Source organism: Moschus berezovskii, chromosome 2 (genome assembly GCF_049115385.1).
Source record: "Moschus berezovskii isolate FMDL1 chromosome 2, NW_MosBer_1.0, whole genome shotgun sequence".
NCBI classification, from domain to species: Eukaryota; Metazoa; Chordata; class Mammalia; order Artiodactyla; family Moschidae; genus Moschus; species Moschus berezovskii.
In genome coordinates this window covers 31,590,642-31,732,996 of record NC_142461.1, presented here as the reverse complement: position 1 = coordinate 31,732,996, position 142,355 = coordinate 31,590,642, and the positions used below count along the sequence as shown (strand labels likewise).

The following is a 142,355-nucleotide window of genomic DNA, read 5'->3' as shown; positions in this document are numbered from 1 at the left end:
CTTGTGTGCCACCACCGTGGTCTTTTTATTTCCTTCTGATTTTATTGATTTATTTTGTTCCTATTTTAAATTGAACTATAATTACATTACAATGTTGTGTTTGTTTCTGCTGTACAACAAAGTGAATCAGCTATATGTATACATACATCCCTTCCCTCTTGAACCTCCCTCCCACTCCACCCCTCTAGGTCATCATAGAGCACTGAGCTGAGCTCCGCATGCTATGCAGCTGCTTCCCACCAGCTACCTATTTGACACATGGTAGTGTTCATGTGCTGTGTGTTACTCAGTCGTGTCCGACTCTTTGCGACCCCACAGACTGTAGCCCGCCAGGCTCCTCTGTCCGTGGGATTCTCCAGGCAAGAATACTGGAGTGGGTTGCCATTCCCTTCTCCAGAGGAACTTCCCAACCCAGGGAGTGAACCCTGGCCTCCTGCCTCACAGGCAGGTTCTTTACCATTTGAGCTGCAGGGAGTCTGGTAGTGTGTGTCTGGCAATCCTATTCTCCCAGTTTGTCTCACCCTCCCCTTTCTCCCTCCCGGTGTCCACACGTCTGTTCTCTACTTCTGCATCTCTAGTCCTGCTCTGCAAGCAGGCTCATCTGTACCATCTTTCTAGATTCCATACTTATTCATTGTGTCTGCTTCGTCACTCAGTCGTGTCTGACTCTTTGTGACCCCGTGGACCAGGCACCTCTGTCCATGGGGATTCTCAAGGCAGGTATACTGGAGTGGGATGCCATGCCCTCCTCCAGGGAATCTTCCCAACCCAGGGATTGAACCCAGGCCTCCTGCATTGAAGACAGATTATTTACCATCTGAGCCCCCTGAGAAGATATATTTGTTTTTCTCTTTTTGATTTACTTCACTCTGTATGACAAACTCTAGGTCCATCCAAATAACTACAAATTACCCAATTTCATTCCTTTTATGGCTAAGTAATTTTCCATTGTATATATGAACCACATCTTTATCCATTCATCCACCGATGGACACTTAGGTTGCTTCCATGTCTTGGCTATTGTAACTAGTACTGCAATGAACATTGGGGAATGTGTGTCTTTTGGAATTACGGTTTTCTCAGGGTGTATGCCCAGGATTGGGATTGCTGGGTCATCAGTTCAGTTTCAGTTCAGTCGCTCAGTCATGTCCGACTCTTTGCGACCCCATGAATCGCAGCACGCCAGGCCTCCCTGTCCATCACCAACTCCCAGAGTTTACCCAAACTCATGTTCATTGAGTCGGTGATGCCATCCAGCCATCTCATCCTCTGTCGTCCCCTTCTCCTCCTGCCCTCAATCTTTCCCAGCATCAGTGTCTTTTCCAATGAGTCAGCTCTTCACACCAGGTGGCCAAAGTATTGGAGTTTCAGCTTCAGCATCAGTCCTTTAATGCACACCCAGGACTGATCTCCTCATATGGTAGCCCTATTTTTAGTTTTTTAAGGAACCTGCATACAGTTCTCCATAGTGGTTTTATCAATTTACATTCCCACCAACAGTACAAGTGGGTTCCCTTTTCACAACATCCTCTCCAGCATTTATTGTTTGTAGATTTTTTTGATGATGGCCATTCTGACTGGTGTGAGGTGATACCTCATTGTAGCTTTGATTTGCATTTTTCTCTCAGCCTCAAACCAGGTTGAGCATTTTTTCATGTGTCCGTTGGCCATCTGTATGTCTTCTTTGGAGAAATGTCTCTTTAGATCTACTGCAGTGCTTACTCAACTTTTATTCCTACATTTAATTCATCAGCATTGTCAAAAAGCATTCCTATAAAGTATTTAATTTCAGGTGGGGCAGGGTCAAGAGAGTTCCCAGGCCTGGTCTCTTTCTCCAGAACAGAGGTTCTGAACTGGGGATGATCTTGTTCCTGAGGGCACATTTGTCAACATCTGCAGCCTTTTTTATTGTCATGGTGGAAGCGAGTGTCACTAGCATCTCCTGGGTAGAGGCCAGGGATGCTATGATGCACAGGACAGTCCCCCGCCCCACCAGGGAAAGAATTATCTGGTCCAAAATGTCAATAGTGCTGCTATTGAGAAACTATGCTCTAGGGGTTTATAATGATGACATCAGGGTTGGCCTGTCTTGTGTTGAATAAAAACTTTATTGCAAATCTCTGCTGCAAGCATTGTTTTCTTTCACACAAATGTGTTTTAAAATATTTAGAAGAGATGAGACCTGGGAGTATACTTCTGGTAGGGGTTTAGTCATGAGAGAAGAGATTATTTTCCATAGTGATCAGGCACTCATCACAAAGGAGAGATGACTGAATGAGTTAGAACAAAATCACCAGGTAAATATTTTCCTGACTCCAAAGAGATGTTCTGGGGTTTTACTCAGGGATGAAATTGTTCAGGTGAGTTGCTACTTCCCCTTTTTCTGATTCTCAGCCAGAGGCAGATGCAACAACCACTGATGCAGAATCAAGGTTTTTGAGGGCCCTTCCCCATTATTAATAAGGAACCAGCCTATTCCCCTGAGGGTTTCCCTGGTGGCCCAGATGGTAAAGAATCCACCTGCAATGCAGGAGACTTGGGTTTGACCCCTGGGTCAGGAAGATCCCCTGCAGATGGGAATGGCAACCCACTCTAGTATTCTAGCCTGGAGAATCCCATGGACTGAGGAGCCTGGCAGGCTATAGTCCACGGGGTTACAAAGAGTCAGATATGACTGAAGTGACTTAATAACCACACACATAGGCAACCTGAAGGCCTGGATCAGCAGTTGGAATGAGACTGATCAAGGTCTAGACTGGCCATTACTGAAATATGCACTTCTGGAGTCGGGTCCTCTCTCCCAGGACAGTGACCTGGGCCCAGGAGGGCCTGGCTAGGTGAGTCCTGCAGCTTGCAGGACTGCAAAGGCAGAGAGGAAACAGCCTCATCTCCCATTTTGTTGGCCAACTCAGGTTTAGGGAATTCATATAATTTACCTAACATTACACAGCTGGTAAGAATTGAAACCAGGCTCTGACACCCCATCTTCTCTCTTTTTTTTCCTTACTGACTTGGTATGTTGGAAGGAAGAGCAGATTTGAAGTCAAAAATAACACCCAGTTTTCTGTGGCTTTGGGCAAGTATAAAGGGCCCCTGCAATTTCCATAATCCCATTGAACTGAGACTTCTCTCACTAGGCTTTTGGGAATTCTAGTCTGTCTGTTCGTATAGGTGAGAGCCAGTCACTGGGGGGAGGAGACAAGGACACTCCTGAGGGATGGAGGGGGAGAGGCAGCAGTGGCTGATGCTTCAACTCAGGTTCTCTGAGCTCCTGGGTGAAAGAGGCAGAGAGAGGATGATGTCGCCCCGGGCTATGTGGGACTGTCGATCGTCAGGGCTAAAGCAGTAATAGCGGCAGAGTCAAGCGGAAAATAAATTGGACAGAGCAGAATTTTTGAGAACACCTTCTTGGCAAGGAGAAAGAGTCATTCATTCATTCAGCCAGTCGGTCAGCCAGGCAGCCTTTGCTGAGTCCACACTCTGTGCCAAGCACCTGGTGGAGAATTAACATTAGCAACAACAGGGTGGATCCCTGCCCTCCTGCGGTTCAACGGGGGATGAGGGCGCAGGCTTGGGCCTCCCGGCTCTGCCACTTTCTTGCTCAAGCTCTTTAACCATTCTATATTGGTTTCTCTATCAAGTTGGAATACTAATAGTACCCATGTTAAAGGGACACTCAGAGCATTAAACGATTTAATTAAAAAAAAAGCACTTAGAAGGATGCCTGACTATAAACAGAATTCTATAAATGTTAGCTATTGTCACTGCTATTAAATGGCGATAAGGCAGATATGTGGGCTTCCCCTGTGGCTCAGTGGTAAAGAATCCGTCTGCAATGCAGGAGCTGCAGGAAACATGGGTTCAACCCCTGGGTTGGAAAGATCCCCCGGAGGAGGGCATGGCAACCCACTCCAGTATTCTGTCCTGGAGAATCCCATGGACAGAGGAGCCTGGCGGGCTACAGTTCATAGGGTTGCAAAGAGTCAGGTATGACTGAAGCGACTTAGCATGCACATATGCACAAGACATATATGTATACATGCAATTATCACCTGTTCATGGAGTTCTGGTAGGTGATGGGGTTCACAGAAGGAAGATGGAGTGGTAACGTGGGAAACAGAGGAGAAAAGAAGAAAAAAAATGACTAAGGCTGCTGTTGGTGTTTCTCTTTTAACTTCTGCCTGGGCAGAGTAACAAATATGCAGACAAGTCTCCATAAGAGGAGATCTCAGACACCACTACAGTGCGATGAACGCTTACCCACAGCCCAGCGGGATACCTCATGATCGCCTGATCTTAGAACAAGCCTACAAGTTAGGGATCACCAGCTGGGTTAGCTTCCTGGGGCTGCCATGGAAAGGACCACACAGCGGGTGGCTTATTTTCTCACAGTCTGGAGGCTGGAAGGCCAGATCAGGAGGCTGGAAGGGGGAGTCTCTCCCAAGGCCTCTCTCTCTGACGTGGAGATGGTGGCCCTCTTTCTGGGTCCTCACGTGGTCCTCCCTCTGTGCATGTGTGAGTCTTTGGTGTCCTTTTATTATGTCCTTACAATAAAAGGACACCGGTCCTACTGGATTGGGCTTCCTGGGGGCTCAGTGGTAAAGAATCTGCCTGCAGTGCAGGAGCTGCAGGAGATGTGGATTCCATCCCTGGGTCTGGGAGATCCCCTGGAGGACGGTATGGGAGTCCACTCCAGTATTCTTGCCTGGAGAATCCTGTGGACAAAGGAGCCTGGCGGGCTACTGTCCACGGGGTCTCAAAGAGTCAGCAGACATGACTCAAGTGACTGAGCATACAGGCCTACTGAATTAGGACCCCATTCTAACAGCCGCTTTTTAACTCAGCCACCTCTTTAAAAACCTGACTTCCAAATATGGTTATATTCTGAGTTTCTGGGGTTGAGACTTGAACATGTGAATTTTGAGGGGATACAGTTCAGCCCATAACAGCAGGGTGTGCTCCCTGGGGAACCCTGGGAGAGAATCTACTCCTTGACTTTTTCAGATTCCAGTGGCCGCCAGCATCCCTTGACTTGTGGCTGCATCACTTGCATCTTTGCCTCCATGGTCACATTGCTCGCTCCTCTTGTGTCTGTGAAATTTCCCTCTACATCCCTCTCCTAAGGACCCTTGTGATGGGATTTAGGGCCCACCTGGAAGATCCAGGATAATTTCCTCATTTTCAGGTCTTTAATCACATCTGCAAAGACCTTTTTCCAAATGAAGTAGTATTTGCAAGTTCTAGGGTGGATATGGATATGAATATCATTTGGGGGGCAGTTTTTCAGCCTTCAATTTCACTCCATTGTGCAGATGGGAAAACTGCCCTGCAAGGTAAGGCAACTTGCCCAATATTCTAGAGAGAACAGAGGCAGAGGCAGGCTTCCAAACACAGGGGTCTGAACTCAATGCACTGATCTTTCCAGTCCAGTGAGCTGTGCCTCAGATGAAAGCAGGATGAGAGAAGAGCCCTGCCCAGGAGGACACCCTCACCAGGAGGTCCCCCTTCAGACAGACCATGCAAAACAGATCAACCAGGCCTGTGAGCTAGGAGAACCCCACTATCATCTACTTGGGGTGAGACCAGAGATTCTCCTTATGGTCAGGAAAATTCCTAGAAGCAAGGAATGCAACATGAGCTTCACATCCAGAGAAACTGAATTTATCTTGGAAAATGCCTCAGAAACAAAAGGCCAAGGCTGCTGGAAGAACTCTGGTGACTCCGCTCGGCAGGCCGAGGTTGGAGAGGTGTTTATTCTCTTCGGGAATGAAGCAGTGGGCATGGAAGGACTTGCTGGGCCTTGTTCAAAGAGACACTGGAAGGCAACCAGGCTCTGCGAGGGTGGCGGCCTGCACTGTGGTTTGAACCTGGGCATGCGAGGGGAGAATGGGGTTGGAGCTCTGGCAGGAGCTACAGGCACAAAGGAGAAGATAAGATGAGCGACTCACCCCAGTTTGTCTGGGACTCTCTGCATTTGAGAGTTCAACCCCTACGATATCCCTCATTCCTGGGCAAACAGAGACAGCTGGTCACCCAAGTTCCAGCAGTCATTTGAGTATAAGGAATGCATCTAAATGTATTTCAGATGGCTGTAGCCATTCACCCCAAGGCTACAGCTCTGTCTACTTGGGGAAGGAACAGGGCTCTGCAAACTTCCCCCAAAGAGGCAATACAAGAGGAGATGCATTTGCTGGACTTGAACTTGGCTACCCTAACAGAAACTCTAAGCAGCAGTGGCTTCAACATAATAGACATTTCTTCCACTTAACAGCCTGGGCTCACATAGTTCAGAGCTAGTGTGCTCCATGGAGCAGTGGACACAAAGCTTTCTATCTTGCTGCTCTACCAGCACTAGGGTGTCACCCTTACTCACATGGGCCCCCACGTTCACATCCCTCATCATGCCCTGCCTGGTTCCCTAGCTCTCTCTCTCAACCTCTGTGTAAACAATTCCTTATGTTAAACTCCCTCTAGCTAAGTGTTTAGAGAGGTTTCAGTTTTCTTGATTGGATACCATCTGTGACTTGAAAATGATAACTACAGAGAGGGGAATGGGCAAGGGAATGCCACAAATATACTCACTGCAGACACGTTTCTAGAAGGCAGACAGGGTAGAGGGGTGTGGGCATTCAGTGACTACAGCTGAGATGGAGAAAATGTCTTGCATGTATTGTCCATGAAGAGTTAATTTGAGCTGGGTGAAGCAGCAGCGTTCCAGTCTGGGACGCTGTACCAGTGGGTTCCTGAGTGGAAAATCCAAAGATGGGTGTGGACTCAAAGGGGCTGAGCTAGGGTGAGGAGGACAGTTGGTCCTCAGTAGGCTGCCTGCAGAAAGCAGGAGTCAATGCCAGGAAGGCTCAAGAAGGTTCAGGCATAGCCAGTATTTTACAGTAACTATAAATGGAACATAACTTTAAAAAATTGTGAATCACTTTGTTGTACACCTGAAACTGACATAATATTGTACATCGGCAATACCTCAATTAAAAAAAAAAAAAAAGAAGGTACAAGCAGTGAGGCTGTTAGGAAACCCAGGCTGGATGTCTAGGACGTTAGAAAGAGGCGGGAAGGGCAGCAGTCCATGAAGAGAGGGACAAGAGACTCTTGGATGATACGGTAGGTTGGTACAGGTCATCAGTTAAGGTCCCTGATATGGGCTGAACCATATCCTCCAAATTCATGCGTTGAAGTCAAGAACCCCCAGTACCCAGAATGTGACTCTATTTGGAGAGAGTCTTTAAAGAGGTTCAGTTCAGTTCAGTTCAGTCGCTCAGTTGTGTCCGACTCTCCACAACCCCACGAATCACAGCACGCCAGGCCTCCCTGTCCATCACCAACTCCCGGAGTTCACTCAAACTCATGTCCACAGAGTCGGTGATGCCATCCAGCCATCTCATTCTCCGTCGTCCCCTTCTCCTCCTGCCCCCAACCTTTCCCAGCATCAGAGTCTTTTCCAGTGAGTCAACTCGTCGCACGAGGTGGCCAAAGTATTGGAGTTTCAGCTTTAGCATCAGTCCTTCCAATGAACACCCAGGATTGATCTCCCTTAGAATGGACTGGTTGGATCTCCTTGCAGTCCAAGGGACTCTCAAGAGTCTTCTCCAACACCACAGTTCAAAAGCATCAATTCTTCGGCGATCAGCTTTCTTCACAGTCCAACTCTCACATCCATACATGACCACGGGAAAAACCATAGCCTTGACTAGACGGACCTTTGTTGGCAAAGTAATGTCTCTGCTTTTTAATATACTATCAAGGTTGGTCATAACTTTCCTTCCAAGGAGTAAGCGTCTTTTAATTTCATGGCTGCAATCAGCATCTGCAGTGATTTTGGAGCCCCCCAAAATAAAGTCTGACACTGTTTCCACTGTTTTTCCATCTATTTCCCATGAAGTGATGGGACCAGATGCCATGATCTTTGTTTTCTGAATGTTGAGCTTTAAGCCAACCTTTCATTCTCCTCTTTCACTTTCATCAAGAGGCTTTTGAGTTCCTCTTCACTTTCTGCCATAAGGGTAGTGTCATCTGCATATCTGAGGTTATTGATATTTCTCCCAGCGATCTTGATTCCAGCTTGTGCTTCTTGTAGTTAAGGTCAAATGAGGGTTTCCTTGATGGTTCAGACAGTAGGGAATCTGCCTGCAACACAGGAGTACAGAGTTTGATCCCTGAGTCGGGAAAATCCCCTGGAGAAGGAAACAGCAACCCACTCCAGTATTCTTGCTTGAGAAATCCCATGGACTACAATCCATGAAGTCGCAAAGATTCAGATACGACTGAGCAACTAACATGCAAGGTAAAATGAGGTCATTAGAGTGAACCCTAATCCAACTGCCTGGTGTCATTATAAGACTAAGACTCAGGCATGCTTCGAGGGAAGACCATATGGAGACACATGAGAAGGCAGCCATCCTCAAGTCATCTCTCAAGGAGAGAGACCTCAGAGGAAACCAAACATGCCAGCACCTTGATTTTAGACCTCCAGCCTCCAGGACTGTGAGAAACCTAATTTCTGTTGTGTAAATCACCTGGTATGTGGCTATTTTATTATGGCAGTCCCTTACTTAGCAAAGAATTTTCAATCTTTCCCAGCAACCTTATCTGGGAACATTTTGCCTGATCAAACATTTCTTTTTCTCTCTGTTTTTCCTTTTAAATTTTAGAAAAATTTTAAAAATACATAATAGCCTGAAGATTACTAAATATGCATGCTCTCATTATGCAGAATTAGCAACCGTAAAAGTATTTTCCTGTTTATTTCAAGGTTTTTTGATAAAATAATGAAAACATTACAAATATAGTTAAAGATCTTTTGACCACAACCTTTTCCTCTCCTCTCCCTTCTCAGAGGCAATCACTATTAATGTGATGTGAATTGTTTCAATCCATGTGTCCATAAAAAACATTTGGAATTGGTTTGCGTGGGTTTTTCATCTTTTGCAATCATGCTACATGTCTGGTGAACCTTGGCTCCACCCCTTTCTATCATGCGCAGGGCACCTAATACCACTGAATGGAACAGTGACAAAATTGTGCCTTGTAGATAAGGTCAAAGAGAAGTTGCAGGATGGGGCTAAAGCTTTAATACTTGCTAATTTCCCTTTTTGAACAAAATAAAAATACGGATTCTAAGTTTTCAGTAGGCAAAATATTAGGTGAAATTCTCAAACCATCGTCATTTTCCATAAACTTATTTTTATGATTGCCTTCTATTTAAGGTGAGTGTTATTTGGTCTTTCACTTATGACACCAGAATAAAGCTAGCCCATAAAGTGTAAAGATGCAGACAGATTAAAATAAAATTGTTATGCCAAAACAGTATGGATGGCTTGTACATACTGAAAATTAGTGAAGACTTTTCATGAACAGGGTTTAGAGAAAAGTCAGGTCCACAGGCACACTAATATTTCCACTTTAGGGGCAATGGCCATATCTGGCACGATAGAATGCCTTTTCTACAGTAACTGTTGCAGTCCTACAACAAACCTGAAGAAGGGGTGATAAGCTCCCTTTGCAAATTAAGAAACTAAGACCCAGAGGGATGAAGTTGAACCGACACCAACACCTGTGTTAAGCTCTGTCTACTACCTTAGAGTCTTGTCTTTGCTAAAATAGGGCTTAAAGACACTGGATCTGATTAATTCAAAGGGCTTTTGAAAGGTTGGAATACAGGCAAGGATGTGAATGTGTTTTGAAACCTGTGAAATGCTGTCCAGGTGTTTCTTGGACTTGTTGCTGGTGCAGAAGGACCCACACTTGGTTTAAGACTTTGCTGCTGTCTTCTTGAGATTCCTAACACTTTTATCTCGGAAGTGAAGACCAGTGGGACAGCACAGCAGGCACAGGAGGCCTGAAGCCTCTGCTCACATGGGGTTAGCCTCCCTGCCTCCCTTGGGTGAGTGGGACTGTCTCCCTTTCTCCAAGTCCTGGCTCCGGGGCCCTTCTAGCCTCCCCACCCCACCCTTACCCCAGCATGTTGAATGGCCAAATTCCACTGTTGATCCGCTCTGGCCTGGGCACCGGCGCAGGGACAGTCAGAGTCTGGCAGGCCTGTGCCCATGGTGTCTCACATGTGGGGAGGTGTGGTGGCCCTCCCTGGTTTGCGATGCCTCAATTTGTTCAGTGCATACCTGAGCATGGGCGTCTTGCCCACCCTGCCTTCAGGACCCAGGGTACCCCGATGCCAAGGTCAAAATCTCTGGGACAGCTGGCCCAAAGGAAGGGGAGATAGACATCCCCACTCCCTGCCAGGACCCACTCTTCATTTTCCTCTAGGTCCCACAAATTAAATAGCCAGCCTTGAATACTGAATAAGTACAAGGGAGTATACACACGTGAGTATGTGCCCATGCAGAAAAGCAAAACCCAAGAAGAAAATCTAGGAGGGAGAAATAGTGTTTAGGGAAGCCTCAAGGGGCAGGTGAGGAGGGCATGGCAACCAATATTCTTGCCTGGAGAATACCCATGGACAGAGGAGTCTGGCGGGCTACAGTCCACAGGGTCGCAAAGAGTTGGACATGACTGAGTGACTGGCAAATAGATGGGGAAACAGTGGAAACAGTGGCTGACTTTATTTTTTGGGCTCCAAAATCACTGCAGCTGGTGACTGCAGCCATGAAATTAAAAGACGCTTGCTCCTTGGAAGGAAAGTTGTGACCAACCTAGACAGCATATTAAAAAGCAGAGACATTACTTTGTCAACAAACCTCCGTCTAGTTAAAGCTATGGTTTTTCCAGTAGTCATGTATGGATGTGAGAGCTGGATTACAAAGAAAGCTGAGTGCGGAAGAATTGATGCTTTTGAACCGTGGTGTTGGAGAAGACTCTTGAGAGTCCCTTGGACTGCAAGGAGATCCAATCAGTCCATCCCAAAGGAGATCAATCCTGGGTATTCATTGGAAGGACTGATGTTGAAGCTGAAACTCCAATACTTTGGCCACCTGACTCATTTGAAGAGACCCTGATGCTGGGAAAGATTGAGGGCAAGAGGAGAAGGGGATGATAGAGGATGAGATGGTTGGATGGCATCACCGACTCAATGGACATGGGTTTGGGTAGACTCCGGCAGTTGGTGATGGACAGGGAGGCCTGGCATCCTGTGGTCCATGGGGTCACAAAGAGTCAGACATGACTGAGCAACTGAACTGAACTGAGTGACTAAGTACGGCATGGCAAGGGGCAGGTAAGTTCACACAGATACGGCAGAGCACAGATGAGAGGGGCTCGAAACCTGACTCCTGTCTCATAGGCATTAACTCATGAGGGGTTTCTGTGTATGCATCTGTAAAATTAGGAGGCTGGACTGGAAGCAGGGCCCGAGCCATCATCCCATTTCTGAGGATAGCATGGAAATCTATGGACTCTCTCCCCAGAGAAGTGCCCAGACCCTTGACATTTTGCATGAAACTTCAGAGCATCACAGCTTCCCAAGGACTCCGTGGATGGCCCACAAGGACTCTGGGTTAGGAATTTCTGAACTGAAAGTTCTCTGAGGCTTCTTCCAGCCTCCAAACTAGGCAGTAAGGAACTCATTACCTAAGATCTTAAGGCTTCCCAGGTGGCGGCACAAGTGGTAAAGAACCCGTTTGCCAATGCAGCAGACATGAGGCACAGGTTTGATCCCTGGCTTGGGAGGATCCCCTGGAGGAGGGCATGGCAATCCACTCCAGTATTCTTGCCTGGAAAATCCGATGCACAGTGGAGTCTGGTGGGCTACAGTCCACAGGGTCACACAGAGTTGGACTAGAATGAAGTGACTTAGAACGCACAAGGGTGTGGGCAGCTGGCTGAAATGTTAGAGTTCCAAATGAGACTGAGAAGGAAAACTTTAAAAAAGGGTAAGAGAGGTCTGTTAAAGGGCAGAGAGGAGAAGATGGCAAAGTGTGTGGAGGCCATAAACGCTTCGTGGGAAACCACGCAGTGAGTTCTTTAAATTAAAAGAAAAAAAAAAGGAAAGAAAACAAAGAAGGTTCATACTAGTGGAGTAGAAATTGATGGCTTAGTAGATAAAGACAGGAACCAGGCTTCAGGAGTCGGCAGGAAATGGGAGCATTGCGTGCAGCACAGCTGACTCATGAACTGCGTGCGCTAACGGGTCTCTGGGGAACTTACCTAAATTCCATGGTGGGAGTGACAGCTGCTAGCCTGGTCTCTGATGGGCCACTGATTGACTTCTGGGGCCAGCTGGCCAAAGCTGTGGAAAGAAAGAGTGGGTAGGCACTGCCTCCAAAGAAAGCAAGTCCAAGGCCTTGGGGAAAAGAAAGAGGGAGGAGGGGGCAGACATTTGAAGTGAGGCAGCAAAGGGCATCATGGCAAAATGCTTCGGTTTGAAAGGAAGACCAGTGTCAGGGGAGACATGCAGAGAAATGACGCATACAGTGGGGAAGAGGGCAGCCACAGAAAGGGCAAAAATGAAAACAGGCATTTCTGATGTTCAGGAGAGATGTGATAAACGGATGGTTTTCTGTGTGGGAGAAGCCGGGAGTGCCCGAGTTACACATTTCATCATTTAATTGCACAATTTGTAACAAATTAACAACCCGCACAAAATAAGACCAAATGTTACCCAACAACACCTGGACTGCAAAAGAAGGCTCTCTGAGGAGTCCACCAGGCTGAACACGTGGTGGAATGATTTTTCCAGGGCGTAGGTACCCTGGAAGCAAGGACCCCAGGTCAGAAGGAGCCTTGAGAGTCAGCTCTGGGTTTACATCTCTCCTCTGCCATCTCAGCTCTGTGATTGCAGTTATTGAAGGGGTTTAAATTGCAGTTTCGTCAAAGGAGAAAGTATTCTTTGTCATAACTGTGCCCAAGGTGGTTAACAGGCTCTATGGAAAAAATGTGTGCGTAATAGCCTTGTACACTGTAAATCACTTCAAATGTAAGACAGCATTCTCTGCTCATTTATTTGTTTATTACCAATCCAAGTCCTCCCATTATCCCAGCTAAACAGAAAGCGTTTGCACAAAGTTAAACAAAGTCAAAATACTGTAACAATCCAGTCCACTCTGTCCCTCCTTTTATGACTATTATCGGTGGAGCGTGGGCTGGAATGTGGCTTCTTCAGTCATTCTTTGAGCTTACTGTTTTATTGACTCCATCATTCATTCTACTCACAGTGGGGGAGACCCTGCTGAGGGCCAGACATCTCTGGAGATCCCCAAAGAATGGAACACGATGCTTCTGGTGTCTGGGGGAAGCTCATTGATTAGCAGGATTTTTCCGTCCCCACAACGGAAAGAGAAGAAACTGTCCCCATTTCCTTTTACCTCCACTGAGGTGGAGCCCTTCGCAGTTCAATTTTTGTCAAGCCAAAGCAGGTTCCAGAGATTAACTTGACTTCTGTCTCGGCCACAGCTGGCTTTCCTCATTTTCTTTTTTTTTTTTTTTTTCATTTTCCTGAGACGCATCTCAGTTTTCAGCTTAGTGTGTAAATTAACCCCGTCTTTGAAAAGACCCCTGCTTTTTCCTCCAATTTGTCACAGTTGTAAAATATGACACTCTCTCCTTGAGCTGCAAAGTCCTTAAGGACAAAAGCTTCTTTCTCCTAACTTAACTTTTACTCTAAATCCCACGGCTCAAAATACGTTGAAGCCCTGGCCATAGGAGTTTATCGTGACTCTAGGGGAACACAGGACAGCAAACTCTCTCCTTAATCCCACCCCTTCTTCTGTGCGACTTCTAAAGCCAGAGGTGGGAACATGAGGAGCCAAGTTAGAACCCCGGTTGTGCCCTTTGGAGGTGGATCACAGGCAGATGGGGAGGGACGGGAAGTCCTGCAAGGTAGGACAGCATCAGTCCATGTGAGACATGGTGCCGTCCTGTGGGAGGTGCCAAGGGCTTCTTCCAGCCACACCCTGCACAGCAACGTGGAGACTACACTTAATTGTGCAGCCTGGGGGCTATTTGCTTAAAAAGAAGCATCTCTGGGTAACATCCTCCATGCCAGCTCCTCCCCATGCCAGCCTTATGCCTCTCAGCTCTTCACTGCTCCCTAGCGTGATCCTTCCACCTCTAGAATCCCTTCCGTTACATCACCTTGAGGTTTTGATTTTTCTTCTTTTCTAAGTAAAAACTCTCCTGCATTGGGTCCCCTTTCCCAAGCATGCCCAGGTTCATCTCCAGTACTGCTAGCCCCAAACACACGTCTCAGAGGCGCTTCTCCTGAAGACCAAACTTCCTCTCTCTCCTAAGAGGTAAGGACTGCCAGCTAGCTTATGGCTCCTCTGTGTTCTCAATTCTGTATTATTATTCAGCTGCCACGAATGAAGCACTTTTTATGAGTTGTTGTTTATTGTGGTAAAATACATATAACATGAAACTCACCATTTTGGGGGCTTCCCTGGTGGCCCGGTGGTTAAAAGTCCAACTGCCAATGCAGGAGACATGGGTTCGATCCCTGGCCCGGGAAGATCCCACAAGCAGAGAAACTAAGTCCTGTGCCACAGCTACTTGAACCCATGCTCTAGAGCCTGAGCTCTGCAATGAGAAGCCACCGCAATGAGAAGCCTGCGCACTGCAACGAGAGAGGAGCTCCAGCTGCCACAACTAGAGAAAAGCCCATGCAGCAAAGACCAGCATAATCAAAAATAAAAATAAAGATTTTTAAATAAAAAAGAATTAACCATTTTGCCTAATTCTTTCCTTTATTAATGGAGGAATAATTGACTTACAATATTACACTGTTTTCAGGTACATATCAATGATTCGATATTTTTATATATTAAGAAATGCTCACAACAGTAAGTCTGGTTAACTTCTCTCACCATCATAGTTACAAAAATTGTTTTGTTTTGTTTTTCCTGTGATGAAAGAGAGCTTCTAAAATCTCTGCCTATTTTTAATTGAGTTGTTTTTGTTGAGTTGCTGAGGTTCTTTATATAAAGTAGAGAAAAATCCCTTACCAGATACGGTGATTTGCAAATGTTTTCTCCCATTCTGTGGGTTGCCCTTTCCCTTTCTGGATGCACAAAAGGTTTTAATTTTGACGAAGTCCAATTTATCTAGCTATCCTTTTGTTTTCTGTGTTTTTAGTGTCATATCCAAGAAATCACCACCAAATCCAGAGTTATGTAGATTTTCCCCTATATTTTCTTCCAAGAGATTTACAGGTTTAGCTGTTACTCTTAGATCTTTTATTCATTTTGAGTTAATTTCTGTATATGGTGTAAAGTCAGGATCCCACTTCATTCTTTCACATGTGGATGTCCAGTTTCCCCAGCAGCATTTGTTGAAAAGACTGTTCTTTCCTCCTTGAATGGTCTTAGAACACTTGTTGGAAACCAACTGCCCGTATTAAGTACCTCTTCTCTTGAAGTCTAGTCTCATCCACCTTTCCCACCTTGGCACCCTCGTCACATCACAGCATCAATCCAGTGTACGCCCCCAACTTGTGTTAGAAGACTCTTCCTGTTTTGCAGCTGTTCAGAGGCCATTGCTGATGCAGACCACTGCCAATCACCTCCAGTATGCCTTTCAATATGAAATGTGGCCCCTGAAGATCTCAGACAACAAGTTTCAGCAGTCTTTAAACTTGGGTTGGCAGCTTGCTCACACACCTAAAATCACAGAGGCCTCAAGCAGGAGACCGACAGGGTGAGACTGGGCTGACACTCTCCGCCCGCAGCCCGCAGACCGAATGGAGGTACCCTTTCTAGGCATGACTGTCGTGTGATCCCTCGTGGGTAATTTCTCAGTTTGCCCCATCCCTGCGCCCTCCCCCAACCCCGAGCAAGGGACAAACATATTAGAGAGTAAGACTTGCATCTCCTTGTCGTGTCTTCACAGCACAAGAAGTTGTAGAAAAGGCATGTGGGCTTCTGGGGTCCTGAGCAGGTCAGTTTTTAAGACTTATGGCTTTAGGCTTATTCTCAAAACCAAAACCAAAACCAAACAAATTGCTCATTCCTTAGGGCTAAATTGCCAAAAGCAAACATTTTCTCCACCCAACATCTCCATGACATCCATATTGATGGTCCATCTATTATTTTGATCTATGGCCGCACCCCAGGTGGCACAGTGGTAAAGAATCCGCCTGCCAACGATGGAGATGGAGACGTGGGTTTGATCCCTGGGTTGGGAAGATCCTCCGGAGTGGGAAACGGCAACCCACTCCAGTATTCTTGCCTGGAAAATTCCTTGGATAGAAGAGCCTGGAGGGCTACAGTCCATGGGGTCGCAACGATTCAGACACAACTGAGTGACTGAACACGCACACATACACACATGCATGACAGCGCCATAGAGTGGTTTGTTGGGAGCAGGGAGTGGGCTCATTCTCTATGCTGCTGCTGCTGCTAAGTCACTTCAGTCGTGTCCGACTCTGTGCGACCCCATAGACGGCAGCCCACCAGGCTCCGCCGTCTCTGGGATTCTCCAGGCAAGAACACTGGAGTGGGTTGCCATTTCCTTCTCCAATGCATGAAAGTGAAAGTGAAGTCGCTCAGTCGTATCCGACTCTTGGCGACCCCATGGACTACAGCCTACCAGGCTCCTCCACCGATGGGATTTTCCAGGCAAGAGTACTGGAGTGGGTTGCCATTGCCTTCTCCCCTCATTCTCTATAATCTTCACCAATACTTCCCCCAAATCTGAGAAAACGTGGCTTTCTTTGGAAACACACCTACAAGATGCATCCACAAAATCCATTTCCCATCAGACTGCCCCCACCCTCCTGTACCAGCGTTCTGGAGCCTGGGCTGCCTGGATGGCAGAGCCACTCCACCTCCATCTCTGTAAACCCATAACTTTGCCCCACTGTCACTGACCAGGCAGCTGCCCCAGCTCCAGACATGCTCTGCTTACATGCTATTTACCTTCCTGCTTCCCTCCATCTGCTGATTCATCCTTTAATAATCCCTGGTATCTGTCCCAAGACAAAGCAACCCAAGGCAGTGGTGGGGCATGTGGGCTGTCATTCTGGCACTGAAATTCACCAGCTGTGCCGCGTTATCCGAGTCACTTCCCCTCTCTGTTCCTCTCAGCTCCTCCATTGAGGGCAGTGCCAACCAATCCTTTCCCGTTTCCGGTTCTTCAGGTCCATGGTGGCTTTTCCTCCTGCATCCCTCCATCATGTCTAGATGTTGCAACCATCAGCTCATCTCTGGGGCTCCAGCACTAGGAATGTTTTCATCCCGCTTGTTTTTTCCCTTTTCTGCCTGTGCTTACCATCCTGACGATCTGCATTCCCTGTTCTCATCTCTTAGATAGTGAAGTGTTTCTGGAAACTGATTGGGTCTCAAGTTGTCTTTCATTAGATCATTAACAGAGTCACATCTTTTAACCTGAACTGACTCTTACTGTTGCTAAGAACTCCCTTTATGTATCTCCAAAGAACCATTACCACGCGCCTCATCTATTGTCTGTTCCGAACATTTTTCCTTACCCCTTGTTCCTGTCTCTAGCAGTTGTTCTTGGTTTCGCATCTTCTCAGCTGGTATCCTTTGCAGACATTCTTCCAACTGCCTGCACCTGGCTGCCAGGCCCTGCAGTGCCCTCTCTGCCAGTGTGCAAGCCACTGTCCACTCATGTGTCAGCTCAAAAGCAGTGACTGATGGGAGCTGGGAGATAAATTCCCTGGCTCCCTCACCTCTCTTGCAGGATAACTATGTTCTCTGCTGGATGAAGTGCTCACCGTGGTCACCAGCCTGAGCGTGCACACCCACTCCTGGCTACTTTTCCTTCCCTGTGTCACTTGCCTGCTCCCTTTCTCCTGCTTCTTGGAATCAACTACTCAATGGACTATTTGTCTCAAATCCTTGTCTCAGAGTTTGCTGCTGGGGATACCCAAACCAAAACACCATCTCTCGGGACTTCCTTGGTGGTCCAGTAGATAGGAATCCACCTGCCAACGTGAGGGACCTGGGTTCCATCCCTGGTGCAGGAGGATCCCACATGCCACGGAGCGACTGAGCCTATACACCACAAGTACAGGCCTCGTGCGCCACAATTGCTGAGCCTGTGCACCAGGGGCCCCTGTGCAGCACCCAGAGAAGACACCACAGCGGGAAGCCTCACACTGCAACGAAGAGGCGCCCCTGCCTGCCACAACTGGGGAGAGTCCGAGTGCGGCGACGAAGACTCAGCACAGCCCCCACCCGTAAAACACACCTCCCTCCATTTCTCCCCCTTGCAGCTGATAACCTTATCTCCCATGCAGAATGTCTGAGGCCAGCTGAGCTTCTGAGGACTGATGCTGAAGCTCCAGTACTTTGGCCACCTGATGCGAAGGGCTGACTCATTTGAAAAGACCCTGATGCTGGGAAAGATGGAGGGTGGGAGGAGAAGGGGACGACAGAGAATGAGACCGTTGGATGGCATCACCAACTCCACGGACATGAGTTTGAGTGAGCTCCGGGAGTTGGTGATGGACAGGGAAGCCTGGTGTGCTGCTGTCCATGGGGTCACAGAGTTGGACACCACTGAACGGCTGAAATGAACTGAACTGAACTGAGTTTCTGTGAAGAGCTCTGTAACCTCATTTACTCACCTCTGTTCCAAACCTTTAAACTGACAAATATATCCATATAGCTTAACTTGGGAGGGAAGGGTGAGGGAAAAGCTGGCAACTCCTGTCTACCATTTTTTTATTTTTAATATTTATTTGGTCGCACCAGGTCTTAGTTTCAGCATGTGGCATCTGCTTCCCTGACCAGCGATCAAACCCAGGCTGTCTGCATCGGGAGTGTGGCGTCTTAGCCATTTGACCACCAGGGAAGTCCCCCGTCTACCTTTTCTTGGGAGTCCTTTCTGCCTCGCAGTAGGCCATCCATCACTCTGCCCCTTCTAACTTTCTTCCTTCTCTCTGCTAACTTCTTCGTTTCTGTCTTTAACCTGTTCGGGAAACAAACAAACAAAGACAGCTTTCCTTGAATCTGTCCCATAACCTACCGACCTAGGCTTTACTCGGAAGATTCTCACTAGAACTGTAATACTCTTCATCTTCACTGAGCACTAGCCACCCCCTTCTCCCTCCTTTGTGACCTGGCTTCCACCTAGGTCACCCTGGGAACACTGTGGCAGGGTCATCCATGGTGCCCTATTGTCCAAATCCATTTATCTTTGCTTGTTCTTATCATATTTTTCTAGACTGCTCATCTTTTCTGGACTTTAATCTGTATGTCATCCATGGCTGCAGGTAATCTATTTGTCATACTTGGCTCCAGGTAATGTTCTCCTGCTAAACATTCTTTAAGGATTAATGGATAAAAACAGTTTTCTAATCCTTGCATTTCAAGTCCTCCACAACTGGCCTCCAGTTTTCCATCTTATCTTGCAGATTAGCCACTATAGGCAACTGGTCTAATTAGATGCAAAATGCATCCATTTTTGTCCATTCTTGGCTTCCAGAATTCCCTCAGTCCAAGATGCCCTCATTTCCTCTTCCTGTGAGCCATTCCTCGAGTCCTTCATCAAGGACCCTTCCATCCTCATTATAAACTCTTTCCTATTTTCTTCCAGCCCTGCTGCCTCCTCTAAATTCTTCTTTCCTTCCTTCTCTCCTTCCATCTTTCTTTCTCTTTTTCTCTCTCTCTTCCTTCCTTCCTTTCTTTCTTTCTTCTTGTCTCTCCAATGAGGCAAGGACTGTGTATAACCTTCGAGCCTCATGTATTCATGTGTGTTTGTTGATGTTGACAAAGATGAACTAGAACATCTGTTAGTCCTGATGAAGTTGTGTACCTGCCAGGCTGCACTTCCCTCTCTGACAGATGGCAGGATGGAGACCCCTTTCCTGCACAACTATGGGGCTGTTTATCTTCAGAGACTCTCCCCTCTTCACTTCTTGGGCTTCACCCCAGGCCCCCACCCTAGGTCTACGCCAGCAGAGTCTGGTCTGAGCTTATTTTCTGTTACATTCCTCTGGAGACTCCTAGGAAGTATGAACCTTACAGTATCTTTTGACAGATGAGGGCATGAAGGCCTCAAGAGGGAAGGCAGTCTGTCCCGGGCCATGGTGCTGGTAATGGACAGAGTCAGGATGAGAAGTCAAGTTCCCAACCACCCCCTACCCACCACTCCAGAGAGCTAGGTGTGCTCTTCCAGGCCTGGGTGGAAATTCAACTTCAGTCCACATGGGAGGAGATGGGAGACTTCATAGTAACCAGGAAAAGACCACGGCTTCGGAGACACCTGGGTCTGTTGCTTACTAACTCTTTGACCTTGGGCAAACCATTTACTTTTTTGGAGCATCATTTCTTCCTGTATAAAAACAGGCATAATAGCATCTCCCTCAAAGAGCTGCTTCGAGAATTAGATGAGATGATGTGTGTATGCTAAGTCACTTCAGTCGTATCCGACCCTTTGCAATCCTATAGACTGTAGCCAGCCAGGCTCCTCTGTCCATGCAGATTCTCCAGACAAGAATCCTGGAGTGGGTTGCTGTGTCGCATATCATATCGGGAGGAGATACAGCAGTGTGGAGAGAGCACAGACTTGATTTCGAATCCCGACTCTGCCATTTCTTGGCAATATAACCTAGGGGAGTTTCTTGACCTCTGAACTAAAGACCTTGACTTCCCCATGTGAAAATGAGGATAATCACCATACTCTTTTCATAGGATTAAATGCAAACAAACTTATGTGGATCTCAGCACGGGACAGGTACATGGTGAGCCTCCTGCTGTTAACAGGCTATCCCACCACGTCCGGCACACCAGACATCCAAGGAACGTTCCTTTCCTTCTTCCCTTCACAAGCAAACACTGTAAACATGATAATGGGAACCACATTTTCACTATTAGAGAGAGAGAGGCAAAAATGTTTTCTGGGACTTCAGGACATTTTAGGCAACTACTGTTACTAATCACGAGCCCTGTCCTGTTATTCGTGTTTGTATCTCCCTCCTGCGCTAATCTGTGAGCAGCCCCAGGGTGGGGTCCTGTCTGTTCCTCTTTGCTTTCCCTGCACAGGGGACAGAATTTGGTACACAGTAGAGGATCAAAAATGTTTGCTGAATCATTGTCATAAATTCAGTCTTAAGGTAGAAAACATTTGAAGCAGTGCATGAAAAAGGTAATACCAAGTAAGATGAATATTTACGTGGTGGATAAATATAAAATAATAAAACCCTAGAGTGTATTTTTTATTTTATTTATTTACTTTTGTCCGTGCTGGGTCTTCATTGTCACAGACAGGCTTTCTCTAGTTGGAGAGAACGGGGACTGCTCTCTCATTGCAGTGCATGGACTTCTCATTGCGGTAATTTCTCTTGTTATGGAGCCCAGGCTAGAGGTGCTCAGGCTTCAGAAGTTGCAGCGCATGGCTCGTGGGCTTAGCTGCTCCCCGGCATGTGGAATCTTGCCGGACCAGGGATTGAACCCATGTTCCCTGCATTGGCAGGTGGATCCTTAATCACTGGACCTCCAGGGAAGTCCTAGAGTGTGTTGTGTGTGTGTCTGGTTCTAATTCTGAGTGTGTGATGAGGTGTTTGGTGTTTGCCACAGACCCCCATGAGGTGAGTACCATTATTATGCCCATTTTACAGAGGAAAAGACTGAGGTACAAAGAGGTTAAGAAACTTGCTGGAGGTTCTGTAACTGGAGCAAAAGAAGCCAAAGTAGAATCCAGGCAGCCTGACTATAGAGCCAGGTCTTCTAGCAGCTATAATATTCTTCCTGTCCCTCGTGAAGTGCACCACAGAGTGGGGAGGAGGATGAAACAGGAAACCCCGCCTCACCCCACACAGCTGATGCCCAATTAGCTCCTAACAAAAATATCCCACCTACTCGCATAGCTCAGGCCATCAGAGATCTGTACTTGGCAAGCTAGTAAGGCAAGAGAGATTACTTCTAAGTGTTTGCAATAATAAAGAATTTCCTTTAAGGAAAAAAAAGAAAAGCATTTTTGCTGACTAATAAGCTGAACTCTCCTTGCACCTTATATTTCTATCTCTGTGCCCTGTGACCATGTGGAACAGTGGTATTGTTCTTTGCATCCGTATCTGACTCCCTGACTGGTCCGATGACCTACTTGGGAAAAGAGACCCGATCTTCCTTTAATAATCTTTCCATTTCCTGCCGTGCCTAGTTCAGTGCTTGGCACAGAATAAGCGTTCCATAAATAGTTGTGAAATTTTTGAACTAAATTAAATCTTCACAGTGGAAAAAAGAAGAATGAAACAGTCCATGAAAAAGCAGAAAGTAATCTTTAAACCAGAGTGCCAATGGTTTAGAAGATTGTATGCCTCCTCTTCACTAGGCAAATAATACATGTTCATGGTGGAAAAATGAGACAGCGTAGATAGGCAAAGAGAAAAATGTTGAAATCACCTGTGATTCTGTTAACATAACTCATTTCCTTCCTACTTTGCCTCTGCTGATCTTACGTACAGACAATGTGCATGGCAATAACTGCATGTGACCTATTTTCTGGCCCTTTTTTCTAACTCAATTTTATATGGATTTTATTTGCATTCTCCTGATTAATAGGGCACCTTGACTATTAACATTCATTGTAGAAAACTTGGACAATCAAAAGCTGGAAACAAAAAAAAAGAGGAATAAAACAACCCCAGTACCAAGAATTAATGTCTGGGTTTTCTCTCTCATAAGTACACACACACAAATACATCTAATATGATTGAAATTGCATACATAGTTTTATATCTATATTTTCAAGTGTTCTTCAAAAGTATCAATCGCCATGGTTGTTATTGCATTCAGTGGATGTCACCGTGTATATTTTGTATTTTTAAAGTGCTGTGGACTCTTTTAGTGATAGACAGACTGTTCAAGGTCAAAGGATGATTCCCTCATGAGCCAAGATTTTTTCTTTTTTAAGCAACCTTATTGAAGTAGGATTTACATACCATTATGTTCACTCCCTAGTAAATTCCATGACTTTTAGTAAATCTATACAGTTAATGCAGACATCACCACAATCCAGTTTTCAAATATTTCCATCTCCCGTAATGGGAAATTTTGAGCACTTAAGACAGGCTTAAGAGGAGACGAGTCCGAGGACTGGAGTTGTCTTTCTGCAGATCTGAACTTCACACAGACGCCTCTTGTCCCCGACAAGGTCAAGCACCAGGTACTGAGATCAGGAATCAGGAAATGTGCAAATGTCACATCCTTGGAGACACCTGAGTTGCTGGTGTCCTTAGAAGTGGCCCTACTGTTTTTCTGTCCCCCGATGGGGACTCATGCCCTCATTTATCAGAGAGCTTCTTTTCCCCTTTTGTCCACATTGTATGGCTTGTGGGATTTTAGTTCCTGACGGGATTGAACCTGGGCCACTGCAGTGAAAGCACCGAGTCCTAATCACTGGACCACTAGAGAACTCCACAATCAGATATCTTTAATTTTGCATCTGGCATCCATTTCCTTCCCTCTGCTGCACTCCCCTGCCCACCGAGGCTGAAACAGACTGCAACAGCTCATAGCTCAGGCATTTCTGAGGATCTTGTCATTTAGACATCAGCTCCGTGTTTTCCACTCTAGCCTCCCCGAAGTCTTCACCCTGTGAGCAGAGGGATTCTGGCCCAAACCTAATCAGAGCTGATCACTCGCTGACTCAAAACCCTCCCACGGCTCCCCCATCACTCTTGGAATAAAAGGCAGATTCCTTGATGTGGACTTTAGGATGCCTGCTTCGTTCTCCAGCCTCTTCTGTGCTCACTCTTAGCCGCACAGGTCTTCTTGCTGGTCCTAGGATGTGCCGCACTTGTGTCCACCCCAGGACCTTTGTGCTTGCTGCCCTGTTTTCCTCCTCCTCCTTTTATTTGGTCTCTGTGCAAATGTCACCTCCTTGGAGGGACCGTCCCTGACTGCTGTGTCTCAAAATAGCCCTGCCTGCCTCCCCCATCACTATCTGGGCTTTTACCTTGTTTGCTGTGTTTACTTCATATAGCTTGACTTGCAGTTATATTTTAAACTCAAACATTCATTGAGTGAATGAGTAAGGTTAACCAATACACAATTTGCTTTGACTTAAGGAGATCTACTCATGAAGAGTATGATCTCAATCAGGGTTCCCCAACCCCAAGGCCACGGACCAGTACCAGTCCCTGGCCTGTTAGGGAGCGGGCATCACAGCAAGAGGTGAGTGGTGGGCAAGTGAGCAAAGCTTCATCTGTACTTACAGCTGCTCTAGTTGCAGGAAAACAAGCTCAGGCCTCCCACTGATTGTGCATTATGGTGAGTTGTATAATTATTTCAGTAAATATCACAGTGTAAATAAAGCGCACAGTAAATGTAATGTACTTGAACCATTCCAAAATTAACCCCCCAAGATCCATGAAAAAATTGTCTTCCACAAAACCAGTCCCTGGTGCCAAAAAGGTTGGGGACCACTGATCTAGAGGATTCGACTATGTGATGGGGTGTGTAAGAAAACTGTGTGTCCTTATAGGGGGAAGGTGACCTCTCATGTCTCAGTCTGGCTTCAAATCCACTACGTATTAGCTACTTTCACCTGTAATTAGGGACTGTTTATAATGCCGACCTCTGAGGCCTTTGAAGACTAACGGCCATAATGCATGTAAAATACTTGCTATTTGTAGTACGCATTTTAGGAAGTTAGCCGCTATCTGTACCATCCCTGTGATCATCATTGTCATCCTCCCTCTACTTGTCAAATCAGGGAACTCTAATATTGGCAGTGCCTCCTGAGAAGCTGCTTTGTCATCACATAAAGAATTACATGGGCTAGTGGTCATCTTCCTGTAGAGTAGGGCTCACTCGGTCATGTCTGGCTCTTTGTGACCCCATGGACTGTAGCCCGCCAGGCTCCTCTGTCCATGGGATTTTCCAGGCAAGAATTCTGGAGTGGACTGTCATTCTTCTCTCCAGGGAATCTTCCCAGCCCAGGGATTGAACCCAGGTCTCCTGTGTTGTAGGCAGATTCTTTACCATCTGAGCCACCAGGGAAGCCCATAGAGTAGAGCAGTGGTTCTCAAGGTATGTTCCCTGGATCAGCTGCAGCAACATCAACCGGGAGCCTGTTAGAAAGGCAGTTCCTCAGGCCCCAGTCCAGACTTAACGGGATTGGAAACTCTAGGGGTAGGGCCTGGTAACCCATGTTTTAACAAGTCCCTGGGGGTAATTCTAATGCAGGCTTAAGTTTGAAAACCATTTGGATGTGGCAAATAACTGGTACTCACAGGCTGAGTGAGGCTTGCAGATGATTAAGCTTGGCCTGTAATGATAGCTGAAAAATCTGGAGTTAGGTGTCAGTGGTTAAAATTAAGTGTCAGTGTTTTAATCTCAGATTTCCAGCTTCTCCGACAGCATCAGAGTGGAAGAGCAGCTGCCCCTTGAGACAGTCAAGGGTTCTCCTATTTGACCCATCCCATTGCTCCCTGTTGTAGGGTGCCAAGCTTTGCTCACTCCCCTTACCTGTCTCGACCCTGGGTAACACCTGTAACAGAAGTGTTTTTCTATAAAGGGTGTTACAGGTCATTCGATGGGAGCCCCACCTCACACAGATGATGAAGCAGAGCCCACAGAGGGGAGGTAGCATGGGTGGCCATCAGGACTAAGTTCAAAGCGAGTGCAAGATGAGAGAACTCTTGGATCTGCCCTCTTAAGGAAACCGAGCTGAAGGGATCAGCTGTCGGAACTAGCACCTCCCAGAGCCCCTGGTCCTGCCTGTCCAGTCTGGGACCCCAACGTTGATCCACTGGAACGCTTTCAAGGATGGCATTCTGGATGATCAAGGTCAATTCCCTTGGCCTGGACATTTGGACAAGCTGGGAGAGTGGGTCTGTTAATTTTCTCTGCTTTCAACCTGACAGATACCCTCGGTGGAAAAGTGGGATGGGAGAGGGGACTGTGCTAAAGAGAGTCTTGGACATCTGCAGGGGCCCAGCCTGGGGCAGGCTTTATCATGCAAGCTGGGCATCCCACAGCACTAGCAGACCCAGAGCTGGAATGAACAAAGCCATGGGGTGGGGGGCTAAAGTCATGATGGCTGCAGCTAAGTTGACTTAACCCTGAACAACCTGGGTTATTTATTACTTCACTTGACAGAGAGGGCAGGGGAGAAGAAGAGGGAGGAGGGGTAGGAGGAGTGGGAGGCAGGGGAAACGGATCCCCCCACCCCCCGCAAGGCCAGAGGTGGTCTCCAGGCGTCCCTGGAAGCCCCTTCCTGGTGGTGGGCCTTGCACACTGAGCCCCTGCCCACCCGGAGACAGTCTTTCTCTGCTGCACACATTACTTCCCTTCTCCAGCACCTCCTTGACTCCTTCTCAGTGATTCCCCTTCCAGGTATTCTTTCCAGCACTTTTCTTTCCTCTTCAGCCTCCCTTCAGGTTAAGCCCACTCCCCCCTCAGGAATGTCTTTCCCTCAGAAGTGTTCGAGAGACCCAGACCTTTACTCCCCTCCATCAACTGAACCCAAAGCCTGCTTCCCAGGGTGTCCTCCCCTAAGCCAAACCTCCTGACTGCCTCCGCCCCCTCCTAAGACTGCTGATATCTGGGGACAACTCTGTGGCCTTCCACATGTCCGTGTCCGGTACCCAGAGCACTTTTCTGGTGTCCGACAGCAGAGGAAGGAGACCACTCGGGGGGAGCAAGAGTGGAGAGAAAGTCCAGGTCTCTGGGATCCCAAGGAGGAAGGGAAGGGAAAGGAAGGGATGAATATGTGTGTGAGGAAGAGGGTAAGTGGTATTTGTCTGGGGGTCAGAAGGAGCAAGGGTGTTGAAAAGTGGGAAAGGTAGAATTATGAGCAGTAGTGATTTAACGTAGAACAGTGGTTTCAAATTTTCTTGACCATGACCCACAATGAGAGAAAAATTTTACATTGCAACATGGTATACACAGATGCACACACACAACTGAACCCCTAGTTCAACAGAATTCTCACCCTTACTGCATGTGATACACTAATATTTTATTTTATTACTAATAAATAAAATAATATTAATAATAGATGATATTCTATTATCTTTCTCCTTTTTTGTTACATACCTGTGTTTTGGTATATAGCTATAATATTTATTTTAAATACATAATTTAATACCTATTAAAGTGATTTCACTCAGATGGTAAAGAATCCAATTGTAATGTGGGAGACCTGGGTTCGATTCCTGGGTTGGGAAGATTCCCCTGGAGAAGGGGATGGCTACCCACTCCAGTATTCTTGCCTGGAGAATTCCATGGACACAGAAACCTGGCAGGCTACAGTCCATGGGGTTGCAAAGAGTCGGACGCGACTGAGCAAAGTTCAATTTCAGTGGTTTATAACCCATAGATTGAAAAGAAATGACCTGGGGAGTTCCCTGGCAGTCCAGAGGTTAGGATTCCACACTTCCACTAACGAGGGCCTGGGTTTGATCAATGACTGAGAACTAGGATCCTACAAGCCAAAGCAATGACGTGGAGGTAGGCAGTTGAAAGTGAAGAAGTGAATGTATTATCCATTTCTAAATCTATGAAGGGCGATAATAAATAATGATAGGTAACAAGCAGTGTTCTGCACACTTTCACAGGCACTATCTTATTCAGCCTTACAAATGGATGGAGCACTATTATTATTCTTATTGACAAATGAGGAAGCTGACACACTGAGAGTTTACACAACTCTGCTCAAACTGGTCATCTGCAGAGCCAGGATTCAACCCCAGCAGCCCGACACCAGAGCCCTGCTCCTATTTTCTGCTATTCCTGCACAGGGTGGCCATAAAAATGCAAGTCATTTGTTCACAGCTTTGAGGTTGTTGCTCCAGGGTTACCAGTGATGTGACTCAGCTCCTGTCACTCCTCAGGGGGCTGCCAGAGGTAACCAGGGACTTGAAACAGAGAAGTAACCAATACAACAGAATAGGAGGAGGCAGAGATCAACAAGGCCAGAGTTTCCCTCCACCACAGGGAATAGAGGCCCCAGGATTCACAGAGCTGGAGGCAAAGCTTGGGGGGAACCCAAGACCTCTGAGCAACTAAATGGCTTTCCATGAGGTTTTAAGGAGTCAGGACAAGTGGACAAATATCTCTTGCTGATTCTTGTAAACAACATCATGAGTTCCTGGAGAAGGGTCATGTGTCCATATCTGTTCTGGTGCCCCCAGTACCTAGCACCAAGCTGGGCACACTGTATACCTACTGTAGATATCACCTAAGTCATCTATTTCCTATTCATTATAAGCTTCTCTGTCATTTCTTGCATTTGTCATTTACATCTTATATTTTAGCTAAGTTTCATGCATTTTATACTCCCTCAACCAACTAGAATTGTAAGCACCTTAAGAATGTGGAATGCATCTGTTTAATTTACTGACATACACTGAATTGCCAAGGACAGTGCCTATCTCATAAGTAGACACTGAATAAAAGAATGAATAGACATTGGGGATCCCAGCTTCAAGAAAGGAACCATATCCTCCACTTTCTAAACAAAGCACTTCTCTTTGATTCTTTGTTTGAGGATGCTCACAAATGTGCTCTATCTGTTGTCTTAGCAGCAAGCAGTAACTACTTGCTTGTGGATTGATCATGAGAGTGAGCTAGGTCAAGGACTTCTGAGAATGACCTGATTGAGACTTGGGACTTCATTTCAGCCTGCAGATGTGAAAGGAAAATAAAAATGGAGTTGATACTGCTAAGAGAGCTCTCTAAAAATGGAGCTGGGATGCCATTAAGGAAGTGTGACTTTCGCACATCTCAGCCTGGATGAAATCTGACCTTTTGATCTTATAAAGTCATCCAGAACATCTGCCAGAAACTCACGACAGCCTGTCTACTTAACAGGCCTTTACTAAAGGCGTTTACTAAAACAACTGTAATTCTTTAAGGACAAATATTTTCTAATCCATGTCAGAGTCAGTCACAGTTCTCACCAGGCAACTCTTTAACATTCTCAACAATTCTTGCCAGACCAGGCTACTCATGGATCCTCTGATTCGTTCTGTTTCCCAAAACACTCTCTTGGGATTACCCGAATTTGTGTCTCTTGAATTGCAATGCTTAAAGCTCCAAATAAACACTTTTCTTAATTGCAACCTCCTGCATTATTTTTTGGTTGACATTACATGGTGTCAGAAGTGGGATACAGAACAGCCTACCCACTCTCCAGTACTATCTTGGATTTGTGTAAGGTGAGAGACAACTGAGGCTTCCCAGGTAAAGAACACACCTGCCAATGCAGGTAGATGTAAGAGACACAGGTTCAATCCCTGGACTAGGAAGATCCCCTGGAAGATGGCACAGCAACATACTTCAGTATCCTAGCCTGGAGAATCCCATGGACAGAGGAGCCTGGCAGGCTACAGTCCATGGCGTTTCAAAGAGTCAGACACGATTGAGTGACTAACACTTTCACTTTTTCACTTCTGTTTGTTTTACATATAGGGCCTCCAGGATTTTGCTTCCTGTTTTGTTTGAGTGACCTTTAGGATTTCACTCCCCATTTTGTGTTTGTTTGTTTTGTTTAAGTGAACTCTGCTATTTTACTCCTGTTTTGTTTAAGTGACCTTCGAGATTTCACTTCCTATTTTGATTGTTTTGTTTGAATGACCTTCAGGATTTAGCTTTGGGTTGCCAGCTTCTCTTCTCAGGATTTCATTCCCCGTTTTTGTTCTGCTGTGTAATTGCTCTTGTAGTACGGGGAGTTCACTTTCTAAGGGCAAGACTTCAGAGCAGCCTCCTTCTGGAACTTCCACTGTTTTTGTGTATAAGAATTATGGACCCTAGTCCTGCATATATTTGCCTTGCTGGACTATGATTACCCAGGATGATTTGCAATTAAATTGACCAACCTGGACTCCTTCGAAATTCTGAAATTAGTTTGTCTGTATGGTCAATTAGAAAAGGAATGTAAAACAAGAATGGAAGCATATTTCAATTGGTATGTTGAGGCCTCCAAAAACATAATAAGGTATACACTGTTGCTTCCCTTAGAGAAATTGACAATTATCTCAAAGGATTTCCAAATTGGAAACATCCTCTGGGGCTTCTGAAAGCTCACTCTCTCTCCCTCCACATCCCTCTGCTCCTTCGTGTACCGCAGATTGTCTACCACCATGCTCTCCTCCATGCTTTCCATTTCTCTCTGAACTTCTGTTTTATGATGGTGAGATTGAGCTCCTGCAGAAGGCAATTATGCATCCAATGACCTAAGAAAAATGTCTATCATGATTATGGCAATTTGGAAAAAACATTTTTTAAAAAAAAGTTTTGACCTTAGAACAAAAGCCCTTCTTAGAGGATATTGCTTTTCTCTCCTTGTGCCTTTGAGATGTAAATATTCTACCTGGTCATATCAGGGAACTATTTGGACCATCTCTAATTTTTATGACTGAACAATAGGAAAAAAAAAGAAGAAGAAGAAGTAGAAAAGAGGCCTTTTAAATTTCAGACTGTAAAAAGGACTCTCTTGCCCAGTCTCCTTAACATTGCTTGTCAAGGGCAAATACAGATTTTAAAATTCTTTTATGCAAAAAAAAAATGAAAGACTTTGGCCATTTGAGTGAGTAGACTTAATTTATTCTAATTGTTATTTATAAACTAGTAAATTTTGTATTATACTTGATTCATGATTAAAGTTTTAAAATGAAAACTATAAGACCTCTGTCCGTGTCTATCTGTATGTATGTGTCTATGAATATACATTACAGATATGGCATCTATCTATAGGACACGACTGAGCAACTTCACTTTCACTTTTCACTTTCACACATTGGAGAAGGAAATGGCAACCCACTCCAGTGTTCTTGCCTGGAGAATCCCAGGGAAGGGGGAGCGTGGTGGGCTTCCGTCTATGGGATCACACAGAGTCGGACACGACTGAAGTGACTTAGCAGCAGCAGCAGCATATCTATAGTATCTGTTTCTATAGATAGTAGATGGTATTGCCAAAATTAATTTGTAAAGGAGTTATATTTAATTGGATTAAAGAAAACAAGCACTTATATAAATTTTAAGAAATAGAAACTAATCCGAATGAATTATAGGTTCACGAAATATGGGAAATATTTGGTATTAAGCTAATATTCACTATAAAAGCTAGTTTAAGATTTTTGGTTTAATTAATACAGACATGTCTTTAGAGTCATCAGCATTAAGTATAATATTTTTATTGTACCTAGGTTTACTAAGGAGAAGGAAATGGCAACCCACTCCAGTGTTCTTGCCTGGAGAATCCCAGGGACGGGGGAGCCTGGTGGGCTTCCGTCTAAGGGGTCACACAGAGTCGGACACGACTGAAGTGACTCAGCAGCAGCAGCAGCAGCAGGTTTACTAAAAGTCAAATAATTTCATGTGTTATCTTTGTTATAGAATTTGTCATCAAGAAAAATAAACTGATATGATATTTTCATAAGTATTAATTAAGTACATGTAAATGGGATAAGAGTTTTTAGAATAATTATTCTTTAAGAATAATTATGTTTTATGATATGTCTACTTAAAAACAGTTTCCTCAAATCTTTTTGGTAACTTGAAACTTTAAAGACTTTTGCTAGGTAAAGTTAAATGATGGAAAGTTATTAAATGCCTAGATCATGCCCCAGTAAAATAAGATGCTGAAACATTAATGACTAAACATAAGCTTCCTTTCACAGGAAAACTAAAGATATTTGGGACTTTAGTAAATGCATTTAGTGCCATACTGAGAAATTTTCTATAAAAAATCATAGGCTTTTAAAGATTATAAAAGATATTTATAAGTTTGCCAATCTATGAATGCTAATATAAAAGGCAGTTCATAACTGCTTACTTCTCTTCAAAAGAAATTAATGTTTCTAAGGGTTGAAAATTCTAATTAATATATGTAATTAAAACTACTAAAATTAATAAGAAAAGCATCTTTGCTATAAAGAATTTTTTAGGAAAATATGTAAGAAGTGAAAACGCATTTTTTAAAGGAAAGAGGGAGTGATTTTCTCCTAAAGCTGGTTATTTCTAAATGGAAACAAAAAAAAGAACAAACTAAAATGCATAGAAAGTTGTAGAAGATTTGTGGAGGTAAAAATAAAAAAGGAATCTTTGGAAAAGAATTTTATGTGTGATTAGGACTGGCTAAGATTGAAATGAATTTAATTAAGTAAATGAGTTTTAATATTAAAAGTTCAGTTCAGTTCAGTTCAGTTGCTCAGTCGTGTCCGACTCTCCGCGACCCCATGAAGCACAGCCTGCCAGGCCTCCCTGTCCATCACCAACTCCCGGAGTTCACTCAAACTCATGTCCACAGAGTTGGTGATGCCATCCAGCCATCTCATTCTCCGTCGTACCCTTCTCCTCCTGCCCCCAACCTTTCCTAGCATCAGAGTCTTTTCCAGTGAGTCAACTCTTCGCATGAGGTGGCCAAAGTATTCGAGTTTCAGCTTTAGCATCAGTCCTTCCAATGAATACCCAGGATTGATCTCCTTTAGAATGGACTGGTTGGATCTCCTTGCAGTCCAAGGGACTCTCAAGAGTCTTCTCCAGCACCACAGTTCAAAAGCATCAATTCTTCGGCAATCAGCTTTCTTCACAGTTCAACTCTCACATCCATATATGACCATGGGAAAAACCATAGCCTTGACTAGACGGACCTTGGTTGGCAAAGTAATGTCTCTGCTTTTTAATATACTATCTAGGTTGGTCATAACTTTCCTTCCAAAGAGTAAGCGTCTTTTAATTTCATGCTGGTACAAAATCAAACTTTGGTTTTTCTCTCTGTTAAAACAGCAAAGTTTTCTTGGATTATTGATCTACTCCTAATGAGAAATGATAAAAGTTTTCTTTATCTTTAATGTAATCTGACTAGACAAGCAAAGATTCCATATTTTATAGCCAAGGCTTTTTATGGGCTTCCCTGGTAGCTCAGCTAGTAAAGAATCCACTTGCAATGAAGGAGACCCAGGTTCGATCCCTGGGTTGGGAAGATTCCCTGGAGGAGGGCATGGCAACCCACTCCAGTATTCTTGCCTGGAAAATCCCCAGGGACAGAGGAGCCTGGCAGGCTACAGTCCATGGGGTCACAAAGAGTCGTACAGGACTGAGCAACTAAGCACAGCACAAGGCTTTTTATAAGTATACAACCTTTTATATTTGCCCATGAAGCCTTTAATACATTTTAAAAAATAATTTTATGTTTCTATCTATTAATTTTTGGCTGGGCAGGATCTTCACTGCTGCTCAGGCTTTTCTCTAGTTGCAATGAGTTGGGTTTACTGTCGTTGTGGTGCATGGGCTTCTTATTGCTCAGGCTTCTTCTTGTGGTGGAGCACTGGCTCTAGGGCACGTGGGCTTCAGTGGTTGCAGTTCCCAGGTTCTTGAACACAGGCTTATAGTTGTTGTACATAGGCTTAGTTGCCCTGTGGCATGTGGGACTTTCCAGGATCAGGGATCGAACCTGTGTCTCCTGCATTGGCAGGAGGATTCTTTACATCTGAGCCACCAGGGAAATCTGCCCATGAAGTCTTTAATTATTATTTTGGTTAAGTAGGTAATTAAGCATTGTTTCACAGTGACCTATGATTCTATTTGACCAAACGTTTTTTTTATAGCTTTTGATACTTTTGACAGATTTCTCCAAATCAAATTCTAAGTGAGGTTTGTTATTGTTGTTGTTTTTTAATTTAGAACTAATTTGAGGTGTGAGATGCTTCTGAGGGCCCCTGAACTATCTCAGGACTTCCCTGGTGGCATAAACGGTAAAGCGTCTGCCTACAATGAGAGAGACCCAAGTTTGATCCTTGGGTCAGGAAGATCTCCTAGAGAAGGAAATGGCAACCCACTCCAGTATTCTTGCCTGGAAAATGCAAAGATTTATTTTCTCTCTTTATAAAAGGAGAGTTGTTAAACTAATTAGGCTAAGATGTTAAATTACATAGGAAGGATTGTTGAATAAGTAACACGAAACCTTCCTTACACTGTGTCTGGATAAGTATGTAAGTGCTCCAGTAACTATGTGAACTTTCTGGATATCTGATATGTCCTAGTATAATGTTATCAGTCATAATTCTAGTTATTATCTTAAATTGTTTTGTGTCACAAAAATAACCACATTTCCATTTCAACTCCATTATAAACTCTCATATCTTCAAAAGTCTCATTTATAGACTGTTGCTGTTTTACTAGACTTCCTTGGTGGCTCAGTGTAAAGAATTGGCCTGACAATGCAGAAGACACAGTTTCCATCCCTGGGTCAGGATGATCCCCTGGAGAAGGAAATGGCAACTCATTCTTGCCTGGGAAATCCCATGGACAGAGGAGCCTGGCACGCAGTAGTTCAGTTCAATTCAGTTCAGTTCAGTCGCTCAGTCGTGTCCGACTCTTTGCGACCCCATGAATCACAGCACGCCAGGCCTCCCTGTCCATCACCAACTTCCGGAGTTCACTCAAACTCATGTCCATCGAGTCGGTGATGCCATCCAGCCATCTCATTTTCTGTCGTCCCCATCTCCTCCCACCCCCAATCCCTCCTAGCATCAGACTCTTTTCCAGTGAGTCAACTCGTCGCATGAGGTTCAAGGGGTCACAAAAGGGTTGGACACAACTGAGCGACTAACAACAATATTGTTTTACTCTTCATGCTTTTGCTAATATGTTTCATCTTCAGGGAGATTCATGGAAAGGACATCAACACTCTAGAGTAGAGGTTTCTGAAAGACTTTCGGATCATACCATTGAACTGGGTAAGAATTTATAGAACACTAACAAAGAAACTGATGGCTTCATAAAATTGCTAACAAAAGATCAAATCAAGAATTAATTCCATGGGACTGAATGAAGGGATGGGGATAATTATAATTTGTATGACATTTTGTTTTAAACATTGTTGATTCTTTTATGTTTTGCTTTTTCAGATTTAAGGAAACCTTTTCTCCCAAGCTATCTTTGACTTGCAGCAGTTTGATAAAGCATACCCTTGTCAACAAAGAAAAAACCTTTATCGTTTTTCTGATTCCTCTTTTTCTGTTCCCTCCAGAATTTGGAAACTCCCTTGAGAGTCCCTTGGACTGCACAGAGATCCAACCAGTCCATTCTAAAGGAGATCAATCCTGGGTGTTCATTGGAAGGACTGATGCTAAAGCTGAAACTCCAATACTTTGGCCACCTCATGCGACGAGTTGACTCACTGGAAAAGACTCTGATGCTGGGAGGGATTGGGGGCAGGAGGAGAAGGGGACAACAGAGAATGAGATGGCTGGATGGCATCACCGACTCTGTGGACATGAGTTTGAGTGAACTCCGGGAGTTGGTGATGGACAGGAGGCCTGGCGTGCTGTGATTCATGGGGTCGCAAAGAGTCGGACGGAGAAGGAAATGGCAACCCACTCCAGTGTTCTTGCCTGGAGAATCCCAGGGACGGGGGAGTGTGGTGGGCTGCCGTCTATGGGTGTCACACAGAGTCGGACACGACTGTAGTGACTTAGCACCAGCAGCAGCAGCAAAGAGTCGGATACGACTGAGCGACTGAAATGACTGACTGACTGAGTATTCTTATTTCGATGGTAGCATAGTTATTTGTATAAGTTCAGTAACAATCTGTTCTCCTTATGCTGCTGCTGCTGCTAAGTCACTTCAGTTGTGTCCGACTCTGTGTGACCCCATAGACAGAAGCCCACCAGGCTCCCCCGTCCCTGGGATTCTCCTCCAGAATATAGTTGGGAACTTTGGTTATGTTACCAAGATTTTGACTAAAATGTTGTATTTGAGAGAAACACGCATAGACTCAGATATGACCAGACAGCTTTAAAAAGCTAAGACTGATTTTATGGAGCCAATAAAAACCCATGGAAAAACAGCCTGATACCTTACTTACAAAGTACCCAGCAGCCTTACCAGGGAGTAAGGAAGGGCCCTTCCTTCCCCATGCAGGAACTTCAAGATATTTTGGGGACCTCAAGAAGAGAGGAATTCACATAAATCCATAGGTATTGCTTTCCTAGCCCCAAGAGGCCTTTAAGTGTTCAATCTTAGATTCTTATGAAAAGTTCCAGCAAAACAATTTAAAAGAGCCTTTAATGAACTTCCCTGGTGATCCAGTGGCTAAGACGCCACACTTCCAAAGCACAGGAGGCCTGAGTTCAATTTCTGGTCAGGGAAGTAGATTCTACAAGCCCTGGCACAGTTAGATAAATATTTAATTAATTTAAAATAAGAAAGAAAAGACCCCATAAGATCAATTGCTATTGTTTTTTAAGGAAAAAAAATGCTTTTATTTATTTTTGGCTTCGCTGGGTCTTAGTTGCAGCAGGCGGACTTTTCTTTAGTTGTTGCAAGTAGGGGCTACTCTCTAGTTGCAGTATGTGGGCTTCTCATTGCTGTGGCTTCTTTTATTGCAGAGCCCAGGCTCTACGTCACTTGGACTTCAGTAGTTGCAGCTCTTGGACTCCAGGCTCAGGGCTCAGTAGTCACAGGACAGGGGATTTGTTGCTCTGCGGCATATGAGGTCATCCTGGACCAGGGATCAAACCTGTGTCCCTGCATTGGCAGGCAGAATCTTTACCACTTGACCACCAATCAGGGAAATCCAGATCAACAGTATTCTTGTTATATTTATGTAATCAGGCCACATTATTGAAACCGTACTTATTTTGCAAACAAATTAGTCTCATTTTGACTACATTTGATGGGAATAATGGTGATTTTAGAGAGAAAAAGTATTTTTCAATATCATACCTTCCTGGATATTAGGTTCTAGCGCTATTAATTTTCTTTGGGGCTTCGGTATTTACCTGTACACTGGATTAGATCCTGGAGCTTCCTAGCTGGTGCTAGTGATAAAGAACACTTCTGCCAATGCAGGAGACTTGAGACTCGAGTTCAATCCCTGGCTTGGGAAGATCCCCTTGAGAAGGAAATGGCAACCCACTGTAGTATTCTTGCCTGGAGAATCCCATGGGTACAGGAACCTGGCAGGCTACATTCTGTAGGGTCACACAGAGTTGGACATGACTGAGGTGACTTAGCACTAGATTAGATCCTGAATTCTCACTCCTCCAGTATCTATGGCTCTCCAAACATTTCCAGTTTTTCTCCTATCCTTGGAATCCTTGACAACTAAAACTGCCTTTACCTAAACAACTGATGATGTCATCAGAGACATCTCAAACTCCAAAAGATGCTTCAACCTTGACATCTAGAAGTCTTCTTCAGCTGACTCCCCTCTGGTCTTGGTGGCTTAGTGCAATCTGAACTGCAATCTCAACTGCAACTGCAGTTTTACTAATCATTGTTGTAATCATTGTTCTAACAGTTCTCTCTTGGTTGTTTTTAAATTGTTTGGATTTTGTGTTTCTCGACGCTGTTGTTCAGTCGCTCATTCGCATCTGATTCTTTGCAACCCCATGGACTGCAGCACGCCAGGCTTCCCTGTCTTTCACTATTTCCCGGAATTTGCTCAAACTCATGTCCATTGAGTCGGTGATGCCATCCAGCATCAGAGTCTTTTCTGATGAGTCAGCTCTTTGAATCAGGTGGCCAAAGTATTGGAGCTTCAGCTTCAGCAACAGTCCTTCCAATGAATATTCAGAGTGGATTTTCTTTAGGATTGATGGGTTTGATTTCCTTGCTGTCCAAGGGACTCTCAAGAGCTTTCTCCAGCTTCACAGTTGGAAAGCATCAGTTCAGAAATAATGATAGATTGACATCTGGAGGTGATTGCTCACTCCTCTAAGATGTCTCCTGATAAAGATCCATGCCCATTTGGAACACTGCCTAAGACTCTCTTCCTGGATGGCTCCTTGTTGCTCAAATATGGTTATAAACTCTCTAAAAGCAGACCTCTCCCACAAATCACCCCGCTCCCCTCTCTGTGGGACACAACTCTCTGGGAATGATCCTTCCCAGTCCTGATGGAGTTCATACTGATGCCTAAAACCCAAGTGGTTGATTACTAATGTTTTTTAAAGGAAGAAATCAATCAAAAGGGAGAAATGTGAAAAGAAAATCAAAGCGAAGTTGGTATTGCTAAGAGAGCTCTCATTTTAGAGCCATTAAGGAAGTGTGACTTATGCATATCTCAGCCTGGATGGAATCTGACCTTTTGCCCTGATGTTAAGTCATCCCAAACATCTGCCAGAAGCTCATGACAGCCTGTCTATAGTTATCGGACCCTTACCCTAAAACAACTCATGAATCCTTAAGGACAAATATTTTCTGACTCGAGACAGAATCAACCACAGTTCTTGCCAGGCAACTATTAAGGTGCGAACTTAGTCACTTAGTCATGTCCAACTCTTTGTGATCTGTTAGACCCACTCCAGTGTTCTTGCCTGGAGAATCCCAGGGAAGGGGGAGCCTGGTGGGCTTCCGTCTATGGGGTCACACAGAGTCGGACACGACTGAAGTGACTTAGCAGCAGCAGCAGCAGATTGCAGTCTGCCAGGCTCCTCTGTCCATGGGATTTTTCAGGCAAGAATCCTGGAGTGGGTTGCCATTTCCTTCTCCAGAGGATCTTCCTGACCCAGGGACCTCATGGCTTTTTGTCCTTATAAGCTCCTGACTCTTTCTCTTCTCTGGAACACTCTTCTGCAGTTACCCCAGATTTGTGTTTTCCAGACTGCAATCTTAAAACCATAAATAAGTTCTTTTCTTATTTGTGGCCTCTTGCATCATCATCATGCCATTATTATTATTATTTTGGTTGACACAAATAAAATAAAATTGTGGTCACTGGGTGACCTTCCTGGGTCATGTAAAGCAATTGCAAGTTTGCTCTTATATCTTTCCCTGCACTTGCATTTCTGAGACTCCTTTGCCCTTGGGCTTCTAGGAACTTTGGTTGATGGCAGGGAGGATCTGGGGGTCACTGGAGAAGAGAAGCAGGGCCATTTCCCCTCCTTTCCCTGGACTTTCTGTCTGTCTCCATCCCCTGCAGCAGCAGCTGGGTCTCTGTGGCTCCAGCTCCATGTGGGAAGCCCCCTGGCATCGGCTTAGCTCTTGCTGTGTGTAGGGTGGCCAGATTTAACAAATAAGACACAGGGCACTGGTTAAATTTGAATTTCAGATAAACAAAAGAAAATGTTATATTCAATTTTTATGATGGTAAAATGTGCATGGCATAGAATTCACCATTTTAAATCATTTTAAAATGTACAATTCTGTGGCATTTGTGGCATTTAATACATTATATACTAATTTTTTTTTAATCAAAAGTGCTTTTAGTAATAATACTTTCTTTCTCTGAAATTTAACCAGCGTCTGGTGTTCTATGTGGGAACTCTTGCTAGAGAATCCTTGCTCCTTCAACTCCTCTGTGCTCCCTTTAGCCCAAGGAAACTTTCTATCCCCTCTGTAACCAATTCCCTGCTTTAAAGACTGAATAAAAGACCTACAGTGTCCCACCGCCCCTCTACCCGCCGACTGATGCACTGCTAACCTCTCCCCAATCACTAAGGGATCAAAAAGAAGGTCAGAGTTCGATGTGCAGTTCCTAGAGGTCTCCCCACCCCACCCAGCCCTGCTCTGCCATCGGCCCCATTTTTCTCAGCAGCTCTTAATCCTCCTCTGTTTCCAGAAACTGCCAGGTGTTTCTCAATCCTCAGGTGCACCCCCACCCCGTGGCCCCGGGGAATTAGTTCCACGTGTCTCTCCGCCTTTGTCACACGGCCCCGCCCCCTGCCCCGCGCCCTCTCCCCCTCCTCCCCATCCGCCCACCTGCCTTCCTTCCTCCCAATCCTCATCTCCGAGCCCTTCCTGTTGCACGTCTGGCACGTCCCCTGCGTCTGCAGACTCTCCTGTTCCCTCCCTGCCCCTTTTCAGGACAGGACAAAGGAAAGAAAAGGGTGGCCCTGGCTGCATTCACTACTTTTATTAATGAATGCGGGAGCAAAAACAGCTGGCCCTTGCAAACATTTCTGCTGAGCTGGGGGTTGCAAAAGGAGGCTGAATCCCAGCGTTTTGGTTTTGGAAGGGCCCTTTGGAGCTAACGAATCTCACCCTTGGACAATAACGGGGCACCCCTGCCCTAAGTCACCCGAACCGGGAACGCGGGGCGGGACGCTCTGGCGCATCCTGAGTACTGGAGTGCGCGCCACTGGAGTGGGGTGAACAGTTCAGCCTTTGGAATTTATACAAGTGTTTGTTTGTTTCCCCCAGCGCCCAGCTCATGCCTTCCCATCCTCAGGAGCTGAGCGAGGGTGCAGTAGGTGCATTAGCGTTTTTCAGCCCCTGTGGCTCCGGGCTGCTCTGCACCCCGACGTGATAGTTGGAGAAACTGAAGCATCCAGAAGCATTCAGAGCAATTTGCCAGTTGCCCACGCCATCCAAGCGCATGATCCTTTTTCTGTTAATTCATTTATTACTGTATTTTGCAAGAATCAGGTCCCTGAGGGATTGGGGGAAAACTGGGCTTCCATCAGAGGTAACTGGAGAAGCGCTGTTAAGAGCAGACTCTGAAGCGTCTGGGCTGGGAAAGAGGCTACAGGTCCTCGGGAGTGTGATTTAACCTCCCCACCGGGACTTCAGTTTCTCCTCTGCAAAGTGGGATAATGAAGTGGGATTGTTGGGAGCATCTAGATCCTCCACGTTCAGCAGAGGAGCGCCAGGCCTGCCAGGCACAGAATGAGGGGCCCGTGTGCTAGCCGAGCCTCCTTGATCTGAGCTGATTGAACCTCCAGGATCATTCTCCACTGACCCTCTTTCTGGAGCTCTCTGAGGACAAAGCTCTATGCCCACTCTTGGCTGTTTCAGTAAGTACTGATTCAGGTTCTCTCCCTAGACTCCCCACTTGCTGCCTTAAATCACAAGACCACACGACGACACCTGGGTCATGGGGTCAGCCCAGAGCAGTGGGTTCACGACTAGGACAGTCAGGGAGGTCGGGGTGGACCAGGAGAGGGGAGCCAGGGGCAGTCACTGGGGTCTGAAGAGAACACGTCTAGAGGGAGGGATGGGGGTGAGGGTCATTGGACCTGAGTCACAGGATAGGAAGTGAAATAGGGACTCTGCAAGGACAGTGGAGGATGGCCCCAGGAGACAGGGATGGGAGATGGTGGCAGAATTCCAACAGGCAGTCCAGCCCACTCGCTGCCTTTCAGATGCTGAGCGTGTAACGCTGCTTGAGCTTCTAGATCTTGAAGATATTCTTGGTGTGTGACAACCCCTGTTGACAGCGTGACAGATCTCACTCATCCTAGGAAGGCATGTCTCTGCAGATCCTGTCACTTGGTGGGGACAAGACATTACCACGCCTGATCTCTCCTCCTCCAAGTGGCATTTGGTCAGGAAGCTGGCAAGTCTCCAGGACCCTGAGTCACTCCTTTCATCCTGGTTGCACTTGTGTGCCCCATCCAGAGTCTCCCTCTCCTTGAGGTATTCAGTTGCTGGATGAAGAGGCGATAGCAGAGCACTCATATTGCCAGTCTTAGACTGGTGTCCAACTTAGAGGCAGGTTGGGGTGCTTTGTACAATGCTTTTCTTTTCTCTTCCGAATTTTCAAATAGTTACCAATATTTTCAGGTTGGGAGAATTCAGGCAAAAGTCTGGAGAACGGTTTTGCTTTGAACATCAGCCAGTTTGATTACCTCGAACCCTCTTTCTCGAAAGGCTACTGTCACTAGAACTGAGCAGTGGCTGACTCTTTTGATGGCACGTGAACTCTCCCTTTGCCACAGTCCCCACCGCTCCTACCTGCCTGGCCTTTTGCCTGTTGAACTTGTGTTCACTTTCAGGCACACAGAAACATTTGACTTTGCAAACTTTTGTCCAAACTTACTTTCTCCCAAAGTCCCTAATGAAATTCTGCTCTTCATTATTCATGGGGACCTGCTTTTTTTCATCTCTACTCTACACTCCATCACCTACTTCATTCCTCTGTCCTAGTCTAAGCTCGGTTGACATTAGCATCTGTAGAGCATTTTAAAGATATTTAGACCCTACGTAGAGGGTCCCAGAGCTTCCAGGTCTTTCTCATCCTGGATCCCCCACCTACTTGGATAAATATTAAAACTTATAATAATGTACATAAAGCTTTCCAGAGTGGCCAGCATGTAGAAAGAACTCAGAATTGTAAAGTGTGGGCTGTTGCTTTTATTATACCCTATTTGTTCTGAGTATAGATTTCTAAAACTTTCTTGAACCCCTCCCGCTATGGCTCTCCTATAACTCAATACTATGCTCTTGTCTCTTATCTGGGGTCGTGGCCACAGCTTTCTAACTGGCTTCTCTCCTCTCCTTGGTCCCCTTCAGTTCAGTTCAGTCGCTCACTCAAATCCGACTCTTTTCGACCCCATGGACTACAGCATGCCAGGCTTCACCGTCTTTCACTATTTCCCAGAATTTGCTCAGACTCATATTTGCTCACTGAGTCGGTGATGCCATCCAACCATCTCATCCTCTGTCGTCCCGTTCTCCTCCTGCCTTCAATCTTTCCCAGCATCAAGGTCTTTTTCAATGAGTCAGTTCTTCGCATCAGGAGACCAAATTATTGGAGCTTCAGCTTCAGCGTCAGTCCTTCCAATGAATATTCAGGATTGATTTCCTTTAGTATGGACTGGTTTGATCTCTGTACAGTCCAAGGGACCCCCAAGAGTCTTCCACACTACTGTTCAAAAGCATCAGTTCTTCGGCACTCAACTTTCTTTATGGTCCAATTCTCACATCCATACATGACTATTGGAAAAACCATAGCTTTGACTATATGGACCTTTGTTGGCAAAGTTATGTCTCTGCTTTTTAATATACTGTCTAGGTTTGTCATAGCTTTTCTTCCAAGGAGCAAGCATCTTTTAATTTCATGGCCGCAGTCACCATCTGCAGTGATTTTGGAGCCCCCAAAATTAAGTTTGTCACTGTTTCCATTGTTTCCCCATCTATTTGCCGTGATGTGATGGGACCAGATGCCATGATCTTAGTTTATTGAATGTTGAGTTTTAAGCCAATTTTTTCACTCTTTCACTTTCATCAAGAGGCTCTTTAGTACCTCTTTGCTTTCTCCCATGAGGGTGGTGTCATCTGCATATCTGTGGTTATTGATATTTCTCCTGGCAATCTTGATTGCAGCTTGTGCTTCATCCACCCCAAGGTTTCATATGATGTACTTTGCATATAAGTTAAATAAGCAGGGTGACAATATACAGCCTTGATGTACTCCTTTCCCAATTTGGAACCAGTCCTTTGTTCAAAGTCCGGTTCTAACTGTTGCTTCTTAACCAGCATACAGATTTCTCAGGAGGCAGGCAAGGTGGTCTGGTATTCCTGTCTCTTGAAGAATTTTCCATAGTTTGTTGTGATCCACACAGTCAAAGCCTTTGGCCTAGTCAATGAAGCAGAAGTACATGTTTTTCTGGAATTCTCTTGCTTTTTCTATGATCCAGTGGATGTTGGCAATTTGATCTCTGGTTCCTCTGCCTTTTCTAAATCCAGCTTGAAAATCTGGAAGATCTCGGTTCAAGTACTGTTGAAGCCTTGCTTGGAGAATTTTGAGCATTACTTTGCTAGCATGTGAGATGAATGTAATTATGCATTAGTTTGAACATTCTTCGGCATGGCCTTTCTTGGTCCCCTACAAATCTTTTATCCCCATATTAGGAGCCACCTAAAATGCAGTTTTATCTATGTTATTCTCCAGCTTAAAGTTCTCAATGATCCTCCTTTGTTTGGACATGAACGTTTCACAGTTCTTCACAGGACTTAAAAGTTGCTCTAAGACCTGTCTCCTCCCTCCTGCTCCAGCTCCCTTCCCTCCATCCTCAGTCTTACCCTTAACTTCCCAGCAATACCAAACCTCCAGCAGTTCCCACCACAGCCCAGGCTCTGTCTACTGCCATACCTTTGTCTGTGCCATTCCAGTGGCTTGGAAAGCCCTTTGCAACCCAACCCAACTCTTATCTGTCTCTAGACTCTTCCTGGGTCTTATCTTCTTCAAGAGGCCCTTCCTGTGCTGAGGTAGGTGCCTGCCCCATTGCCCCCACACCTTGTTCTACCCAGCCTGCCTGCTCTGTTCATTTGGCAAGACTCTGAGTTCATGGTCTAGTTTATTTTTAAATCCCTAAAGCCCAGGAGGGCTTCTCTGGTGGCTCAATGGTAAAGAATCCACCTGCCAGTGCAGGAGATGTGAGTTTGATCCTTGGGTCCGGAAGATCCCCTGGAGAAGGAAATGGCAACCCACGCCAGTATTCTTGCCTGGGAAATCCCATGAATAGAGGAACCTGGCGGGCTACAGTTCATGGGGGTCTCAAAAGAGTCAGACATGACTTTGCGACCAAACAACAGCAAAAGCACAGTAGGGGCTTAATCAATGCATGTTAATTCAGTGAATAAATGAAGGGATGCTGCTTATTTCTCCAATTAAAAGATAGCTTTTGCAGCCCAGGCCTTTGCTTTTCCAATGAAAGGGGAGTAGGTGCTATGCAACAGAGCTCTTGGGTGTGCAACTCTAAGCTTCGTGAGGCTGGAGGGTTTCTGCTCAGCATTTTTATAGAGGTGGATTTGGCTAGTGACTCATTTCACCCTGTTATAGCTCCAGGATTTTGCATTGCAGTGGGATGTTTTCCATGACAGGTGCTGTGACCGAATGGCCTGGACTGTGGGCGGGCAAGCATTCTGTCTTTGTCCTTACATATGCACCTATACTCTGAGACCACAGATCCTTGTTGGAGGTTGAAGTGTCATGAAGTGTCATGGGCACCCTGCCCTCAGCTCTTAACCCCCATGCCTGTTCACTTTTTAGGAAAGGGAGGTTTGCACCCCTCGTATGAGAAGGTCATTAGAGGTACAAGGTGCAGGGAATGGTCATTCATTCAGCAGACTGTGTTGGACCAGGTCCTGGCTAAGTTCTAGGCACATGGTGGTCAGTCCTGTGTGGAATTTACCTCCATTTGGTCAGACTGTAAGGAGCTTATAGTCCGGTGTGGGGGACAGTCATCAGCTATGTGCCTAACTCAGGATGAAGCCATAAGGCTGAGAAGTGCCACAGAGAGGTCTAGGGTGCTTGGGGAGTCTGTAAGGACGGTTTGACCAGTGGGGGTAAGGTCTTCCAGAAGGTTGAGATGACAGAGGAGATGGTTGAAGGAGATGCTGGCAGGTAAAAAAGGAAGGGACTGGAAGTGCCAGTTAGAAAAGGGAGGTGCTTGGTGTGCAGTGAGGGTCGAGATGGATGGGGACCCCACCTAGGCCCTTGATGGCAGATCTGAGGCTTTGGGTCTTTAACCTAAGAACAAAGGGAGACCACTTTTTGAGCAGGAATTTGAGTTACTCATAGTTGTGTTTGGAACAGAATCCTCTCTGGCTGTAGCGTGGAGAGCAGACTGGAGCTGGGTTGAGCTTTCTTAAAAGGAAGCCCATGAGGAGAAACCGCCTTCTATATCTGCCAGTCATTCCTGTTCTCCCCACCACCCCCGAGTCCCCTACCCTCCTCCCACATAAGTTCCACCAGGAAAGGGAGCAGTGTCCACTTTGTTCACCAGTTTATCCCAAACAAAGAAAATCATTCCTGGTGCATAGCAGTTGTACCAAATTCCTGAAGGTCTCCAAACTTTCCAAGTGCTTCAGGGAGGGTAATGGCGATCTCAGATTCATGGGTGGCTAAGACAGGCCCGGGTCATCTTGACTCATTTGAATAACTTGTCCTGGAGCCTGGCGTGGGCTCAGGCCAAGGATTCAAAGGATCCCACTGTCTCAAAGGGAGAAAGAAGAAGAATCAAGGAAATGACTAGGACAGGATAATAAGGGCCTGTCTTCAGTGCAGAATGATGAGTTCTGCGAAAATGAATCTTTGGGAGTTTGCTTGACCTAGGTCAGCAAAATTTCATTTGGCGCCTGCTTTCTGCAAGCTGTATGCCTTGGACAGGTCACTTTAACTTCTCAGGGTCTCACTTTCCTTATCTGAAAAATGGGGATGATAAGAACTGCTTTGTGGGGTTGTTCTGAGAATTAAGTAACTCAGTGAGGTTATTTTGGTAAGTCTTTTTGCTAAGAGACTGGTGCAGACAGACCACTCGGCTATCCCGCTGCTCTCTTCCCCCTCCTCCTCCCGTCCCCTCCTTTCTCCCTCCTTTCGCCTTTCCCTTTCCTGTTCTTCCTTCTTCCTGTTGCTGTTGTTTTTGCTATTATTCAGCAACTAGCCTCCCTGGTGTCTCTCCAGAAAGCCATTGTGTGCATGTGTGCTGAGTTGCTTCAGTCGTTTCTGACTCTGCGATGCTATGGACTGCTGCCCACCAGGCTCCCCTGTCCATGGGATTCTCCAGGCAAGAATACTGGAGTGGGTTGCCAGGCCCTTCTGCCGGGGATCTTCCTGACTCAGGGATTGAACTGGCATCTCTTATGTCTTCTGCATTGGCAGGCAAGTTCTTTACCTCTAGTACCACCTGGGAAGCCCCCCAGAAAGCCATTGACCATGGTTAATTCCTAATTCCTGCTTCTATTCCCATATAATTATACAGAGTTGCCCACCTGAGAAACAGCTCAGTTGCAATCTTGCATGTCCTCATGCCTATTGCTCTGGGGCTTCACTTGAAACCACACCGCTTTCTCTGCTCTCAACGGCTTAATATATGTAGTGTGTCTGTCCTAAATCGGATGTCATCCCAGCCCGCCATGGCATCTCCTGTGTAGCTGCAGAAGAGAATGGCTGCCCACCCCACCCTCGGGGGAATGCCCTCCCCTGCAGGCCACTTCAAAGAGAATTTTGCATACCCCTCACAACCTATATTTCAAGTCAAATCCTTTGAAATAAGCTCTCCAGTCTGGGTGGAAAAATCTCACCAGGCATTTTTATGTGAAGTGGAAACAGAAAATCTCATTTTTATAGAAAGGATCAGTCCAGGACCTCATCATCTAGTAGAGAAGGTTGGGGTTGGCCTGGGATGTATTAACAGGAATGGCCTGGATGCATAGAAGTCCAGAATGCCAGTTTCCTGGAGAGCTTCCCCCATGGCTCAGCGGGTAAAGAAGCCGCCTGCAATGCAGGAGACACAAGAGACTCGGGTTCGATTCCTGGAAGGTCACATTAAATTCCTGTCTGGCTTCTGTCAGGGCAGGGTGGGAGCACACGTCCAGGATCTGGAGAAGACTGAACCCAGCCCTTCCTCCTTGTTGGATGAGAGAGTGTGAGTGAGTAATGGGACCCACTGAGGTTGAAATGCGCCCTTACCTCCCAGTGTCGCCCAGAAGGGACTGGAATCAAATGGGATGTGGACAGAATCATAAACAACTGCACTGCTATGGGACACGGTGCTTATCTCCACAAATATTGACTTTGGAGGATCAAACAAGTGGCCAAAAAAACAATAATATTTTCCCCAGAGAGAAGGACCTGTTCCAGATGGCTAAGACCAAGCAGAGCGGACAGGCAGCAGCAGGTGGCACACTTACAAGGTGAAGGTCTCCAGAGGGGGTAGTGCCAGTGGGTGGAGGCTTCAGCATCGCTCCAGCCTGGAGGGAAGGTGGGATGAGGCTCAGGTGCCGACAGGTGGCCTTGAAGGATACCAGGCACCCCATGTTCTGGACCAGAGTTTTCACAGACAGGGGATTGACTGCTCCGAGAAGCCAGATCCTCACAGTAAGAACCCCCTTGGGTTTAGTAGACAGTAGGTTCAACCTGCTCTTTGGAATAGACATCCTGCCAGAGGCTGACATGGATGATTCCACTCAATCCTTACAGAAGCCCCGTGAGCCACATGTTCTTTCCCCTATTTGGCAGATGGTTAAACTGAGGCTCCAAGCTGTTTGGTGACATATAAAGTCGTCCTGGGCAGAATTGGCACTGGGACCCCACAGAGCCGCCTCTAAAGCATGTGGGCTTGTCCTGGTTGTTGCAAGCTACGAAGTCCTTAGTGTTACAACTAAAATGCCCCTTTACACGCTGAGGGTCCAGAGACCAGGATTCTGGACCAAAAGCAGAAACTGAGGTCATTTGGCTGAGCTTCTGGGTTGTAGCTATTTCGTAAAGATGTGGATGGAAATAACTATTGATTCTTCATTCTGACCGTGGGCAGGAGGCACAGTTTGGAAAGTATTGGCAAAATGCCCAATGCCGCACTGTGTGTGTGTTTTGTGTGTTATGTGTAATGGTGTTAGGGTATTCACTGTGACTCTAAACCTTCCCTTCTGCCCAGATCCCGGAGGACAATACCTTAGAGTCCCATAGCCACTGATAATCATTACAATAGAGCAGAGTCCCTGGGACTTTCCTCTGTAAAATGAAAGGATGGGGTATAGAAAGAGGCCTCGAGTTGGGGGTCAGCGTGGGATAAAAAGGATATGAAAAGGATATCATTAAAGAAGATAACCGGGATGGAGAAAGGAGGCAGAGAACACAGAGAAAAAGACCAAGATAAGCTACAGAGTAGCAGAGAGAAGCAACAGCAGAGGAGATAGAAATAGTTGCACTCTGACAGTTGCACAGAAGAAACACTACAGAAAATGAGGAAGACAAGTTTCCCTGGAGGCAGCAATCAGAAAGATTTCCAGTGGGAAGAACGTGCACTCAGGAGGCTGTGGGTGAGGGGGTGCGTGGGGGGCTGTGGAGAAGTAGCAGAGGGTGCTGAGCGCCGGTGACACCCCAGAAACACAGCATTGCTGCCTTTAGCAGCCTCGATGTCCTGCCAACCACTACCAGCCTCTAGAAAAGTCGATTCCAACATGCACCCGCTGTCCATGGCAGAAACCCAAGGGGGTTGTGGAGCTGAAATGTGGGGAAGGGCTAAAGGATGCCGCCCTCACAACCGGAGCTCTGATATCTGACACCACCTCCAGGAAGCCTTCCCAGGCCACTGTTTAGGCTGTGGGGCTCCCCCCGAGTCGCCCAATGCCTCATCATCCCCTTGCTTCACATTCGTGGCTCAAGAGATTCTAATCAGGGTCAGAAATCTCTATAGGTTCTTTTATTTGTGTTTTTCCTGTGGGAGTGTATTGTTTCTTTTAATAGCCTGTACATTTCTCTACTATTTCTGTTAGATCTCCTTCGCAGGATCTGTGCAGGGCTCCTGTTCTTTTGAGTATGTACAGCATTCTTTACTCCTTCCTCTTTTAGCAACTTATACTTTTTCACAATTCCCATGCTTATTAAATTTTGGGACGTTCCCCTGGCTACAGTTTCTGTTAAAAATCCCTTTTCTACTTGATAACTCTGTATAGCGCCCACAGTCCTTTGTGGGGTATTGACACTCTCAGGAAGGCAGAGTAAGGTACTTTCATTCCCATTTTATGGATGAGAGGACTGAACCTCAGAGACTTGCTTGAAATACTTCACCTGGCCCAAAGGTTAAAATACCTTCTATACTGTGTACCGGAGTAGGGTACACCAGGTGATTTTAGGTGTATTTCGAAGAACATCTTTTAAGTTATGCTTTTTTTTTTCATGTGTAAAGATAACATAATATATGAAACCTGTTTTCAGAAATATTACTACTGCAGTATTTTATTTAAATAAAATATGTGAGTTGATTTAAAGGTAAATATTAAAGAAATAACTGAAGCCACTCAAAGCTAGGTCTCCAAAGGACTGATGTTTGGGAAACCCTGCTAGGCATCTGCCCTGTCAGCAACGGCCCAGTCATTTCGGTGTATGGCCTGCCCACAGCCAAGATAAGGAGACAGGAGTGCCAAATGGAGTGACCACTGCTCCAGGGGTGAAACTGCAGATTGGCCCCCCGACCTTGAACCAGGAGGAGCTTGGTTTCCTCAGGCCGCAGTTCTTCCATTTGAGCAACGAGGACTCGCTGAGGCTGCCCACGTGTCAGCACCTAGGCAGGGTGGGATAATCTGCGTCTACTGTGGGCCAAGCCAGGCAGAAGAGGTGTGTGCACTCACAGTGCATGGGGAGATGGGTGGAAAACACAAAAACACAAAGTAACATAAACTCGGATCTTAGAGTAGCTGCCGCGGAGCTCCACTCCTGAATGCCAGGGTTCAGGTGTTTGGCACAATGGGCGGGATCCCATGGGGTTGGCCTCACCCTCCTCCCAAGGTGCTCTACAAGGAGTGAAGCAAGAATGCCATTAGAAGAGTCTTCACTGCTCCCCACCCGCCTCCCAGGAACCTTCCCTCATCCTCACACTGGCCTGTTGAGAGTCTCTAAATTGTGGGGTCCTCCTCTTCCCCGAAGGAACGATGGTTTGCTACTTCCAACCCCCTCAGTGACCGAGCTTCCAGACCGGTGGCTGATTTCATCATTTCCTCCTCTGCTCAAATCTCCCTCCCTTCCCCCTCAACCTCCGCTGAGCAGTGGCCCGCTCACCAGCGGGCTTCTGATTGGAGGGAGGCTGGGCTTTAATTGCAGAGCAAAGGATTGCGTGTTCAATCGTGGTGCTTCCTCCATGCAGTCCTCTCCCAGGTGGAAAGGGGGAACGGGTGGGCAGAAGGGCACGTTCAAACCCATGTGTCACCAGCACCCGGCAGCAACTATGTAAGAACCCAAACGTGCCCACGGCAACTTCACGCCTTCCCTGACTCTCGGCGGAGGCAACAGATTTCCTGGAAAGGGGAGTCAGGGCGATGAAGTGTGTGCCACCGTGAGAGAAGCCAGAGACGACGGAGGTGGGGGGAAGGAGGTGTGTGTGCAGAGGTCTGTGTGCACAGCTGGACACACAGATCCCTCAGCCTGCATTGCAACAGGCTTTTGTGGTGGACTTGGGTTTCAGCTGTAGGAGGGGCTCAGGGTGTGTGTGTGTGTGTCTGTGTGTACTGGTGGTGCCCTTGGGGAGCAGAAGGCAAGCTGAACTGAGCCTGTGAGCCTGCAGTTCCACATGGCCAGGGCCTTGGAAAAGCTGGCTGCATCCCTCCTCCCATCCTTTATTTGTTTAGCTTTGCCTGCTTCTCAGTGGCCCCAAGGGGGTGAGGGTGGGGGTAATGGGAAGATGAGATAATTGTGGGGCCATGAGCAAGTTTGCTCAGACAGTATTGTGTGACTGCGATCCACTGAACAAGCCAGTGAGGGAGAGAGACCCCCTGGGAAGAGTGCGGGAGGGAGAAAAAAAAACCAAGTACGACAATACTAAAAGTAAACTCAAGAAGAAACACTCAAAGCCAAGAATCTGTTCCCATCGAGAGGGGCCAAAGGTGGCGAGGGTGAGCAGCCTTTCCCTCAGTGGAGGGCTGGGAGTGGGGGCGGTGGGGATTTGCCCGGAGGGGAGTTGAGGGGGAGGCGTGCAGACAGATTTAGGATTAAGAAGTCTGGTGCATTTCAGGAGCTCCCCCATCGGAATAAGATGGGCTGTTGTTTGCCAGGGCCTGAAAGGTTTATTTAACGATTCCAGATAGAGTATCACCAAACAGATGTAGTCTTGTTCCTCGAAAGAAAAGCTGCAGCCTGGAGGAGTGGGGCAGGCCCATCTAATGGGAGCAGTGGCCCTGCTCGAATTTTTCACAGATGCTGCACCCTGCTCAAAACCTTTTCAGGGAAGCCAGTGCTCTCTTGCTCGGGTCCATGGCATCTGCCTTGCCTCCTGGTGCCGCCTGTCCTGCCTTCCTCCTCCAGGAAGTCTCAGGGAGCATCCTATTGAACTCTGAGTCTTGTCTTATACGACTGGGGTCGAGTAGTGGGGGTAGTGGGGGTTTCCCTGGGCCTGGCCAGATGCCGGATTGAGATCATCTTCTGGTGACACGGGGGATCTAGACAGCTCACTGTGGGATTCTGGGAAGGAGTGAGGATCCCTGGAGAGGGGACAAAGCTGGTCTTTCCAACAGGCATCCTGTTGCTCCCTTGTGGTTACATGGAGGTACGTTCTGATAGGCGGTCAGTTGGATACAGACTGGGGAGTAGCACTCCAGTGTCTGTATTCTCTCCTGGGTTTGACCATCTTTGAAAGCCTGCTGTCTAGCATCAAGGAGGCCCTAGTGTAGAGGTCAGCATCCTGTTGTCCCTGGGTGAATTCTGGCCGTCATCTGTTCTAATAAATGAAACATAATTGGAACATAGCTATGCTCCTTTGTTTTGACTATAATCCTTGGCTGCTTTGGGGCAGGGATGGCAGAGATGAGCAGTTATGACAGAGACCATGTGAGGCCTGCAATGCCTAAAATACTTACCGAAGGGTTTTTTGTTTGTTTGTTTGGTTTTTTAATACTAAAAATGTCTTCTGGACCCTGATAGGAAGGCTGGGGGATGCTCTGCTCAATGCCTCTCTTTCATAGGCAATGGATACTCCAGGAGATGGTGATGGACAGGGAGGCCTGGTGTGCTGCAGTCTGTGGGGTCGCAATGAGTCGGACACCACTGAGTGACTGAACTGAACTGAACCAAGGTCCCAAACCCATCAGGAATTTCCACAACATGTTGACCGCAACAACCTCCCCAAAAAGGAGGGAAAATATGTGACTTGTTTAATGGGTAGCGCCTCTTTTATGCTGTGTGGAACTCTGCTAGGTGTAAGACTGTGAGCCCTGGAGGCTGGGAGGGAGAGAACCCAGTGCAAGGAAAAGCATTGATTCATTTAATCACCTGGCTCAACTACGGGCCAGGACAGTGCTCTTGGATGCTCAGCTTAGTTAGGCTGACCCAGGTCCCAGACTCCATCTACTATAGCCACATGGAGGAACCCATGTGACGATGATCCAGCAGAGCCTGACCAATCCACAGAACCACGACTGATGATACACGTTTGTTTTAAGACTTAAGCTTTGGGATGATGGGTCCACAGTGAGAAATAACCAGACGAGGACAAAGGCAACGGGGGCCGTGAGGAGCAGGTGGGATGACTAGGGTCATACACCTTGAAGTCAGCAGCTGACTTTGAACTGAGTGCTGGTTTCTTTGCTTCTCTGGGATTGTAGAAAGGTAATACTATTTGGGTGACTACAGATAGGTCACTTAACCTCTCTGGGCCTCTGATGACATTTATGAGAAATGAAGTAATATTTGTGGAGGTGTTTGCGTGGAATTACTGCTCCTAGTTTTGTTCTTTTCTTCATTGCTGCACTTCATCGCCTGTTGCTTTGGCCGTGTAGGTCCGGTGGACCTTCTCCTTACAGGAGGGAGAAGGTTCTGAATCTGCGCTTCCTGCCAGGCCTCTGAGGCATCTCTGCTCTGATGTCATCTCTTTCTTCCTTGTCACTCTTCAATGCATGCAGTTATTCCCGCCCTACCTCCCTAGAGACTAGGGAGCCACGCCCCCTTCGCGTCAAGCTCGATGAATTCCTCTCCCTGCAGACATTTTACCAGCCGTGTTGGAGGAAGGGATGTGAGACTTTCCCGACCCCACAGTGAGGAACTCTCAGTCTCCCGAGCATCGGGTAATAATAATAGCACGGCTGTCTGTTGTTGAGGGCTGTGTGCCAGGCAGAGTGTGAAGGACTCACTTTGATCATTTCATTCACTCCTCGCAGCAACTCTCTCAAATGGGTAGTATTATCACCTCCTTATGACAGATGAGGAAACTGAGGCTCAGAGAAGGGAAGTTAACTTGTCCGGAATGACAAAGCCAGGGAGGGGAGGAGTTGGACACGAATCCAGACAGTCCGGCTGCAGAGCCTTCTCTGAATTCTTCCACCAGCCTCCAGTGCTCACATTGTCATCCAGTTCTTTCCCTTTGTGTCCTCTCCTTTTGGTCACTTTAGAGTCATCCAACTCGATTCAGTAACTGCTAAGAGAAAGGGTTGCACAAAAGCCCAAACCAGCATCTGGGGAGAGGTATTTGGTAAAGATGTTCTGAAGACAAAGATGATGGTGGTGATCTGATCACGTTGTTGCCCTGGTACCCGATGCTCATTTGGGAAACCCCCACAAAGCATGCAGCCTTGACCTCTAGGAGCACATTCTTCAGTTTTCAGGTTGGTTGGTGGGGTTTCCAACCACTGGATCAGAAGGTCCTCTTGCCTGTTTATTTTGTTTCAGGACGCATCAAAGAGGAGGTGGATAGTGCTGGTCTGCAGCAAGGGGTTCCCTGGTGGCTCAGATGGTAAAGCATCTGCCTGCAATGCAGGAGACCTGGGTTTGATCCCTGTGTAGGGAAGATCCCCTGGAGAAGAAAATGGCAACCCCCTCCAGTACTCTTGCGTGGAAAATTCTGTGGATGGAGTCTATGGGATTGCAAAGAGTCGGACATGACTGAGCAACTTCAGTGGTTCACTGGATGGATAGAGAGTAGAGGACGCTTCCTCTGCCCAAGCAATAGTCTTAACCTTTTCTGTTTTCCCTTCCTTCTGAAACAACTACAATTAAAACCTCCATAACAAAAAAGGTGGCAACTCCTACATGCAAGATGATTTTAGGTGCTACTCAAGATGTATAATCATGATACACGGACATGACATTACATCACATTATATGACACAATTCCCTTTGAAAATTCCTCCTATTCTATCATTAGAAAGGTGTTCAGCTTCTTCAGTCATCAGGGAACTCCAAAATAAAACCATAATCAGATATACTTATCAGAACAGATACATTGAGAAATGACGGAAAATGCCAAGTGTTGGTAAGGATGGGGAGAAAGTGGAACCCTCATAAAACTGTTGATAGGAGGATAGATTCATACATTTATTTGGCATGACTTTCTAAATAGATCTCCTAAAGCTGAGCATTGGTACATTTCATGATCCAGAAATTCCACATCCAGGTAGGAAGGCCACCTAAATGTGTGCCTAACAGAAGGGACGAACAACTACATGCAAGATTATGGACAAATCTCATGAGTGTAGGGCTGAGCAGGGGAAGTCAGAGACAAAAAGACTACACGTTGTATGTTTTCATTTATATGAAATGTAAAAATGGGCAAAACTCATTCATGCTAGTAGAGGTCAGGATAATGGTTTCCCTTGGTGGGGACGTAACCACTAGAAGGCAGCAGGCAGGGGTGTTCTGTGTGATGTCAATGTTCTTTCTTCATCTGGTTATATGGGATTCCTCAAACATTCCTCAAGTTTATGATACGTGTACTTTTTTGCATGTATGTTACATTTCAATAAAATGTTTTTAAAAATATTCCTCTCCTTCTGATGACTTAATGGAGAAAAATTTCAGCTTGGGTCAGGCTTGCCTTTACTACTGCTCTTTAAACTCGGCTCATCCTTTGTTAACCAGAGGAGTATGCCAGCCTCAAAGGCTGCAGTAAGCAAGAGGTATGCAACTTGAACTGAGTAACATTGTTTTGTTTTCATTGTGTTTATTTTTATGGTTGCTATCTATATATGGCCATCCATCAATACTGCTTTTCCATTTATGGTAGTGATATGAAGTTGCATTAAAAAAAGCTTTAAGTAAAAAAGGAAAAAAAAGTGGGATTGACTTTCATTAAGAAAATATTATGTAAATAATAGTACAGGTGGTACTTAGTTACGGTAAACCTTGTGAGGGTGGGGTTTGTGAAGCACTTTTCAAATGGAAAAAAGGCAGGGATTATGGGGAGGGGAGTAAACCAGTTGCAGCCTGTCCCCATCTCTCAGGGAGTCCTTACTGCCTCATCCTCAGCACAGACGGGCTCTCAGGACAGGCCTAAGGACATCAGAGAGGAACTCATGAGAAATGAAAAGGCAGATATGTTCTAGGGGGCTAGGAGCTGAGTACCTGGGTTCACTCAGGATTTATCCACTGTACCAGGCACCGTTCTAGGCCCTGGGACTGCAGTGATGAACAAAACAGAGGAGTCCCAGGCCAGCTAGTAACCTGCGAGGGTCTTGGTCAAGCCCTTGCTCCTCTTCTTGAGACTTCAGTCCACTGAGGATGTTCTGTGATTGAAGTCTCAGCAGAAGCTGGTCTTTCTGGAGTAGGACTTGGACTTCAGGGTGGTTAGGAAAGGATTTCAAAAAGATGGGGCTGCTGGTAGCGAGTGAATGTGCATACACAGGGAGGAGGATTACTCTTAATCAGGGAACAAAGAGAACTGGTGGAGGATCTTCAGACTCATCAGAAAGAAATTTTCATTGAGCACTTGGCATGTGTCACATTGCCTTACTTTGCCCGCTCATCTCCATGGTTCTTGGCTAAGAGATCAAGAACTTTAAAGGAGATGGAAGAAGAATGCGTCTCAAAAGATAAGTGAGGAGCTGAATGAAGCCTCTCCTATCCTCTCAACAGCGTCATGATTGAACCTTACCTTTCATCTCTAGCTACTGGTCACTGCAATGGCAACTGATTATCAGGCCCTGAGAGGAGTATTTCCAGAGACCATACATTCATTCAGTACATTTACTGAGTGCCTACAAGGTGCCAGGCACTATATTTTAGACCTGTTTCCTGTCCAATCTGGCAGCTACTTGCCACATATGGCTAGAAAGTATTGAATTTTGGCTAGTTAAAATTGAAATGTGCTATAAGAATAAAATTGGCACTTCCCAGGTGGCTTAGTGGTAACGAATCTGCCTGCAATGCAAGAGATGTGGATTCGATCCCTTGACCAAGAAGATCCACTGGAGAAGGGAATGGCAATCTACTCCAGTATTCTTGCCTGGGAAATCCCATGGACGGGGAGCCTGGCAGGCTACAGTCCTTGTAGCTGTAGCCCAAGCCTACAATCTTGGGTTGCCAAGAGTCGGACATAACTGAGCACACACAGACACATAAGCATAAGATACACCTCAGAGTTTGAGGATTTAGTATGAAAAAAGGAGTGTTAAATCTCTAATAACTTTTAATATAGACTACACCTTGAAATGATATTTTGAAGAAACTAAATAAAGTATATACTAAAATGGGTTTCATCTATTTCTTTTTACTATATTTTAACATGACTACTAGAAAATTGAAAATTGCACATGTGGTTCACGTTTGTGGTTTGCAGTAGATTTTTATTGGACAGCATCATGCCAGTGTGTCTACTCTGAAGATGCTCAGCCTCCAGCGGATGAGACCAATAGAAACAAATGTTACAAGGATTGCACAGGACACTAGGGTACACCAAAGAGTGACCAGCAGCTTCCCATGCCTGTCTCTTCTTAGTTCCATCAGATCTGCACTAGATACAGCTCTGTGATTTCCAGAAGTCCAGCTCTGTCTTATTTCACTCCTCTGCTCAAATATGGATGCTGCAACTCCCTGCCCATTCAGTTCAGTTCAGTCGCTCAGTCGTGTCCGACTCTTTGTGACTCCATGAATCACAGCACTCCAGGCCTCCCTGTCCATCACCAACTTCCGGAGTTCACTCAAACTCATGTCCACAGAGTCGGTGATGCCATCCAGCCATCTCATTCTCTGTCGTCCCCTTCTCCTCCCGCCCCCAATCCCTCCCAGCATCAGAGTCTTTTCCAGTGAGTCAACTCGTTGCATGAGGTGGCCAAAGTATTGGAGTTTCAGCTTTAGCATCAGTCCTTCCAATGAACACCCAGGATTGATCTCCTTTCGAATGGACTGGTTGGATCTCCTTGCGGTCCAATATGAAGCCAAACCTGCACCCAAGTCAACTGGATTTCTTGCCAGTCCTCCCCCTGCCTCCAAGCCTTCCTTTCTCCATCCTTGCTTTCCTATTTTCAGGTCCTTGCTTTAGCTGGTCCTTCTGCTCAGGATGCCCTTGCTATGCTTGTATGTCCCCTGGTAGAATTCCAAGCTTCAATTTAAATTCTGATCCACCCCTGAAATCCCCATCATCTTGCCATTTAAATATTTCTCCTCCTCAAAGCCTCTGACAACCAGTTATTTGTTCATCTCACCAACCTCACCCCCATAACACTGTTGGTTCCTTAAGATCAGGCACTTGCCTTCCTGCGGCATGGCGCTGATTTTCAAGGCCAGGTGGCCATGTGGAAGGGTGGCATGGAGGTATTGAGAAATTACACCCAGGCTGGAGGCAGTTCAGTGGTCCTATCCCTACGAAGAGAATCTGACAAAATCTTTGTTAGGATCACAAGAGATGTGTGATAATTAAAGTGGGGTCCAGTCTGGAATTTCTGTGAGTTTGGGACAGCTTGGATGGATGAATAAGTAAATCGAGCTGAACAATGAAGGGAGGCCGTTCTTGTCCACCTGCATTTATCGGAGTGAGCTCTAAATGACCTTACCACAGGGCATTCTCCCACACCTGGAAAATTGATCTGACCTAAGACCCCTGAAGCAGGGTGTTCTGTCCTGCAGCAAATGCCTTCAGATCTGGAGTGGGTGCGGTGGGGCAGGTCCCCAAGGGATTCTTTGCGGAGGGAGGGGGTGTGGAGCTGAGTAAGCCCTAAAAAGGGGAGATTTCTTAGTGTCCAGAAATTTAATTTCAGGTACTTACACGTTACCGGATGCTTGCAGGGTTGGGAAATTGCAATGGTCCCTAAGAGGGGCAGTTCGGGGGTAGGCTGATCTAGAGGACGTGAACAGCCTCCTGACTCCGAAGTCACTGTCCCAAGCAGCACGTCAGCAGTGGGGGAAAACCCGAAGATGGAGGGAACCGCTGGGTGTAGACTGAAATTTACTTGAAGGTCATGCCTGACGTCCTCTGCATCCCCTCCAGCAGTGAGCCCAGCGCCGGCCACATGGGAAGCGCGCAAACGAAGTCCTTCCGAATTGAACCGAAAACAGGAGACAAAAGCATCCACTCCTGCCCACCCCCGCGCCGATCTTAACCCAAACCCCCAAGTTACTCTCATCTTCCCGGAGTCAGGGAGCCCGGGGTGGAAGTGCGGGAAGGGACGGAGGCCAGAGGGTGGAGGGGACCCACGCTGCATGCGAGGAGGTGGGGATGGCCGAGTGGGCGTGCGCGCACGCAGAGGCCCGCGCGCGGGAGTGTCGGGGGAAGGGGGTGGTCTCCAAAAGGGGGAGGGGAGAAGGCAAGGGGGCGGGGAGAAGCAGGGCCCTTTAGGACCCGGCTGCGGCGGCGAGGGTGGAGAAAGAAGCGGAGGAGGCGGCTCCCGCGCTCGCAGGGCCGTGCCACCTGCCCGCTCGCTCGCCGCCGTCGCGCTCACCGCCGCCAACATGCAGCCGAGACTGGGCGGCCCCGCGCTGCCGCTGCTGCCGCCGCTGCTGCTGCTGCTGCTGCTGGGCGCGGGCGGCGGCGACTGCGGGGCGCGCGCCGAGGTGCTGTTCCGCTGCCCGCCCTGCACGCCCGAGAGCCTGGCCGCCTGCAAGCCCCCGCCCGGCGCCGCGGCCGGGCCAGCCGGCGACGCCCGCGTGCCCTGCGAGCTGGTCCGCGAGCCGGGCTGCGGCTGCTGCTCCGTGTGCGCCCGGCTGGAGGGCGAGCGGTGCGGCGTGTACACCCCGCGCTGCGGCCAGGGGCTGCGCTGCTATCCCAACCCGGGCTCCGAGCTGCCCCTGAGGGCGCTGGTCCACGGCGAGGGCACTTGCGAGAAGCACGGCGATGCCGAATACAGCGCCAGCCCCGAGCAGGTTGCAGGTAACGCGGGGCTGGGACAACTAGTTGGGAGAAACTTAGAGGGCGGGGGGGAGCCCGGCTAGCGGCCCTCCTGGAAGGAAGGAGTGTGCGGCGGGACCTCAGAGAACGTTTTTAACGGAGGAAGAGCAGGGTCCTGGGCCGGATCTGGGTGGGGGTGGGGGGTGGTTGTTGGGAGGGGGGAAGCCCCAAAAGTCAGGCCCGGGGAGAGGAATTGGAGAGGGCGGAAGATCCCCGGCTACTAATTTGGTGGGGAATAATACGGAGAGAGAAGGCATCCCTGTTACCATAGGCTTCCGTGGTGGAAGGTACCCGACTTCTGTTTTGGAGGGGGAATTTACTGGGGAGGAAGTGGGAGTAGGAGCTTGAGGCTTATCTGGGGCACCACTTGAGCTGGTGGTCGCCGGCCGAAGGTTCCCGGAGAGGTCCTGGTGGAGGTCGCTGCCCAGGTTTGGGGCGCGGGGTGCGGGGGCGGAGGCTGGCGGGTACCGGTGACACCAGGGACCTCTAGTGAGAAGGGGGCGCTAGGAGAAGGCAGCGGCGCATTGAGGTCCCTTCCTTCTGGGATTGTGAGGTGAGAAGAAAAGACTTGTGCATACTTTTTGTAGGGTGGGCTGCCTAGGAGGAGTAGAGAAATAAAAGGAACGCTGGTGTTTTACAGAGAGGACGAAGGCGCTCGCTTTTGTGTTGGGTGAAATGATAAAAGAGGAGCATTTGGGAGGCGAGAAGGAGACCCCAACCGTTGAGTCACTGTAACTCAAGCCAGGTCGCCGGCTGCATGCAGTCTGTGGCGCGGGCAGCCTTGCCGCTCATTGTAGCATCTGGGCCCCCGGGCGTCCGGGAGGGAGGATGCCCCAGGCGGGTCGCAGCTACCCTTACCGGAGCGAGGTGTCGCCCCCCGCCGTCCCATCCTGATTGACGGAGCTCTTGCTGTCCCATAGAATGGGGACTCCGAGATTCTTTGTAAGGAGCTTTAAGCCCCCGCCCCCCCCCAACAAGTTTTTTTTTTTTGACACAACCAGACTATAAATATCTCACGTGTTTTTTTTTTTAATTGTTTTAAATTACAAAAGCCTCCTGCTTCAGTGGTCTGGAGGAAGCTGTAATTATTTTCTTTCCTCTTGGAGACAGTGGTGAAATGTGTTCACTGCCTGCTGCCGTTGTTTAAAAAGCAAGCAAGTCTGACCAAGTTTCTCCAACTTGAGAGACATTTACAAAAAGAAAGAAGAAACGAAAAAGTGAAAATTCTTGCTCCCTTCTTAGCTTCTGTGGTCTTGAACCCCCTCGCCATTCCTTCGGCCTGCTATTGTTTTTGCCTATTTTCCTTGAGAAGACAAGTAGGGGTCAGAGTTGAAATCTTTTTTCGGTCGCATTTTGACCTTGAGTGCACAGCAAGTTAGGGCTTCCTCCAGCGGAACCCCTCAGCCCCTTTCTTCTGGCTGGGGCTTGCCTCCCTCCCCAGCCTGCCTGGAGGTTAACCCTTCCCTCCAGCTTCTCTTAGAAAGCGCTAATGCCCGGGGAAAGACTCTGCAAAATCCTTTCACCGCGGGCGCCCATCCCCCCAGCCTTGCGTCCGCAGCCCTCCTCCATCGCCCGCTAGCACCCCGTGGTCCACCGGGAGGTACTGTGGTTTTCTGAACTGAACTCTGACAAACTAAACATCTCCCCCAGCAGGGTGAACTTTTGTTCAAAAGGCCTCCAAGTTCATAGAATCCTTTGAATTTTGACTGTTGTAACCAAGTGCAGTAGTACACGTCCTTCCTAAACGTTTTAGTTTTTTTTTTTTTTCGTTCTTCGTTCTTACTTTCTGCCTGAAAAACCAACTTTCCTGCCTCCCAACCCCGGAGGCAGGTTAGGGTTCTTCCGAAGGGACCAGATGCGAGGAATTCTCCCATGCACTCCTCCCTGGAGTCGTCAGGGGAACTCGGGGACAATGGAGTGAGTTCACGGGAAGAATGTCACAGGATTTTCTGCCTGGTTATGGGACTCCTTTCCGCCAGCTAGCCCCAGCTGCCTCCTCTGCCTGCTCCCCATGGCCAGACAGCCGCCTTCCGCGTTTTTCTCTTGTGCTGCACGTTGGGAAGAGGGGACCCCAGGGTTGGGGGGCGGGGAATGTGGGGTGGAAGCTGAGTGGGTGCCCTGGAAAGAAGTGCCAAGAGCAGGGTGTCTGCAGTGTGAGGAGGGCTGGGGGGAAGGGGACCCTGCTGGGAGAAGCCTGGGCTTGCAGAAGTTGGGGGGGATGGGGGGTGCAGGGAAGAGAGGGGGTCGAGTTTGGAGGCTCCTGTGCAGGAGAGGGTCCTGGGCTGGGGCAGGGATTGGGATGCTGAGTGAAGAATGCGGAGGTCAGAGTCTGGTAGGGTGGCCCAGATGAGACCTTAGCACTGAACGCCACTGCCTCCACTCCATCACCCATCTCTTCTCCCCTACTCTGAAGAATAACGCCCCCCTCCCCATCCCAGCCTGCCTTCCTCTGTGAGCAGGTTGCTTTTTGAGAATTTTAAACACACCCTTCTTATTTCGAGGCAGCAAACCCCAGCAGTTCCGGCTTTGCTGTTAGCTCTTTTGTCTTTGTTCCCAGGACTCAGGGGCTGTTGCTGGCTTCCTGGGGATGGCTGGGATGCTGGGGGTGGGGCTGGGCACATCAGCGGGTGCTGAGCTTGCATCCCATGGGGGTGATGGGCTGGGACCAATTGGTTTCAAAGAAACCCAGAAGTCACACGGAGGCGAGGGGGGCGGGCTGAGGCGGGGGGTTGGAGTAGGTGGGCCTGGAAGAAAAATAGCAGGGGGACCCTGAGACCTGCCTGAAGTCTGGACCCGAGAAACGTGTGGGTGTGTTCTGTAGCGGAGTGTGCAGAAGTGCTTAGAAATGTTAGGGAAAGAAAAGGAAGCAGGCCTGGGCCGGTTCGGGCCCTTTCAGAATTCAGGGACTCGGCTGGGCCGGACTGGCTCCCTCCAGCATCTCCCCAGCCTCCTTCCCCGCCGTGTACAATGCCGGGGATTATGCCGAGGGGCGGAGCCGCCCAAGTGGCCGTCTGGCCCGCTGCACTTATAAAGGTGCTATAGAAATGTGCAGTCATTCAAAGTCCCAGGGCAGGCGGGCCGGCGGGCCGGCAGGCGGGCCAGGGGAGGCTTTGCATCTGCAGTTGCTGGGCAGCATAAAGGGGGGCAGAGGCGAGGGCTGATTTACAGTGGTTCAGTGCAGCTTCAAAGAAGGGGGAGAAAAGCAACGGGACTTCTGGCTCAGAGCACTGCTTTGCATCTTGTCTTGCATAAATTTGCATACTGAGTTCAAACTCGTAAAATAGTCTAGGGGAATGAGTGGGACCCACTGTCACTGATCATCACTACCTTCCGGCCCCCCCACCCCGACCCCCCTCTGGACAGAACACCCAGAACTGGCTCTGCTAAGCTGCTCTGACTGAGTATGTTGGAAGGGGAGATGGGGGACTAGAGGGCTGCTGCTCCTGGGTTCTTCTGGGGAGACTGGAGACTTATAGTTCCTGGACTACAGGATCAAGCTGGGTGTGGCTCCAGGCGCTATGGCCTTGGAGGCAGGGCTGGTCCAGAGGGTGTGACTCCCCAGGTTCTGAACCAGCCTGGCAGAGGCAGGCCCTGTTGGAGTCTTTGCCTGCAGGCTCCCTGCTCACCTTCCACTCCTGCCTAGAGTTCACTGAGCTTGTTCCCTTTGTGTAGAAATGATGACCCATGGTTGGATGGCATCACTGACTCAGTGGACGTGAGTTTGAGCAAATTCTGGGAGATGGTGAAGGACAGGGAAGCCTGGCGTGCTGCGGTCCATGGGATTGCAAAGAGCTGGATATGACTGAGTGACTAAACAACAATAATGACCCCATCTATTCCTTTGATGAGGTATTCGAGTGAGCTTTGAGGGAAAAGAAGTCCTATATAACAGTGTCAAAGAACTCAGAGAAATCTTAGAAAAACAAAACCAGAGGTAAGGAGCCTCTGAATTAGGATAGGTGGTGAAGTCTAGGGGGAAAGAAGAACTTGTCTGTTGTGGACATGAGTGTCTTTCTGTGCAGTGGTTCTTGACCTGATTGGATCATTGAGTTTCCTGGCAGGCAGAGGGAAAAGGGAGGCTTAGATTTTCTCACTGTTAGCTTACCTTAGCACTCAGCTTTAAAATAAGCTTTTCATGCACATAGTTTCTTTGGGGGAAATTATTCCTATAGAAATGCCTGCAGGGATTCTGAGAGTAATGGCTGTTACTCAGCAAGAGTCATCAGCTGTCAGACACTGAGGGTGACTTTGAGAGCATCTCTGTTCTCCAGCCCATTGATCAGGTTAGCTTCTAGTCGTTTCTCAGATTAGCTATTCGCTGCCATAGAAAATGGGACACACAATTGCTAGTTTTGATATGACCAAGTTCCAAAAATTCTTGGTTTCATGAAATGCAGGATTTGGGGGGCAGGAGGGGAGGGCAGGGCAGGAAGTGCTAAAGGGAATGAGGGAGAAGCAGAAAAGGAACAGGCTTGGGCCCACGTTTGGTTTTGTTGTTGATCCCCCTCACATACTACAAAACTACCGGAAAAAAAAAAGGTTTGGTTATCATTAGTATTGTTTTCAAGGAGACTGCATATGCAGGGACTGCATTTGGTTTTAGTCTTTTTGTTCTCTGTCCGCCTCTGCTTTCTCCAGCCTGTGAACCGTTCTCTTCCGTGTTTCTCCTCCCGTGGCTCTAGAACACCTTGCTGGATGCTAAGCAGGAGAATATGGCTTGGAAAAAAATGATGTGGGAAATAGATTGGCTCAGCCATCCTCAGAGATCCAGAAGTAGATGGAGACCACGTAGACAATTGGGGATTGGCATGTTTGAACCAAACCTGATTCTTAAGTGAGAAAGGCGGTTAACTGGACTTGGTAGGGGGTAGAGGGGGAAGTCTTATCCTCCCAGGGGGTTCCTGCTCAGGCTGCTTCTGCCACAGCCAAGACACAGATCAGTGAGGTTATACTTCTAACGCCCCAGGACGCTGGTGGTCTGGTTGGCAGATGTTCAGAGCCCCTCCTTCTCCTTGCAATCTCTGGCCAGTTTGCTGAGGTGGCAGGCAGCCTCCCATCTGTCCCCGTCCTGGTCACAACCAACTTCTTTGCCTGCTTCATCTCCTGTCTTAACAGCAACCCTGCGAGGGAGGCCTTTTACTTCCATTTCACAGGTGTGGACTCTGGGGCTCAGCGGAGGGGCCACCTTAGCAGGTAAGTAACGAGGTGAGAAGCTAACCTGGCTCCCTTTCTTCTGAACCCCTCTGCCTCCATGGCCACTCGGGAGTGGGGGCCTTTGTCAGCAAAAGCCTGTGACTCCATCAACCAGAAGGTTTGTTCCTGGACACCTGCCACATGGGCCACTGTTCAGTAGTTTGCATTCCCTCAACTCTTTTGAGAGGCACAACTCCTGGAGCTTGGGGATTTCAGAAATGGAAGTGGCCAGCGTGCAGCAGCCAGGAGGGACAGCAGGGCCCCAGCACAGGCCTCTGGAGAGGAGCTGATGGGCAGGGGATGATGGTGGAAGCAGCGTGGCCTTGGCTGGTGGATTGACCTGGGTTCCAATGCAAGCCTGTCTCTGAGAACCTGAGAGATGTGAGTCTTGTCCTTTGATGAAATGAGGATGATTGTGTTTCTCAAATGGGGTATGTGTGAGGTCAGCTATGATAATGCAGAGTGCCTGGCACATAGTAGGTTCTCTTAGCTGTCTTAATCTTGGCAAGCAACGTCTCCTTTCAGATGCTTAGTCAGCCAGCCTTTAAAACAAAGGCCAAACTGGCTGTGTCAGGCAGGCCACTTGTCCCTGCAGGTTGTACCTGGCGTTGCGGGGCCTCATCCTGGTATGAAATGGCTTTGGTTCAAACCCCAGTTTTCAACCACATACTTGCTACCCAAGGCAAGAGATATGTTTTCTCTGAGCCTCCATTTCCCTATCTGTAGAGGAAGAATTGATAGCATCCACTGCATAGGGTCATGTCTGCTCGTCTGTATGTGAATGTAAAGATAAATAGTACATATAAAGCCTAAGCACTTGGGTGTAGTTTCCTGTTGGAATGATTCACTTGATTTCCACCTCTCTGTCTGTACATTGGAAGCATCCGCATCAGATCCACTTTCGCAGACTGTAGTGGGGCTGTTTGGAGAAAAGCTAATGAGACTGTGCTTTCGATGTGGCATAAACCCAGTTGACAGTAAACAGATGACTGAGGTCCAGGACTTGCATGTTTCATGGATGAGTTAGTGAAAATCGCTCAGTTGTGTCCAACTGTTTCCCAATCCATGGACTCTACAGTCCATGGAATTCTCCAGGCCAGAATACTGGAGTGGGTAGCCTTTCCCTTCTGCAGGGGATCTTCCCAAGCCAGGGATTGAACCCAGGTCTCCTGCATTGCAGGTGGATTCTTTACCAACTGAGCCATCAGGGAAGCCCATGGATAAGTTAGGCGTGCTCTTTAGGGCTTGTGCATTGTGGTCTGGGGCTGACCCTTCTTCCTCTGGCAGCTTCACTCTTGTGGTCATTCAGTCGCTCAGTTGTATCCGACTTTCTGAGACTCCATGGACTACAGCACGCCAGGCTTCCCTGTCCTTCACCATCTCCCGGAGTCTGCTCAAACTCATGTCTTTGAGTCGGTGATGCCATCCGACCATCTCATTCTGTTGTTCCCTTCTTCTCTTGCCAGCATCAGGGTCTTTTCTAACGAGACTGTGGTGCCCAGAATGTGGGTGGAGTGGCTGTGGGGGCAGAGGGGGCCCAGAGTTTGACCCTGAACACTTGTGCTGCTCAGAAATGGGTACAGTTGGACATTATTACGAACTTACCCCAGTGCCCAGAAGCAGAGTCCTGCCTTCATCTGCCAGCTGAACTCTAGGACCCAGCCCTCCAGTTGCTGGCGTTCAGAGGACTGGAGAGTCCTTGAGGCTACGTTTCGGGGCTGGGCAGCACTGTCCTTCACGGATGGCCTCCATAGGACACCTGCCAGGACCCAGCTTCAGCAGACGAGGATCAGAAGCGGCGTGTGCTAATATGCTTGGTACATGGGGTGTGTGCAGGATGAGCCGTTGTGTTGTCCACGCAGCCAGTGAAGACCCTATGGCGCCATTTCCCCGCTCCAGGAACATGGGTTTTCAGGTCCATCCTGTCTGAGCTTCGGGTGCCAGAACGTTGAACATGATCCTGGCAAAGAAACCGGATATTCTGTCCAAAAAAGTGATGTTTCCTTACTCCGCTGTCTTCGGCTTTGACCTCACTCCTGAGTGGAGTGGGGACTGAAGGGTTCTCAATAGATGTGGGGGCATGTTTTCTGGGCGCTGGGGTTCTTCCTAATGTCCGATTCCACCCGTGGTCCCGGAAAACCCTCTGAATGGCCTGTGTGTCTAGTGACATGACACAGTGACTCAGGGTCAAGCCTCTGATGGAGCTGAGACCCCAGGAAGCTGAGAACGCTGGGTGCTTGGGTCTTCAGGGGTCAACAGATACTTGTGGTGAAACCCAGGCCAGTAGGGACAAAGCACAGCATTTGCCCCCCGGGGAATCTGGGGTGGAGGGTCTTCTTAGACACCTTGGAGGTGGGGGGGGGAGGGGAGGAGAGGATAAGCTCTCCTTTCAGATGGGGTGGTAGGTCTCAGGAAGTGAAATTTGTTGGCTTTCAGATTCCAGAGTAACTGCCCCTCCCTCACCCCTCACCCCCACTGTGAATAGAGTGGATGGGCCATAGGAAATTTTGTTTTTTTCCCTACTGGAAAATGGACCATCTCTGTGTGCCCCTCCCCCCACTTGGGCCACTCCTGTTCCTTAACAAAGCCAGGGAAGATCTGGGCTGGCTCAGCTCCTGGGTGTCAGTCAGGACGCAGAGGGAGACCTTGCTCAGAAAGCCGGCTCCCCCGGAAAGAAATACAGAGTCGACTGTAGTCAAGAATTGTTAACTTCCCCCGCCCCGTTTTTTTTTTTTTTTTGAAGGGGGGAGGGGGGCATTTGGCAGCCCTTGGGGCCCCTTCTGGCTGCCAGCCCCATGTCTCTTCCTGGCTGTTGGGAGGCAGGGCAGGAGTGAAGGTTGGGGAGAAAGCGGGGCAGGGGCTGGCAGGCCTCCAGCTGCCAGGCTGGGGAATTGGCCCACAGGCTCTGCTTAAGTTGGCCCCTAGCGGAGCCTGGGGAGGTTTCTAATTAGTGAACGGGGTATAGGTGTGTCAGCCTGTGTTCATTCAAGGAACTGAGCTCTGGGAGTGAGGAAGCCCTTCGAGGAGGGGCACTGAGCCCAGGAAGGCCTTCGTAAGTTGGGGAAAGAGGGGAGCGAGGAGCGGGGGAAGGCTCAGGGGTTCCCTCCTGATAGGGGTTGGGGAGATCAGTGCTTTCTAGTGGGAGTGATCCAGGTTGTAGGACTGCAGGGAGCGAAGGGTCTATCTCACAGGGTAAATGGCAAAATAATCATAATTAAATTGCTTTTTTTTTTTTGAGACTGTTCACTGCCACCTAAATGCCAGTAGGGTTCCCCCCCTCCCGCCCCCGCCCGCCACTGTTTTAGCCTCAGGATTCTCCCCACTTGATGGGTGAAGAGATCAAGGCTGCATTCAGGTTCCAAAGCCAAGGCAAGTACAGACCAGGATGGAGTCTGGGGCTCCAGCTTCTCATTCCAGAGCTCCATCCCATCAGACTCACACATGCAGAGAAGCAGTGAATTATATACTGCTGCTCGGAAAAGCTCCTTTTCCCTGGGAGGTAGTAATTAAGGCATAACTTCTCAAAAATGTTCTTTATGCAACTCCCCAGGGAGTTTCTTTTAGGTCTATTGTCTTGGCTTCTGGATAGAGGTGCCAAGATGCCTGTAGATGGAGAACTTACTTTCTAAAGTGCCTGAGGCCATGATAAAAGGAAAATGGTAATTCTCCTGGACCCTGCCCTTGCATTTGCCTGATAACACTGGGTGGTTTCTATGGCAACAATGGCAAGAGGTGTGTCAGGCAAGATAAAGGAAGGTGGGGAGGGATGTGTGTATGTATGTTAGTTAGTTGCCATTCCCTTCTCCAGGGGATCTTCTCCACCAAGGGATCCAACCCGGCTCTCCTGCATTGCAGGCAGATTCGTTACTATCTGAGCCAAGTGTTCTTTAGGAGGGATTGGCTTACTGGATCCTAAATGCTTTTGAGGTTGGGTAGGGGGCCACTTATGACTGATGGCTTCCTTCTCTGGGAAGATAAGAGAGGGTCCTGTGGAGGTGGGAAGGGACAAAGTGATGGGGAACAGAAGAAAGGAAGCCCTGAGGTTACACGGTCTCTGTCAAGAGTCTTCCATGATGCCAATGAGCAAGTGCCATTCTGGTTGGTTCAGAGCTGTGGAGGTAAACCGCCTGAGCCTTGGTTTTGGCTCTGCTGTTGCTGTGTGATTTTGTGCCATTGACCCCACATCCTGTGGCTTCTTAGTCACGTGTGAGAGGAGACAAATTATCAATCTCATGTGATTGAAGTGAAGTGAAGTTGCTCAGTCGTGTCCAACTCTTTGCGATCCTGTGGACTGTAGCCCACCAGGCTCCTCCGTCCAAGGGATTCTCCAGACAAGAATACTGGAGTGGGTTGCCATTTCCTTCTCCAGGGGATCTTCCCGACCGAGGGATCGAACCCAGGTCTCCCACATTGCAGGCAGATGCTTTAACCTCTGAGCCACCGGATTGCTTGATGGTAAAACAAAGTTTCTATACACAAACTACTTAGCACAGGATTAGAGACTCAGAAGAAGCCCTTGAGAATCTCAGGGAAGTGTTTCTGCTTCTGAAAGGAAGGAAGGGCACAAACTTTAAATGAATGACATAAACCGAGGACATGACTTAAACTGATTATAATCAAATAAGTCCAAGATGGTGGATGAGTTGGCTTCTATTCGACCTTGAGCCTCAGCATATTTTAATACATCAGCATGCTAAATGACACACCCACCAGTGCCATGATAGTTCTGAGGCCAATCATCAGAGGCCAAAAAGTGGGCAGTGGCCCAATTCCTGGAAAACCCCCATCCCTTCCCCAAAATAGTTGGAATAATCCTCCTGCTCATGGAAGTAAAGTGAAAGTTTGCTCAGTCTGACTTTTTGTGACCCACGGACTGTAGCCTGCCAGGCTCCTCTGTCCATGGAATTCTCCAGGCAAGAATGCTGAAGTAGCCATTCCCTTCTCCAGGGGATCTTCCCAACCCAGGGATCGAACCCAGGTCTCTCCCATTGCAGGGGGATTCTTTACTGTCTGAGCCACCAGGGAAGCCCAGCCCCTGAAATTACCAGGCCATAAAAACTAAGCATGCCGTATTTCAAGGCCGCTCTTGCCTTCTGAGATGGACCACACTCTGTCTGTGGAGCGTGTTTCTGTCTAAATAAATCCACTTCTTACCTATCACTTTGTCTCTCACTGAATTCTTTCTGTGATGAGACATCAAGAACCTGAGCTTCATTAAGTCCTGAGACCAGGTGTGTGAGCTCAAGTTAAAAGACTGTGGGTTCAGGTCTCAATCTGAGTTGCACAGTTAACTTCCACAGGGTGTGGCTTACCTGGACCGCTACCCTTTGCTTTGGAAAGTCCAGAATGGAGTCCGTCGTGGACGATGTTCCAGAGGGCAGTTGTGGCCTTTGGTGCCATTGTTAGGCCTTGTGTTTCTACCAGGGCACCTTCATTCCCCAGAAGGGAGGATTCTTACCTGAGGCCCTGCTAGTTATCTCTGGTTCCTTTGTTGCCTCTAAACCAAGAGAGTGTAACCAAGGAAGACAACTGATGTGCTGCAGGATTATATCAGACAAAATTAGTGAACTTTTAGTTGAAGGAAAAGAAAGCATGGTGACCTATTTAAAGACACTTATTTATATTCAAGACACTTCTTGTGCTGGTTTGAGAGTGTGGCCGGCAATCCTGGACATCTCTGCAGGTTTTCAGTTTCTCTTTGCATCCCGTGGGTTCAGTTTGTCAGGCCTGGGATATCTGGGAGTGGCCCGGGGATGGAGAAGAGGTGGCAGAAGGGGAGGGTGGGAGGAGAGAACTGGGTAGAAGCCAGTGTTTATGGCTCCTTGGGAGGTGGTCTGTGTGGTGGCATCAGAGCTGAGTGTAGGGACAGCTGTTTGAATGTGGGTCCCAGTTGAGGGAAGTGGCTTCTCTCTCCAGCTCATTCTTCACTTTGCTCACTGCCTTTCTCTTCTCCTAACCACTCTTGCTGCTCTGGGGCTTAGATGGTGAGAGACCAGAAAGATGAGAAGAAGTATTAAACAGGATGCTCTGGGCCAGAGTAGTGGGATGTTTTTCAGACAGTCCGTTTTCCTAACGTTTAAACTGATTAAACACGTGTGCAAGCTATGAGACTGACTCTGCAGATAGTCCTACCACCTATATATATAGCACATGTTTTCTGAAATTTCTTATTTTATGTTGGAGTATAGCTGATTAACAATGTTGTGTTAGTTTCAGGTGGACCGCAAAATGATTCAGTTATACATACGTGCGTGCGTGCTCAGTCATGTTTGACTCTTTGCTACCCTATGGACTGGATCCCGCCAGGTTCCTGTGTCCATAGGATTCTCCAGGCAAGATTACTGGAGTGGGTTGCCATTCCCTCCAGGGGATCTTCCCAATCCAGGGACTAAACCCATGTCTCCTTTGTCTCCTGCATTGCAGGCAGATTCTTTATCGCTGAACCACCAGGGAGGCCCCGCTTATACATACATATGTATCTGTTCTTTTTCAAGTTCTTTTCCCATTTAGGTTACTATAGAGTATTGTGGGCTACAGTCCATGGGGTCGCAAGAGTCAGACATGACTTAGCGACTAAACCACCACCACCCCCAGAGTATTGAGAAGAGTTCCTTGTGCTATACGGTAGGTGCTTGTTGATTATCTATTTTTAAATATAGCAGTGTGTACATGTCAATCCCAAACTCCCGATCTATCCCTCCCCAACAACACATGCTTTTTGATCCTAAAGGGGAGCAAGACAGGCATTTGAAAAAGTTGATTATAATCCAAGAAGAAATCAAGTCAATAGAGATGTATTTAAGTCTAATGCAGGTGGCTCTTTTAGCCTTTTGACCAAGGCTCTTGGAAAGACCTTTTGTGAAATAATGGGACTCTTTTCTGGTGGATGAAGTCTCAGAAGGAAGGGTATCTCCAATCTTACGAAAGAAAGGACAACCTTTTTCTTCCAAAAAATTGAGCACCCAATATGTCTTTTTTCCTGCCCTCTTTTCGTGATAAGTACTTTTTTTTAAAACAAAAAAAAGCTCTATGGAAGCTAGGTCCAAGTTTTTGTCTTCAAGAAGCTGCCTCCTTTGGGGGAGGAAGGAAAAACGTGGACCCATGGCTTTGTGCCAGTGCGCTCAGGCTCCAGGGCTGTGCAGGAAGCTGAGTCCACTTACAAGGGTGCTTGGCCCAGGAATGCGCGTCATCCACTCAGTCGGGTTTCTGCTGGACACTTGGAGGGTGTTGTCCTTCCCCCTGAATGATGATGTGTAACTTCATTACAGAAGATGTGTAATTTTTTTCCGCCTGCAGTTTGTTACTTGTGTTCGTTCTTCCCGTGAAACTCTTGGGTGGCTTCTAAGCTGGATCTCTCCCATTTTAGGTTAAGGCTGCTAACCTCTGTGCTTCTTAAGAAGCCAGAACAGTCATCTCCCTTCACTGGGCATGAGTGGCCCTTGAGTGGCGATTTCCTGCATCTTCCCCTCCTTGACCCTGTGGCCTTCTTCTGCTCTCTTCAAGCCTTTCCTGATTCATTTCCCAGTTCTTCATGCTCCAGAGACCTCGCCAGGAGCCCGTGGTCAGTCTCACCCCTGCTGGCACCAGGTAGCTTTGGTGACACTGCCCTCTGGGAGTGTAGGTGAAGTTGGCCATGTCACTGGTACGGTCCTCTTTTAGTCATTGGGGTTCACGAAGCACCTTGTAATTACTGATGTCCCTGCTTGACAAGGAGGGTGAGGAGTGGATGGAGTGAGTTTCTTCTAAAAGAAAACTTTAAAAATGCAGAGAAGTACTAAGAATGACATAATAATTCCAGTCTACCACCCATAGCTAGGAATGGTTGATATTTGTTGTCATATTTACTTCAAGTCTTTTTTTTTTTTAAAGCTTCCCCTCTCCACCAGCCACCCCCGTCCCCTGTCCCTGCTCTCTAGACAACCACTTAGCATTATTCACTGCTTCTCTTCCTTAACTAAACAGATTTGCTAATTGGATGACCAACATTTCAGAGTTGTTCTCTGAGAATAAACGGGGAAATGTACATAGAAGATTTCTTTTGGCAACTTTTCCCCCATCCACTTTAGGTTTTTGAGATCTACCCATGTTGATAGACACAGGTCAGAGCTATTCTTTTTAACTGCTCTGATTATTTCATTGTATTACTTTATTGATTTATCTAGCCATTCATCCATTGAAAGGCTTTCAGATCCAGTTGCTAAATAGTTTTCACAAGTACAGTGATGCTGTAATGAAAGTTTTTGTGTACAAGTCAGAGAGAAGCAGAATTACTGGGTCGGGCACATTCTTTTCTTTCCTATTAGTCTCTGGTCCAGGTTTGCACCAAAGCACATTCTCTGCTCACTTGGGCCTTCAGCAGGTAGGTCCCCTTGCCAGGTTCTCAGATGACTTTCATTGAACTAGATGAGAAATGCTTGGGACCCCCGGAAAAGAGGGAAAGCTGGTAGGGCTGTTGACAATCTTGATATCAGTTTCTCTGGCCCTTCAAGGACAGCCTGGCTCGCAGAGCCCCAGAGGACCGTGCTGAATTTCAGCATGTTTTTGTTTTCTCAAACTGTCTGCCTCAGCCCTGACCCTCCCCAGGCCTTGGCGATTCCAGGAATGACCCTGGTGTTTATGAAGCAGCCCTTTGGAGATTGCAGAGGCAGAGAGGCCCTGTGCTGTGTTTCTGCTCACTCAGGTCGGCGGGGAGGGAGTGAGATGAGAGCTGCTCTAGAAGCCTCCATGGTGCCTGGCCAAGGACGGCCCCTCTGTGTGCATCCAAGCGTAGACACATGTCTGTTTACGAACTCCCCTGTCAGCAGGTGCAAAGAGCTTATGAGTCTTTGTCTTTGCAAGGTGTATCTGTGAAGCCGTATCTCTTGAGCAGAAGCCTTTTCTCCCACCACTAAGAAGTTCTTCAGGAAACTGAGGCAGGAATGGGGCCCTGAACTAGAAGGGGGTTGTTAAAAGTATAGAGTCTCTGACCCCCACCCAGGTCTTGCTGTCTCCAAAGCTTTGGGGCTGGAGTGTTGTTGTTTAGTTGCCGTGTCTGACTTTTGTGATTCTATGGGCTGTAGCCCGCCAAGCTCCTCTGTCCATGGGATTTTCCAGACAACAATACTAGAGTGGGCTGCCATTTCTTTCCCTAGGGAATCTCCTGTATTGGCAGGCAAGTTCTTTACCACTGAGCCACCAGGGGAGCCCTGGGGCTGGAGTGTAGGACTCTGTTTTTCCACAGGCTCTTCAGATGCTATCTGCTGAACAGCTGTGATTAGGAAACATTTGCCTGGTCTCACTCCCTGAATTTAAAGCTGAGCACACAGGGGCCTGCACATCTGAGACACCCAGCTGGCATCACCCACAACCCCAGGCCTGGAGGTAATGTCAAGATCAGAACCTGGGGACTTTAACTTCCAGCACTGCCCTTCCCACCGCACTGGAACCGGTTGGCCAAGGCTTTGAGCCCAAGAGCCCTTGTTCGAAAGGAAATCCTAGAAGGGCTCAGAATGGCTTGGCAGGTGGTTGCCCTCTGCCCTCCTGTGGTCCACTGTCGCTGCTCCAATAGTGGTTCCTTCCCAGCATGAGGATGGGACTGGGTGTCCACTGACCATCCCCCTCCACAGACTTCACCCAGCTCTATAGCCCTTAGCTGGGTGGTGGGCCCTGGTAGCTGTGGGGGTTCAGGGACATGGTCCTCAGGTGAGAAAGGTCAGTACCTGTACCTGTATGATGTGACCACCTGGGTCGAATTCAGCACGGTTCTCGGGGGCTCTGCGAGCCAGGCTGTCCTTGAAGGGCCAGAGAAATTGATGTCAAGATGGTCAGCAGCCCTACTAGCTTTCTTCCTTTCTGTGAGTCCTGAACATCAGAAGAGGCTGCTGCTTTGCAGCCATTTCCTTACGTAGGGGGTGGTCAGAAACCTCCTTTGTTTGAAATTTGCTTTGTTTGCAAACCATGCAGAGGAGCTACTGGTCTGGTGGCATCTGAGAGATGTCAGATTTGCTCAACGGTCGCCCCTGCAGGGAGCAGGGGCTCAGAGTGGGGGCAAAGAACGGGAAGGGAGTTTGCAGTGAATCTGGGTATGAGCAGGGGGTAGATGGCCCGGTCAGGAGAGTCATTAACTGAGCTGGAATGTCGCCACTGCTGACATCCATGCATGCACGCACTACTCAGGATTCTCATGTGAGAGGTCACTGTGGCCAGCCACCCGTGACCATCTAAAAAAAAGTAGAGGGTGACATGTGATGTGTCTCCCCCAGAGAGACTGGGGACCTCGGCTTTAACTTTAGCTGAAGAATAACAGATAGGCCCCCTTTGTACCCTGTGTGTGTGTGTTAGTTGCTCAGTCATGTCTGACTCTTTTGTGACCCCATGAACTGTAGCCTGCCAGGCTCCTCTGTCCATTGGATTCTCCAGGCAAGAGTGGGTTGCCATGCCCTTCTCCAGGGGATCTTCCCCACTCAGGGATCGAACCCAGGTCTTCGATAGATTCTTTACCATCTGAGCCACCAGGGAAGCGCCTTTCTACCCTACCCATTTCTAACTTCTGCCCCCACCTTCCCCACCTCCCAGCATGGCTGAATTACCCACCCCAGCCTCTGGGCGGCTTGTGTCACTGAACACAGTGGCCACAGGCTAGGCGAGTCTGGTGAGCACAGTCAGCCATACAAAGGGAGGGACTGGCTTCAGATTCTCTCCAACAGAAACGGAAAACTTGTTGGCAAATTTAGCTGGGATCCCTGCCTCACCTGAGCGTGCAGGGCGGGCCTGAGACTCTTGTCTCTCCTCCCGTCTTTCTTCCCCTCATCCTCCCCTTAGTTTCTGTAAGCAGAGTTACAAAGAATTTCGGCAAATCCACCCTTGCCCAAGGACTTCATCAGATGGCAGAGAGCTTCGATGTTTGCAACATAATATATAATCAACAGAATCGTTTCAGAAGAAATATCAGAAAAGATGGTTTTGCACAACTCTCTTTTCACTAGTCCCCACCGACCCCACCCCCAACTCCATGCATTTGGCTATTCTGCAGATCAGATACCGCCCACCATTCCCCTCTGCCTGGACAAATGCACTTTCATTTACTCATTCCAGAGCTGGATGATCCACACATTTCTTCCAAGGCCTGGTTGCCCACACTGGGAGTCTGTAAATGCTGTAGACTATTTAAGTAGCAGCCTTCACTTCTGTTGTTGTTAAGTTGCTAAGTTATAGCTGACTCTGTGACCCCACGGACTGCAGCACACCAGGCTCCTCTGTCCTCCACTGTTTCCCAGAGTCTGCTCAAATTCACATCTGTTGAGCCGGTGATGCCATCTAACCGTCTCATACTCTGCCACCCTGTTCTTTTGCCTTCAGTCTTTTCCAGCATCAGAGTCTTTTCCAGTGAGTCGACTCTTCACATCCAGTGGCCAAAGTATTGGAGCTTCAGCTTCAGCCTTCACTTAAGTACAATGATTATCCTTTTTTTTTTTTTCAGCTTTGAGAAATTAGAGCTCAGAAAAGTTAAAGGGTTTGGCTCAAATCACAGCTGACCTGTCAGTGGCAAAGCCAGGATTGGAATTCAGGGCTCTTGACTCTTGCCCATTCGAGTTTGTGAATGAATTGTCCACGGTCATGGATATTAATGGAGAAGTTATCTGGGAGGGAGGAGAAAGATGGTAGTCAGTATTTATCTTTTTGCCCAGCATATATGTCACGGTTGAGTGCATTTTGGGGGAAATCAACAAAGAGCTGTGTGACTCCTGTACCCAGCCGGGATGGAACCAGGGAAGGAGCCAACATTCCCCTGACCTGTTACTTGCCGCGTACTCTTGAAGGGCCTGGGGTGCTAGTACCTCTTGAAGGAAGTGAGTTCACTGAGAGAGTAATGGATTTAGGGTTGCGTTAGATCGTCTGTATGGTGCTCTCAGCCCTTAGATTTCCGAACAATTGTGAGACAGAAGGTTGGAAAATGGCTAGGATTTCTTGAGAAAAAAAGGGAGATGTATTAACCTATGATGAAGATGTGTGATGGTTTTTGGAAAAGGTCTTTTCTCATCAGCCCTGCATAAGCAGGAAGGGGTTAGTGTCTTAAGGCTTGTTTTCCTCAGAGTGTGCTAAGGTTTCTTATAAATCAGAAATTGTTGTTGTTCAGTCTCGAAGTCATGTCCGACTCTGCGATCGCATGAACTGCAGCATGCTAGGCTTGCCTGTCCTTCACTATTTCCTGCAGTTTGCTCACACTTATGTCCATTGACTCGATGATGACATCCAACCATCTCGTCCTCTATTGCCCCCTTCCCCTCCTGCTCTCAATCTTTCCCGGCATCAAGGTCTTTTCCAATGAGTTGGTTCTTCACATCAGGTGGCCAAAGTATTGTAGCTTTAGCTTCAACATCAGCCCTTCCAGTGAATATTCAGGGTTGATTTCCTTTAAGATTGACTGATTTAATCTCCTCGCTGTCCAAGGGACTCTCAGGAGTCTTCTCCAACACCACAGTTCAAAAGCATCAATTCTTCAGCACCCAGCCTTCTTTTTGGTCCGACTCTCACATCTGTACGTGACTACTGGAAAAACCATAGCTTTGACTATACAGACATGGTGTCTCTGCTTTTTAATACACTGTCTAGGTTTGTCATAGCTTTTCTTCCAAGGAGCAAGTGTCTTTTAATTTCATGGCTGCAGTCACTGTCCACAGTGATTTTGGAGCTCAAGAGAATAAAATCTGCCAGTTGTCAAATGGAGCAGAGGTCAGAGCATTGCAGTACCACAAAGTAACATTTCATGAGAGGAAGGGTCTGCTGGACACAAAGGTCTTCCTTAAATAAGGTTGTCAGTGCTACAGTCAAACAAGCAGACACTGACAGGGAAAGGGCTGTGCCCAAAATTAAGTTTTAGTATTTCTATCTATAAGTAGATTGCTGGAATGTCACTCTCCTTGGGTAGGTTAGGAAGGCTGGGTCACAGAGCAGTGTGGAGACCCCAGGCCAATTATGGAACACTTCTGACAATAGCAGAGAGGTTGTGTGTGGTCCTGGAGACCCAGGTACTGGTCCTTTTGGGCCTCTAGTTTGCTGTCTGTAAAATGGGACGCCTCATCCATTTCCTCTCTTCCTTCTGCCTTTCTCACTCAGCTTTCCTCCAGGTGTGTAAGGGGTGAAGTTGGGACAGTGTCCCTACTGCGTGACCAGCCTTCTCCCTGCCCTACGAGTCTCCCACAGGTGCGACTCTCCTCTCCTATCCTCTTCCCCACTTCCCCACTTGGAAAAGCTTCTTCTGTATATCATTAGGAACCTGCCTGCTACAGCATTGACCCATTTCCTGGGTCACTAGGCAGAGAACAGTTACAGCTTGCTAATCCTTAGGCAGTATGTCGTCAGGGGTCTTGGAGTTCCCTGTCAGTTATCTCCAAGCCTTCAGGCTTTTCCAGTTCAGTGATTTGGGTTGCTAAGAACCGTTTCTTAGACTGACCTTTGCACTGCAGCCCATGGAGCTGCATACATAAGTGGTTGCTTAATAAATATTATTCTGAACCAAACTCTCCTAGGCAGGAAAAAAAAAAAAATCCAACTTGGTATTTTTGTTCCTGAGGGCAAATTCCATCTCTAGCTGGAGTTCTTCCTGTGGAATGTTTTCCTGCGGACTGCCCTGTCACCTATAAGAGAACAGATGGGCAGAGCTTGGTAACATGTGATGATGTCCTTGTCCCGCAGCGGGTGGGGGTGCCATGTGGGTTCGTCCCCCAGGGAGGGCCAGCCCTGTGTGCTTGGCATTGTGTATGCATGCAGCCCTTGGGATCCTGCCTGCCGCCCATGGGAGGTGGATCCTGTTTGTGCCCATTTTACAGATGAGCAGTGAAGGCACAGAGAGTTTAGGTAACTTGTCCAGGGCTGCACAGCTCGATGGTGAAGCTGGGATTCAGCCAAGCGATTAGGCTTTGTAGGCTGAATGCTTGAACCTCTTTGGCTGGTAATAGCAGTCAAGGAATCAAGGCTCTTCTCAGCCTACTGGCCTTTCTCATCTCCATCCCGGGAAATGATTGCATTTCCCTGGCTCTGGGCTTCCACTTCAAGGTGGGGGGTGGGCGTCAGCACCTGCGTCAGCGAACCAGGCCCGTGGATTTCCTCATCTTATTAGCGCTTTCATCGGCAATGATTAAATCAATAAAGGAGTGGGTTCCAGGAACATACCCTGGAACCCAGGCGGCCTCCCTGAGGGTAGACAAACTGACCTTCAGCTCAGAGCGGTCAGGGACATCTGGGAACAGGAAACCACCTCTGTCCTCCTGGGATAAGACTGCTCACTGGAGCCCTGTCCTCTGGGACCCAGTGTAGGGCTATTTTATATGACTTGGGGGCCCTAGGCATGTTTGCCTCCATGGGCCCCTTCCCCCACAAAAAATGTCTTAAAATCATATTTTTATAACTGCACACGTATCAGTGTTACATGAGGACATTTGCTGTGACCTAAAAGTTTACTATTTTTTCTTCTGATTTTAAAAAGAAATGAAAATATTTCCTGGGGCTCTGGGTACTGTGCCCACCACGGTGTGTAATGAACAGCCCTGCCAGGAGCTGGAGGCCCTGAACGAGCATTCTTCTCTGTGCCCTTCACCTCCACCCAGTGTTTCCAGAGCTTTCCGAGGGCCTGGTTCTGAGCGTCAACGGTGGGCTCACCTCTAGGCACAGTGGTACGAGTGCCCGGGAGAGTTGGGGAAGAGGGGTCAGCAGGCTGCCTGTTCTCTGAGGTCCCCACCACCATCGCCAAGAAGGTGGGCTCAGAGACCAGAGGCGTGCCTGGGGATAGAGCTGTGGTGGAGGGGGTCTTAGCTGTGGCGGGGCGGGGGGGGTACAGTGTAGCTCAGATCTGCTTTGTGAGGGGCTGGGGGTCTTGAGCACTGAGCCATGGAGAGCATCAGGCCTCTGGGTAAAGCCTAACTCCTGAACATTGGTTTTCACCTGGGGGCATTTTCGCCTCCCAGAGGCCATTTGTAATGTTCAAAGGCATTTTTGATGATTGCAACTTGGGGTGGGTGCTGCTGGCATTTGGTGAGTGGAAGTCTGGGATGGTGCTGAGATCCTCACACAGGACAGCTCCCAACAAAGAATCTTCTGGTGCCAAGGCCAGTAGTGCTGAAGTCAGGAGACCCCGACCTCAAGAGTGTTCCAGACATTGGTTCCTGTGAGTAGGCCCTTTCCGGAAGCTCCTCGAGAGGACTGAACACGCAGGCTGACCTGCTCTCTTCCAACCCGAGGCGGTGTGATTACAGCCACAGTAAAGATGGCCTGTGTTCATCTAAGCCTTGGGGTGGCTTCCCGTGAAAAGAGAGGAGCCAGGTGAGCTTCTGAGAGTCACAGCTTCAGACAGCAGAGTGCATGGGTCCAGAAATGGTGGGAGATTCCCAGAGCCCTTGTCTAGTTCCCTGGTCAGCAGAATGTATGGTCTGGAGTGCGGGAAGTGGTGTTGAGTTCTCCAGAAATTCTGCCACAGCGGGGCAGGAAGCTGACTGGGCAGGGCATGGTGAGGTCGGGATCGTGCCCAGAGTGAACTGGGGCTAGGCGATAGCAATCTGCAGGTTCCTGTATTGTCTTTCAATGGGGTCCTGTGTGGTTCCTGCGTGGAAGCAAGACTTTTGTAATCATCTTGCTCTTTTCCTCCTATGTTCCCTGGGCCGTGCCAGCAGGGATGGGGGCAGAGAGCCTAAAATTGTCCCACGGGTCCAGGGGCAAAGAAGCCTGTAGAAATGGAAATGGCAGAGCTGGTGGTGAGGCTGGGGTTGAGTCCTCTGCTCTGCTTGTGCCAACATCTGCCGCGTGTGTCAAGGTTAACATGAAGGACATGGAGGGTTACCTGAGTCAGATGGAGGGTTACCTGTTTATTTGCCTGGTTTATCTCAGACTCTCTCAAGCCTTCCCTGCAGCCTGCTGCCCTCCACCTCTGATATCTGAGGAGAGAGGGGGGGATCTTATCTTCTTTGTGGTTGGCCTCAGCTGCCTAAACACCCCCAGAGGAAAACTGTAGCCAGCCCCCCATTCAGGGGAATGTGGCTGGTAGCAGAGCTGGGGAACCAGGAGCGCCTTCTCTTAGGGTCTCTGGGTTTTTGCTGTTTGGGCCTCAAGGACAGAAAGGGGAGGTGGGCAGGGTGAGGAGCGTCTGGGGCGGGTTGATGTAGAACATGGTGGATCCGGACTCCCACCCAGCTTGGTGTCAGATGCTTCAGACCCGCATTCCCCTGCCTGTGGTACTGGGGTTTCTGGAATAGGAAATCACCTGCACTTGGCTGTTTATGATAAAATCTGGGCTACCTGGAGCCTCTGGGGAAATAGCCATTTTGGAAAAAAATTTTCTGGGTTTCAGAAGGCTTACTCATTTAAAGACTTCAGTTTTTATTTTCCTAAAGTTTAACAATTTTGGATAGAATTTTTTTTTTTAATACTGAATACTTGACATGTTTACCCCTTCCCTTTTTGCATGCCCCAAGGGCATGGCAACCTGTTCCAGTATTCTTGCCTGGAGAATTCCACGGACAGAGGAATCTGGCAGGCTATAGTCCATGGGGTCACAGAGAGTCAGACTCGGCTGAGCAACTAACACACACACAAGGTCATATTATCAACATGAGTCTTATTTTGGGCCACACAACGTGGAAGTTTTCAGGGGTCATCAGTGGCTGTGAAGTTGTTTGTGGGGCACTGAACATCCCCAGAGTTCTTCTGTTTTTTTTAACTGTCTTCTATCCCCTCTGCCATTTGATACTTCTTGCACCAACAACACGCCTTCCTTCTTATTCCTTTTAATTTTGTTGATTTTATTCTGTGGTGGCCTTGCAAACCAGACATGCAGAAACCAGGCTTACTGGAGCAGTGCTCCTGTGAACCATCAGGGTTCTTCATGCATTGACTTTCCCTGTTTTGGGGGGAAAGCATCACAGCTTTACATTGCTCGGACGTGGTGACCGCTGTTCTGAGGCTTGTGAAACTTATCTTCCTGTTTCCCGTTTCTGGGTCAAGTTCCGCATGGCCAGTGTAGCAGAGGCAGATGTCATCAGCATCCCATCATCGCTATTACCATTTTCGTCATCATCAAAGTAATCACCACCAACAGGACATAGTTTCTGCACCCGCCTGTATCTCAACAGCTTTCCCTTTAACGTACACTCAACTGTTCTGTGAAGTAGGAGATATTATTATCCAACAATTTGCAGTTAAGGAAACCGAGCGAGTATACATGCAGGGGAAATACAAGCTGGTATAAAAAATGGAAGAGCTGGGATGTAGCCCGAATCTGCCCTCCTAACCAGTGTTCACCAGTCTGGAAATAATGTATCCGGTTCTAAAGGGATCCTCTCCTCTGGACAGTGAGACCTGACACACAGGTAGCAGGTCCGGTGTGAAGGGAAAGGATGGGAGCCAACCTTTGTTGAACTCTGTTTGCGGGGACCCTGCTGGTGCCTGGTCCTCTGGAGGCTGCTGGAAGGAGATGCTCTGAGGATGTAGGTACCGGCTCCCCGAGGCACGGAGGAGGGTCCCACGCCTTAGCTGATGAGGGAGTGAACACCAAAGCTCACAACCCAGAGAGGTTACCACGGCCCTCCTTTGACAGGTAAGGGTCAGCTCCTTTCCTCCATACAGCACTACCTGGGACAGCGACCCTCAACCCACCACGCTGTGCCTGAATTCTGAAGGGACTACCAAGTACTAAGTGCCTTGCTTGAAATTCTTGTGTAGAAGTATTTATCGTAAAAGACATTTGGGTGTGTTATCCAGACTGTAAGTTTTTGGAGGTGCGCTAAAGGGGAAGCGAAAATGTGCAAGGTTTGTTTGGAGATAGCCCTGAGTGTTCCCTGGGCCTGCACGGGGCTGTAGTGCTGTCTGAGGCCCTGAGGCCCCTGCTGTGTCCCTTAGGGGCTGTGTGCAACCTGGCCTACCCAGATCTCTCCGGAAATGGTCTCCCTGGTCAGGACCCTTCCAGACCATTCACTGTTCCCTGGCTGGACACACCTAAGCCTATGTGAGACAGTGGGGGTGTGGGGCATGGCACATGAGCTGTGCACACAGTAGGAGCTGTTCCCTGTGGCTGACTGGCTGGGGGGGTCTAAGAAAGTTCACAAAGTTAATGGGTGGACCTTGGAGAGTCATTGGATTATGAGGCTACACACGCTGCAATAAGATGAAACTATAACGTGTCCTTGTTCCTGTTCTGGGAGCTCTCCGTGTCATGGGTTAAAGTGGTAGTCGCTCAGCTGTGTCTGACCCTTTGTGACCCCATGGACTATAGTCTGCCAGGCTCCTCTGTCCATGGGATTCTCCAGGCAAGAATACTGCCATTCCCTTCTCCAGGGGACCTTCCTGACCCAGGGATCGAACCCCGGGTCCCCTTCATTGCAGGCAGATTCTTTACCATCTGAGCCCCGAGGGAAGCCCTGTTATGGGGGGAGTGGGGCAGCATGCATAGACAGACCAGGAAACAAGTCAGGGACCCTGGGTCACGCTGTAGGAGTGGAGTGTCCATGCGGGCAGCACAAGAAGGGTGCAGGAGGGCTGATGAAGAGTGACGGCGGAGGCGGTGTTGGACGCTGAGTTCTGGTGGCGACCTCACTAACCACCAGACACCGCACAGCCTAGTGTTCTCTGCAGCTTGAATTTCAAAAAATCATCCAATCCACGCCTTTTCAGACCATAAATGATGAACACTTTAAACAGGGGAGGTGAGTGGTGGGTGAATCTCAGAGGTCTTTCTAGGGAAGAGTTGATGGCCTTAATCCCGTTCCCTGGTGAGGGCCTTGCCCACTCGATCCCCCAACCCTGCCTGGCCTCCTGGGATACGGACAGAGCAGAGTAGGTGACCCAGGTTCCTTTCTGGAGTCAGAGTCTGCATTCACATCCTGGATTGTGATCTTGGTCAAGAAGCTGACCTCTGTGAGCCTCGGCTTCTCCGCCTGTAGAAGCTGGGGGATGTTGGTACTCCTAGCGGCTGTGAAATTGAAATCGATCATCCACGTAGCTTGCTTAGCGCTCTGACTTAGACGTGGGCCATCCTCTTTCTTGTCATTGTCAGGGGTTCATCCAGTCCCTGGAGGGCCCACATCCGGGGAAACGAGACCTGCGGCTCTCAGTGTCTTCCTCTTTCTCTGCAGACAATGGCGAGGAGCACTCTGAGGCTGGCCTGGTCGAGAACCACGTGGACGGGAACATGAACTTGTTGGGAGGTGGAGGTGGTGCCGGTCGGAAGCCCCTCAAGTCCGGCATGAAGGAGCTGGCCGTGTTCCGGGAGAAGGTCACGGAGCAGCACCGGCAGATGGGCAAGGGTGGCAAACATCACCTCGGCCTGGAGGAGCCCAAGAAGCTGCGGCCGCCACCTGCCAGGGTCAGAGAGGGTCGGGTCTGGCTGGAGGGGTGGCAGGACAGTCAAAGGGAGTGTCCTGGCAGGAGGGTCAGGAGCACTGCCGTGAGATCCATGTCCTGTGTGCCTGCGGGCAAAGTACTTTCTGATTCTGCTGCTAACTAACATTCAGTGTTTTTTCGGGCACATCAGTATTTTTTTGAGGGCCTCAGTATCTTGGCTGTGAAATGGGCTGGACATATGGGTTCTTGAAGTCCCTCCCTTCTAAAACCTCCACATTTCTGCTTGGCGTCATTGTTGTTGTTTAGTTGCTAAGATGTGTCTGACTCTTTCGTCACCCCATGGACTATAGCCCGCCATGCTGCTCTGGCCATGGGATTCTCCAGGCAAGAATACTGGACTGGGTTTCCATTTCCTACTCCAGGAGATCTTCTCTGACTGGGAAGTGACCTGCATCTCCTCATTGGCAGGCAGGTTCTTTACTGCTGAGCTACTGCGGAAGCACTGCTTGGCTTTGAGATAGGCCCCGAGAAAAAGGCTACAGTCCATGGAATCGAAAGAGTCAGACCCAACTTAGCAACAATGTCACCAACATTACCACTTGAACTTGCCCACTCTTGTAATAGACGACCCTCACTCAGCTGCCCCTCTTTCTGTCTCCAGCTCCGCTCTGCTGTCTTGGCCCTTGGATGGGTTTATGGAAGGGAATGATGGTTGGGCCACTGGATGGGGTAGAGATACTTCAATTCAGTGTTTGCAAGTAGATCCCATTTTGACCCCTGAAAGGATGGAGGAGAGGAGGGAAGACTCACCTGCAGGCTGACTTTCTCTTGGAGTGGGGCGGGGCCTGGTAGTAAGGCAGTGAGCTTGCTGGGCTGGGTGTCAAAGTTCCTGGTTCCACCAGCTTGCTGTGTGTCCTTGGGAAAGTGGTGTTCTGCACACTGGCTTCCCTCTGAAGCTGTGCTGGGGCTGGTGCTGCGTGAGCCCATTCTCACTCTTAAGTGTCCTCTCCGTGTGCCTGTGCCTGCAGACCCCCTGCCAGCAGGAATTGGACCAGGTCCTGGAGCGGATCTCCACCATGCGCCTTCCGGATGAGCGGGGTCCCCTGGAGCATCTCTATTCCCTACACATCCCCAACTGTGACAAGCATGGCCTGTACAACCTCAAACAGGTGAGTGAGGGTGTCCCTTGCCTGTGTGCCTTGTTCCTGCCCCCCATGCCGCCAGTAAGCCCCTGAGGTCTCAATGCTGAGCCTGAGACTAGTCTTCTGTGAGGAGTGGGGTGGGGATGCCAGCTGCTAGGCCAGGGAGGGCAGGGGCGGGGCTTGTTGGCTTCAGTCCCTTCTGAGGCTGACTTCGATTCCCCAGCTACCTGCCAGCAGCGGTTAGCATGAGAGGGAGCCTCCTGGAGATGAGATCGGGCCTCATAACAATGCCTCTTGACTTTTACTGAGCATTAGAATCACCCACCGGTGATTCTGGGGACCTGGCCACAAAAGATTGCCATTCAGAAGGTTGAGTGGGGTCTGAGAGTTTGCATGTCTAACCATCTCTCAGGGATGCTGATGGTCCCTGGACCCCACTTCCAGAATCACTGTCTTAAACCATTCAAAACCAGGTAGCCTCTCTGGGTTCCCAGTATCTCAAGGAATGGAAAAACACCACTTGAAATGTTACTAAAAAAGGTAATAGAAGAGGGCTTCCTTAGTGGCTCAGCAGTGAAGAATCTGCCTGCCAGTGCAGGACACTGGGGTTCGATTCCTGGGTTGGGAAAATCCCCGGGAGAAGGAAGTGGCAACCCACTCCGGTATTCTTGCCCGGGAAATCCCATGGACAGAGGAACCTACCTGATGGTCTAGAGTCCTACGGTGTCAAAAGGGTCAGATATGACTTAGCGACTAAACAGTTGACAACAACATGAGTGTATTAGAGAAAATTAAGGAAGTTTAAGTTTTTAAAAGAAAAGAACCCTTTTTCCTCCCCCTTCCACTCTGTTCATATGCCTTTTAGTGATTGCTGTGTATATGTGTATTTGCCTAACCACATCAAGTTTATAGTGATTGTTATCAGCTGTTTAATCTTGGTGGGTTGTCCTTTAACCTACCCCACTGCTCACTTCTTCAAGCTCACCCCTTGTGTAGGGAGAAAAGGTCCGTGTGCATTAAGGCAGGATTGAGAGAGTGTGGGCTCCACCAGCCATTCTGTTTTCCAGTGGAGGATCTGAACCCAAGTGCACAGTGGGCTTCTCTAGGGAGCTTTAAACAATACGAATGCCTGGGCCCCACCCTCAGACATCCATATTTTGTGAGTCTGGGGTGCTTTCTGGGCACTGGCTTTTCAAAGGCTCCCCTGGTGATCCTAGTGGGTATTGGAGCTGACTTAAAAGCTGGGTATGTGGGAACTTGCCTGGTGGCTCAGTGGCTAAGACTGCGCTCCCAGTGCAGGGGGCCCAGGTTCAATCCCTGATCAGGGAACTAGATCCCACATGCTGCAGCTAAGATCTGGCACAACCAAATAAAAAAATTAAAAGAGAAGGTGGGTGTGTGGAGCCAGAAGATGGGGTGTGGGGCTCTGCTGGCCCCCAGGGGATCTCACTTCGCCATCTTCTTAGCTCAGGCATCTTGTCCCTTGAAATATCAGTCTACCGTTAAAAGCTATTAGCCCGCACACCTGCCCTCTAAATGTAAGCCAGCCACTTTGTTTGGAGCGCCAAAGAAACAATAGGAATCTTTTCTTCCGAACCTTATGGATAAACAGGGGATTTTCGAGAGGAATTGGCTCATGGGTAAGAGCAGGCACCCTGGGAGGGAAATGCCTGGGTTGGTATACCAGCTGTGGCTGTCACTAGGGGCAGGCCTGGGTTGGTGTATCAGCTGTGGCTCTCACTCGCTCTGGGACACTGGCCAAGTCTGTGCTTCCTTCTGACCACCTGTAAAGTGGTAAAACATTGGTCCCTAATTCGCAAGGTGATTGTGGGGATTAAATGAACGTATGTTAGCCAGGAATTGTAAGCAAGCAGCACACAGATTGCTTACACCACACCCAGCATAGAGCGGGACCTTTTACCATTAGGTGCATTCCCGACCTCCCCTCACAAGTGTCCATCCCTCCATCCCGTACACTGGGTCGTCTGCTGGATGGGACCTCCCCACGTGTGGGGGCCAAGCCTTTCTACTGAGGCCACCCCCAGCAGCCTTGCTAATAACCAGAGCGCAGTTCCTGGGCCAGCATCACCAGCGTCGCACTGGAGCTTAAATGACCGTGCGGAATTGGTAGGCACGCCCAGACCTCGGAACAGGAGCCTGCATTTCAGTGAGACGCCCTCATTTTCATCGGGGCGTCCTTTATGTCCTCTCTCCTCAGTGCAAGATGTCTCTGAACGGGCAGCGTGGGGAGTGCTGGTGTGTGAACCCCAACACCGGGAAGCTGATCCAGGGAGCCCCCACCATCCGGGGGGACCCCGAGTGTCATCTCTTCTACAACGAGCAGCAGGGGGCTCGAGGGGTGCACACCCAGCGGATGCAGTAAACCACAGCCAGCCGGTGCCTGGCACCCCCCACCTCCACCCGTCTTCGGAGCGGGCAGAGCATGGAGAGCGCATGCGTGGTGGGTGGGGGCGGAGCTTCCAGGAGTTCTGACATGTGTATTTATATTTGGAAAGAGACCCGGCACCGAGCTCTGCACACCCCCCCTCCCCCGCCTTCCCCCTCCCCAGCTGGAGATGCCTGCACCCTCCTTGCTCGAGGCCCTGCTGGGCAGGAAGGGGATGGTTGCAGTGGCGGAGCTGGGGTAAATGTTTGGGAGAGGGAAAAAAAGAAATTTTTATTTTTGAACCCCTGTGTCTCTTTTGCTTAAGATTAAAGGAAGGAAAAATAAAGTTTGTGTGTCTTTTGCCTGAGTCTTTTGACGTCCGTCAGCCTCCCCGCGCCGCCCCACTCCGCCCGACCCCCGCGCCCAAAAGACGTTCTGAGGCTTGCCAGCCTCCTTCCCTCCAGCTTTGCCCCGACTGCGTGTGGAAGTCGGGCAGGCCAGCCTCGGGTTCCCATTCATAACAGAAATGAGATGGATGGGGCGGGAGGAAGTCAGGAATCCAGGTGGAACCCCCCCAGCACAGGCCTAGGAGTCTGGCCAACCTCCCCTGCCCCTGGGTGGGCTCTGGGGGAGGAGGGTTGGACCCCAGGGACTCTTCTTCCATCTCACATTGAGATGACACTGCAGAGGAAGAAAGGGATCCTGGAAACTGGAATTGGGGTCCTCTGGCCCCCCCAAATTAAGGAGAGCTCTCTTACCCCACGGGAGACATGTAATCATCCCCAAGGGAAGTGAGTGGGGATCTTGTGACTTGGGAGTCTCAGACCTGCTTGCTGAGGGGCCCAAGGAGCTGTCTGGCTCCAGAACATAAAGCACCTCTTGGCCAAGGCCGAGGGACCAGGGAAAGGGCACAGACATAGGCCCTATTTCTGAAGCAGAATTCTGCCTGCTTGGTTCTGTTGGCATCTCCAGCCCCGGCCAATTCCAGGGGGCTCCCTACTTGGCCTGCCTCCCTAGTGGCTCAGTGGTAAAGACTCTGCCTGCCAATGCAGGCGGTGCAGGTTTGACCCCTGGGTTGGAAGGAACCCCTGGAAAAGGAAATGGCAACCCACTCGAGTGCTCTTGCCTTGGAGAATCCTATGGACAGAGGAGGCTAGTCCATGGGATCTCAAAGAGTTGAGCACAACTTAGTGGCTAAACAACAACTCCATTTTGCAGGAGGTCACAGGGGAAGTGGTGCTTGGTGCTTTTAGGCCCACTGTTCACACATGGCCTTACTTTCCACAGCGCCCCTTCTGTGACATCGTACCCCTTCCTGTGTGGAGGAGGGGACCAGAGGCAGCCATGCCTGAGCCACCACCCTCCTGATCAGCCACCTAGCAACTCAGGAAGGAGAGGCAGGACACCTGGGGGCAGGCCTGGGGGTGAGATGAGCTTCACTTGGAGAAGAAAAAAAAGCAGGTCCCCCAAAGCAGGCAGATCCCCAGCCAGAGCCTCTGGGCTGTACCGGCGAGTGTCTGGCTGCCCCGGAAGTACATTAAAGCTCGGTTAGTCTTCAGGAATCCATTAATAAGGTGCTATTGTTAGCGTCACTTCACAGATAAGAAAAAAGGCCCCCAGAGGTGCCTAACCTGTACTGCCTGGGACCGGAGCCCCTGACTCCTAGATGGGTTTGCTGCTCAGCCCTGAGTTATACTGCCCTCTGTGGGCGGAAGCAAGGAGGTTCTCCTGGAGAGTCTAGAGGGCTTTGGGCACTGGTTGGATCTGTGCCCTGTGGGTCACCAGCCCCTTCACGAGGCGTGCTCCCCCGTCCTCCAATCCCCTCAGCTGTCATCGGCAACCGGTGGCTGCTGCCTTGGGTGGGGCAGCGGTTTTCAACTTGACTAATATTTGAAATGACTGAGGCACTAAAAAATTTCTCATCCTGGGGCTGTGCCCTGCCATCTAAAATTCTGATCTGATTGGTCTAGAGTAGACCACAGGCAAGGTGTTTTAATTAATTAATGTAATTAAATTAATTAAGGTTCTTTGCAGCCGAAATTGAGACACCTGGGTTTGAATTCTGTCCCACCACTTACTATTCGTTTGCCCAGAGCTACATTACTCTCCTCTGAGCCTCAGTTTTCCTCACCTGTCTAATGGGGATGATTTCCGCCTCAACAGGGTTGATACCTGATGTCACCCAGTTGATAACAGCACGGTATATATGAGTGTACCAAATGACAGGGGTTAGGATGGGGCCATTGCTGGGGTCAGTGCTCACGCCAGCCCCCGCAATAGCTCACATGCCCCAAGGTTCCTAACTCGCTTGGATCCTTTCTGTAATGCTTTTTTGCAGAGTTCTGAGGATGCCACAGTCTCTTTGCCCATTTACATGTTACTTGCCCATAGCCTCCTTGTACTCTAAACTCTCTGAAGAGGTGGATTTTTACGGGTGTGTGAGCACCCTTCTGCTATGGCTCTTGCTACAGGAAACACCCTGATGATGTATAGTGTGACCTAGAAACCTTTTCAGAGGGAAAGCTTAATTGCACCCCCGTGGGAAGATGGTTGGCTGGGCAGCGATCTCTGCTGATCAGAGATGTCCAGCTGATCGCTCACCTTCTGGGACTAACTGCCTCTTTCAATTTTAATTTTAAGAGGGGAAGTTGATAAAACACTGGGGCTATACTGCCACTGTGTGGCAATACAGGGAACTTCACCTGAGTGTGCTGCTGCTGCTGCTGCTGCTGCTGCTGCTGCTGCTGCTGCGTCACTTCAGTCGTGTCCGACTCTGTGTGACCCCATAGACGGCAGCCCACCAGGCTCCCCCGTCCCTGGGATTCTCCAGGCAAGAACACTGGAGTGGGTTGCCATTTCCTTCTCCAATGCATGAAAGTGAAAAGTGAAAGTGAAGTCGCTCAGTCATGTCTGACTTGTAGCGACCCCATGGACTGCAGCCTACCAGGCTCCTCCGTCCATGGGATTCTCTAGGCAAGAGTACTGGAGTGGCTTGCCATTGCCTTCTCCGGCACCTGAGTTTACATGGTCTCAAAGAGTTATTTGCTTAAGGGTTGGTCCCAGGAGTCCAGGTTGAGTCAGATGGAGATGCTTGTTAAACTTGGAATCTATGGAATCTATCCTGGACTGCCTGTTCTTGTGCCCTCTGAATTTGGAGAATCACTGCTGTAGTGACTTCGTCTATCTGTCAGATGTGTCTGGAATACTAGCTCCAGGTGATGGGGTAATTGAGAGCATGAGTTTGGAGATAAGGCACTCTTGAAATTCGGGCTGTACCACTTAAAGCATATGTGAACTTTTTTTTTTGCTGTGCCATGTAACTTGTGGGATCTAATTTCCTGAGCAGGGATTGAACCTAGGCCTTTGGCAGTAAAAGTGCAGTCCTGACCACTGGACTGCCAGGGAATTCCCTGACTTAGGTGACTTTGGACACATTTCTAACCTCTGAACCTCATTTGTTTCATTTTTTTAAATATTGAGATAATTTCTCTCAAAGAATTGCATTGAGAATATAAAGTCATTTCTGTTATATAATAAGTGCTGCCTACATGCAGTTGTAGGCTTCCCTGGTAGCTCAGATGGTAAAGAATCTGCCTGCAATGTAGGAGACGCGGGTTCAATCCCTGGATCAGGAAAACCCCCTAGAGGAGAGAATGGCAACCCACTCCAGTATTCTTGCCTGGAGAATCCCATGGACAGACCATGGGGTTGCAAAGAGTTGGACACAACTGAGCGACTAACACACACACACACATGCAGTTGTGCTGCATCCTGGGTTCAGTGTTAGGGTTTTACAATATAAAGAAGGAAAATATTATGGTCCCTGACCTGAAGGGGCTGACATTCTAGTGGAGGGAACCAGCCACCAACAGAAGTGTGCCCGGTGAAATTAAGAGGGACATCTGTGTCTTGGGGGATGCAAAGACAGGCGTAAGGAGGAAGCAGGCATTTGGAGAAAGGAGTGGTGTGTGTAGTGAGTGTGTGCATGTGTGCATGGTGGAGTTCATGCAGAGGGACCAGCACGAGCTACAGTGACCATGGAGGCCTGCCTGAGGTTGACGCTGCCTGCGGAAAGGGAGGTTTACGGTGAGGAGGGCCCACCTGGAAGGACCTGGGTATCTTGCCAAAGGGTTTTGGATTGAAAGCTCTCAAGAGTCAAGGAATTTAGGCAGAGGATAATGTGACTGGTTGTTGTTCAGTTGCTAAATCATGAACGACTCTGTGACCCCATGGACTGCAGCACCCCAAGCTTTCCTGTTCTTCACTATCTCCCGGAATTTGATCAAACTCATGTCCAATGAGTCGATGATGCCATCCAACCATCTCATCCTCTGTCATCCCCTTCTCCTCTTGCCCTCAATCTTTCCCAGCATCAGGGTCTTTTCCAGTGAGTCTGCTCTCTGCATCAGGTGGCCCAAGTATTGGAGCTTCAGCTTCAGCATCAGTCTTTTTAGTGAATACTCAAGGTTGATTTCCATTAGGATTGACTGGTTTGATCTTCTTGCAGTCAAAGGGACTCTTTTCTCCAACACCACAATTCAAAAGCATCAATTCTTTGGTGCTCAGCTTTCTTTATGGTCCAACTCTCACATCCATACATGACTGCTGGAAAAACCATGGCTTTGACTAGACAGATCTTGGTCGGTGAAGTGATGCCTGTCCTTTTTAATATCATGTGTAGGTTTGTCATGATCTGTGCATTAGAAAGTGGGCTCTGACTGCAATGTCCAGCATGGAGGACACGAGTGGGGATGGAAGGTCCCAGCAGGAAGGAACTGCAATGACCCAGGTGAGAAGAGAGATGGTCTGAAGCGGGCAGGGGAGGTGATGAGAACAGTCAGACGGGAGAGCTGTCAACAAGGTGGCTTATTCCTGGGATCTGGGAACTTATCACGTGTCAGAGGTTAAGGAGAGTCAGGCTGAGGCAGCTGGGTGGACGGTGATTCCATTCTCTGAGAGCAAAGAGAGACGGGGAGGAGGAGAAGAAAGCAGATGAAGAGCGAACAGTTCAAGAGGGGGGATGACAAGTCCAAATTTTGTTCGTGGTTTTGAACTTTGGTGCTTCTAAGGTATAAAATCAGACGGGCAAAGTACACGAGCTTATGGTACGAGTTCAGTTTTGGACACTTTGAACTTGGAGGAAATATCCTTGACCCTCCCGTCATTCTCATCCTAATATCTGGTTCATGAGCAAGTCCCATCGGCCTGTCCGTCCCCTTCCCTGCCAGTACAGCAGGAGAGGGGATGGCTGATGGGGGGGTTGGGTAGGGAGAGAGAAGGAAGGGGACCGTCCCTTGGAAACAGAGGAGTGATGTCACGGGTGTGAGAGAACGTGACAGTGGTTTAGCGGCTGACTCCATTTGGCTTGGGAAGCGGAGGTAGGATGTACTCCAAGGTGGGTGTTGGTTTTCTCTGGTAGCAGAGCCTGAAGGCGGCAGGGGGAGCTGGGAGACTCCCCAGGCAGGCTTTGGAGCTCGGTGACCCCTTGGCGGTGTCAGCCCACACGACGCTGGGACTTTCTCCAGCAGGGCTCAGTGGGGCTGTGCAGGAGTGCCAAGGGGAGCTTCCCCAGGGCTGAGGGGCTGCAGGGCAGGCGACAGCAGATGAGTAGATGCTAGCAGTGGAGCCCCATGGGCTCCAGGCTCCCGGGGGAAGCAAGCAGAGCCGGGGGAGGGTTGATGAATCGAGAAACAGAATGCGGGAGGCCGAAGGCTCTCGTTCTCCACTGAGGAAAACGTTGACACTGCAGCCCTCTCACTCCAGTTCTCTCACTGAAAGAGCTAGCTGGGCTTGGAATGGGAAAGTAGCATCTTCAGATTTTCCGTGTGGAACCCCTGAGAGAACTGAGGGTCAGAGAGTGGCTGCAGTGGATGGAGGACCTTGGAGTTGAGAACATTTCTAATAGAGTGTGGGATAAAGTGTGGCTTCTCTGATGGCTCAGACGGTAAAGAAACCACCTGCAGTGCAAGAGACCCAGGTCTGATCCTTGGGTCGGGAAGATCCCCTGAAGAAGGGAATGGAAACCCACTCAAGTAGTCTTGCCTGGAGAATTTCATGGACAGAGGAGCCTGGCAGGCTACAGTCCAGGGGGTTTCAAAGAGTTGGACACGATGGACGGACTACCACTTTCACTTTTGCTAAGAGTGTGGTCTCCGATCAGCCCCACACTGAAGGGTGAATATAGGACAGAGCAGACCCCAGGTCCCTGACGGGTCCAGATCACAGGGCCCCCAGATGAATGAATGGTCAACAAGGTGCTGTGGGTCTCAGCGATGAACTGTGCAAGGAGGAGCAGGTTGAAGGGCAGAGCAGCCTGGAGCCAGATGGCTTAATGACGTGGGGAGCTGAACAGGGTGTTGGTTGGTGAGGGTTGTAGGGGTGGGGGACATGGTGGAGTGGGTCCGGGGGGTGGGACAAGCCTTGAAGGAGGAACAAAGGGGCCAATGATCCTAGCTCACTGCCTCCCATCCCAAGGCAGTATGTGGGTGAGCAGCTTGCCAGTGGAGGGGCCAAGAGACAGTCCTGGGGCTGGTGGTGCCCTGTGGCCAGACTTGGGCCAGCATGGCCTTCCTGCACGCTGCTCTCTCTGCACCCCATCAGCACCCCTGCAGAAAGTGGGCCCTCCCAGCACCGCTGTCCCACCCTCCAACTCTCCCATCACTGCTGGGTACTGGCTGAACGGCTGTATGTCTGCAGGGTTGTGCAGGGGCTTGCGCAGTCTCGGGGGAGAGAGCTTCAGCTATGCTTCAGGATCCCACGTGCCCAGCAACAGGCCAGCCCCTCGCCAGGCAGGGACACTGCCAGTGACTCTGTTTGCCATGTGACTCAGACGGGGCAGGATACCAGGTCTGGGCTGGGCTGAGTGGAGGTGCCCCCAGCTTCATTCCCACACTGTGCCCACAGATGGAGACCCTTGTTGGGGGCAGTCAGGGGAGTACACGAAGGGCGGTGCCTACTGTGGACTCGCAGATGAAGGGGGGACATGGAGATGGGGAGAAGAGCCTGAGAGGAGAAAGGCAGACGGTAGGAACTGTGCACTTTACGTCGATGGAGGGTTAGCCATTTCATAACGTTCCTCTTCACCAGGTGGAAATGGCAGTGGGGAGCTGGGCAGAAACAGGAGGGAGGATTCACCTAGACCAGAGGTTCCCAGGAGTTAAGATCTTGCGAGGACCATTCTAGCAATGCCTTCCTTAAAGTCCTACCTAAGGAGAAGAGACCCATCACTTGCTTAAGAGTCAATTAAGATCACTTTTCTTTAGGGACTTCCCTGACGGTCCAGTGGTTAAAAATCTGTCTTTGTATGCAGGGCTCTGGGGTTTGATCCCTGGTCCGGAAACTAAGATCCCATATGCCAGAGGAAACTAAACCCATGTGCCACCAGTAGAGAAACCTTGTGAAAGCCTTCGCGCTGTAATAAACACCCAACGAAGTCAATGAATAAATAAGGAGATGACTTTCTTTAGCAGCAGGAGCTGAGCTTAAACGGTAATAATGGTAATAGTTCTAGTGGTAATAGCAGCTGACCCCGCAGGACCATTGGCCCTCTTAAGTGCTGTGTGTACTCACTGGAAAGGTTTTGAAGAGCTAGAGAAGGGGCGCCAGAGTGCCAGGAGGGAGGGCGGGTCCGGGGGCCTGCCTCCACTGGTCCCTGCTTCCCCTTGCTCTCTCTCCCTTCGCCTACCTTCCCTGGGCCCGAGGAGGAGGCTGAGGCAGACTAACTGGATGCATAACTTTATTAAATAAATGCTTTGTCACGATAAAAGACAAAGATCGAGGAGTAACATAAATTATAAGTTGAATAAATAGAATACAGCAATCTTCACTTCTTATAATAAAACGTGAGATCCTCAGGGGTTTTTTGTTTTCTTTTATTTCCTTAGGTACAAAACACTAAACAGGAGGCGAGCTCTTCCACATTCAGGCTATTTTTTTTCCCCCGCTTTTTCGTTTTTTTTTTTTGTTTCCACAAACAGGTTTTGTTTGCTGGTTAATTTTTTTGTTTTCATCCTTTTCACCAGTAAAGATTATGAGCATTTATTTAAAAACAGGAAAGTCAAAAACAAAAAAAGAGGAGAGAATAGCACTATGCTATGTATGTATGTCAAACTATAAAGAACTACAGTAATATGTGCTGTGATTATTGCTGTCTAAAAAAAAAAAACCAAACAAACCGGTAGGCAACTCGGAATCTGAAGGAATCTTGTCTGACAACTGTCTATCCATGTGGGCTACTGTGTGATGATGGTGGTGGTGGTGGACGGTCCGGGACTCAGGCTGGTGGCCGGGGACCAGAGAGGTGGGGTGGATGGGTGCAGAGTGGCTGACCTCCCCCTCACCTCCCCTTTCCTCCATCCAAAGAAAGTTAAAGAGAGGAGGCCAGAGTCTGTGGCAATAGCTAAACTATATACTCCATTAGGGAACCAAGAAAGGATGCTTAAAAAAAAGACACCAAAAACCTAAGAGAAAATTAAAAAAAGTAGAGAAAAGTGCAAAATAAGTCTTGCACTTTAGTGGTTTTAAAAACAAAGACAGTACAACGCCCAGTACAACCACCTCTCAAAATACAGCCTCCTCAGTCTTGGAAGCCAACTGTGTCTTCTCCAAGAGCGGGGCGTTGCTTCTCCTTCGCCCACTCCTCTCTGCAATTCCCATCTGAGCTGGAGCCCTTGTGGGGGCTGAGCGGATGGCGGTGGGGCACTGCCCCGCGTGGAGGGCGGGCTTGGTGGCCACATGGTAGTCCTGAGGCCGCTGACAAACTGGGCAGTGGGAGAGTGTGGTCCAGGCCCGCTTCCCCAGGGGAGGTTGGCCCCACTGGGTTACCATGGAGACCACAGAGGTGGTGATGGGAAAATGGGTGAGGGGACAGGAGGTGGGACCACGCAGGGCCTCCCGTCATCCTCCGAGTTGGGGCTGAATGTCTCCAGGCCAGTCTCTCCAGGCCTGGCTGTCTGAGAAACTTCCAAGTCTCTTCTGTCCCAGACTGCCTGCTTTCCCCGGGTTGAGGTGGGGCGGGGGTCAGTCCTGGCTAGGACCCCCTCAGTCACCTGGCAGCAGTGGTGGAGACAGGTCTCCTCTGCTAGAGTGAGGCCTGAGTCAAAGGGAGATGGGAAGAGACCTCCTGTTGGCGCTATGGGCCAATGTTTAGATCTGAGGCCATGGAAAACCTGGAGCCTGAGGCCTCTGGGTGAGCAGACAGTGGCCAACAGGCAGCCTGGGGTCAAGAAGGTCCCTGCTTGGAACTTCACAGCTGGCAGCTCGCCACACCTGCCTGCTCACCACCCTGCCCAGAGCTGCCTCACTTTCCTCAATGATTCCCTCCCCTTGGACTCCCACCCTGGGCTCTGTCAGAAGGTCCAGCATCCTCTAAGGAGTGGCCAGTGGACCAGAGTCTCCCCGCCCCCTCTGCAAGCACTAGAGAGAGGCTCACAGATTTGGGGTTGTCAGCGTGAGCTCTGATGACAGGGGTGGCATTAAAGCAGGCTCTAACCCCCCACCACTGCAAAGAGCCCGTGGAAGGAGCCGAGGCCCCTTCAAAGTCCAGTAAACAGCGGGAGGAAAAGACAGCCCCCTCTCAGGAACCAGGAACTGGGTCCAGGCCTTGGGGGGAGGTGGTGGGGTGGGGTCTGCAAATTCCTGGCTCAGTCTTTTCTTAAGGGGAATGGCACCCCAGTATCCACGTGGCAATCCCAGTTTAGACGACTGCTCAAGATCCAGAGAAAGAATGGGCGGAGAGAAGAGTGAAGTGGGAAAGGCTGACGATACTGGCCTAAGACGTTGAAGTGTGGGTTGGGGGGTGGGGACAGTGGCGCAGGCAGGGGCCACGTGGACACACAGCAGGTCAAGGAAGCCCTCACGGCTGCCATCCCCATCAGGCCCTTTGTCCAGTGAAGATTGATGCCTCTCCCATCCCAGCTGACTGTCCACTCCGGGGGAGCAGGGGACACTCCCCTACCGAATGCCAGAGCTGCAGGCTTGCCACCAGATAAAGTGTTTCTGCTCGTTAGCTGCCCCTCTTCACTGTCCCCGAGTTCGATGCTGGAGTAGTCTCCACGGTGTCATGTCGTTGGGGAAGAGTGGAGTGAGCTGCGTTCACAGCGAGAGAGGGTCTCCTTTGCCATGTCCAAGCCCCATCTCCTGGCCAGAGTCCTCCATCCTCAGGGCTGCCCATTTGTTGCAGGGGTAGGGGGAGTCAACGGAGGATGGGAGTTTTCTTCTTGGTTCAGAATCTTGGCTGCCCCAAAGCATCCATTCACTGCTTGTTCTGCGCCTTTCTGCCATCTCCCACCCCAGGAAGGAAGCTGCAACGGACCAGGGTGGACCAAGAGCTTGAAAGCCTCTCCAGCCTCCGTCCCTTACTGCAGGGTGGAGGCGGGCAGGTGAGCTCGTGGACTTGTCCCTTCCAAACCACGGCTGGTCTCTGCTTATCCTTGTTCCTGTCCAACTCCGATGGTCTAGAACCACCGAGAGTTCCTCACCTTCTCTGGCTCACAGGGCTGGGCTAAACTCACTTCTCTCTTGCAACCTGTTTTCTTCTCTTCTTAAACCTCTCTCCTTCATCTTAAATCCCAGAGGGCTTATCAGGCGGGGACCCAGGGACGTGTCTCTCGGCTCTGTGCCCTCTTCTGTTTCCTTTGCTCCAAAGCTAGCACGGGGCAGTCAGCCCTTGCCTCTCCAGCCGCCTGCCCTTCTCTCCGTCTACTCTGAACAATCACTTCTATTGTTTTCCCCGTATTTGCACTCTTCACCTCCATCTCCCTCTTTGCCATCTCTCGTTTCAGTCTCTCTCCTGCTCTGCCAGCATGAAGGCTGAGGGAGGCTTTCCAAATGCAGGCTCTGTCCAGATGAAATGAAAACGCTGGGCAGGACCAGGGGGTTGAACTGGGACCGATTGGGTTCTCTGGATATCGGGTCCAGAGACAGTAACTTCCCAAGGGTCTAACGGTGAATGTGACGTCCTGGGGAGCTTGGTGGGTGCACTACTGAGTGTGCTCCCCGACCTGGCTTGGTGGGACATGAACACATGTGCACGTCGGAAATCATGAAAAAAAAAAAATCCAACACAGTGTCCCACAGAGGGCTGAGTTTGCTGCTGCTCATGCGAGGCAGGCAAAACTGGTTTTATGGGTTGTGTTAGAAGAATATGGGTTTTCTTGGTTTCTCCAGAATGAGGACGCTCTTCAATGCCCCCAGAGGAACTACTTGGAAAAGTTAATGCAAACCTTTGACAGAAAGGAAGGAAGAAAGGGGTAAAAAAAGAGAAAGAATAGACTTATATGCCTATATATGACTATATGGAGCCTTGTAGATAAATACAAGCCCACTTTTTTTTCAGCCTATCCTCCCCCACGAAGGCTGTGCTAGCTGTGAACTGGATGTAATGAAGGGCTGAAACCACAGGCTTCATTCGGCACTGGGTTTTAGCCACTCTGGAAGCACACGTCTTCCCACTGTCGGGGTGTGGATTGATTTCTCAGAGTCTGGATGGGGAGTGAACTATGCACACATACTCCATACTCATGGATCCGTTTTAGGAACACCTACCATCTAGTGTCGCTCAGCTATGAATCTGCCTTGTGTTGAGAAGGATGGAATGCATTTTCATCTTTGTAAATGGGAGGGAGAGACAACCAAGTGCCTAGGTGGGAGGCGAGGAAGGGCAGGGTTTGAGCCGTGCGAGCTGCTGGCTGCAGGAGGAGATTGATCCAGGAGAGGCAATGATACCTGTTGTCTTTTTCTTTCTCCCCCTGTGACCCATCCAAACTGGGCAAACTCCAAGTGTGGCATCAAAGGCCACTCCTAGGGCCGCACCTGCTCTTGCCCAGCTCGGGCCAGGGCTGGACGTAAAGATGGATGCTTCTGGCCCACATTCTGTTTCCCCTCCGCGTGGCTACTCATCCTCCCCTCTCTGACACACGTCTGCTTTCCTCCCTTCTCTTTCTCTTGCTCTTCCTCTCTTGCCCTCCTTGTTCGTTCAACTTGCCTCAAAAAGAAAACCTTCTTTTAAAAGGGGGGCGGTTCTCCTTAGCTTTTCACACCTCTGTGTTGCCGTTTTCAAAGTTGCGACCTTGCCAGAGATTCCGAGGTCCTCAGTTTCCTCAAATAGATAGATATATGTATTTTTTTTTTCCCTTACATGAGATGAAATGAGTGGCGTCCTGGGGTGGAGGGAGGCGCTGGCTGGAGTCAGGGCTGGGGGTGGGATGGGGTGAGGGAAGGATGGGGAGGGGACGCGTCACTCAACGTTGCTGCTGTCGAAGGTGTGGCACTGAAAATCCCCGTCCACGTACTCCATGCCCGGCAGCTTCATCCCGTACTTGTCCACGCACCAGCAGATGCCACGCTTGCGGCCACGGGAAGGTTTGCACTGGGGTGGGGAGAGGGACAGGCAGTGAGCATGGCTGCACCCCGAGGCTCTGCTCCTCCCTGACCCTTTGTCTTCCCCGCCCCAGGACAGACTCTCATCCCCAAAGAGTTGAGGGGACTATATCACCGACTCAATGGACATGAACTAGAGCAGATTCTGGGAGATGGTGAAGGCCAGGGAGCCGGGCGTGCTGCAGTCCATGGGGAGACAAAGAGTCAGACACGCTTAGCAACTGAACAACATTAACACCCAACCCTTGGGGTTCTGGTTTCCACATTGCATGGGACAACCCAGGGAAAGGTGCTCATTTAGGCAGTCTGTCCTTGCAGCTTTGTCTTATGTCACCCAAAACAAGTTGGTTTTTACCTCCAACTTGGTATTCTCCAGAGAGTGACATAACCTGATCATGATCATGATGATGACAATGATGATAAATTAAATTATTAGATAACGTGGTGGTGGTTGAGTCATCAAATCGTGTCCAACTCTTGCTCCTCTATCCATTGGATTTTCCAGGCAAGAATACTGGAGTGGGTTGCCATTTCCTTCACCAGGGAATCTTCCCAACCTAGGAATCGAACCCAGGTCTCCTGCGTTGCAGGCAGATTCTTTACCGACTGAGCTATGAGGGAAACCCATTAACTGACAGTAATAATAATAAAAAGCATCACTGTATAGCTGCACCATATACAAGACACCACTTAACACTTAACTATACTGTAGATACTGTTCTAAGTGCTTTACAAAGATGAGCTCATTATTCCTCATAATCATGTGAGAACAAAAGGTACAGTTATTCTCCATTTTACACGAGAAACTAGAGCCAGAGACATTAACTGGCTGGGTAAGAGGACACAGCTAGTAAGTAGGACACCCAAGGATTCACCCAAAGCTGTCTGGCTCTTGAGCCCTAACTTAGGTGTTGTTGTTTAGTCACTAAGTCATGTCCGACTCTTTGTGACCCCATGGACTGTAACCCATAAAGCTACACTGTTCATGGAATTTCCCAGGCAAGAATACTGTAGTGGGTTGCCATACTCTCCTCCAGGGGATCTTCCTGACCCGAGGATCCAACCCGTGTCTCTTGCGTCTCCTGTATTGGCAGGGGGGATCTTTGCCACTAGCACCACCTGGGAAGCCCCATATATTTATGTAAGTGTATCAGAAAATAACACAGACAGCATGGGCTGTGACACAGTGACAGAAAGTTTCCTTTTAGATGAACTTATGTACCTATGGTGAATCATTAAAACATGAGTAGATTACAGTGTAAGCGGGAATGGGGTCAGTCATGATTGTGGTGGGAGCAAGGATACTGGTGTTTGGGGACACAGTGTTGTTAATGACAGAAATCCAGGCATTTAGAGGTGGAGATTTGGTGGCGTTAGTGGTGAAGGAGTGGGATGCCATTTTTGTCTTTAGGGGATCTTCCTGACCCAGGGATCGAATGCGTGTTTCCTTCAGTGGAAGGTGGATTCTTTACCCCTACACCACCAGGGAACTTAGATGAGGAGACCTAAGAGACTCAGGTTCCATCATGGAGGATGGCATGGCAACCCACTCCAGTATTCTTGCCTGGAGATTCCCATGGACTGAGGACCCTGGCAGGCTACAGTCCATAGGGTCACATAGAGTGGGACACGACTGAATCAACTTAGCATGCATGCCCTTAACATGGGATATGGGATGGGGCAAGGCGGCTTTCGTTCTTCCTTTTTTCAAGTTTTACTGGGGTCGAGTTGATCTACAATGCTGTGTTAGTTTCAGGTGTAGTCTCTTCAGTAAGTGGAGCTGGGGGCACTGGACGTACCTGGTTTCTCTTGTAGGGAAAGAGCTTCACGTACCTGCTTTCTCTTGTAGAACCCTTTGCGGTCACAGTTGGGGAGGTACACGGCACGGGGTACCATGCGCGGGCTGGCTTTGAGCTCCTGCAGGGAAGCCTCCATGTGCCTGCGGCAGGGACCCTGTGTGCGGATCGGAGGCGTGAGAGGTGTGGCCAGACCCCAGGGAGTCACCTAGATGTGCAGAATGCAGTGGCGGAGGTGTGTGGGTCAAGGGTCTGCACGGAAGTCACCACCTTTTGTCGAGATTAGGTGCTACCCAGAGTCTTCCTCTGCCTCCCCTGCCAGGACCCCTGGGTGTATACAGTGTTACCACACGTGCTCATTTAGATAGCTGGGGGCCAGGTTAGAAGCTGCAGGAGGCAGAGACTGAGGGTGAGGATATAGAGCCTCACCTGCTCGGATTCCTGTCTCATATCGGGTGCCGAGATGACCCGGGGATGGGCGGTGTTCTCAGCTCCCCCCACGAACTTGGACTGGGTCAGCTTCTTTCTGCGGTCCTTCTTCACAGCCTCAGCCTTCAGCTCGGAGATGCGGGTGTGCTTGGGCCGGAAAATCTTGGGCGAGTAGGTCTCCTCTGCCATCTCGGAGGTGGTGGGCTCCTCATGCTCACGGGAGTCTCTCTCTGCGGGGAGAAGCGGATGGAGGATTAGCCTCTGCCAGCTGAGAGCCAACTGAGCAGAGCCCAGACCTCCAAGCTTTGGAGCGAGGAGACAGGCTCTCTGTATCCCCGTGGGGCTGCCCAAACTGGGGAAAGGGGAATGAGAATCAGGACACGAGCCAACACGCCTGTGAGTGGTGGGAAGTCCAGTAGAGCAAACCAAGGGTGACTTTGTGGAGTAGGACAGTGCTGGAAAAGTCAAGCTGATACCAGGAGGGAAGTGACACAGGAGGAAGAGGACAGTCTGCTAGGAAGGGACTAGTTTGCTAGGAAGTGGAAATGGAAGTGTTAGTCGCCCAGTCCTGTCCGACTCTTGTGGCCCCAGGGATTGTAACCTGCCAGGTTCCTCTGTTCGTGGAATTCTCCAGACAAGAATACTGGAGTGTGCAGCCATTCCCTTCTCCAGGGGATCTTTCCAACCTAGGGACTGAACCCAAGTGTCTTGCATTGTGGGCAGATTCTTTGCCACCTGAGCCACCAGGGAAGGCCCTGTCTGGTGGTGGTGGTGGGGCGACCTGGCTAAATAGATGGGGAAGTGGCTGGAGGTGGGGCTGAGGTGTAAGAACACCATCTAGAGGTCGAGGCTGTTGGAAGAAAAGGGATTGCCAGGGCATGGACAAGAGGCCAAGTCCATCGTCTAGTGAGATCTTCCTGCTTTTGGAACTGCTGGAGTTGAGATACATCTGCATTTGGGGAACCGAGGGCAGGAGGGCCCTGGGGACATCATAGGAGGAACAGGAAGAAGGGACCCGAGAGCCAGAAATGTGGGATCCGGAGGCGATCAGTGCAGGTGGGTGGGGGTGGGGGCATGGCAGCCTGAGGCTCTGCTCCCTGCTCAGAGCTGGCTCTGTGCTCTGTGCCCTGGGACATACTAGCTCCTGGCCAAGAGCGGCAGACAGCTGGCTGGGGCTGGAGTGGTTATATATAGCAGTGACTTGGTGACAGTCTATACTTAGCTGACTTATGACCTTTAAAGAACTAGGACTTTGTTCATTTATTTGTCGATCTTTTAATTCCAACCCCCACCCCCCAGCCTTTGGCCTTTTCTTTGTCCACAGATTTCCATGAAATTCTCCTCTCACAGGCACCGTCCCCTGGGTCCCTCCTCTCAGATCTCTGACCCCACCAGACCCGGATTGCTCTTCCCAGGTGGGCAGGGCATGGCCAGGATGCCCAGGGCTAGAGCAGGTTCAGGGCAGGATGGGCAGGGGCAGGGAGCCCTGACTTCTCTGCTTTCTTTTCTTTTTCAATTCTGGAAAAAGAAAATAGGGCTTTGGGGTGGCCCTGGAAAGTGAAAGTGTTAGTTACTCTTCGTGACCCCATGGACTGTAGCCCGCCAGGCGTCTCTGTCCATGGGATTCTCCAGGCAAAGATACTGGAGTGGGCAGCCATTCCCTTCTCCAGGGGATCTTCCTGACCCAGGGATGGAACCCCAGTCTCCTGCATTATAAGCAGGTTTTTTTACCATTTGAGCCACCAGGGATGAAGGGAAATCCTCCTCTCACTGGGCTCCCCAGGAGGTGAGAAGAGGTGTGGAGAGGGAGCAGTTTGGTGAGAGGACATATCCCCAGGGCAGGAGTTCTCAGCCCAGGGGAAGTTCCAGGTGTGTGTTGAGGGAGGCATTTGGACACCTGGCCTCACCTGGTCAGGATGGCAGGTGGCAGAAAGCACCCGAGTACCCGTTTGTCTCTTGGCTCAGGATTTGTCGGATTTAATCGAATGGGTGTCCAGTGTTTAAGCCCCTTCAGGGAAGCTCCCCACCCTAAAGAAGCCTCCAGAGGTGTGCAGTGTTCTGGGTGGTTAGCTGATCTGGGTATTTATCCACAGCAGAGGAAGGGAAGTAGTTTCTGGAGAAGGTGGGAGGAGGCACACGGCAAAAGAGCGGGCAGGCTCTCCCCGAGGAGAACCCAGCACCGGGATCTCTGTCCCCTTCTGCCTTTCCCTCCCTCCTCCCACCATGTCCTGCCCTGGGCTCTGCCTCTACTTTAGCAAAACCCACTGGGACGGTGAACCAAGACGGCGATGCACTGGGTCTGTAGAATGGAGCCCTCTGGGGGTTAGCGGGCAGAGTGAGGTTGGGGCATAAACCAGCTTTTCCTGGTTGTGGGATGAGCTGCGATGGGGGTAGGAGGCAGGGTGGAACAAGCTGATCCGGGGGACTCCGTACAACGTGAAAGATTAGGGCTCTGTTATCTAGTAACTCAGGGCCAAATCTGAGGCTCTGATCTGGAAGAAGTAGGTGAGGAGAAGAAACGCTGACCATGGCCTGGTCCCATCTTCCTGAGTGACCCGAGACGTCACTCAGCCTCCCTGGACATCACCAAGCATTCTGACTGTCACCCGAGCGGTGCGGTAGGGGAGACGGCAAGAGGTGGTTGCCTTGAAAGGTTGGGAGCATCGTGGGGGTGCACGGCCACCCCTTTCCCCAGTCAGGATTGTAACCAGATGAAGGGAGGGGAAGTAGGGCCAGACGGCCGGGTGCTGACCAGAGCGCGGAAGAAGGGTGAGCTTGCCCCTGGGCCACAAGTACATGCTTCCATCCCAGTGGTGCGCTTTCAAGTTCTTAAAGACTTCTGGGGTGAGGGTCCCACTCATTGTCCTCGGGCCACCTTGGTCAGAGGGTGACATCCTCCACATGCCATTGCACCTTCTCTTATGGAGCTTCTGGCTCTGGCTTTGGTGGTCGTGCAAGTACATTGGTTAATGCCCCCCAGCCCGCCATTGGCAGCTCTCCTCAAGACTCTTCATATTTTAGGATCTTCAAGAAGTGCTGTGGGCTGCCCTTAACCTGGAGTCACCTTTCCTGGGAGGAGGATGGGCTGTTCACAATGGTTCAAGAAACCTTAGGGCAATTTACTCAGTCTTTCCTGTGAAGGTGTTAGCCTTGAGACTAAGCAAGGACAATACTGGGGAGCAAAATGCAGATTCTTGCACCTTCTCTGTGTTAGTCGCTCAGTCATGTCTGACTCTTTTTGATCCCAGGGACTGTGGCTCACCAGGCTCCTCTGTCCATGGGGATTCTCCGGGCAAGAATACTGAAGTGGGTTGCCATTCTCCAAGGAACTCCAGATACTTTAGCAAACCCTCTGTCCTACCCCTAGCTTCAGCAAGCAGGGTTCCCTCCCCAGTTTGCAGTCTCTTTGGCTGCTTCTGAAGGGCAGGCTTAAAGTTTTGATGTGCCTCCCAGGTTTTGGTGCCACTTAACCCCATGGGACCTATTACTTAGGCAATGGGAGAGTCAAGTATCAGATACTAATCAGGGTCTTGTGGTCACCTGTAGGTTCCAGAGAGACAGCAGAAAGTTGGATCGGAGCCAGGGCAGGAGCCTGGAATATTAAAGGGCTGGAAAGTAAGACTGGAGCTGGGATGCCAGAGCCAGCTAGTCCTACTCAGCTGCTTTGTGGCCGAGTCATAAATAGGCTTGCAATTTTGGAAGGGTTTAAATTTAAATAACTCAAGAAGGCATAAGTAGACTGGCAGCTCCTGAGCTGTTTCATCAAAAGAAAATGGGTCAGGGTTGCAAAAGGATTTAGGACTTCCTGGTGAAGTTGCGCTGCACATGAATAGCAATCGCTCAGGTACTTAACAATGCAGGAGGTTCTGGAACTGTCGACTGGCAGGTCAGAACCTGCATATGGCCAGTAGGTGGCAGAGGAGACTGATGGCTGCAGAACAGGCTGCCTTGTAGGAATTGTAAGCGGTTTTAAAATCTGGAACTTTTTGTGGTCTCCTTCTCTTACTTCTCTGACCACCACCCCAGCCTTCCCCTCTCAGCATGCATTTAGAGTCGGGAAGACGGACGTGCATAGACTGGGAAGGACCTACGTGAGGCCAGGGATGGCGGGGAGGGGACAAGGCCCTCAGTGTGGAAACCCCGGCTGTTTCTCTAGTCAACAATGACGAGGGAAAGAAAGGAAGCAGATCTAGGACCTCCCTTCCTATCTCCAGCAGTCCTTTTGAAAGGATTCTGCAGAGGCGTTCACTGTTGTCCCCTTCTCTGGGAAGCTGTGAAGGCAGGACCCTTTAATTCAGTGTCTTAAGAAAGCAAGGGCTCTCGCAGCGTCCTGATAGTTATCTTTAGGCTGAGTTCTGATTCTCTGCTGTTCTGCCCCTAGCTGGCTCTCTGATGGTCCCAGCCCTGCTGTGTTAGGGCAGCCAACTCAGTTTCTGCTTCATTCCTAAGATGCTGCCCATTCATACTGATACAACATCCACTGAGGCACCACCCTTGGCAACATGAAAAGCTGCTTGAGGACTGTGTCAGCTTCATGTCCCAGTGAACTTTTTTTTTTTTTTGGCTGTGCGGCTTGTGGAGTCTTGGTTGCCCAACCAGGGATTGAACACAGGCCCTGGCAGTAAAAATGCTAAGTCCTAACCACTGGGCCACCAGAGAATTTCCCCAGTGAATGTTGAGGGTGTCTGGGTGCAGGCCCAGCGCTGCAAACTCAGATGCATCCCCAGTTGGGGGAGGGGGCACTTTTCCTGACAGCACAAGTGCCAATGCATCTTCCCTCCCCAAGTCCACTACAGAGACCTGCTGCTATGATTGAAACTACCATCGAACTTTCTACCCTGGGGCTCTTAGTCCTACCCTGGCACCATTAACAGCCTGGGCCCAGCCTGGTGGTTGTTTCCCACGCTATCTTGACTTAATAGTCAAAACTAGAGAAAAACGGGTGGATCAGATATTGTGACTTTGCTTTCGGAAATTGAAGAAGCTGCGGCGTACTTGGAACTTGCAGTGCAGGAAGGATGTAGGGCTTTGCCAGGCCACCTGGACCTGGGAGAGGAAGAGTCTCTTTTTCCTGCCAGAAGGCAAGAGGGATTCACCCAGAATTTCTCTGCCAGGAATGAAAAGGGGAGCTGGGTTTTCACCGGCTCTCATTCTAGCTCCCTCTGTGGAATTCAGACAGTCAACGTCTTAAGGGCAGAACTTTGTCATTTATCTTGATCTCTCCAGCTTGAAATGGAGAGATGCGTGAATTGGCTCATGGGACAAAGTGCAGGTCTAGCAGCAGTTCTTCAAGGCTAGCTGCGGCATGTTGGAGCTAAGTGGATGCCCTGGGTGGGGGGGGGGGGGGTCATGTCACCCACAGACCTGCCTTTAAACACAGGAATTTGCTACAGAGGGAACCAGGGTCAGAGAGTTGGGCCTCAGGAGTGGGAAGAAGTAGGGTCCCCTACATTTACTGGGCTTCTTTGATCTAAGGCAGTGCTGTTGAGTACGATAACTAGCAGCCACATGTGTCTGTTGAAAAGAATAAATATGAAATCAGATTACAAATTCAGCTTCTCAGTTGCTTGAGGCACATTTCAAGTGCTCGATAGATACATGTGGCTGGGGGCTACCGTGTTGGACAGCAATGATTAAGAACACTTCCTTCACTGCAGAAAATTCCACTGGACAGCTCGTCGGAGGGCCCTGAACCGTGCCTGGGGATGGCTGGATGCTCTGTGCTTCCTCCCCACTTTGCCCTGTTTCCTAGCCAACCTGCAGCCTCCTGTTCTTTACTATAACATGAGGCTTCTGGGAAAATGATGGATCAGCTGCTCACTGTTGAAAAAAAATGTGAGACATGTCTCAGCCTCCTGAAGTCTGACCATTTCCCAGCTGCAGATGCCAAGAGACTCAATTACATTGTGTTTGTCTCTGCATAAAAAAAGGGACAAGGACCATAGGGAGGGCTGTGAAGCCTCCTAGGGGAGCTGCGCCATCCCCAACCCTGCCCATGACATTCCTGACCAGGGCCTGCCTTGCCCCAGTCCTTCCTGGAAGATTGTTTTCTTTTCCTTTGTGGTCAGTAACAGACATGCATGTTCTGGGCTCTTTCTTCACCTGAATTATGGGCTGAATAGGGAAGTAGCAAAGACTTTGAAAGAGGAAAAGAAATCCACACAACTGTCATCCAAAGGAACCAGCTGCAGGTAGGGAGGAGTTGCAAATAGACATGCGAAGGGAGTCTTGCTGACTTGGGGTGCATGGCAAAGGTGGGGAGCAGATTCAGAGAATCAGTGACTGGACCTTGAGAGCAATAGGCTTATCCCTCTTAGCTCCTTTACAGCCCCCTCCCCATTTCAGGCCAGGAAAACCAACATCTCTATCCTGAGCAGGGAAATAAAGACACCTTACAGCAAAGCAGATACACAGAATCAGGAGTTGAACTACCAGCCCTTGACTGTCAAGTCTCCCTTCTTGAGTGGAAGACGGGGCTGCTAACAATGCTTCACTAAATCCTGGTGCACGTGTATTTCGCCCTCTCTCAGTGGCTTCCTCCCCTCTGTCTGCTTTAGTCTTCTCATCTGACTTATGGGGAGGATGACAACAGCCCCCTCTTCATAGGGTTATGAGGATCCCATGAGTTGTTACGTGCTCGTGAACTCTCAGTACAGGTATCTGCCTTTGTAAGGTCTCTGTTGCCTCCCACCTCCCCTGTTTCCATCATCAACTAAAAATCTGGTTGCTGTGATACGTGCCTGACAGGTGTCTGCTTGTAGATCACAAGGTCTCAGGCGCCTTGGACTGCAGAAAGGTCTGCTGGGAAGCGATGGCTCTGCCCTCGTCCCTGGGGAGTCTCAGTTGCCAGCCCCAAGTGAGAGGAACTTTACCCAGGTACTTCTGAGAACCAGTTTCCACTTAGAGAACTCTGCCTGGGAGTTCGTCCCTTGTGTAACCTCATTCCTTCATGCTGCAGTAAGGCACTAGGTCTCCTTCCCTAAAGATGGAGAGAGAAAAGGTGGCCTACCACCTTTTCACAGTGTAGCAGGGATGTGGTAAGTGTCAGGTTGGTGACCCTTCCCTAGAATGAAAGAATGGGGTCCCACTCACACATCCTCTAGGTAAAAGAAAGGATCCTCCTCACTTTTTCTCCCTGAGGACGAACTAGGTTGCAGGGCCGCGACTCTGGTATACATTTCTTGATCCCTGGGCAGCAGCTGGTGATAAATTTACACAAGAGAAATACATACTTATGCACAACACCCAGCATGAGTATCTCCAGCCAGGTCTCTAGACTTGGGGAAGGTGGAGCATGCTCAGTAAAAATGTCTGTATCTGTTCCCTATCCGCACCCCTGGGGAAGCCTGGCATGCTACAGTCCATGGGGTCGCAGACTCAGAGACGAGTGAACAACAGTGCACACCCCAAACCAGAAGGCAATGGAGGAGTGAGGTGGGGAGCAGCCTTTCAATGGGGTGAGGGGAGATAATGAGAGGCAGGAAGTGAGGGGCCATTTCTCTGACCTGGCCACACTCCCACTGATGACTCATCACGGCCCATTCAGAACAGCACAATTTAGCCAAATTCTCTGGAAAGCCCTACATGACCAGAAGGGGGAGGCAGGGAGCAGATTGTTTAGACTCTTTCGTGGACGACCCCCCAACCCCCGCCCCGACCCCAGGCCAGGTCCTCCTAAGAGAGACTTGCTAGGGGTCAAACAAGAGAGTATGTCCTTTTTGGCAATTAAAGCTCAGATTCTTTTCCTTTTGACTCTTCTGGAGCAGGAGCAGAGAGTGGAGACAGGTTCCCTTCACAGGTGTGGGAGGGGCTTGCTGGTGGCCTCTGCCCTGTCTGGTTAGGTGCCCACTAGCCAATGTGGCTTTTGACACTAGGGCTTCCCTGGTAGCTCAGACAGGAAAGAATCTGCCTGCAATGTGGGAGACCCATGTTTGATCCCTGGGTTGGGGAGCTCCCCTGGAGAAGGGAATGGCTATCCACTCCAGCATTCTTGCCTGGAGAATTCCATGGACAGGGGAGCCTGGCAGGCTACAGTCCATGGGATCAAAAAGGGTCAGACACAACTGAGTGACTAACACTTCACTTCACCTCTTATGTGGCCAGTGGGACTGAATTTTAAGATTTATTTTATTTAAATTAATTTAAATTAGACAACAAATACCTTTGGTTATTGGAAAAGCTGTGAATGGATATGTTTGAGACAACTCAGATATATGAATCTACTTTTTCAACTGTAAATTTTATGAAACCTAAAAATACAGATCAACTCTTCCCAATGAAAATTCAGTGTTTGAACTGTGATGTGCTGTAAATGTAAAATACACCTCAGATTTCGAAGACTTAATATGAAAGACAGAATGTAAAATAGCTCATTCAGTTTGGTTCAGTTTAGTCGCTCAGTTGTGTCTGACTCTTTGTGACCCCATGGACTGCAGCACGCCAGGCCTCCCTGTCCATCACTAACTCCCAGAGTTCACTCAAACTCATTTCTGTTGAGTCGGTGATGCCACTTAACCATCTCATCCTCTGTCATCCCCTTCTCCTCCTCCCTTCAATCTTTCCCAGCATCAGGGTCTTTTCAAATGAGTCAGTTCTTCGTGTCAGGTGGCTCATTAGAATGACTTATTAAAATAGCTCATTAGAATGGCTTATTTTGAATCTATATGAAAATTACAATATTGTGGCTATATTGAAAAGATATACGATTAAATTTCATTTCACCTATTTCTTTTTACCTGTTTTAAAAATGTGGCTGTTAGAAAGCTTGAAATGACATTTGTATGTGGCTTATATTGTACTTCGGAGACTGGGTAGCATGCTCAGTACAGCTTTACTGGTACAATCTAGACAGTTCAGGATGACGAGGACCCACATAGAACATCACTGCAGGTCAGAATAGGTCACATGGGGCTGGATTCTGAGTGCAAATTCAATTTGGATCTTGCTTCAGGATTTGGCAAAAGAAGGGCTGGTCTCTGATGGTTTAGGATTGGGATCAAAAATGAGATAACCTAGGGGCTTCCCTGGTGCCTCAGTGGTAAAGAGTCTGCCTGCCAATGCAGGAGACACAGGTTCTATCCCTGGTCCTGGAAGATCGCACCAAGAAGGAAAAAATAAAATGGGATTACCTATTTATTTTAAGGGGCTTCAGGTGGGTCAGTGGTAAAAAAATCCACCTGCTGATACAGGAGATTCAGGTTCGATCCCTGGGTCGGGAATATCCCCTGGAGAAGGAAATGTGAAACCACTCCAGTATTCTTGCCTGGGAAATCCCATGGACTGTAGCCCACCAGGCTACTCTGTCTATGGGGTCATAGAGTCTGACACGACTGAGCGTGCACATTTATTTTAGAACCGCTTCCAGGACTTCCTTGGTGGTCTAACCCATTGGGAAGAGAGTTATCTTATCTGCCTCCTTCTTGGGAATCCCCCAAGGGAGCAGCTGCCACAGCCTCCAAGGTGTGTGAGGATGGTGCTCAACAACTCCTCAGGTCAACTGGAGGCTTCCAGCTATAATCTGGAGGCTTCCCCTCCTCTCCTTCTAAAAGAGCTTTGACTTAAAAAACCTGGCGGTCCTCTCTGTCTCTCTCTTCCTTCCTTATCAACTTTTGTGGCATGTGGTTTTCTCTCTGTTTCCAGTGTGAAAATCCCCCAATCACTCCCTCATTCCACCCCTCCCCACCCCAGCTTGGATCTCAACATCCTGCTGCGCCGCTCTGTGGAAGCTCCTGCTGGAGGAGGCTAGTTACCACGGGAAGCTGGCCACTTCTATGCCGAGGGCTCCTTAGAGACTGTGGCCTGCTGCTCTGCCAAGGGCAGAGAGGGCCTGCCTGCACACATGCACACATCAGGACAGCTCCCTGTCATTCAGAAAATGAGGTTTGGGCCATGGGGCCCGAAGTCTGGGCTGAACACACCCCTTTCCACCCTCCTGGCCCCGCCCCCCCCATCCCTCACCAAATCACTTGCCTAAGCCAGCCTTGCTTTCAAGACCGAGCAGAAAAAGGGATGGAACAGAACAAGGTTGAAAATAAAGGGGTACTGCTTTCTCCACTTTGGGGCCACTTTGCTTCTTCTCATACGGAGCACTCCCAGTTCTGAGCTCTTATTTCATCTTCACATCATGCCCCCTCTGCCCCTTCTGCTGTGAGATGACAGCATTGGGTAATATTTGTCAAAGGCCTCATTGCAGGTTAGACCAGGCCCAGGCCAGAGCCCCAGGGACTTAAGCAGGAAAGCCAGGGAGAGCAGAACTAGGACTCGGAGGACTAGACTCAACAAGATTCCAAGACTGAGTTCTAGCCCTGGCTCTGCCTCTAAACCTGCACCTGATTCTAAGCTCGTGACTTGTACTTTGGGCTTCAGCGTCCTTATCTGTAAAATGAGGGCCTGACTGCCAAGATGCTGTGATCATGGCAGGTTCCTTCCAGCTGGAGCATTCTTTGGCCAATACCCAGACAATTCCTGGAGAGACACTTGAACCTAGCTAAGCTGAGTGGCCAGGCAGAAAAGGCTACTTCACCTCTGATACAGATTCCCAGTCACTTCTTTGGATTTATATTAAAGAAGAAGAAAAAGACATCATAACAGAAATCACGGAAAGAACTGGAGCTGGAAATAAGAAACGGGAGTTCTGAGGATAGAGGGAGAGGGGAGTGGAAGCTCAGATCTGCTTTTGTTTGTTTGCTTATTTACTTTTGCAGATATGTAATAAATCTTACTGTTTGGAAAACATATTTCCAGGTTACAAGTGAAGGATGGTCTCTGGGGATGGTAACTTCTGGACCTACCATAGTAAAAATGCAAAACAGACATGCAAACAAAACCCCACAAGATAACGTCCATGTCATGGCAGCCATTCTCTGTTTTTCACTTCCGCTTCCCATGGGACCTCATAGGTACCTGATCTGTTTACGATCTTCTTCCAGTTTCTGGAGGCAGTGGGCCTGGAGTGTGGTGGTCCCTTCTCCAAAATTTTATTTTCCATATATTAAATAACACGGAGTTTTAAATACACTGCTCAAGTACAAAGTTAAAGCTTTAGACAAAAATTACCTTCCTTTCTTGCTAGCTCCTCCCTCCTCCCCCACCTTAAGGGGACCGAGGTTTCTGTGGGGATTCCTGCTCCCATGCTCTTTGTTGTAACCTTTTGGTGACCCCTGGCTCCTAGGTCAGCCCCATCCTCCCTCTGCAGCTGCAAGCCCACCTGCCTGCTCAGATCCAACCCTGAGCCCCAGGACTAGCACAGCTGCTCTAATTGAAAAGCCAAGCCCCCTGGGGGTGTCTTGAAGCTGGGGGATGGAGAAGGGGGTGGGATGGGAGGGAGGGATAAGAAAGTAGGGGGGAGAAAAAGAAGTGGAAAGAAAATGAACTCTCACTGTGGCCAACTGTGCTTGCTCTTCCAGTCTGAGCTGACACAGCAGAAAGAGGAGCAAGGGAGAGGAGCGGGGAGGCAGGAAAAGTCAAGTTAACAGCGCCCTCTTCTTGTCTTCCCAGTTCCCATTTTGGTTGGCTCAGGGCACAGCCAGCCTCTCAAAGACTTGTTTCAAAGGGAGGGGATACGGGTGGGAAAGGAATCTGGCTCCTTCAGTTTTCCATGATCTTGTTCAATCCAGACACAAATTTGGCCAGTAAACCTAACCCTGGAACTTGACTTCAACAGGGCATTTGGACTAGGCTGGGAATGGAAGCCAGGGTGATGGAGGGCCAAACCCCTCAAAGAGGCAAAGGCTGAATGCATTTTTATTTAGGTAATTTTTCTTTCTTTCCGAGAAGCATATTTTCTGCTCTTCCCCTCTCTCTTATTTCTCAATGACAGAAACCCAGCACCCATTTCTCCCTGTAACCCAAACTTAAATGTCTCACAAGCTCAAGAGAGATCTTCCAGACCCGGGTAAAGCATGCGGGCCAGTAAAGCCACAAGGCTCCTTCTCCAAAGAATGCCAGAGCAAAGTTCGGTTCTTCCCCGGACTCGACCCAGCTCACCCATATTTATTGAGCTTGGTCCAATAAACAGCTCCAGCCCTCGTACACACTGCCCCCTGTTTCTATATCTATCTCTGCCCCTGAACTGGCCAAAATAAAATGCAGCGCCTGAGCGCTCCCAGGACCCAGCTCGAAGGCAGACTCCCTCTCCCGTTGCTCAGCAACGCGCCTAGCAAAACACCAGTCCCTGCCGGCCCTGCTCTCTTCCTCCCACAAGCTTTGGAGGCCAGCCATCTCCCTCTCCTTTGCTCCCCATTTCTGATTCTAGAAATGCGCTTTTTTTGTTGTTGAAAAAAACCTACATCTATCTCTCTATACACATATTTTTGGTTATACATACTTATGTGTATACATACATACATCATCTATGTCTGTCTCTAAATCTGCATCGGAAGGGGCAAATCCCAGTTCACACTGCTCGATACTGGTAGAGAGGCGTGGCTGTGAGATGTCGGGGGGCAGCAATTTTGGTCAAAGGAGCCGACACTCTCCTCCCTCTTCTCTGTTCGTTTTCCTCTCTTTAAGTACTGTCGCTGCGCCGTCTCCAACTTTTGGGAGACCCACCCAAGCTGAAAAACTCCAGCCAGGAGAGCCCACTCCCATCCCATCTGTTCGGGGAGGAAGGCGTCAGTTCCAGCTACGGGTCAAGGGCAGCCATCCAGCAACCGGAGCGGATCAGGCACCTGCTTTAGGCGCGGTGGAGTCCAGAGGGGTTGGGATGGGGTGGGGGGAGGGGAGGGAGGCCGCTCCGTGCTTCAAGGCACTGAGGAAGGGGCTGCAGAGAAGTCTGAAGGGCATCTCATCTTGCTTGGGACAAAAGCCCTTGTGTGTGTGCTGGGGGAGGGGAGCGGTTGGGATTGAACTGGAAAGTTGGATGCGCCAGTTTGCTCTCCCAGCAATTACGCGCACTCACCCTCCACACCAACCGCATCACACCAACCACACGGCTGGGCAAATAAAACGGGCCAGAATGCGGCCAAGCGATACCTTGCATACTTGCGCTGTGACCGGATTGTTACCCAGAGCTCTCGCTCCCAAGCCAGGAAATCGATTCATGCCTTTCCCCGCCTCGGTGCCGGGGCCAAGCTTTTCCACACCACATCTCACAAGATGAAGGGGGGGCGGGACGGCCTTTTAAAATTGGCTCTTAATAAAAATAACTTCACCAACCGTCCCCGGGGGCCGCCGGGGCCTGCACATTGCCCTCTCTCCCTTTTTTGCTGGCCGTAAACTGGAGGAACGCTACCTCCGGCAAAGCTGCACAGACAAAACCTGCAGGGTTTGCGGGAATCCACGTCGGGCCCAGGAAAGCTCTCGTGCCTCTCTTCTCATCCGCAGACGCACTCCTTTCCTACGTGAGTGTCTGTAGTTTGCAGTTAAGACAACTCATGTTGGGGTGCTCGCAATGGACGGAGATAGGAGGGAAAGGCATTGTCCCAGTAAGAAAATACCGTACAGAATAAACACAATTTAGCCAAGTCTTAACCCCTTTGGGAGAGGACCAATGCTCAGAACCCAGACTTTTGTGTATAGTTCATTAAACTTAAAAAAAAAAATTAAGATCAAGTAACTTTCCAAGAGGAAGTCGAACTGTTTCAATTGAACAAGCAGCTCTGTCAACCTTATAAACCCCAGCACTGAGAATTTGGGGGCGGGGCAACCCGGGGGCGGGGCTACTTGGAGGTGAAGGGGAGGTGCCTGGTGCGTAGCTTTTCCGTCTCCGCCCCCTTGATTTTGCATTCTGCGTTTCCAGGGCCCCTCTTCCATTTACACCACACCCACTTGTGATCTGGCTTGAGAGCTCGAGGGGCGACGCGACAGGGTGGGGGATTAGCACTGGCTGGAAAGCGGCGGTGTCTGAATTTCACATCTCTTCTCGTTTCCCAGCCCTATATCTACCTTTCTTCCTAGGTAAAATCTGAATAGGAGCAGGGGAAAGGAGTTCGATTCAGGAACACCCAGCCCTGGAACATCAAGCCCACCTCTCCTATTCCTTTCCTTCACTCCCCCCACCCCCGACTTGTTCCACCTCCCCGCCGCCTCTGAGCTTGCCCAAAGTCACCTTTCCGTTCCTGGGAGGAAAAAGAGGAATTTTGATTTCAGTATGTTTTACAGACGACCAGTCAATCCTATCCAGTCAAGAGCAGTGAGTGTGCACGTGGGGGTGGGGGGCGTCAAAGCCCCCGCCCCAAAGGCAAGAGCTACCAAGGGTGCGTGCGTGCGTGCGTGTGTTATGTGTGCACGTGAGTGTGCGTGTGCGCCCGTGTGTAGGGGGGCGGGGTAGGAGAATAGAAACGTCAAGGAGGGACTGGTAGGGGGGCAGGGGGCTGGGAGGGACAAAGGTAGAATTAGCACCGAAAACCGGTAACGCCTCTCTCTCCAGGTCCCCAGTTGAAGCAATATTTTAACAAAAGGCATTTTTTTTCAAGTTTAGAAAAAAACAAAACAAACCCCACAACATATTGGGTACATGGGGGTGGTGGAGAGGGAGTTGATCACGTAAGATGCACACTTTCGGACTGGAGATTGAGTACCTGAGGACTTGCATCTAGAGAAGAAATAGGAGCTCAGAGTCACCGTTTAGTCGAGGGGGGAGGGGTGGGGTGAAGAAGATGGGGGTAGGGACGAGGAGAAGGAGCGAAAACCCGGAGAGCCTCGGCTAGACCGACCCCTGCGGTGGCAGGATCGGCTGGGGCTCCGATTCCGAAGCGCAGGGACCCTCCCCGCCCTCCTCCCGGCCAGCACCCCGGCTCTAAGCCACTTGCTGGGCAGAGCGCGCGGGGCCAGCCTGTCCCGTGCCCCCCCCGCCCCCCCCGCCCGTGCGCCGTGTAGCTGCCTGGCACACGGAGCGCGCTCACCGATCTTGGCTTGCTCGCGGTAGCTCTTTTCGTTCAGGCAAACCCCGCGGCCGTGCAGCAGGGCGTGCAGCGGCTTCTCCTCGTCCTGCCGGGGGAGGCAACGCAGCCCCTGGGCGCAGCGCTCAGTGTAGACGCCGCACGACTGCCCCTCGGCCAGGGCGCAGGTCATGCAGCAGCCGCAGCCCGGCTCCTTGACCAGCTCGCAGCCCAAGGGGCTGGGGGGGCACATGGAGAGGGCTTTCTCGTCGCAGGGCTCGCAGTGCACGAAGGAGCCCAGACCCTGGGCCGGTCCCGCACAGGCGGCCAGAAGCAGGAGGAGCGCGGTGAGCACCATCTTCTCCGAGTCTCCCCCTTTACCTGGGGCGGGGCAGGAGCGCGAGAGTGCTGGGAGAAAGGGGCCAGGAGGGCGCGCGGAGCAATGTTGTTCTTTTTTGAAAAAAATTTCTGGCAGGTAGAGCAGGTGCCCTCCCCCGGACAATTGCAAAATGCGGGGAGCGATGGAGGGCTGGAGTGCCTGCAAGCAAGTCTCAATTGCAAAGATTACAGACTTGCAACAGGTAGGGGGAAAGGGAGCAGCGCCAGGTGCACGCAGAGGAATCGGAGGCTGGAGAAACAAATCCCCCTCTCCACGAGTCTGACCTGGTCAGAATTGCGGCGGGGGAGCCAAAAATGGTTCACCCCCAAACAGCCACCGGAAAAAAGAGCTCGGAGGCTGTGGAGGAGAGGCGGTTGGGGTTGGGGGGAGCGGGAGAAAAATAGATTTCTTCTTCAAAATTTTTGTTTAAAATCTCAAAGTACACCCTGCTCCTTTCTAACCCTCAGCTGCCAGCGGCGCGCGGCTGCCGCGGAACAGGTAAGAGGCGGCGGCTGCAGCCGCGAAGGCGGGGGAAAATGTGGAAATCAAGAGATTAAAAAAAAAAAGAAAGAAAGAAAAAACACACCAAACCCCCTAACACCTCTTTTCTCCCACTCTGCTAGCACCTTTTCGAAATTCGCAGGTTCTGCGTGAAGCCCGAAGAAAGGTGCAAACGGAGGGGAGGGTAGTAAAGAGAAGGGGGGAAAAAAAAAGGAAAAAACCCACACCGCTCTGCAGCTCTTTCCTAGCTCTTTTTCCCCCGGCAGAAGTTTCCAAAAAGACTACGGGCTCCGGTTGAGCCGGCGCTTTTAAATAGACGGCCCCTGGCTGCCAGCCAGTTTGTAGCTGCAATTTGAGCTCCCCAACACCCAACCCAGGCAAGGATGCCAAGGAGTACAAACTCACACGGGGTGGGGGTGGGGAGAGGCCTTCTAGACACACGGGGGCTCCCCTTCGCTGCCTGAACAGCTCCCTCCTCTCCCTAGAATGGAAGAAAGTGGTGAGGGGACGGGGGAGGGGGCGGGGAACAGGGCTGGAGCTGCCCAGGGAGGGAGAGGAGGTTGGGGGTCGAGGGGGGAGAAGAGTTACTGCTGCGCGGTGGATACAATAAGGAGCAGCTCGTCTCCCATCCCTCCCACCCCTGAGCTAGCCAAGGCTCGGGCTGGAGGGCGAAGAATTTTCTTATTAGCCAACTGGATATACAGAGTGCCCAGGAAATGCTACCTTAGCTTTGGGAAATGGCTGTCTGCTGGTGTCTGAGTGACCAAGTAAGGGTGTGTGTGTGTGTGTGTGTGTGTGTGTGTGTGTGTGTGTGTGTTGGAATGGGTGTTAGTGTAAGATGGCCAGCGATGGGTGGGGGAAATAGAAAAGAAAAACTAAATTTCCCCCCTAAAAATCTGGGGAAGGGGATTTAATCTAGTGTTTCTGTTGCTGGTGAAGTGACTGTCTTCACAGGTCACAGGGGGAAGGGGCCATTTTTCTTTAGTTACACTGTTGGCCCAGGGAAGCTCTGTGTGTGTGTATGTGTGTTGTGTGTGTGTACTGTGTGTGCTTGCACCAAGGGACATTCATAGAAGCAGCATCATAGGCTGCATAGGCTGTACTGAGTTACAGAGACTGGCACTTGGGAGGAAATGCTGGTTCTGAAAATTGTGCCTGGAGGCCCCCTGTGTCCTGCCCTGCTGTGGGGTTGTCAGAGGCAGGGAGGGCAGAGTGGAGTGATCCTGCCCCTCCAGGTTCTTTGAAAGGAGTATTTCTATGGGGCCACAGCCCTGGAGGGCATAGGGAACAGACCAGAGAGACCCCAGGTTATGAGGGACCCTCCTGGGAGCAGGCATAGCCCAGGAATTGGAGCTGCTGGCTTACCACAAGACCAGCTGATCCCGACCGGAAACCGTGATCCCTTGTGAAATCTCAGAGGATCTATGGGGACCCTAGGGACCCTTCTTTCCTTAGTGAAAGGAAAGAAAGTAAATGCCTTCAAAGAAGGAAGGTGGGGGCTTTAGTTTTTTTCTGCACTTGGCATGGAGGGTTCAGCCTTCAGAGCACCATGTGAGAGAGCTGAGCAGCTGTGGCTGTCCTGTTTGGGGGAACTTGGGTCAGTACTGTCACCCCTTTTACATTTCTCTTCGTCTCTCTGGAAGGGCTCTAACTTCCCTTTGGAGAAGGGGTTGCATTTCATGAAGTTTGCCACTAGACTGCACCCTCCTCTACGATAAGAATTCCTTCTGCTGGTAGAAAATATTTGTCTTCCCGGTTGGGTTCAGAAGCATCTCGCTCTATGCTGTTAACACCCCCAGATCCTGATCTCTCTTCCCACTTACCTACTTGCTGAAAGGCACATTTTAAAATCAAGGCAAACATTTTAAGTTTTCTTTTGTTCGTATTGCCAGAGGGGCTTTAAGTGTTGGCTGGGAGAGGGAGGAGGAGCTGTGTGTAATGATTAAAAAAAAAAAAGCAAGCAAGGCTTGTTAGTATTGCTTCTCCTCTGTGTCTGGGGGCTCGGTAAGGTAGGAGGAAAATTAATATTCCCAACTCTGGTTGGAATATTTGAGGAGTGAGGGAGATCACGTATTATTTTCCCCTTTGTGTCAGGTTCGGACAGGGTGTTGAGTGTGTCCCGGCCCCTGCTCCTATTTCTGCACCGACTCCGCGGCAAAGCCGGCTCTGGGCACACTGGTAGCATTTCAGATGAATGGGGAGATTGTGGTGCTGCTTCCAGAGAAACATGAGTTGCCTAGTTCCAGCCACCCTCTATTCTGAGAGAGACGGCCTCAGTGACACGTCTTTTTGTCTAGCCGACTTCCAGTGGCTGGAAAATAAAATGTGTGAAGACAGGTAAAAGGGAGAGGGGATGATTCACAGAGAAGACGAAAAGGGTAGAGAGAAAGGAAGCCAGAGCTGGTCTGTGGGGTAGGGCGGCAGGGAGCCAGGGAGAGGGAGAGGGGTACTCTGCAGGTCTGTACACATTGTGACTCTGTCTCTCCATGGAGAAACAGGCTTATGTCATGACAGGTTGACAGTTGGCTGATGGGGCAGAAGCTGCCATCCAAGGGACCCTCAGGTAGGAAGGCTCCCTGGGAGGGCTTAAGAGAGAACTTTCTCAGTAGCCTGGGCTAGTCTATGGTAATTTGGCTCAAAGATGGGCTCCTGGCTGGATGGCTTTGCCCCTAAGAGCTGGTAATTAACATCTGACAGTGGACTGGAAGGTCTGTTCCAGGATGTTGGATTATGGGAGATGCCTTGGAGCCTTTCTTGATTCCATTTTCCCCTCCCCTGAGTTCTGAAGCCTTATATCTGTCACAGACACCTTTAGAAGATTGCTTTTGGGAAAAAAAAGTTTTCATCAATGAATTTAGTTTTGTGGCAGGGAGGGAGGTGGCACATTTATGCCTGCCAGATTCAAATGTTAAGAAGCTGGGGTCCCTTTCCTCCTTCTCTGTCAGGAGCTTCCCAATACTGCTTTCCAAGCAGTATTGATGCCTTTCAACTACATCTTTCTTGGAAAAGTAAGAAGTTAAATATCATTCACTTGTGTCCAGTTCCCCAGAGATCACCCTTTCCCATTCCTTTTAACGATTAACCAAATATCTTAAGAAATGCAACACAGTAAAAGATTTGTGCTTCTGTATGGACAACTTTTCCAAGGGTACATAGCATTTGTATTTTATAAAGTTTGAGTCCTTTCCTGGGGTCATTTTTCATGAGTTTCTAGGTGATTTTTGAGTCCAGGGTGATGTCTGATGACTTGGGGAAGTGAGGCTTTTAATGGGACATAAAATATCATGGATTCCTCTGATTGGAGAAGAAATTGTTAGCTGAGGATTTTGTCTTTATTCCCTCCTAGTCATTGCTCTCCCCTCTGTCCTTGACAGATTTGCCTAAACTGTGAGTTATTATTCCTTTTTAAAGTCCTATGGGATTGACTGGTCCCTTTCCCAAAGGAAAATGCCCTTTCACACTGGGCGTTTCAATGCTACCGCTTCATCCTGGTCCATATCTAAGGTACGGTGACCCTTAAGAAACAAAGTCTCCCCAGTCACCCAGGTCCTGTGCCTTCCCAGTCCCCAAGATTAGGGAAATTCAGCAAGATTGAGATCTATGCACAAAAGCTAGTTAAGGCAGTTTTGTTGTAGTGATGGGGCTGAAGGCTAGGTGGCAGAATGGATACATCATTTAAAACACGCCTCCTTAGGAGAAGGAAAGAAGCTGATGCTGGTGGAAGTCTGACAACAGGCATGGGGGGCAGGGGAAGCCACAGCACGGATGGACGGTCTATCAGCGCCCCCGGGGTGCACTGTCCACCACCCCAGCCTTGGCACCACCCTTCGCTGTGATAGCACTGATCCACCTGGAGCGAGGAGATCTTCCAAGCCTCCCCAGCAGCTGTATTCACAATCACTTTCCCTCTGAGCCGAGGACGGGCCAGGTCAGAACTTGATTACTTGGGGTTCATCAAAGGATGCCCTAAAGCTTCTCTGGTGAATAATTAGAAAATAGTCTTCAGCCAAAGTGCAGAGAAATGTCCTTTTGTTTCACATTTTAAAATGTTAATTATGGTGTATTTCCAGCATTCAAAAAGCAGGGGATCATACAGTAGAGTAGATATGCCCTACTCACTACACACATTTACCACCTTAAGATTTTGCTGCCATCTTGTTAGAGGTTATTTATTTATTGTTTTATTTTTAAAGAAATACAATATTACAGAGAACAGCTTGCCTCTGGCTGCAGCCCATGCCCTCTTTCCCTCTGCAGAGATAGCCCTCCTCCTGAAACAGTTCTGTATCCTTTCTGCACAGTGTTTTTCTAGGTTTTATGAAGTTTCTTAGAATGATTTTGGGGGCGAACCCACAGACTTCTTTTGAGCTCATTTTGTAGCCGGGCTTGCTGTGGCGGCCATTGAACTAGAGGCTAAACAGACCTCAGGCTGTCTTTTGAAGAAGTTGGAGCCAACTGCAGCTCAGAATGATTTATATTTCTATGCAAGCAATATATAAGTTAATAGTTTTAAGAATTTATGTTGGGAATTCCCTGGCGGTCCAATGGTTAAGGCTCTGTGTTTCCACTGCAGGAGCCATGGGTTTAGTCCCTCGGGAAGCTCAGATCCCACATGCTGAGTGGGCAGCCCCCCTCCCCCAAATAATAATGCATATGGAACCAGAAAGGTATGCAGAATAGAGAGGGTTTCATGTTTCTGGTTGGACGGCTCTTGTCTTCTCGGGTCATGGGACCTGGTATGTCTTGACAACATGCCAGGGCTGTGTATGTTTTGGAAAAATGAGATTAACCAGGAAGAGTGTGAGAGTTAGAACATAAAGAAGGTTGAGCACGGAAGAATTGATGCTGTTGAGCTGTGGTGCTGGAGAAGACTCTTAAGAGTCCCTTGGACAGCAGGGAGATCAAACCAGTCAATCCTAAAGGAAATCAACCCTGAATATTCATTGGAAGGACTGATGCTGAAGCTGAAGCTCCTATACTTTGGCCACCGGATGTGAAGAGCCAACTCATTGGGAAAGATCCTGATGCTGGGAAAGACTGAAGGCAGGAGCAGTAGGGGACGACAGAGGATGAGATGGTTGGATGGCAACACTGACTCAACGGACATGAGCTTGAGCAAACTCTGGGAGATGGTGAGGGACAGGGAAGCCTGGTGTGCTGTAGCCCATGGGCTCTTGGACAGGACTTAGTGACTGAACAACAACAGCAGGAAAAGTGACCCACTGAGTCAGAAGACAGGGTGGATAGACCCACATCTCAGAGGGATACAGATGGACTAATGAGGGACGATGGAATGACATGGGATAGGAGGAAAGTGAAAGTGTTACCTGCTTGAAGCAGGTTTGATGTAATGCATTTGCATCATGAAAAGGTCAAATAAAGTAACAGTGTGTGATTGGAATAGGTTTCATCACAGTGCAAGAAGGAGAATCGGTAAGAGCTAGTTTACCACCAGTAACCCATAGGGCACATTTGTGTGAATTAGGAAAAGATGCCCTTCCCCAAGATGTTAGTACCTTACTTCTATTTGTCAGAAAAGTGTTACACAGATTTTGTTAGGGAAAATCAACTCTCCTACCCTTTTCAGTAAAGTGTCACGATGAATGTATGTATCTACACCGTCTGCTGTGTGATGCTTGCCTCTTAGGTGGGGCTCTTATTGTGCAGTGAACAGCCTGTACAGCTGTATGTGATGGTCCTATTTGGAAGAGTTGAGCCTGGTTTCCACACCATCAGGAAGCACTGCTTTTCTCCTAGTGTGGGAAGGATGGGCCCAGTGACATGACTTGGCTTGATCCCTTCCTAGGGTTGAGGGATGGGCGAGAACCCCTTCAAGGCAGCCGATTCAGCTGGGCCAGACTACACCTTTGTGCCATTCCTCAGAGAAACCTTGCTTTTCTGTGCCCCCGTGGCTTTGCACAACTGTCCCTTCTGACAAGAATGCCTTTCCCTCTCTGTGCTGCCTGGTGAAATAGTCATCATGAAGCCATATCTACTTTGGAAGGTTTCTCTGACTCCCATGTGTGATTTTCTAAGCGCACCTAGCTGAGTAGCAGTGTTCATCCCGTGTGCTCCTCTGTGTCCTCATCAATAACATGGGGGAATAATACTGCTACCTCTTAGGGTTGTTGTGAGCCTTGAATGAGGCTGTCTATGTGAACCAGGTGGAGCTAGTGCTAAAGAACTTGCCTTCCATTGCACGAGACAAAAGAGATTCTAGTTCGATCCCTGAGTTGGGAAGATCCCCTGGAGGAGGGCATGGAAACCTACTGCAGTATTCTTGCCTGGAGAATCCCATGGACAGAGGAGCCTGGCGGACTATAGTCCATAGGGTTGCAAAGAGTTGGACATGACTGTAGTGGCTTAGCATGCATATGAACCTCATTAGCACTTAAGATTACCTATTGTCCCCTTATCTTCCCATTAGACTAAATGTCTTGAAGGACCCAAGGTCTTACTCATCTTGATAGCATATTTCCACTTCTCCTTCTTTCCCTCCCTCTTCACTGTGAGTTCCTAGTACAGTTCCTAGAACAGAGAGCACTTCATAAATTATTTTTGAATGAAAAACATTTACTACCCCCTAATTATCCCAACATCTTCCTAAATGAGCTTTATCTCTTCATCATTCTGGCTGTTTTAAAATTCATGTTGATGTGTTTCTACTTTGTAACTTTTTTATAGTGATCTGGTCAATCCTTTGTGTTTCAAATGTGAGTAATTTATGATCTCTTTAAAAATTACAATAAATTCCAATATACTCCTATTGTTGGACTTAAAATATGTTAATTGTAGTGTAACTTGAACATGTACAAACATATTAAGGTATGGGCTCCATACACTTATCTCACTGTAAAATCCAACAAATATGTAAATAAACTCAATCAAAACTATAAACCCAACAAAACCCAAAATGACAACATTAATTTAGTGTGTTGGTTGATGTTTGGTTGATGTTTTGCTGGAAATAAATCACTGTTCATGTTGTGATTATGGTTTAACTGTTATGGTGCAGAGTTTTTGAACTTGGCATGCGCATGTTTGATGTCTTGTCTGATGATTTAAGTCTCCCACTATTTTTTTTTTTTTAAGCCATAATGGAGTCATGGCTTAGATAGTGGTTAAAGTCAGCTTGACATATAAAAACTGAGTATAAGTAAACTTACCCAGGAAAACCCCTTAAATCATTTGAAAAACAAAACAATACTGCAAAACCTTTACTTTTATAACGGTCTCAGCACACTCAGCCTTTGCTCAGCTCCTACAGGTTGTCTCAGGATCAAATCCACACCTACTCTTTGGCCCGTTAGCACATGACAATCACAATGAAGTTAAATGACTTCTACACCTTTGAAAAGTGAAAAATGTCTTCTATTGCTGGATACAAGGCTGAGGTAAGGAACTTGCACACCATGGGGTGATGAGCTTTGGAGAAAAAGCTCCAAATTCGACAAATAACATGAATAGCCTATACTATTATGGCTGGTATATGTGTGTATGTGAGTGTGTTTGGGGGGTATATTGGAGGTTGCACACAGAGAGGTCATGAAGCCAGGCTGGTTGGCCACTTGTTTGTTGGTGAATGAGTGCTACATTCAGCATGCCATCACGACTCACGAGGTCATCCCGCTTGTACAGACTTAGAACAGGTAGAGGCATCAATTTGACTGCCAAATAGGAAGTAGGAGCATCTTAACCATAAACCAACAGAAGAAACTAACCATAAGCCAACAGAAGAGACAACGTGTGTTTGGAGCAAAGATCCAAAGACTGAGTGGAGAGAGAGGTGGGATTTACTGCATTAGAGTGGACTGAGTGTGGAAGGCGGTGTTCCCTGAGCCCCAAGCTTTGAATACCTCTGTCATTTTAAGTTAAAGCAGCTCAACCTTGGACAGATTGCTTACCCTTCCTCTGGCTCAATTTATTCTGTAAAATGGGTTATGGTCCTTGTCAGTGGTTGTTGTGAGGGTTACATGAGATAATTATGTAACTTGTTTAGCACAGCACCTATTGCATTGTGAATTAATTTGCTAGGGCTGCTGTAACAAAGTACCACAGATTGAGAGGCTTAAACAACAGAAATTTTCTGTCTCACAGTTGGAGAGTCCAGAAGTCTGAGATCAAGGTGCTGGCAAGGCCACACTATCTTGGAAAGCTCTAGGGAAGGATCTGTTCCAGGCCTGTCTCTTAGTTTCTGGTAGCTCCTCGGTTTATGGCAGCATAACTCCAGTCTTCACACGCTGTTTCCCTGAGTGTATGTCTGGGTCCGAATTCCCACTTTCATAAGGACAGTGGTCATACTGGATTAGTGGCCCATCCCACTCCAGTGTGACCACATCTTAACCAGTTATGTCTGACAAGACCCTATTTCCAACTGAGGGCACCTTCTGGGAGTGAGGATTTCAACATATGAGTTTCGTGGGGACACAATTCCATCTACAACACAGAGTTAAAACCCCTGTGGTAGTTAATATTATTCACAATGCCTTCTTCAGTCCCCTTTCCATGGGGTAGTTTTATAGTTGGAGTTTTCAGATCTTCTTTATTCTCATTGTCTTTCCTGGCCTGTTTATGTCTAGAAAGTGCCCCGAAACCAGGCGATCGGACAGTTGTGTTCACCATCGTGTTGTTAGATGCTTAGAACAGCGATGGGCACACTGCAGACTCTCTGAAGTTTTGTGGATAAGTGAACAAAGTCTGTTTCTTTCCTCTTTTCTTCCTTCCCATTCCCGCCCCGCCACCCACTTTGGATTGATTTCTCAGTTAGCCAGACTCTTTCTCTAGTTATCTTTTCTTGACTGCCAAGTATTAAAGGGGAAAGAAATGAAATCAAACAAATTTTAATTTCCTCTGTTGATAGTTATTAAATCCTCCCCAGTCACTTACTCTCTGCAGCCAGTTAGAAACCTGGCCAGATGGCAATGGGCAGTGGGGGTGTTGGTGGGGGAGGGGGAGGGACCTGTGTTAGAGCCAGCTGGGGCCTACTTGGAGCACTTCCTGGGACTTGATGTGGCCAGGACTAGGACTTGGGAATGAAGGGCACCCAACTCTACCCTGGGAGTCTGCGAAGAAACCCACGAGGTTAATATTGGCTCTAGAAGTTGAGAGTCAAAATCTACATCAGAAGCCGCAGGCTGGAAATGTGTATGTTTGTGTGGGTTAGTTGCTCAGTCGTGTCCGACTCTTTTCGACCCCACAGTTTGTAGCTCGCCAGGCTCCTCTGTCCATGGAATTCTCCAAAGAAGACTCAAAAGCCACATCAGGAGCCACAGGCTGGAAAGGTACAAGGGTTTTATTTAGTCTTCAGAAAGATGCAGACCCATTTTGTCTGGTGCAATGACTCTCTGCTCCACAAACCACCAGTCCAGGTCCCCAAGATGTGACCATCTGTGGCATATGGTGCCCTGGTCTGAAAACCAGGAATTTTATATTAATCTTGGACTCAGGCCGGAACTGGCGTGTCAGTTGTGATTGTTTGAGGAGACAATACTGTGTATTTTAGAGACCCAGAGGTTAGTGCTGCTGCTGCTAAGTCGGTTCAGTCGTGTCCGACTCTGTGTGACCCCATAGACGGAAGCCCACCAGGCTCCCCCGTCCCTGGGATTCTCCAGGCAAGAACACTGGAGTGGGTTGCCATTACCTTCTCCAATGTGTGAAAATGAAAAGTGAAAGTGAAGTCGCTCAGTCGTGTCCGACCCTTAGAGACCCCACGGACTGCAGCCTACCAGGCTCCTCCATCCATGGGATTTTCTAGGCAAGAGTACTGGAGTGGCTTGCCATTGCCTTCTCTGAGAGGTGAGTAGTCATGGTCTAAAAACAAGTGACTGAAAACACACTAATAGTTTACTGATTGTCACCAGCTATGCGTATATACAGCTATCCATCTACTTAGCTGTTTTCTCACAGCTGTAGAACAGATGTCACAAATGCTCATAGCCCCTGGCAAGTCACAGGATGCAGGCTGGTTGGGGGCTGGGGAGAAACTTGGGTTCGAGAGGTGCTGTTACAATTCACTTTCAGACTATCATTACCCTTTGAGATTATGAAAGCAGCATTGTCCCACCCTAACTCTGACTTTTTAAAAAAAAATTTACTGGGTGACAGGGTGGTTTGGGGGAGAATGGATACATGTATACACATGGCTGAGACCCTGAGCTGTCCACCTGAAACTACCCCAACACAAGATGTTTTTGTGTTAAAAAAAGATTTAATTGGATATTTAATTTTATTACAAAACGCATCTTATTTTTATCGTGGAGACTGTCAATTATACATAAAGGTAGACAGAATAGTACAATAAGTCCCCATGAGTCCAACTTCAGCTGGAAACAACCATTATTCCATAGCTCCACCACTCCACTTAGTTGCTCAGCTGTGTCCAACTCTTTGTGACCCTATATTATGTAGCCTATACTGGAATGGGTTGCCATTTCCTTCTTGAGGGGATCTTCATGACCCAGCGATTGAACCTGCATCTCCTGCATTGCAGGTGGATTCTTTATCGCTGAGCCACTAGGGGAAGCCCATTCCATGGCTGTCCTGACCCGTATACACAGCTCTCTTCACTTCTTCCATTCCCTTTGACTGCACTTTTAAAACAAAACGAAAACATAATGCTTCAGCATCAGGTACACGGTTATATTTATGGAGCTTCTTTCTTCTTGCATGCTGAAAATTCACCCAAACATTTCTACATAATAGATAGGGAGATGCTTTCCTTCTATATTATGGAGGAGGAAATCGGTGACCAATAAAAGAGTATTTGAAGAAAGTGGGTTAGTGGAGGAGAAGTGACTTTGGGGTTTCCGAATTTGGACATCTGAGAGGATGGAGTGGGAGGCAGATGATCCAGACAGAGGAAGCACTGGAAAAAGATGGAGAGAAGGTTCAGGCTGGGTACATCCACTGAAGTTGCCCTGAGCGCAGAGACGGCAGCAGGGATGCTGGGAGCGATCTGAGGAATGTCCACAGAGTCGTGGCAGTGTGAGCATGAATGCCCAGATGGAAAGCACTATGCCGAGAAGAGCACCTTGTTCTGAGCTTAGGAGGAGAATTCAAGTTATTGCCTGGAACCTGGTTATGTCTCAGTTTCCCAGGAAGGCAGAGAGGTGGTACTGGGAGGAAGTGAAGGAGGACACTTGTTTGATTTGAACTTGGTGAATGAAGTCAAGAACTGATCATCATGTCAAGGTAGGAAGAGATTGGGGCATGTGGAGAGAAATGAACCTTTGAAACAGCTGGGATGGACTGAACAGGAGAGAGGAGTCCCAGGAAACTCAGAGGTGGAAGTGACTCCCTGACTCCATAGATGGCAAACCTCTGTACCCACACCAAAAAGGATCTGTTCCAGGAGAGAGAGGAGAAGAAAGGGAGGAGGAGAAGGATAACCTCTGCTGGTTTGAGTTTCTAACTTAAAGGAACATTTAGAGCCTCTTTTAATAGTTCACCTCGTTAGGGTGTATCTATAATCTCAGATATGCAGATGACACCACCCTTATGGCAGAAAATGAGGAGGAACTAAAAAGCCTCTTGATGAAAGTGAAAGAGGAGGGTGAAAAAGCTGGCTTAAAACTCAACATTCAAAAAACTAAGATCATGGCATCTGGTTCCATCACTTCATGGCAAGTAGATGGGGAAACAATGGAAACAATGACAGACTTTATTTTCTTGGGCTCCAAAATCACTGCATATGGTGACTGTAGCCATGAAATTAAAAGACGTTTACTCCTTGGAAGAAAAGCTATGACCAACCTAAACAGCATATTAAAAAGCAGAGACATTACTTTGCTGACAAAGGTCCATCTAGTCAGAGCTATGGTTTTTCCAATAGTCACGTATGGATGTGAGAGTTGGACCATAAAGAAGGCTGGGTGCTGAAGAATTGATGTTTTTGAACTGTGGTATTGGAGAAGACTCCTGAGAGTCCCTTGGACAGCAAGGATATTAAATCAGTCAATCTTAAAGGAAATCAACCCTGAATATTCATTCTGCTGAAGAAGAAACTCCAATACCTGATGCAAAGAACTGACTTATTGGAAAAGACCCTGATCCTGGGAAAGATTGAAGGCAGGAGGAGAAGGGGACGACAGAGGATGAGATGGTTGGATGGACCACCAATTCGATGGAAGTGAGTTTGAGTAAACTCTAGGAGTTGGTGATGGACAGGCAGGCCTGGCATGCAGCAGTCCATGGGGTTGCAAAGAGTTGAACACAACTGAGGGACTGAAATGAACTGATTAGGGCAGGCCCACCCAGGATAATCTACCTTTTGATTCACTCAAAGTCAACTGCAAATTAATTGAATCTACAAAGTCCCTTTACCTTTGCCATATAAGGTGGCATAATTATAGGAGTTGACATTCTGTTGCCATATTCTAGTGGTTAGAAGCAAGTTACATGTCCCACCAACACTTGAGGGGAGGGGATTAGAGAGGAGTATGTGGGTCATTGGGGGTCATTTTGGAATACTGCCTACCCCACTGTTTGACAGGTCAATGCCATTTTTGTCTTCAGATTCCCCACCAGTACAATAGTAGGACTTTGAGTCCTTGGGACAGTACTAAATCTCATGCATAGATCTAACTGTCAAGAGAGAAAAGACTTAAGAGAGGAAGAAATATTAAGTTATTTCCAAGTTTCTCAAGTTCTGTAATGTTTCAAAAAAGTTAGAGGAAGTTACCAGCAAATGAAGTTAGCAGATGTTGAATGACAGCGCTTTACCCCAGGCACTGTCTTTCGCTTGGTGTTACCAGAGACACAAAGATGAGTGTGTTTGACTGCATAGATCTTCACAGTTTTCTATAAGAAATTGGACATATATAGTTAGTACACAGTAGTCTAAAGGAAATACTTTAAGAGATGTAGGCAGCCTGGGGGCCATAAGGCCCACACTCGGGAGTATCCCGATAATGCACACACTTTAGCTGATGTCCTGTGGCTTCTGGTCACTTGCATGCATGCATGCTAAGTCACTGCAGTCGTATCTGACTCTTTGCAACCCTGTGGAGCTTGCCCATCAGGCTCCTCTGTCCATTCTTTTGGCATTCTCCAGGCAAGAATACTGGAATGTGTTGCCATGCCCTCCTCTAGGGGATCTTCCCGACCCAGGGATCAAACCTGCATTTCTTACATCTTCTGCATTGGCAGCCAGGTTCTTTACCACTAGTGCCACCTGGGAAGCCCTCTGGTCATTTAAGTACCTCCTTTTGTTTCTGATTGTCATGGAGATCATAACCAACTCCAGGGATAAACATACAGACTTTATTATTGCCAGACTGTTCTTTGGCATTGGCTGACATCTGGTCAACCCCACAACACTAAAGCCGCACAGGCTGGCAGTGCAAAAGAGAATGACAATAAAGCCCTGGTGAAAAATCGGGTTTTCCAGTTTTAACTTCCAGGGATCATTCAAAGTATCAGGGATATGAAAGGAAGGGAAGACATTCAAGAAAATTGACGAGACGTGTTTGGTCTGGGAGGGGAATCTACTCCCTTCCTAGGAGGCTGGTCCAGCCCACTCCATCTCACTCCCAAGTCTTTGAAGTGTGTTACCTGGACAGTGAGCTAAGCCAGGCTTGGCAGGAGGGGCAGAGAAGCTGTGTGGTCTGGCAAAGAGCAGGGCAGGGGGCAGAGGGATGGACTTGGATCTGCGACTGACTCACACCACCTCTCATGCCAGGCATTTCACCATTCAGTCCAGCTGGAAAATGAGGGAAAAAACCCAAGTCAGGATCACACCGAGAAATCCAGATGCCTTTCACAAGAATAAACAAGGCAGCTTTCCCTGCTCTCTGGTCTCTGTTTCTCTGTGTGTATTTGTATCTATTTCTAGGTCTTTAAGGGTATGTGTGTGTGTGTTTTAGCTGTGTTCACTTCTCTCTGTTCCCTGTCCTCTTACTTTCTCTGTGGAGTAGCTTCAGGATTTGTTTTTGGTCTCCATTTCTGTCACTGTCTTTAGGTTATAATTGGGCCGAGCCCACGGTGCCCCCCATGGACAGAGGAGACTGATGGGCTACAGTCCCTGGGGTTGCAAAGACTCAGATACAACTGAGTGACTAATACTTTTTTCATGGTGCCCTTCACCCCTCATGCCTCTCTTTAGCTTCCCTTCTAATTCAAGTGAGGTCTGAATTTCTGTCACATCTTCTGACTGGTGTGTCTCAGCAAACCTCTGCCCCTCATCTTGACAATGGAAATGTTGGGGGTGGGGGAAGTAGAGAAAGCTCTTGACCTGGCAAAGGCCTTGCGGAGTCCTGGCTCTGTCTGTTGCTGGAGCAATGGCAGGTTTGTTTGTTTTTTTTTCTTCCCTATTGGCACTTCTGGTACAGGAACAAAGGAAAACAAAAACAAACAAGAAGATCACTTAAAATGAGTACTTTTCTATGGCCTTAGATTTCATTTTCTCTGCCCCTCCCACCCCTACCCAGGGTCCTCCATGGTCCAGACTGCCTCCACTTTTCTACTATTTCATCCTTCTTGTTTCCTCAGGAAAAGCAAATCCATTTCCCCTCTATCTGGCCTTCCTCCCTTCTCTTTCATCTTTATTTAGGATGCTTTAGGGAGTAGATCGTCTTTTCCTGTGTGTATTTAATTTGACTTCATTTGCAGAGACAGAACCTTGTTTGGTGGCTGTGGCCAGAATATCTGAATATAAACTGGTTAGGAGTCATATAGACCTGAGTTGAACCATTTAGCTGAGTGATCCTGGTGAGTTACCTTTCTGAGTTTTAGTTTTCCTTACTTATAAAATGGAAATAAGCCTACTGTACAGGAAGGGAATACTGAACAGGATAATATATGTAAAACTCTTATCATTCAGTCCACTAAATGAATGGGCTTCAACTTTCATCACCATTATGGGTAATGGACACAAAGTAGTGCCACATCTTTTAAAGATGTCTACTCTTCTCATTCTGTCAGACCTCTCCACCATGACCCGCCTGTCTTGGGTGGCCCCACATGGCATGGCTTAGTTTCACTGAGTTAGACAGGGCTGTGGTCCATGTGATCAGATCGACCACTTTCCTGTGATTATGATTTCAGTGTGTCTGCCCTCTGATGCCCCCTCGCGATACCTACCGTCTTATTTGGGTTTCTCTTACCTTGGTCGTGGGATATCTCTTCACAGCTGTTCCAGCAAAGCGCAGCCGCTGCGCCTTACCTTGGACAAGGGGTATCTCCTCAAGGCCGTCCCTCCTGACCTTGAATGTGGAGTAGCTCCTGTGCCCGCGCAGCCACCGCCTCTTGGACGTGGGGCAGCTTCTCTCGGCCGCGCGTCTGCGCGTGGCCGGTTGTGCAGCCGTCTCGCGTCTGCGTGGCCGGAGCGGGCGTCTCTCGTCTGATGCTGAAGCTGAAATTCCAATACTTCGGCCACCTCATGCGAAGAGTTGACTCACTGGAAAAGAGTCTGATGCTGGGAGGGATTGGGGGCGGGAGGAGAAGGGCACGACAGAGAATGAGATGGCTGGATGGCATCACCGACTTGATGGACATGAGTTTGAGTGAACTCCTGGAGTTGGTGATGGACAGGGAGGCCTGGCGTGCTGTGATTCATGGGGTCGCGGAGAGTCGGTCACGACTGAGCGACTGAACTGACTGACTGACTCTTCTCATCGTCCTCCTTCCTCTCTTCTTGTCGGGCTTAATGATGATTGCCCTGCCCCTACTCATGCTTAACAAAGCTCAATGCCCTAGTTCTCTCTGCCAATCACAGTGATTGACCCCGGGTAGCATACCTGACCCCATCACGGCTCACCAATGGGTGAGGCGGGGCTGATTAGATTTTCCCTGACATAAATGTGAATAAAAGACACTGAAGCAAGGACCAGTTGGTGGTAGTCACCAGAGCTGAGAAGTCTCTTAGGAGATTGGAGCAATGGAATGACAAGCTGAACACGTACTCAGGAGCAAAGGCCCTGACTCACAAAGGCTCTTGGCTTTCTTGCTCCACAGTCCCATGATTTTCCTCAAGATTCCATGACATTTCTGCTACCCTGTCAACAACCATGACTAACTGGAGAAAGTTGCTGCTCTTGGCAACCAAAGAGCTTTTACTAAAACATCTTCGTGGATTTTCTGATTTGCAGTAGTGCTGGGCTCTCATGGAAGTCCTCTTCTTCTCCCACCTTGAAGCGTGTTGGGATTGTGTGTCATTATGGAATGTCGACTCTATAAGAGGTTGTGTGGGAAGAGTTCATCATCCTGTCAGTTTTCATGCATAGGGATCTTTTACTCATAGGAAACTCCTGATGTGCTGAACACTGGCCCTCTTGCTAAAGTTTAGATCTTTCCTTTCATAATTCTTTTTATTTCCCCTGGGATCCTTCTAGTGCTCTCTTTTTTTCCTCCAAATTCTTTGGGTTCCAGGAGACTGGAGGTCTTTTTTCTGCATCCAAAAGAGCCGGAGTTTCTCAGCAGAGTGGTCCTGGAGATACAAAACCCATTTGAAACCTTAAACCATATCTTTCTCTTGAAAGATGTCTCTTGTCTCAGATCTTGAGGCTATGCCTCTGAGAATTCACCATATATTCACAGTCAGCCTTTCTTTGATTCCCCTGATAGTACCTGACTGGTTAAGTAAACCCATTCTACTAATCTGGACATAGACGCTCAGAAGAAGATGGTTTGCAGTACGGGTCTCTGAGGCATGTCAGCTTTGGAAACCCGGTAGTATGCCTCCTTCCCCACCATCCCAGGCCCATTGCCAAACTTCTAGCTACAACCCTGAGCTTTGGATGCTGAGCTTGTTTTCAGTTCAGTTCAGTTCAGTCGCTCAGTCTTGTCTAACTCTCCGCGGCCCCATGAATCACAGCACGCCAGGCCTCCCTGTCCATCACCAACTCCCGGAGTTCACTCAAACTCATGTCCATCGAGTCGGTGATGCCATCCAGCCATCTCATTCTCTGTCGTGCCCTTCTCCTCCCGCCCCCAATCCTTCCCAGCATCAGAGTCTTTTCCAGTGAGTCAACTCTTCCCATGAGGTGGCCAAAGTATTGGAGTTTCAGCTTTAGCATCAGTCCTTCCAATGAACACCCAGGATCGATCTCCCTTAGAATGGACGGGTTGGATCTCCTTGCGGTACAAGGGACTCTCAAGAGTCTTCTCCAACACCACAGTTCAAAAGCATCAATTCTTCGACGATCAGCTTTCTTCACAGTCCAACTCTCACATCCATACATGACCACTGGAAAAACCATAGCCTTGACTAGACGGACCTTTGTTGGCAAAGTAATGTGTCTGCTTTTTAATATGCTATCTAGGTTGGTCATAACTTTCCTTCCAAGGAGTAAGCGTCTTTTAATTTCATGGCTGCAATCAGCTTGTTTTAGGAGGAGTCAAAAACATGAGGGATTCTGTTGATCTGTACCCAACAAGGGAAAGGTCCCTGACAGATATGTTTCAAGGAATCCTACCAGGAGCTTGGGAGGTCTTTGCTTTTAGCCAATAGGAAAGAGCCCACCAATTTGGAGGATACCCAGCTCTCTAGGTGATGAGCAGGGAAGGGACTTAGAGATGCCCTGAGACCCTGTCTCCATGGTGATGTAGTCTCATGGAGCACAGGGTTGGGGGACACTCATAACAGGCACAGAACACACCTCTCATCCTTCAACACTTCTAAGATCACACCACTGCTGTCATGGATGTCTCTGGGATATTACCTTGAAGTGAAAGTGAAAGTGAAGTCGCTCAGTCGTGTCTGAATCTTTGCGACCCCGTGGACACCAGGTTTCTCCACTTCTTTGATTGTCTCTAATACCTGGGAATTAAACTTTTCATATGAGCTATACTTACAGCCTTTTCTTAGTCCAAACCAGAACTGTTGTGGAGGGAAAAATTAGAATAAGTGCGCTACTAATCTTTTGGGATACTACAGATCTTTGGCACTTGGTGAGTTTGCACACTGCAACACCTCAAACTTTGAGCCACTAACTGCCTTCCTAAGTGAGATCAGGAGTAAGGCAAATGAGTGAAGGGCCTGAAAATAGCCTTCTTCTCCCTGTATCATCAGCCCTGGTAATTTTCAGATGAAAACTGAGAAAATTCACAATGGATCAGGGTTCATGTTCAAGGTAGTGTGTCTATGTGGGGCTAGGTGAGAGTACTTTTGTGGGGGACCTAGAGGTAGATCCTTAGGGTTAGGGGTGCCAGATAGGGTTTATAATGGCCAATTCAATTGGAATTTCAAATAAACAATGAATACATTTAATATAAGTATATTCCATGCCCTGGTGACTCCGAGTTTGTGTGAAGGTGAAATATGCATAGATTTGCATGTGGGAGACATGGGTACCAAAGATTTTTTGTGTAAAAGTGTGTCTATATCTTCAGTTCAGTTCAGTCACTCAGTCGTGTCTGACTCTGCGACCCCATGAATCACAGCACGCCAGGCCTCCCTGTCCATCAGCAACTCCCAGAGTTCACTCAAACTCATGTCCACAGAGTTGGTGATGCCATCCAGCCATCTCATTCTCTGTCATCCCCGTCTCCTCCCGCCCCCAATCCTTCCCAGCATCAGAGTCTTTTCCAGTGAGTCAACTCGTCGCATGAGGTGGTTAAAGTGTTGGAGTTTCAGCTTTAGCATCAGTCCTTCCAATGAACACCCAGGATTGATCTCCTTTAGAATGGACTAGTTGGATCTCCTCGCAGTCCAAGGGACTCTCAAGAGTCTTCTCCAGCACCACAGTTCAAATGCATCAATTCTTCGGCGATCAGCTTTCTTCACAGTCCAACTCTAGGAGGAAACAATATATAGGTCTGAAATAATTTTTTGTGTGTATTTGAAATGATTCCAAACTTTATTAATTTTTCTTTCCAAACATTTCCCAAGAATTTGGAGATCCTTGGGGAATTCCAAAGGCCATCCTAAAATTTGAGTGATTGATCTTTCTAAATTCAATAATCCCATTAGGCCATTTGGAAGTATGAGCTAGCTAAAATTCTAAGAGTGACATGCAGATCTTTCCCCCTTCTCTCTCTCTCTTTTTAAAAAACCGTTGAGGATTGTTCTCATCACCCTCCTCCTTTGTCTCTTTGGTGAGCCACTGAGGAGATAAAATATGAAGACAGAAGCTATAGGAGCTTAGGCGTGGTGGAGGAAAAAGAAATAGACTCTTAGAGGTTCCTGCGCAAGAGAGGGGCTCGCAGCAGGGCTTTGTGGGCGCGGTGAGAACAGGTTCTGGGCTGGGACTCAGGGAAATCTGGCAGCGGATGAATCAGTCCCAGGCAGGTCTAGGAATGGAGGACTCCACACAGCTGGCTTCGGGCAGCGCAAAGGGAGTGGCAAGTGAGGGCTTTCAGCCTCAGGCTAAATCCTGGAGGAGCATGGGAGGGACAGGCAGCTTTACAGGTTACAACAGAAATCCAAAGCATTGCCTTGAGCTCTTTGGTTGCCCTGGAATGGAGGTGTAAGCTCAACAGCCAGTCCGCGGTGTCTGGATCTTTCTGTTCAAGGCAGATTTGTTACTGCATGATGCTAGCTGTCAGAATACTTGACCAGGATTAAGCAGTGTTAAGTGCAGGGCAGGGATGGGAGGTGGGCTGGTCCTAGATTTTCAGCTCTGGCAAGTTTACCCTGCTTGCGTTGGGTAGGACACACACTTTTGAACCAAGTGTTCCTGTGACATTCAGGTGAGAATCTCTCCTTCTTGGTTACCTTCTCTGGGGATACATTGGCCCCTGCTCTGATACCTGGGAGCACACACCCTATCTCAGTGAGTGGCCACCAGCCAGTAGGAGGATGTTCAACCTCACTGGTATCTCATTTTCCAAACCCAGACAATATGCCTGGCTGCAGATCCTGTAAAACTTGGGTTTGATCAAGTTGGAGGCTCAACCTGTTTGTGCAAGTGGGAAGTCAGGGTTCCTGCTGGCTTCCCTGTTCCCTGGCCAATGCACGCACCAGCCTGTTCTCTTCAGACACTGCCAAAGCATTTCCCTTCTCTGCCACATATTGACTCCCATTTAGCTGAGGGCCACAGGTAAATTGATCTCTCCCCTTGGCCTCATTTTCCTCATCTGTAAAGTGGGTGGCACTTTATCCATCCCTCAGCCTCAAACTGAGATATCCTTGAAGCTTATGATGCTAAAGATTAGATATGGAGTTACAGTTTCTCTCTCTTTTAAAACTATTGTTAGATCTTTATTTTAAATACATTTTTTCTCTTTCCGTTAAAAAAAATTTGCAGAGTATAGTTGATGGACAACACTGTGTTACAGGTGTGCAGTCTATTGATTCACAATTTTAAAGGTTATAATCCAGTTACAAAGTATTGGCTGTGTTGTAGAATATATCCTTGTAGTTTATTTTATACACAACAGTTTTCAACTCTTAATTCCCTACTCCTCTCTTGCTCCTCCTCCATCCCTCTCCCCACTGGTAACCATTAGTTTGTTCTCTGTATCTGTGAGTCTGCTCCTTTTCTGTTATATTCACTAGTTTGTTGTGTTTCTAGATCCCATATATAAGTGGCATTTGTTTTTCTCTTATTTCAATAAGCCATAGCCTCCAAGCCCATCCATGTTGTTGCAAAATTTCATTCTCTCTTGTGACTGAGCATATGAATATAAAAACATAATATTGGGACTTCCCTTATGGTTCAGTGGTGAAGAATCCATCTGCTAATGCAGGAGACACAGGTTCAACCCCTGGGTCACGAAGATCCCCTGGAGAAGAGAATGGCAACCCACTCTAGTATTATTGCCTGGGAAATCTGAAGGACAGAGGAGCCTGGAAGGCTACAGTCCTTGGGGTCACAAATGGGTCTGACACAACTTAGTGACTAAACAACAGCATAATATAATATTATTCAGCCATAAAAAATAAGATGTGATAAAATAAAAGATGTGATATATAAAATGTGATATATATATATAATAGAATATGTCATATCTTCTTTATCTATTTGTATGATACTAGACACTTAGGTTGCTTCCATGGAGTTAGAATTTCTCTGTAAAGCTTCTTGAGGTTGGTTGCCCCTAATATTTCCTTTATCTTTAAGGCAAATATTGTATCTATATGTTATATTTACCTATGATTGGAAGATATATTCCTGATTTATTATCTCCATATTCAAATTTCAAAGTAACAAAATAATAATTTTATACACCATACAATCCAGGGCAGGGTTGGGCTCAGGGTGACCAAATTCACTGTTCACAGGGTGGGCAGAACCCTCTGCCTTCAAACAACTTTTTAAGCTAGTTTAACTTTCAGCTCTGAGTCCTGGTCGCAGTCTTGAAATCACAGAAGGTTAGGGGCTGGAATGACTCAGTCACAGGGCTGAGCTTCTAGTTCAGAGGTGAGGAGAGGGTTCCTGGAAGTGACCAATGAAGCCTCTACAGCAGAAACAGAAGACAAGGTCAGAGGACACAGGGGGCTGAACCGCAGGGGCGTAGAATAGGGGCTGCCTTAGAGCAGCGACAGCCAGTAAATCTGATGTAAGAACGTTCTTCTTGGAGCTTCCAGAGTTCAAAGGCAGGGCCCAGTAGGACCCTTAATTGGACCTAGGAGATCTCAGGATGCCAGGAACTGCAAGCCCTTGATTACTGAGGTGGCCCAGCCAATAGTTCCAGCTCCTGGAAGGTATGGTCAGGTTGTTTTTTACAAGAATGGCCTAGGGATAGCCCCATACAATGACACTGGATTGGGGCCTACAGACTCCACATTGCTCAGGCCACGAATCAAAGCCCTCAACACTGTGGTCAAACCACACAAAGTGGACGCCCTTCTTGATGTTAGTCAATGTATGCATGATCCAAAAGGAGAAACTCTCTGTCTGCCCCAGGATGGGAAAACGTTTATGAAAGAAATGCTGCAGGATGGCATAGTTGGCATCTAGAAGTCTGATGACTGGCTGATACGTACAATCACTGCCTTGTTGTTCTGTCCAGCAGCGAGAGACAGAAATCCAGTCTTTCCACTCTCCAGAAGTTCCAGCCACAGACCCTTCTTCTCCAAGTCTAAAAGTTCTCCCTTGTACCCACACCCATAGGCAGGACAGTAGCTCGCCTCCCAAGAAGTCTCCGGCCTGACCTTCACGTTTTCCTCCTCTTCCTCCGAGTCGTTGCTACTGCTCAGCATCATACAGTTCCGGATATCTTCATGGGGTTCACGCTGGGCTTGTGTCCTATGGGTCTGTGCTCACAGAAGCGGCCCAGGATGCAGGGCCTGGGGCCCTCAGCAGGGGGCAGGCAAGTGCGGGTGACGGGCCACAACTTGGCATGGTTATCCGGCAGGATGCTCTGCCACAGGTCCTGGCCTTCTCGCCAGCACCCCTGGTGGCAGGGCCTGAGAAGCATGCCTGGGGGCAAGTAGCTCAGCACCTCCCCATGTCCCAGCCAGTGCTCCTCACCAGTGGGCCTTCACTGTGCTGCCTCCTTTTTCTTAAATTTGGAGATTCATGAAGATCTTGAAATACAATTCTTGGGAATGTCAAGAGTTTACTGTACATCAAAATACTGATAGCGTGTTATCCCTGGTGGTTGGAAGAATGATCTTAAGTGTCTTCTTTGTAGTTTTTTCATGAATATGCGTTACTTGTCCAAGGAGAAATTAACATTACCTTTAAATGCTGTCTTAAGGGGAAGGTTAGGCTTTTTGCTAACCTTTTTCTGAAGGATGCTGATGGGTGAGCAGGGTGTAGAGGTGGGGATCAATTTGAGTCTGTGCTCAGTGGGCCCAGCCAGCTCCTACCTACCTGCAACAGAGTGTTGCCAGATATCAGAATCAGATAATGGGGAAGGGAGATGGAGGAGGAGAGAGGAGAGTAAAAGAGAAAACCGCACTGTCACGAAAAGCTCAGAACTCCCCTTTCAACCTTTCCCTTGTAATTTGTTGGTACAGCTAGCGGGGGAAGAGCTCGTGGTAAGTTAGAACTTGTCGGGCCCCAGTCCTCAGGATGTTTTAAGACTTGCTCAAGTGTTTGGGGAAAGTTTAGTTCTCAGATAGCTCCTCCTCCTTCCCGTCTATCTTTTTGTTTTAATTCCCTGCCTGGAGGGGATTTGCAAAGAGTTGGAAACTCTAGTGCATTGACCAAGGAGCCTTCTCTGCAGGGCTGGTCTGGGGATGCTGGGATGAATCTGGTTGAAGTAGGTTTCTCTCTGCAGTGATTTGTGAGTTGACTCTGCAAAGCTCTTGAGGGAAGCAGTGGAGGAGGAAGAAGGGTTGCCAGGCTCCCGGAGTGTCAAGTGCATCTGCCTATTATAAGGACTCTGTGATTGCATCATTAGGTCCACAGATAATCCAGGACAATCTCCCCATGTCAATATTATTGGCTTCCATCTATAAAATCCTTTTTGCCATAGTTGTGTCTGACTCTTTGAACTCCGTGGACTGTATCCTGCCAGGCTCCTCTGTCTATGGAATTTTCCAGGCAAGAAAACTGGAGTGGGTTGCTGTTTCCTCCTCTGGGGGATCTTCCCAACCTAGGGATTGAACCCATGTCTCTTGCATCTCCTGCATTGACAGGCTTATTCTTTACCACTAGCACCACCTGAGGATGCCCCTTTTGTCATTTAAGGTAGCCTACTCACAGAATAGAGATTAAGACATGGACATCCTTGGGGGGCATTATTCAGTCTACCACAGATGTTTTGCTGAAAGTTTTGTTTTAGGTTTGAAAGATTTGTTAACAAAAGAAACCGCTGGTTACCCAAAAACAACTTCAATTTTTTATAAAAGATTATTTAACTTAACTTCAATACACAGTTCTTGGAAGAAAAGAAAGAGAAACGGTAGAGAAGATCCAACTGGGCCAAAACCTATGTCCAGATTTGAACAGTTCTGGGAAATCCCGAATGACAGTAATCTTAAGTCCCAGTTGGGAAAGGGTTCCCGGCGATGTGTCCACTCCATGGGTGAGACTTCAAATTGCAGTTTTGTGGGTTTGTCATCAGTTTGCATGCAAAAAATGCAGCTCTAGTTTTTCTTTAACTTTTACAATGCTGTCTGTTTCACCTTGTGAGTCACAAGATTTTCCAGACCCCAGGGGGCTGACTAGGTCCCCAGGGGATCCAGAAATTCCAAGACCCACACCCTCTCTTCTCTAAAGTAACTCTTGATTTGCTGGTGACAATTTGCTTCCTGGCAGGCACATTGTCCAGGCAGAGTCAGAAGTCAGTCAGAGGCCTGCTCTCCTGCTTTTGAAGCCTGAGCAAGACTAATTCCATTTCAATTTCTCTAACAACAGAGATGGTTTTTGCTTCTAGAACAGTTGTTTCTATCTGCCTATGTTGTAATCCCAGTAAACAAACTCCCATTTACCAAACGCAGCCTCTGGGCTTGACCTGAACAAAAAGTTCTATGAGGAACACCTTGTAACTTCCTGTACTCTTTCTGATGCTGGAGGTATTGTTTTTATCCTCATTCTGTGGCATGCTTAGTTGCTCAGTCATGTCCGACTCTTTGCGAACCCATGGACTGTAGCCTCCAATGCTCCTCTGTCCGTGGGAATTCTTCAGGCAAGAATACTGGAATGTGTTGCTATGCCCTCCTCCAGGGGATCTTCCCAACCCAGGGATTGAACCCAGGTCTCCCGCATTGCAGGTGAATTCTTTACCATCTGAGTCACCAGGGAAGCGCCCTCATTCTACAGAGAAGAAATTGAAGCCTGAGATTTAAGTGACTTGCTGAGATCACACAAGGAGTAAGTCAAGGACCTGAGATTTGAATCCAGGTCTGTTTGGTCCCAAGATCATTCTCTTCCACATCTCACTCTTCTGACCATGGTAGCAATCCCCTTGAGAAAACTCCCACTGGTCCTTGCTCATTCCCTTATGTAGACCCCTCCCACATTGTACTGGGCTTAGTCAGTGTGACCAACAGAATGCCATGAAAGTGAAGGTGGGTGTCTTCTGCAGTTAAGGCATCAAAGACATTGTAACCATGCTCTCTCGGACAATCACTCTGCGGAACTAGAGGCCATCCCACAAGCCTCTCAAGCAACCCTGTGAAAAGGTCCACA

The 142,355-nt window shown here is 48.6% G+C and overlaps 2 protein-coding genes and 1 pseudogene across 2 annotated transcripts; 1 reads left to right on the top strand and 2 right to left on the bottom strand.

Annotated features, from left to right (window-relative positions):
* The first annotated feature begins 58,531 nt into the window (after positions 1–58,531).
* Positions 58,532–87,437, top strand: IGFBP2 (insulin like growth factor binding protein 2). Its single transcript, XM_055398204.2, has 4 exons — positions 58,532–59,047; positions 83,356–83,585; positions 84,592–84,732; positions 86,924–87,437. Exons 1-4 carry the CDS (start codon positions 58,630–58,632, stop codon positions 87,086–87,088), a joined length of 954 nt encoding a protein of 317 aa, XP_055254179.1. The 5' UTR covers positions 58,532–58,629; the 3' UTR covers positions 87,089–87,437.
* A 7,372-nt stretch (positions 87,438–94,809) lies between these two features.
* IGFBP5 (insulin like growth factor binding protein 5) lies at positions 94,810–117,684 on the bottom strand. The gene is made up of 4 exons (XM_055397866.2): positions 116,538–117,684; positions 101,695–101,924; positions 101,303–101,422; positions 94,810–99,458 (listed from the first exon to the last, which is right to left on the bottom strand). Exons 1-4 carry the CDS (start codon positions 116,869–116,871, stop codon positions 99,327–99,329), a joined length of 816 nt encoding a protein of 271 aa, XP_055253841.1. The 5' UTR covers positions 116,872–117,684; the 3' UTR covers positions 94,810–99,326.
* Positions 117,685–139,007: 21,323 nt separating this feature from the next.
* On the bottom strand, positions 139,008–142,118 carry LOC148778513 (F-box only protein 27-like; annotated as a pseudogene).
* Positions 142,119–142,355: the final 237 nt, after the last annotated feature.

Bases quoted from the DNA above. Each gene is read 5' to 3' on its own strand.
- IGFBP5 (XM_055397866.2), bottom strand. From the start codon at position 116,871: ATGGTGCTCACCGCGCTCCTCCTGCTTCTGGCCGCCTGTGCGGGACCG. The intron at 101,925-116,537 runs GTGAGCGCGCTC...TTCTCCCCGCAG, and splicing joins CCGCGAGCAAGCCAAGATCG to AGAGAGACTCCCGTGAGCAT. The intron at 101,423-101,694 runs GTGAGGCTCTAT...ATCCGCACACAG, and splicing joins TGAGACAGGAATCCGAGCAG to GGTCCCTGCCGCAGGCACAT.
- IGFBP2 (XM_055398204.2), top strand. From the start codon at position 58,630: ATGCAGCCGAGACTGGGCGGCCCCGCGCTGCCGCTGCTGCCGCCGCTG. The intron at 59,048-83,355 runs GTAACGCGGGGC...CTTTCTCTGCAG, and splicing joins CAGCCCCGAGCAGGTTGCAG to ACAATGGCGAGGAGCACTCT. The intron at 84,733-86,923 runs GTGAGTGAGGGT...CTCTCTCCTCAG, and splicing joins GCCTGTACAACCTCAAACAG to TGCAAGATGTCTCTGAACGG.